The 144,179-nt window shown below is 46.7% G+C and overlaps 1 protein-coding gene across 2 annotated transcripts; it reads right to left on the reverse strand.

Annotated features, from left to right (window-relative positions):
* Nucleotides 1-36,814: 36,814 nt before the first annotated feature.
* pdgfra (platelet-derived growth factor receptor, alpha polypeptide) lies at nucleotides 36,815-105,535 on the reverse strand. Of its 2 annotated transcripts, none has more exons than XM_038791169.1 (23): nucleotides 105,255-105,535; nucleotides 78,964-79,039; nucleotides 76,948-77,259; nucleotides 74,120-74,386; nucleotides 73,790-73,920; nucleotides 68,681-68,855; nucleotides 65,365-65,554; nucleotides 63,903-64,018; nucleotides 62,459-62,585; nucleotides 62,017-62,213; nucleotides 60,784-60,878; nucleotides 59,032-59,164; nucleotides 56,768-56,872; nucleotides 55,253-55,363; nucleotides 54,857-55,010; nucleotides 51,389-51,555; nucleotides 50,156-50,274; nucleotides 49,899-50,021; nucleotides 49,430-49,541; nucleotides 48,121-48,220; nucleotides 47,894-47,999; nucleotides 46,546-46,784; nucleotides 36,815-39,935 (listed from the first exon to the last, which is right to left on the reverse strand). In XM_038791169.1, exons 2-23 carry the CDS (start codon nucleotides 79,022-79,024, stop codon nucleotides 39,788-39,790), a joined length of 3,288 nt encoding a protein of 1,095 aa, XP_038647097.1. In that variant the 5' UTR covers nucleotides 79,025-79,039; nucleotides 105,255-105,535; the 3' UTR covers nucleotides 36,815-39,787. The 2 variants fall into 2 exon arrangements, with proteins under 2 accessions (XP_038647097.1, XP_038647098.1); XM_038791170.1 differs by lacking the exon at nucleotides 105,255-105,535 and adding an exon at nucleotides 104,487-105,040.
* Nucleotides 105,536-144,179: the final 38,644 nt, after the last annotated feature.

A 144,179-nucleotide genomic window follows, 5' to 3' on the forward strand; every position in this document is an offset into this window, starting at 1 on the left:
ACCGCCGCCACTGCGACGGTCCAGCAGGACATTGAAGGCGCCCGTCAGACTGATCGAGTCAATTTGATGTTCCACTGGACCTTATCGGACTCTTTGTGTTGTTCAGTGTTCCCTTGTACAATGTTGCTTGTTCCTTTTCTTTTTTTTTGGTTTTGCTTTGTTCCTCGTTGTTCATAAGTGCATTGTGTGCGGTATTGTTGTTCTTTTGCACTTTCATCGCGGGCCAGTGGGCAGCCACCAGATATCTCGGTACACCTCGTTCTCTCTAGTCATACTACCAGTTCAACGCCCCCCCCTTTTTCCTCCTCTCTTCTCTCCCCCCCCCCCCCCCGGCTTCTTTCTCCACAAGGGGTGAATGTGGTGGTATGACTAGGAGGTTTACGGTACCTCTGAGTAGTGCTGCCATTGGTGCAGAGGACTCGCTGCCCATTGGCTCAGACAGGTCATGTGTCTCTCTGCCAATTGGCTGAGGCTAGTCATGTGACTGCTCGCCAATTGGCCGAGAGGCCGGTAGCCCCTCCTACGAGGCGGGGTATAAGAACCCGTAGCAGCCGGCAGTCGGCCTTTCTCTGTAAGTCGACTGCCGGGCACACAACTAGTTCATTAAAGCCTGATATTTGGAACTTCTTCATGACTCGAGTCCAATTGATGGTGCATCAGGGCCATTAAATGAGCGATTGCGGGGAAGAGAGCGGAGTGTGTCCGGGAGGACAAAATGGCGGCCGGTGCGGACCAAGAAGCGTGGGCCCAGTGGTTGAGAGAGCAGCAAGAGTTTCTGAGGAGCTGCTTCGCAGAGCTGAAGACGGAGATGCTGGCCCCTATGAAGGCCTCCATGGAAAAGGTGGTGGAGGTTCAGAAAGTACAGGAAAAGGCGATCAAAGAGATGGAGAGGAAGGTATCCGAGAATGAGGACGAGATCCTGGGCCTGGCGGTCAGGGTGGAGGCGCACGAGGCCTTACACAAGAGATGGCAGGAGAGACTGGATGACCTCGAATATAGGTCTCGGAGTTACAACCTGCGGATCCTGGGCCTCCCTGAAGGTGCAGTGGGGGCGGACGCGAGCACGTATGTGACTACAATGCTGGGAATGCTGATGGGCGCGGGGGCCTTCCCGCGGCCCCTGGAACTGGACGGGGCGCATCGAGTCCTCGCGAGGAAGCCGAGGGCGAATGAACCACCGAGAGCGATGGTGATAAGGTTCCACCGCTTTACAGACAGGGAACGGGTCTTGCATTGGGCAAAGAAGGAGCGGAGCAGTAAGTGGGAGAATGGCGAGATTCACATATACCAGGACTTGGGAGATGAACTGGCGAGGAGGTGTGCGGGTTTCAACCGGGCTAAGGCGGTCCTCCACAGCAAAGGGCTGAAGTTCGGGCTCCTGCATCCGGCGAGACTTTGGGTAACGTTCAAGGACAGGCACCATTATTTTGATACGCCGGACAAGGCGTGGACATTCATTAGACACGAAAAGCTGGACTTGAACTAAGGGGCAGCTGCACGTGGGTGAAATACTCTGGTAGAGATGTGTAACCGGGTGTTGGCCTGGTGTAAGTTTGTTAGTAGAATTTAAGTTTGTTTGCTTTTCTTTTCCTGTATTTTTGTTTCGGGAGCAGGGTAACGCCCGGGTTGTGTTGTCCGGTGCACGGGAAGGATCCAGATGGCACTTGCCCTCTTACCCTGTGGGGGAGGGGGGGTTGGGAGCCTGAAGTTTGGAGATAGAGGCGGGAGCGGCCGGAGTCAGCATGGGTCAGCTGACTTACGGAAGCGCAATGGGGGGGAAATCAGTGCTAAGCGGGTGTTGGCATGGGGGGTTGGGATTGGGGGGGTGGGGGAAGGTGTGCTGCTTTGCTGACTGAAGGGGAGCCAGTTGTTGCGGACGGATGGAGAGTCGGGTTGGGAGCATCCGGCTGGAAGGCTGGAGCAAGCGGGGGTGCGCGGGCACGTGGCTGGCCGCAAAAGGGAGATGGCTGGTCGGCAGGGGGTCAACCCCCCCATCCAGGCTGATCACTGATCATGTGGGATGTGAGGGGCCTGAACGGGCCGGTCAAGAAGTCCCGCGTGTTCTCGCATTTAAAGGGGTTGAAGGTGGACGTGGCCATGCTACAGGAGACGCACTTAAAACTCGCTGACCAAATGAGGTTAAGGAGGGGATGGGTGGGCCAGGTGTTCCACTCGGGGCTGGACTCAAAGACCAGAGGGGTGGCAATTCTGGTTAGTAAACGGGTGGCGTTTGAGGCATGGAGCATCGTGGCGGACAAGGGGGGCAGGTACATAATGGTGAGTGGCAAGCTACAGGGGGCCCGGGTGGTGTTGGTGAATGTGTATGCCCCGAACTGGGATGATGCGGAATTCATGAGGCGCATGTTGGGTAAAATCCCGGACTTGGAGTCAAATAACTTGATCAAGGGGGGGACTTTAATACGGTCTTGGATTCGGCGCTGGACTGGCCTAAGTCCAGATCGGGAAAGAGACCAGCGGCGGCCAGGGCCCTGTGGGAGTTCATGGATCAGATGGGGGGCGTGGACCCGTGGAGATATGTGCGGCCAAGGGCGAAGGAGTTCTCCTTTTACTCCCATGTCCATAAAGTCTACTCACGGATTGACTATTTTGTGTTGAGCAGGGCGTTGATCCCGAGGGTGGAAGGGGTTGAGTATTCGGCCATTGCGGTCTCGGACCATTCCCCGCACTGGGTTTACCTGCGACTGGGGGCAGAGCGGGGGCAGCGCCCTCTCTCGAGACTGGATGTGGGGCTGCTGGCGGATGAAGAAATGTATGGGCGGATAAGGAGGAGCATTCAGAACTATGTGACAACGAATGACACAGGGGAGGTAACAGCAACAACGGTTTGGGAGGCTATGAAGGTGGTCATCAGGGGGGAGTTAATCTCTATTGGGTCCCACAGAGAGAAGAGGGAGAGGGCAGAGAGGGAGTGGCTGGTGGGAGGGATACTTAGGATAGACAAGAAATACGCAGAGGCCCCCGATGGGGGGCTGCTAAATCCCGACAGTGGAGGGGGTTGAGTATTCGGCCATTGCGGTCTCGGACCATGCCCGCATGGGGTGGACCTGTGACTGGGGGTGGAGCGGGGGCAGCGCCCTCTCTGGAGAAGGGCTTTTATAAGAAATTCTCGGAGCTACTGAGCCTGCTCCTGCTAACAACCTTTAACGAGGTAAAGGAGAGAGGAACCCTCCCCCCGACCATGTTGTAGGCACTGATCTCGCTCATTTTGAAGAGGGAGAAGGATCCGACAGGCCGATATCGCTCCTGAATGTAAATGCCAAATTCCTGGCAGAAATTCTGGCTACCAGAATAGAGGACTGCGTCCTGGGAGTGATTGAGGAGGACCAGACGGGTTTCGTTAAGGGCAGGCAACTGAACACAAATGTGAGGAGACTCCTGAATATTATTATGATGCCCTCGGAGGGAGGGGATGCAGAAGTAGTGGCTGCAATGGATGCAGAGAAGGCCTTTGACAGGGTGGAGTGGGAGTACCTGTGGGAAGTTTTAGGTAGGTTTGGATTCGGCGAGGGATTCATAGGGGTGGTATGGTAGTCACCACTGATGTATATATTGTATATAGAGAATGTTGATGTAGGTGCTTTATGATAAGGCCATGTACTACAGGTACGGGGACCCCATCAGCGACCGCCCTTAGCCAACCCCACGCCTGTGCCGTGCGGCAGCCAACCAACCCCGGGGGACCCAAATGTTACTTCTGTGGGCAGTCCAAACACCCCCGACAGCGCTGCCCGGCCTGCACTCTGCAAGGCCTGTGACAAGAAGGGACACTTCACTGCGGTGTGCCAGGCCCGTTCCGTCGCCGCTATTGTTCCAGCACCTCCCACGTGCGGCCATGGGTGCCACCATCTTCCCCTCCCTGGACCACATGCAGCCCGTGGGCAACGCCATCTTCCCCTCCTCGGACCACATGCGGCCAGTGGGCGTCGCCATCTTGCTCGACTCGCGACGCGTGCGGCCCGTGGGCGCCGCCATCTTGTTCCCCCCAGGACCAACGGGTGCCGCCATCTTGTTCCCCCCAGGACCAACGGGTGCCGCCATCTTGTTCCCCCCAGGACCAACGGGTGCCGCCATCTTGTTTTCCCCACGACACGTGCGGCCAGTGGGCGCCGCCATCTTACCGGACCCAGGACCCATGCGCCCCGGGCACCACACCCGGCCGCTCGTCACCTGCAACTGCCGATAACCAGCCGCGTCTCGCCTCGGTTACGATTGACCAGTCACGTCCACACATCCTTGCAACTGCTTCAACCAAAGTGAAGGTCGATGGGCACGACGTCTCCTGCCTGCTGGACTGCGGGACCACCGAGAGCTTCATTCAGCCTGATATGGTAAGGCGCTGCTCCCTCACGGTACACCCCGCTAACCAGAGAATCGCCCTGGCCTCCGGGCCCAACTCTGTGGCGATCCGGGGGTACTGCATCACCACTTTCACTGTCCAAGGCATGGAGTTCAGGAGCTTCCGCCTCTACGTCCTTCGCAACCTCTGCACTGCCCTGCTCGGCCTGGACTTCCAGTGCAACCTCCAGAGCCTAACCCTGAAATTCAGCGGGCCCCTACCACCCCTTACTGTGTGCGGCCTCGCAACCCTAAAGATCGACCCACCTTCCCTATTTTCAAACTTAACCCCGAATTGCAAACCCGTCGCCCCCAGGAGCAGATGTTACAGCACCCAGGACAGGATCTTCATCAGGTCCGAAGTCCAGACACTGCTTCGGGAAGGCATCATCGAGGCCAGCAACAGCCCCTGGAGAGCCCAAGTGGTAGTTGTGAAAACTGGGGAGAAAAACAGGATGGTCGTTGACTACAGTCAGACCATCAATCGGTGCACGCAACTCGACACGTACTCCCTCCCACGCATATCTGATATGGTCAGTCAGATTGCACAGTACCGGGTCTTCTCGAAAGTGGACCTGAAATCTGCCGACCACCAGCTCCCCATCCGCAAGGTGGCCCGCCTATACACTGCCTTCGAGGCAGATGGCCGCCTTTACCAATTCCTTAGGGTTCCCTTCGGCATCACCAACGGGGTCTCGGTCTTCCAATGGGAGATGGACTGAATGGTTGACCGATACGGACTGCGGGCCACCTTCCTGTACCTGGTCAATGTCACTATCTGCGGCCACGATCAGCAGGACCATGACGCCAACCTTTCCAAATTTCTCCACACCGCCACTCTCCTCAACCTTACCTACAACAAGGAGAAGTGCGTGTTCAGCACGAACCGCTTAGCCATCCTCGGCTATGTGGTCCAGAACGGAGTTCTGGGGCCCGATCCCGGCCGCATGCGCCCCCTCATGGAACTCCCCCTCCCCCACTGCTCCAAGGCTCTCAAACAATGCCTGGTGTTCTTTTCTTATTACGCCCAGTGGGTCCCAAACTACGCGGACAAGGCCCCCCCACTCATTCAATCCATTGTTTTTCCCCTGATGGGCGAGGCTCACCAGGCATTCAACCATATCAAGGCCGACATTGCCACGGCCGCGATGCATGCGGTCCACGAGACGTTACCATTCCAAGTCGAGAGCGATGCATCAGACGTCGTTCTGGCCACCACCCTCAACCAGGCAGGCAGGCCCGTGGCATTCTTTTACCGCACCCTACACGCCTCCGAAATTCGGCATTCCTCCGTCGAAAAAGTAGCCCAAGCCATCGTTGAAGCTGTGCGGCGTTGGAGGCATTATCTGGCCAGCAGGAGATTCACTCTCCTCACTGACCAACGGTCTGCCTTCATGTTTGATAACACACAGCGGGGCAAGGTCTAAAACAATAAAATCTTGAGGTGGAGGATCGAACTCTCCACCTACAACTATGAGATTTTGTTTCGGCCGGTAAGCTCAGCAACCCCCCTGATGCCCTCTCCCGAGGTGGAGCGGGAGAATGGGGCAGTCTGGAAGGCCATCCAACTGGCCCTACGGTCCAGAAATCTCCCAGCCTCCCGCTGGCAGGAGGTCCTCTCCGACGCCCTTCACTCCATTCAGTCGCTCCTGTGCACCGCGCTAATGAAACACCCCATGAACGTCCCTTTGCCTTCCCTAGGAAGTCCACCTCCGGGGTTTCGCTCCCGACATGGCTGGCAGTTCCAGGACCCGTTCTCCTCCGTAGACACGTTTAACTCCACAAGGCGGGCTCGTTGGTTGAGAGGGTAAAGCTACTTCACGCCAACCCGCAGTACGCCTACGTAGCGTACCCCGACGGCCGCCAAGACACAGTCTCCCTCAGCGACCTGGTACCAGCTGGTTCCACACACACACACACCCCCCGATCCGGTACCACCCTCCCCTCCCCGGTGCACCCCACCGTAGCCCCCACTCCAGGACAATCCGTCCTCCCCCTGCTCACACCCGGGGATAAAGAGGATTTCGACACGCTCCCGGAGTCACCGAAAACCAAACCGACGCCGGAGTCGGCGACAGCATGGCGGCACTCTCAACGACAGATCAAGGCTCCGGACTGCCTGAATTTCTAATATTATCTGTACTTTTAAAACACATCTTTCTGTACATAGTTCACCACCACCCCCGCCGGACTCAATTTTTTTAACAGGTGGTGAATGTGGTAGTCATCACTGATATATATATTATATATAGAGGATGTCGATGTAGGTGCTTTATGGTAAGGCCCTGTACTACAGGTACGGGGGTAGATCCCTGCTGGCTTCGCCCAGTAGGCGGAGTATAAATATGTGTGCTCCCCATGCAGCAGCCATTTCGCCAGCCTCTGTAGGAGGCCACAGATCTCAGTGTAATAAAGCCTCGATTGCATCCAACTCTCGTCTTTGTGTAATTGATCGTGCATCAGTGGGTCAAGCTACTGAACCAGGTCCCTGTAGCGAGTGTATCCACGAACCGGCTGAGGTTGGAGTATTTTAGGCTGCACCAAGGGAAAAGTGAGCTGTTTGTAATCCATGCCAGGGGCCAGGAGGAGAGACTGGGGGAGTTCCCGCTCAAGATGGTGGAGAGGAGCTTTCGTTATTTAGGTATACAGGTGGCTAGGAACTGGGATGCCCTACACAGGCTCAACTTATCTTGGCTTGTAGAGCAGAAGGAGGGAGACTTTAAAAGGTGGGACATGCTCCCGCTTTCCCTGGCGGGAAGAGTGCAGACTGTGAAGATGACGGTTCTTCCCAGATTCCGTTCGTTTTTCTGTGCCTCCCCATTTTCATCCCCAAATCCTTCTTCAAGCGGGTGAACAGGATTATCACGGGATTTATCTGGGCAAACAAGACCCCGCGGGTCAAAAACTGTTTTTGGAGCATTGCCGGGGGGAGTGGGTGGAGGGGTTGGGTTTGGCACTGCCAAACTTCTGTAGCTACTATTGGGCGGCGAATGTGGCCATGATTAGGAAGTGGGTAATGGAGGAGGGGTCGGCGTGGGGGCGGCTAGAGGCGGCGTCATGAAAAGGCACCAGCCTAGGGGCACTAGTAACGGCACCTCTGCCGTTCTCACCGGCACGGTACACCGCAAGCCCGGTGGTGTCGGCGGCACTGAGGGTCTGGGGTCCGTGGAGGAGGCACAGGAAGGAGGAGGGGGCCTCAGTTTGGACCCCGATACGGAACAACCACAGATTTGCTCTGGCCAGGATAGATGGGGGGGTTCCAAGGCTGGTATAGGGCAGGTATTAGAAGGATGGGAGACCTGTTTATTGATGGGACTTTCCCTAGCTTGAAGGCGCTGGAGGAGAAGTTCGGCCGGCCCCCAGGAAATGCTTTCAGATACTTCCAGGTCCGGGACTTTCTCAAAAAACAGGTGGAGACATTTCCGTGGCTACCCCCTTGAAGGATACAGGACAGGGTCGTGTCTGGCATCTGGGTAGGAGAGGGGAAGGTGTCGGACATATACCAGGAGCTGCAGGAGGCAGAGGAGGCCTCCGTGGAGGAGCTGAAGGGCAAGTGGGAGGAGGAGCTGGGTGAGGAGCTAGATGAGGGCCTGTGGGCTGATGCCCTGGGCAGGGTGAATTCAGCCGCATCATGTGCCAGGCTCAGTTTAATTCAGTTTAAGGTGGTACACCGGGCTCACATGACGACGGCGAGAATGAGCAAGTTCTTTGGGATGGAGGACAGGTGCGCGAGATGTGCAGGGTGTCCGGCGAACCATGTCCATATGTTTTTGGCATGCCCGGCGCTTAAAGAATTCTGGCAGGGCTTTGCGAGGGATGTGTCCAGGATATTGGACACGTGGGTGAAGCCGAGTCCAACAATAGCGATCTTTGGGGTGTCGGAGGATCTGAGATGCAGGAAGCGAAAGAGACGGAGGTGTTGGCCTTTGTCTCCCTGCCCTGGTAGCCTAGAGACGGATCCTGTTAATGTGGAGGGACTCTAAACCCCCAAGCGTGGAGACCTGGGTTAGTGATATGGCTGGGTTCCTCAGCCTGGAGCAAATAAAGTTTGCTTTGAGAGGGTCCTTGCTGGGGTTCTCTAGGCGGTGGCAACCTTTCCTTGTCTTTCTAGGGAGCAGTAAAGTGTCAGCAGCAGCAGCAACTGGGGGAAGGAGGGGGTGCTGGGGGAAGGGGGGCCCCGGTGGGGGGGAATTGTCTACTTAATGTATATTTGCGTTTTGTATAATGATAACAGCCACCTAGTTTTGGTAAATATATTTCATTATTTTTCTGTTATGTAAAAATTCTGGTTGAATAAAGCTTTAATGAAAACAATTTTTTAAAAGAATTATGCACACGCCAATAGGAATGGACGTAATGCACGTGTGAATACGAATGGACATAATGCAAATGTCAGTATGAATGGGCACAATGCACTCGTCAATATGAATGGACATAATGCGCTCGTCAATATGAATAGACATAATGCACTCGTCAATATGACTGGGCATAATGCACTCGTCAATATGAATGGACAAAGTGCACTCGTCAACATGAATAGACATAATGGACTCGTCAATATGAATGGGCATAATGCACTCATTAACATGAACAGACATAATGCACTCATCAATATGAATGGACATAATACACACGCCAATATGAATGAACAAAGAGCACTCGTCAATATGAATTAACATAGTGCATACGCCAATATGAGTGTACATAATGCACTTGTCAATATGAATGTACATAATGTACCCGTCAATATGAATGGACATAATGCACTGGGCAATATGAATGGACATAATGCACTCGGCAATATGAATGGACATAATGCACTCGTCAATATGAATGTACATAATGTACCCGTCAATATGAATGTACATAATGTACCCGTCAATATGAATGTACATAATGTACCCGTCAATATGAATGGACATAATGCACTCGGCAATATGAATGGACATAATGCACCCGTCAATATGAATGTACCCGTCAATATGAATGTACATTATGCACTCGTCAATATGAATGGACATAATGCACTCGTCAATATGAATGTACATTATGCACTCGTCAATATGAATGGACATAATGCACTCGTCAATATGAATGTACATTATGCACTCGTCAATATGAATGGACATAATGCACACATCAATATGAATGGACATAATGTACCCGTCAATATGAATGGGCATAATGCACTCATCAATATGAATGGACATATTACACACACGAATATGAATGTACATAATGCACTCCCTAATATGAATGGACATAATGCACACGCCAATATGAATGTATGTAATGCACTCGTCAATATGAATGTACATAATGCACTCGTCAATATGAAAGGACCTAATGGACAAGCCAATATGAATGTACATAATGCAGTCATCAATATGAATGGACATAATGCACTCCCTAATATGAATGGACATAATGCACACGCCAATATGAATGCATGTAATGCACTCGTCAATATGAATGTACATAATGCACTCGTCAATATGAAAGGACCTAATGGACAAGCCAATATGAATGTACATAATGCAGTCATCAATATGAATGGACATAATGCACTCGTCAATATGAATGTACATAATGCACTCGTCAATAGGAATGTACATAATGCACTCGTCAATATGAATAGACATAATGCACATGCCATTATGAATGTACATAATGCGCTCGTCAATATGGATAGACATAACGCTCTCGTCAATATGAATGGACATAATGCACTCGGCAATATGAATGGACATAATGCATTCCCCACAAACCCTCCAATGTTGTACCCTCAAGACCATACCTCCTTGCCCCCAGACACCCAAGACCCTTCTCACCCCCGTCCATCTCATGTCATCCCAACCTTACCATTCAAGGTGAGAGAACAGTGAGAAGCAGGGGATGATTCTAAGCACAGTAAAGAAAAACGGGGAGCAGTGAGAGCTGAGGGCCAAAGCTCTAAACAAGAGTCACACAGATTTGAAACTTTAATTCTGCTTCTCTCGACAGATGCTTGCAGACCTGCTAAGTTATTCCAGAATTTTGTGTATTTATCTCAATGAGAGCCCAATAATCGGAATGTGCGTGCCAGGTTTTGCCCACAATATCAACCCACTGTGCCTGGAGTAATCAGCTTTCTCACCAATAGATGGCACTGTTGCACCATGGAAATGTCCCAACTCAAAAAACACAATATTTAACCATAGAACCATAGAATTGCTAGACTGCAGGGAGACCATTCGGCCATGGTGACTGCACCGATCCTCTGAAAGAGTACCCTACCGAGTCCCACTCACCCACCTTATCCCTTGACCCCAAAACCACACCTAACCTGCACATATTTGGACACTAAGGGGCAAATATGGCCAATCCACTTACCCTACACACTATGGGGGGACTGTGGGGGAAACCAGAGCACCCAGAGAAAACCCACACAGACCTACAAGCCTTTCCATACTGTTCCTGCTCTGCTTCATAACTCTGCCTGTTTGAAGCCTGAGCAGCACAACAGATCAAAAATCTAAAAACCAAAGCAGACTAATCTGTTGTACTTCATCCTTATCCCCAAACTGCTGGTGCCTTCCTTTATCTACTGCTACCTTCACCAAATCACCAGGACTCTCTCCAAGAGGCCATCATTTCCCTCCTTTGGACTGCTTCGTTGTTGCATTCTTACCTGAGAAAGTTGCCCGATTTCATCCTGAATCTGTCGTCAACATTGTTAAGATCACTTATCACTGCACAGCCATTCAAATGATTGACTGAGCAGTTTTGTTGAACAAATGGATTTGGCTCGGACTGTAACAAATTGACTTGTTCACATTTTCAATCCTACTCCAATTTTCATCGTTCAGAGTCCACAACAGAAAATCCACTCAATCCTGTCAATCTCAGATGAGCTGAGACAGGGACAAAGTCAGATGATGGTACAGCAGCAGAAACAAGTGGTCTTAGTAATGGCGTGAACATGATGCTCACCCTCGGGGTCAAAGATTGGTTGTAAGGAAGTGAACAGTCTGCCTTAATCTCAAATTGGAGGGGGTAATTCGGGAATGGGTTTGGAGAGGGTACTGAAAACAATGGCTTCAGTCTCCCTACCTAATCAGGTGGCACGGTGGCACAGTGGTTAGCACTGCTACCTCTCAGCACCAGGGACCTGAGTTTGATTCTGACCTTGGGCGACTGTGTGAAGTTTGCACTTTCTCCCCATGTCTGCGTGAGTTTCTTCCGGGTGCTCCAGTTTCCGCCCACAGTCCTAAAATGTGCCGGTTAGGTGGATTGGGCATGCTGAATTCCCTCTTATGGTCCAGGGATGTGCAGGTTAGTTAGGGTTATAGGGATATAGAGCAGGGCTGCGGGCCTATGGAGCATTCTCTTTCAGACGGCCGGTGCAGACTTGATGGGCTGAATCGTCTCCTTCTGCAATGTAGTGATACTATGAGACTGTACTGGATATCGGATAAGATGACTGATAATGTTGGAATAGTGAAGGAGTGCAGAGAGGTAGTTGTGAGGTAGAACTAGGCATCATACATGTGATAACTAAAACTGTTCTTTCTGAAGATGTATCCGAGGGGTAGCATGAATGGAGGAGTTGTTGGGTTGTATAGACTGAAGCATGGGATTAGCAAGCAGAAGGGTTTATTCAACAATCGGAACTGCCCATACTGGGGGAGAACTCCGCGCCACTGGCACCTCACTTACTGTCATCCCGATGGACTCATGACTACCTGGTCTACAATGTAAATGAGAAACAGGAAGGAACAAAAGAAAAGACCTTTGTGGGATAGGTAATAGCCCAGGAGAGGGAAGAGACGCCATTGCAAGTGAGTCTCTGGCTATGCTTAAAGCAGGGGTGGGCAAACTTTTCCGTGCAAGGGCCACATTCAGAAATTCACAATTTTAAAGGGCCGCATAGTATATTAAGTAAAATAATTAATATTTTAAATAGCCAAAATAAAAGGTCTTTAAAGAAAAAAAAGCACATTTATTTGAAAAACAAAGTAACTCAGTAAGTAACAGAACAATGGCAATGAGAATGATGCATCTGACTGCAGTCATTTACCAGTTTGTTGAAATCAGGTGTCAAGTTGCTTGTGCTGATCCTTAACACTGACAGAAGCACAGCCTAGCCGAGTCAATGATAAAAACACGCTTAGTGGGGTGGATGAGTGGGGCTGCCTTATTGGTCGGTTTAGTTGGGTGTGTGACCAATAGGAGTCCAGGTTACAAACAATAATAAGGCTTATTGTTTGTAACCTGGACTCCTATTGGTCGCACACCCAACTAAACCGACCAATGAGACAGCCCCACTCATCCACCCCACTACGCGCGTTTTTATGCGGCCCGCCAATGAGGTGCCCGGAATCATAACCGGCATTTTTGAAAAGCTGCCGGGGAAAAGCCGCTGAAGTAAATGCGCTTATTGAATAAGCGCATTTACTTCAGCCGCTTTTCCCCAGCGGCTTTTCAAACATGCCGGTTATGATTCCGGGCACCTCATTGGCGGGCCGCATAAAAACCTTTGTCGGGCCGTAGTTTGCCCACCCCTGGCTTAAAGAAATAAAGTGGAACTGGGTGAGAGCAGTCCCACCCAGTTGGATGACAGTAGAGAGGCATAGAGGAGGATGGTGTGATTAACCATGTCAAAGGCTGCAGACAAGGCGAGAAGGAGGAGGAGAAAAAAATTACTTTTGTCACAGTCACAAAGTATGTCATTTGTGACTTTGATAAGAACTGTTTTGATACTGTGGTGAGGGGGAACACTGATTGAAAGGATTCAAACATGAAGCTCCAGGCAAGATGGGAATGGATTTGGGAGGCAACAACTTCTTGAAGGACTTTGAAGAAGAAAGGGAAATTGGAGATGGGCTGGCAGTTTGCAAGGGTGCTGGGTGTCAAGGGTTGTCTTTGAGGAAAGGGGTGATGACAGCAGATTTACAAGAGAGAGGAACAACACCTGAAGAGAGAGAGAATCGTGAAATAATATCAGCTAAGGTGGGAGTCAGGAGGGGGAGTTGGGCGATCGAAAATGAAAAAATGAAAATCGCTTATTGTCACGAGTAGGCTTCAATGAAGTTACTGTGAAAAGCCCCGAGTCGCCACATTCCGGCGCCTGTCCGGGGAGGCTGGTACGGGAATCGAACCGTGCTGCTGGCCTGCCTTGGTCTGCTTTAAAAGCCAACGATTTAGCCCAGTGAGCTAAACCAGTTTAGCGCAGGGTTCTTCTGTCAGAAGGGTCACAGAGTTAAGAGTCGGAGTTTGAACTATTGTTAGCACGGGAACTGTGAGGGATTCAGGGACATGGGCACAGTCCTATCCCTCGAACAAGCCAGTGAGAGTGAGAGGTAAAACTGTGACTGAAGAGGTGGATAAAATTTTGAAGCAAAGGATAGTCGCTAAGCTCACTTACTGAACCCTATGCAATGAATGCCTTGTGCTGGCTGTGTGCTGCCTCGCTCGCTGCCCTTAACCCCACTCCTGACCTGTTGCAGCTGCCCATGCAACCCCCAGTCCCTCCTTCAGGCCCTGCCATTTGGCAATGCCAACCTGGCACTTCCCTCTGGCATCCTGGCAGTGGCAACCAGAGGGCAGCACTCAGACAGAGCACTTGGTCTTTCTCGGAAGTGCTCCAGAACAGAGGAAATCCCAGCAGAAAAAAAAGTTGAAAAACAATACCTGCTCTTTCTTGGAGCAGTTCAGAACAAACCTCAATGAAAAAACTACAGTTAGAAACAACACCTATTCAAAAGAAGAAGCCCTTCAGAGTTAATGAACTGTTAAGAGTTAGAATAACAAACAAAACTAACCCTCCTTTAAAATAGCCTGAACCTGTCAATCAAGAGGCATGTAAAAGGTAATGGACCATGGAATTGAATGTAAACAATGTAGTTTGAAGCTTTTATCTTCTCAGCAAGCCCAGAAGCTTGAAAAAGTTAAAGGCAAATGAAATTCAATGTGAAAGAATAACGTCAAAGGTTTCCAACACATCAAAGGGAAATATCTTCATCTATCAAATTAGTGAAATTAACACGCTGGGAGAGAATTTAACGGTTTTCAAAGTTACAGATGGAAGACTTGCCACACGGTCCCCATCCCGGGAAAGACCCCTGACCTGAGCCCCTCCAGCCCAGTCCAATCAGTCCCCCCTTCCCGATCACCACCTCCCCTGGAGCTAAGTGTGGAGAGGGTGCTCACCCCCTTGCTTCCCTTCAGAGTCCACGGCATCTGGTCCCCACTGTACCTGTGGGACTTCCAGCTGGTGGGTGGGAGGCTGCAGCACTCCACTTCCATCTAGCTAATGAGATTAAAATGGATGCTATGGAGTTTTCCAGGTGGTCCAGGAGACTTGCAACGGGTTTGACGCCTGGTGAGAATCCTGTTTTGGGCCTCATGCCCGATTCAGTGGGGCAGCGGGAATGCCAGCTTGGGCTAACAGCTCCAGGGAATCACGCCTCTCAACTCTTCCAAATGTTCATGAAAAATGGAATTAATTTTAAGCAGCCAGCCAGAAATCCATGGATCGTTAACAATATTTTTCTCTCCCTGGACCAAGGAATCAGTTGAAATTGCAATTTTATTTTATAAGCAAAGATAATTATCACTAATTTGGCTTTAATTAGTAATGTTAGCCATACAGGCCTCAACACAACTGGCACGGGAAATGGAAAACATGTCTCATCGGTGCATGAAAGTATTTCATTTCACATGTTGGGATTGCGATTAGGACAGACGAATGGGAGCTTTACTATAACTGACCTGGGAGCAGAGACTGAGAACCTAAACTGGAACACATTCTAATTCCCCAGCCTTGACCTCCCTCCCTTCTTTATCACCTTGATGAACACAAACAGAATTAGGACAGGGAGTTTGGAAACAGTTATACCACAGCCAGTGCAGAGCTGAAGTGATGTGAGAATATTTTATCCAAGTGGACTCATAGTCCCTGGCATCATTTCATTTCAGTTGTTTTGTATCAATGTGTGTAACCAGCCTATTAAGTCCTGTTGGTTTTGAACGTTTGCTTTCTGTGAGCGGGGTGATGGTGCATTGGGGTAATGTCACTGGACATGCAATTCAGAGGCTCCAGCCTATTGCTCAGGGGACACGGGTTCAAATCCCACCACAGCAGCTAGTGGAATTTAAATGTAATTAATTTTTTTAAATGTATTTTCTTAATTTATTTTTTAAAATCTTTTTATTGGCATTTTCAAAATTATATACATTGCTGTTTGTTTTCAGGGGCTGGTTTAGCACACTGGGCTAAATCGCTGGCTTTTAAAGCAGACCAAGGCAGGCCAGCAGCATCGTTCAATTCCTGTACCAGCCTCCACGAACAGGCGCCGAATGTGGCGACTAGGGGCTTTTCACAGTAACTTCGTTGAAGCCGACTTGTGGCAAGAAGCGATTTTCATTTTCTCATTTAGGTTTCTCTATTTACAGTCTGTTGCCATCCGGCTGGCTCAGCCTACAATCCTCCCTATTCCCCCCCCCCCCCCCCCCACCCCCCCCCCCCCCCCCCCCCCCACCCCGCCACTCCCTCGTTTTCCTCTTTCTATCTTGCCCAGGCTATTTCCCCCAGGCTACTGGTTATTTCTTTATGTGTTGGCCACTAACAGATCTCGGAACAGTCAGGTGAATGGCTCCCATGTTTTGTGGAAGCCCTCTTCCGACCCATGGACGGTTAATTTAATTTTCTCCATTTGGAGAGATTCCGAGAGGTCAGACAGCCAGTCTGCAGCTTTAGGTGGTGCTGCTGCCCGCTAGCCGAACAGGATTCTCCAGTGGGCGATTAGGGTGGCAAAGGCAAGGGCGTCCGCCCTCCTCCCATGAAGAGATCTGGCTGGTCTGATACCCTGAAGACTGCCACTCTCGGGCATGGCTCCACCCTCATCCCCACCACTTTGGACATTGCCTCGAAGAAGGATGTCCAGTACCCCGCAAGTCTGGGGCAAGACTAGAGCTAGTGGGCGTGGTTGGCCCGGCCTCCTTGGCACCGTTCGCGTCTATCCTCCACCTCCGGGAAGAACCTACTCATTCGGGTTCTGGTCAAGTGGGCTCTATGTCCCACTTTTAGCTGCGTTAGGTTGGGCCTCGCACATGTGGAGTAGAGTTCTCCCTGTGCAATGCTTCGCTCCAAAATCCCCACCCTATTTCGAACTCCAAGTCTTCCTCCCATTCCTCCTTGTCGTGTCCAGTTCGGTGTCGGCCCTCTCTAGCCGTCATTCGTACATGTCACTACAGTTCCCTCTGCCTAGGATGTCTGCGTCCAGTAGCTCGATCTAATAGTGTCTGTCGCGGTGGTCGCGGATATGTCCTTGTCTTCTTCCGTAGGAAGCTTTTAAGCTACAGGTATCTGAGTTTGTTGCCTTTAGCTCATTGGAATTTCTGCGTCAGTTCTTCCAGTGTTGTGACCTTACCGTCAGTGTATAGGTCCCTGACTGTCAATGTCCACAGTCCTGTCTCCATCTTTTGAAGGTGGCGTCGGCGAGTGCTGGTGTGAACCTGTGGTTATTGCAGATGGGGCTTTGTCGGACATTTCGGTCAGGCCAAATTACTGCCGTAGTTGGTTCCACGTAAATTTAATTAATAAATCTGGAATATACATCTAGCTTCAGTCATGGTGAACTTGAAACTACCATTGATTATTGAAAAATCCATTGTGTTCACTAATGTTCATTGGGGAAAGGGAAGGCTGCTGACATTTACCCAATCCTATATGTGACTCCAGACCCACAACAAAGTGGTTGACTCACTCGATTTAAGGGAAATTTTGCATGGCCAATACATTCTTATCTTGTTGGCAATGTCCACATCCCATGAAAGAATAAAGAGAAAAAAAACGAGCCAGCAGTAATATTTGTTACAACTCCACTGCACGTCAATGATACTGATTATTCTGGAGCAAACAATGTTGCTAACCAATTGAGCCTGATCTAATGTTTTTGTCAGATAGCCTGACAAGAGCAGGCTATCCGACAGATAGCTAAAGCTACAAATGATTTATTAAAATAAATCATGGGTAAACTATATACAAAACAACAGATGAATAACAGTAAGATCAATCACATGCAACCTCTCTCCAGCTTCCTCCAGCCAGTCTGAGGGGTCACCAGACTCTAACATTCACTTATGTACCAATGAGACTCCTAATGGTCAGCCGGTGAATTTCAACACAACCATGATATCACGACATTGCCTTTCCTTTGAAGGAATAAATTAATAAATTATCATCAGTATATTTACATGTGATATCATGAACCTGTGAGTCTAACAGTATTATTTTTTTCTAATTTTTAAAACTAGTTTGACAAATATATATAAATATATACATATATTATATATACAAGCACAGCAAGCATAGTATATACAAATAGTCCAAATCTACAAATTGAGTCATCAGGTTTTCTTCTGACTCTGGTTGATCTTGTCAAAGTTTGACCTTGCTGCTCAGAACTTGTAGACCCAATGTTCTCCATGACATTGTCATGCACAGGAACTGCTGAACTATCTGACACTGCAACTTGCAGTGATTCTGATGTAGATTCATCATTCATCACATTGTGGTAAAAGTCTTCTTTGGTTTTCAAGAATGCGCGACAATTTCTTCTTAAAATCAACCCATCTTCTGTCTGTACATTGTAGGAACGAGGTGCTACTTCTTCAAGTACAATGGTTTTTCTCGACCAATTGTCTGAATCTTCTCCTCTCACAATGTCATCACTACTCAGAGGTGGTAAAGTTCTAGACACGCGATCATAGAACTGCTATTGTTTTGCTTTAATGTTTTGCATTTCCTGCAATAACACTGCATTCTCCTCCTTTGTCAAGTATGGAAGTGTGGTATGCTACCTGTATTCATGAGTAACCCTGCTGGTGATCTACCATGTGACAATGGTGACGTGCTGTAACTCAATAGTGCGAGATATGGATCAGATTGGCTCTCCATATTGCCATAAAATCTGCGACTCATTGGTGGCTTCAAAGACTCCATGGTGGTTCATTCCCACGGTGTGCAAAATCTTCAAATCTCTGTGGACCTTGTGGTAAGCTGATAGTTTTTTTCACAGTATTTAATACCATCCATCCCTGGTACCATGTAATATTCTTGTTGGATGGCCTGCTTTATATTACAAGAACGCTTGTAGCTAAAGCTATAAACAATTTATTAACATCAATTGTGGGAAATCTACACAAAACTACAGATGAATAACAATAAGATCAAGCACAAGCAACCTTTCTCCAGCCAGTCTGAGGGGTCACCTGACTCTAACATTCACCTATCTACTAATGAGACTCTTAGTGGTCAGTCAGTGAATTTGAACACAACCATGATATCACTTTAGCTGAGTTACTCCGTGTAACATCCCAATTATATTCACTTAGAACATGTTTTGAAACAGGGAATGTTTTTTTGAAATTTATGTTCAGGTAATGGGCAACATTAGCTGGATCATATTAATTGATCATCCCTAGTTTGGCCCATGGAGGTGGAGGTGGGCTGGCTACTTCTAACAATTTTCATTACAGCTGAGTGCTTAAAGAATCACAATGACTGAAGCTAGTTTTATATTCCAGATTTATTAATTACATTTAAATTCCACTAGCTGCTGTGGTGGGATTTAAACCCGTGTCCCCAGAGCAATAGACTGGAACCTCTGAATTGAAGGTTCAGTGACATTATCCCCAGTGCCACCATGGGGCAGGGGTCATATATAGGTCAGACCAGACCTGACAGATACAGCCGGTTCTCCTCTCTAAAAAGGGCGATACGGTGGCACAGTGGTTAGCACTGCTGCCTCACAGTGACAGGGACCCAGGTGACTGTCTGTATGGAGTTTGCACTTTCTCCTCGTATCTGCGTTTGTTTCCTCCGGGTGCTCCGATTTCCTCCCACAGTCCAAAGATGTGCAGGTTAGGTGGATTGGCCATGATAAATTGCCCTTAGTGTCCAAAAAAAGATAGGTGTGTACTGGGTTATGAGGATAGGGTGGAGGAGTGGGCCTAGTTAGGGTGCACGTTGGAGGGATGGAGCAGACTCGATGGACCAAATGGCCCCCTGCACCAGGAATTCTATGATTCTATGAAAAGCATTAGTGCCCCAGTTGGACCTTCACAACAACTTTTCAGTCTTTTTTTCTAGAGGACTAATGATCGTGCTTATTGACCAGGGCCTGTGGGTTGTGAAATGGAGGGAATCAGTGTCCTCAATTCCCACAGTGACAAAACGAGACTCAAGTTTCTTTGTTCGCTGGTTTTATTCAAGCATAAGCAGGGAAGCTATACCCATACAAGATGGAGTATAAGCTCCTCGAACAACTACAGTACCTCATTCTTACAGTCCAAAGATGTGCAGGAAAGGTGGATTGGCCATGCTAAATTCCCCTTAGTGTCCAAAAGGTTAGGTTACGGGAATAGGGTAGAGGCATGGCTTAAAAAGATGCTCTTTCCAAGGGCTGGTGTGGACTCGATGGGCTGAATAGCCTCCTCCTGCACAATACATTGTATGATTCTACACACTGTAATACAGATAATAGTTCATTTGCATTTACCACTCACAAATTAACATGACTTGATACTTTAATACAATTATCCAATCAATATTCATACACATATACAAAGATTGTAGCTTCATGTTTACACTATAGCTACGACCTTAAACACTGAGTTACAATTGACAAAACAGCAGCTTAGATCTTTGTCAGAAAACCTCCACCCTGCTCAGTTCCTTCATGGTCTTGCAGCTGCATCTTGAGTCCTTGTTGTTGTGCTCTGTGATATAACCATTCTAATGAGTACACAAAGTTCTTTAACTAGAATTGAGATTTATTAATAAACACGTGGAAAGATAATTAACAGTCTATTATACAGACAATGACTGCTAAATAAATTCAGTGAATTCTCCTGGAGCTACTCTAAGTGGACTATCCTCTCGTACGTCTTACTACCAACTGGTCGGTATCTCAGATCACGTGATAGTTCTCTGATGCCACCAGTATTGCGAACTATATACAGAACTGTGCACAGGCATATCACCACGCTTGTAATACAATTTTGCTTCGATGTTGTTATTAACTTTCTCCTTTCAGGTTGCTTCTCACCATGACCACTACATCACCATACCCCACATCTTCAAAAAAAAAAGAGAAAAGTGCAGTGCTGTTTCTTCCAAATTAACTCTGTAATTTGGACAAACATCAGTACCAAGAGCCGTTGTTGTTTAATGCAATCCTGGAGCAGCCTGTCCTCTTTCGAGAATGACAGGCTCCCACTACTAATATCACTGACTGAATCTGACAAACAGCTGTGTGGCTGATCATTTGGCAATCCACTCCACACACAATGTTCAAATGAACAAACTAACGTTGAACGTATTCCAAAATGAGCATTACTCTGGGCAAATTAGTTAAAGCATGAGCCATTTAAAGGTGCAGTGCCTTCACATTTCACAGCTTCCTACTTTGTTGCCAGAACCACAATCCACTTAAATAAATTGTGTTGAGATGCATCATTACAACATATCTATTTCACAAGATCAGATGATTACAGACCAAATGCTGTATGACTTACATTTTCCAGACCGTCCCCATTTAAAGGTAGAGGTCATTATTGCTTGAAGTTTGAATAGTCACTGTGTGATCATTACTCTGCTCACAAATACACCAGATCAGTCTCAAGATTTAGTGAGCAGGATTCTGACCAGACGTCTACTGGAATGAAAACCAGACACATATGAAAAGAGGAAACTATCAAAGTGCAAGTTCAAAATAAAAGCAATAATGCTGGAAATGCACAAGGTGGTTCACATCGGAAAGATAGGCGGAGCGATTTAACGTGGGAAAACGAGTCCCATTTTTGGCACGAATATGAGGGTGTTTCTCAGCACCTGCAGCGCCGAGAACAACCCCGCTATCAAACGGGACTTTGTTTATTTTTCAGGCCTTGGCGAGTAGTGCCCCACCGAGGCTGTACTTACCTCACTCCTGCACTAATGAGCTGAACTCGTCAGTGCGAGAAGAGACCGTAAAAATGTCAACCCAATCTCAAAACCCCCTCAACCACCCCACTGCGGTCTCCAGACCCTCCAACATAAGAACATAAGAACTAGGAGCAGGAGTAGGTCATCTGGCCCTTTGAGCCTGCTCCGCCATTCAATGAGATCATGGCTGATCTTTTGTGGATTCAGCTCCACTTTCCCGCCGAACACCATAACCCTTTTTACCTTTACCCTTCAAAAAACTATCTATCTTTATCTTAAAAACATTCAATGAAGGAGCCTCAACTGTTTCACTGGGCAAGGAATTCCATAGATTCACAACCCTTTGGGTGAAGACGTTCCTCTAAACTCAGTCATATATCTACTTCCCCTTATTTTGAGGCTATGCCCCCTAGTTCTGCTTTCACCCGCCAGTGGAAACAACCTGCCCGCATCTATCCTATCTATTCCCTTCATAATTTTATATGTTTCTATAAGATCCCCCCTCATCCTTCTAAATTCCAACGAGTACAGTCCCAGTCTTCTAAACCTCTCCTTGTAATCCAACCCCTTCAGGTCTGGGATTAACCTTGTGAATCTCCTCTGCACACCCTCCAGCGCCAGTACGTCCTTTCTCAGGTAAGGAGACCAAAACTGAACACAACACTCCAGGTGTGGACTCACTAACACCTTATACAATTGCAACAGAACCTCCCTAGTCTTAAACTCCATCCCTCTAGCAATGAAGGACAAAATTCCATTTGCTTTCTTAATCACCTGTTGCACCTGTAAACCAACTTTTTGCGACTCATGCACGAGCACACCCAAGTCTCTCTGCACAGCAGCATGTTTTAATATTTTATCATTTAAATAATAACCCCTTTGCTGTTATTCCAGCCAAAATGGATAACCTCACATTTGTCAACATTGTATTTCATCTGCCAGACCCTAGCCCATTCACTTAACCTATCCAAATCCCTCTGCAGACTTCCGGTATCCTCTGCACTTTTTGCTTTACCACTCATCTTAGTGTCGTCTGCAAACTTGGACACATTGCCCTTGGTCCCCAACTCCAAATCATCTATGTAAATTGTGAACAATTGTGGGCCCAACACTGACCCCTGAGGGACACCACTAGCTACTGATTGCCAACCAGTGAAACACCCATTAATCCCCATTCTTTGCTTTCTATTAATTAACCAATCCTCTATCCATGCTACTGCTTTACCCTTAATGCCATGCATCTTTATCTTATGCAGCAACCTTTTGTGTGGCACCTTGTCAAAGGCTTTCTGGAAATCCAGATACACTGGCTCCCCGTTATCTCCCGCTCTGGTAATGTCCTCAAAAAATTCCACTAAATTAGTTAGGCACGACCTGCCCTTTATGAACCCATGCTGCATCTGCCCAATGGGACAATTTCCATCCAGATGCCTCGCTATTTCTTCTTTGATGATAGATTCCAGCATCTTCCCTACTACCAAAGTTAAGCTCACTAGCCTATAATTACCCGCTTTCTGCCTACCTCCTTTTTTAACCAGTTGTGTCACGTTTGCTAATTTCCAATCCACCAGGACCACCCCAGAGTCTAGTGAATTTCGGTAAATTATCACTAGTGCATCTGCAATTTCCCTAGCCATCTCTTTTAGCACTCTGGGATGCATTCATGGATTGGCCATGATAAATTGCCCGTAGTGTCCTAATAGTAAGGTTAAGGGGGGGAGTTGTTGGGTTACGGGTATAGGGTGGATACGTGGGTTTGAGTAGGGTGATCATGGCTCGGCACAACATCGAGGGCCGAAGGGCCTGTTCTGTGCTGTACTGTTCTTTGTCTATTCCTTCAGGGCCAGGAGACTTTTCTACCTTTAGCCCCATTAGCTTGCCCATCACAATCTCCTTAGTGATAACAATCATCTCAAGGTCCTCACCTGTCATAGCCTCATTTCTATCAGTCACTGGCATATTATTTGTGTCTTCCACTGTGAAGACCGACCCAAAAAACCTGTTCAGTTCCTCAGCCATTTCCTCATCTCCCATTATTAAATCTCCCTTCTCAACCTCTAAAGGACCAATATTTACCTTAGCCACTCTTTTTTGTTTTATATATTTGTAGAAACTTTTAGAACAGAACAGTACAGCACAGAACAGGCCCTTCGGCCCTCGATGTTGCGCCGAGCAATGATCACCCTACTCATACCCACGTATCCACCCTATACCCGTAACCCAACAACCCCCTCCCTAACCTTACTTTTTTTTAGGATACTACGGGCAATTTAGCATGGCCAATCCACCTAACCCGCACATCTTTTGGACTGTGGGAGGAAACCGGAGCACCCGGAGGAAACCCACACACACACGGGGAGGACGTGCAGACTCCGCACAGACAGTGACCCAGCCGGGAATCGAACCTGGGACCCTGGAGCTGTGAAGCATTGATGCTGACCACCATGCTACCGTGCTGCCCCCTTCAGATTTTACTATCTGTTTTCATATTCTGAGCAAGTTTACTCTCATATTTTACTATCTGTTTCTATATTCTGAGCAAGTTTACTCTCATAATCTATCTTACTCTTCTTTATACCTTTTTTAGTAGCTTTCCGTTGCCCCCTAAACATTTCCCAGTCCTCTAGTCTCCCACTAATCTTTGCAACTTTGTATGCTTTTTCCTTCAATTTGATACTCTTCCTTTTATCCTTAGATAACCATGGTCGATATACCTTTGCTGAGCACTGTGAAAAATCGCTTTGAAGGTTCTCCACTGTTCCTCAACTATTCCACCATAAAGTCTTTGCTCCCAGTCTACCTTAGCTAGCTCTTCTCTCATCCCATTGTAATCTCCTTTGTTTAAGCACAAAACACTAGTGTTTGATTTTACCTTCTCACCCTCCATCTATATTTTAAATTCCACCATATTGTGATCGCTCCATCCGAGAGAATTCCGAACTATTAATTAATCCTGTCACATTACACAGGACCAGATCTGTGATTCTGTTTGGCAGTTGTCTCAACAGCAGTTGTGTCTATTGACACCTCTGTAGTGTGAATAAATTATTTATTCCACCACACAGGAAGTGGGAGATTTATCCCTCATCAACCATCTCAAAAACTGATTATCTGGTCATTCAGCTCATCACTATTTGTGTGATCTAATTCCTCTTAAATTAATGACTACACTTCAAAAGTACTTAATTGGCTATGAATAATTGTGTGATGTTTTAAGGTTATACATGGTGCGATCTTTCTTTTATCCATGCTTTAGGATTACTAGTTCAGTATTTGAAACTTTTTTTAAAAAATAAATTTTATTCAAATTTTCACAAAATATCAATAACAAAATACAGTAAGAAAAGTGGAAACAACCCCCCCCATAAAAACAAAAAAAATAGAAATAAATTAACACCCGTCATCAACAATGAACAAATATACACGCCCCTTCAAAGCAAAACAAAGAGACTAAGCCCCCCCCCCCCGGGGTTGCTGCTGCTGTTGGCCTTTTTCTACCGTTCTGCCAGGAAATCTAGGAATGGTTGCCACCTCCTGAAGAACCCCTGCACCGATCCCCTTAGGGAAAATGTCACCCTCTCCAATTTAATAAACCCCGCCATATTGTTGATCCAGGCCTCCACGCCCGGGGGCCGCGCATCATTCCACTGAAGAAGAATCCTCCACCGGGCTACCAGGGACGCAAAGGCCAGAATGCCGGCCTCTTTCGCCTCCTGCACTCCCAGCTCCTCTGCAACCCCAAATATTGCGAGCCCCCAGCTCGGTTTGACCCTGGATCCTACCACCCTCGACACCGTCCTCGCTACGCCCTTCCAAAATTTTTCCAGCGCTGGGAATGCCCAGAACATATGGGCATGGTTTGCTGGGCTCCCTGAGCACCTAACACACGTGTCCTCACTCCCAAAAAAATGGTTCATCCTTGTCCCGGTCATGTGAGCCCTATGCAGCACCTTAAACTGTATGAGGCTGAGCCTCGCACAAGAAGAGGAGGAGTTCACCCTCCCTAGGGCGTCCGCCCACGTCCCCTCCTCTATCTCCTCACCCAGCTCCTCCTCCCACTTACCCTTCAGCTCCTCCACCGAGGCCTCGTCCTCCTCCTGCATCACTTGATACGTTGCCGAGTTCCTCCCCTCTCCAACACACACCCCCGAGAGCACCCTGTCCTGGACCCCGCGCGCGGCAACAGTGGGAACTCCGTCACCTGCCGCCTGACAAACGCCCTTACCTGCATATACCTGAAGGTATTCCCCGGGGGGGAAGCCCGAACTTCTCCTCCAGCTCACCCAGGCTCGTGAACTTCCCATCCACAAACAGGTCCCCCATCCTCCTAATACCTGCCCTGCGCCAACTTAGGAACCCGCCATCAATTCTCCCCGGGACAAACCGGTGGTTCCCCCGTATCGGGGACCCCACCGAGGCCCCCACCTCCCCCCTGTGCCGTCTCCATTGCCCCAGATTTTGAGGGTAGCCGCCACCACCGGGCTCGTGGTATAACTCGTTGGAGGGAGCAGCAGCGGCGGCGTCACCAGCGCCTCCAGGCTCGTGCCCACACAGGACGCCATCTCCATTCTCTTCCATGCTGCCCCTTCCCCCTCCATCACCCACTTGCTCACCATCACTGCGTTGGCAGCCCAGTAATACCCACAGAGGTTGGACAGCGCCATTCTCCCCCCCATCCCTACCCCGCTCCAGGAACACCCTTCTCACCCTCGGGATCCCTGCGCCCACACAAACCCCGTAATGCTCCTATTAACCCACCTGAAGAAGGCCTTAGGGATCAGGATAGGGAGGCACTGGAACAAGAACAAAACCCTCGGGAGCACCGTCATTTTTACTGACTGCACCCTGCCCGCCAGGGAGAGTGGCAGTATGTCCCACCTCTTAAACCCCTCCTCCATTTGCTCCACCAGCCTCGTGAGGTTAAGCTTATGCAAGGCCCCAGTGTTTGAAACTTATTATTCAAAGCTATAACTTCAAATCCTACCATGTGGATTGGAATTTAGTGAAGGAAATTGTCTGACACAGTTGCGTCAATAGACACTGAATGTATGATAAATGTTTTTAATTCTTTTGTTGCATTGTAAGTTAACACCATTTTTCACAATAGTTTACTAGTGTTGGGACTGTACCAGCCATTTTTGAGCAGTCCATTAGAAATGCCTTCAGAGAAGACAATGCAGTTTTCTTACAGGGATGCCATCTGACAAGTACGTAGCAATATTTAATCAGTTAGTAGAATAAAGGAACTAAGGGGAGAACAGGGCCTAATGAGACATAATTTAACAGTTAGGAGAATGAGATGAGATAGAACAAGAGCCAATGGTCTGTGCGACAATGAAAAGATTTAAAGGAAGATTATGCAACCTCGGCCCACTTGTATCTGCTGTCCTCTGCTGGTGTTCATAGTAAAAGTCTTTTCATGAGTGCCCAATTTAAGGAGGTCTACATTCGTCCAGAACACCTGCTGATGGATCAATTCACTCTTTCAGTGCTCCACAATGTTTATTCAGTTGAATACATGGCTATGGATAATTGATGCAGAAAAGTGTTGGGCTGGATTCTCCAAAATTGGGGCTATGTCCCCACACTGGCATAAAAACGCTGGTGTTTCACTCCAGACTTTCCTGAGCAATTCAATTACCTTCAGGGGCTGACAGAGACCCGGAGTGATTCTCACAGCTTTAGCTGCAGATACGAGCCCCCGCAGTTCCGGATCCGAGTCCGCACATGCGCACAGTGGCAGCCTCCAGCGGCTGTGCTCAGCAAGATGGCGGGCTCGGACCGCGGACCAGGACCAAGAAACAAGGTCCCACCGATCTGCCCCGCGCCGCATCATCTGACCCACCCGATCGATGCCTCGGCCGCCCATAAGGCCCCCCCACCAGTGCTTGATCCTTCCGCCCCCACCAGGGCGGCCGCATAGTGTGTCCGCAGCCACCGCGTGTGAATCCCAAACAGCCAGACGTGGTTAGAACCACGCGTCAGGAACTTGGCCGGTCGGGACCGGAGTATCGCTGGGAGGATCTCTGGCAATGGCCCCCCAGCCGCACGTCGTGATTCGCGGGCGAGCGATTCTCCAGGGACCGGAGAACCGCAGTAGTGGCGCCGGGCCTGATTCGGGGGTTAAGGTCGATTCTCCGCCCCAGCTCCAAATGTGATTTTGGCGCAGGGCTGCGGAGAATCCAGCCCGTTATTCCCATTCAAACGCTGCATTTGGAGATTTTTGTACAAGTTTAGTTTTTGGAGAAGCCAAGTAGTAATTTACTTGGACAATTTAGACATCCAAACCCTTTACACTGAAGCTTCAACATTTTTCAAATGTAAAATCATAAAACTTTACAGGACTGAGGAAGACCATTCCAGCCGTCTTCCTTGGTTGATTCTTTGAAAGAGCTACTCAATCAGTTTCACACCTCGGTTCTTGCTCCATACTCCTGCACATTTCACCGTTTCAAATTTCTGTTCAATTCCCTGTGGAAAGTTACTATTTAACCTGCTTCCATTCTGTTTACAGGCGTACATGCCTCATCATAACACCTTGCTATGTCAAACAAAATTCTCATCTCCCCTCTGATACTTTTTCCATCTATCATTCAAATTCTGAAGTAAGATAATAGCATTGAAATAAATTGCGATCATTCAAATCCAGGCAGCCAAATTCACCGAATTAATATTGCTGCAATTTCTCCGCAGCAATATGGTGGTAGAAGTCAACAAGCAATAAACCATGTAAAAGCATCCAGGCCAATAGGTTAGTGATTGTGATGTAATGCATGAATATCTATCGACAGATCACCCAAGGTGATTACATGGAAACGTTGAAGTCAAATTGGGCGGAATTCTCCCATTTTGAGACCAAATATCGTGGCGAGTGCAGAAACAGGACTGTGGAAAAAAATGAAAAATCTTCCGGCTCCGACCACGCTAATTATGCACTCTGGTGTTTTATGCTATATTGTGTGGCGGGGCAGACTTAGATGGTGTGCGTCCTGGTGCCACATTGAAAAGACGCCAAACATCACTGACCCATTATTGAAGGAAGAAGGTGGACCTCCTGAAAATGAAGATGGATCTCCAGGAGCTCTCTGAGACTGGAAGATGGACCTGCTGAGAAAGTGAATGAATCGGCAGGAACATTCTGAGGCTGGAAGGTGGACCCCTCCAGAACACCTGATCTGGAAGATCGACTTGTTGACGTTGCCCCACCCCCCAACTGCTGTGGTGTTCCAGGGTCCAGGTTTGAGTGTGTGTGAGAAAGTCTGTGTGTGAGAGAGTGTGTGTGAAAGAGCGTGCGTGTGTCTGAGTATGTGTGTGAGAGGGCATGTGAGAGCATGTGTGAAAGTGTATGTGTGAAAGTGAGTGTGTATGTGTGAGAGCATACATGTGTGAGTGTGTGTGTGTGAGAGAATGTGTGAACAATGAACAAAGAAGAAAATTACAGCACAGGAACAGGCCCTTCGGCCCTCCCAGCCTGCGCCGATCCAGATCCTTTATCTAAACCTGTCGCCTATTTTCCAAGGAACTACTTCCCTCTGTTCCCCGCCCGTTCATATATCTCTCTAGATGCATCTTAAATGATGCTATCGTGCCCGCCTCTACCACCTCCACTGGCAAAGCATTCCAGGCACCCACCACCCTCTGCGTAAAAAACTTTCCACGCACATCTCCCTTAAACTTTCCCCCTCTCACCTTGACCCCTTGTAATTGACACCCCCAATCTTAGAAAAAGCTTGTTGCTATCCACCCTATCCATACCTCTCATAATTATGTAAACCTCAATCAGGTGTGAGAGACTATGGGCACGATTCTCCGCTCCCCACACTGGGTGGGAGAATCGCGGGAGGGCCCCCCGACAAATTTAACACCCCCCCTGGCGTCCCCCGTGATTCCTCCCCCCCCCCCCCCCGGCTCGGAAGAATCGCCGCTCACCGTTTTTCACGGCGAACGGCTATTCTCCGACCCGGATGGGCCGGGCGGCCTGCCATTCGCGGCCGTTTCACGACGGCGGTAAACACACCTGGTCGCTGCCGTCGTGAAACGGGAGTGAGAAGCCCGTTTGGGGCTTGTAGGTGGCCTAGCAAGGAAAGAGCACCACGACTCTGCTCGGGAGGGGACAGGCGTCCAAATCGGACGCACTATTTCCCCTCCGCCGCCCCGCAAGATCAAGCCGCCACGTCTTGCGTGGCGGCTGAGGGGGAAGACGGCCACCGCGCATGTGCGGGTTCGTTCTGTCAGCGTCATGACGTCAGCCGCGCATGCGCGGGTTGGAGCCGGCCAACCTGCGCATGCGCGGCTGTCGTCATTATGCGCGCCGGCTGCGTCATTCTTGGCGCGACGCCCCTGTGGCTGAGAAGTACATAGCGCCGCTCCTAGCCCCACCGGGAGGGGAGAATAGGGGGCGAGGAGCGGCCTCCAAGGCCGTCATGAAACTCAGCCTAGTTCACGGCGGTCCTCCCGATTTTTCCCGGGAGCGGAGAATTCCGCCCAATATGTGTGTGTGCGAGTGTGTGTGTGAAAGTGTGTGTGTGAGAGAGTGTATGTGTGTGAAAGCGCATGTGTGTGTGTGTATGAAAGAGTGAATGTGTGTATGAGTGTGTGTGTGTGAGAATGAATGTGCGTGAGGGTAGGCATGAGGGTGTATGTATGTGTGTGTGTGTATGTGAGAAAGTATGTCCATGAGAGTGTGTGTGTGAGAATGTATGTGAGAGACTGTGTGTGTGCGCGAGTCAAGGAAAACCCAAAAGCTTTCTATAGGTATGTCAGGAATAAAAGAATGACTAGGGTAAGAGTAGGGCCAGTCAAGGACAGTGGTGGGAAGTTGTGTGTGGAGGCTGAGGAGATAAGCGAGATACTAAATGAATACTTTTCATCAGTATTCACTCAAGAAAAAGATAATATTGTGGAGGAGAATGCTGAGACCCAGGCTATTAGAGTAGATGGCATTGAGGTGCGTAGGGAAGAAGTGTTGAAGATTCTCTGGGAAGCCAGGGAAGAGATTGCTGAGCCTTTGGCTTTGATTTTTAGGTCATCATTGGCTACAGGAATAGTGCCAGAGGACTGGAGGATAGCAAATGTGGTCCCTTTGTTCAAGAAGGGGAGTAGAGATAACCCCGGTAACTATAGGCCGGTGAGCCTAACGTCTGTGGTGGGTAAAGTCTTGGAGAGGATTATAAAAGATACGATTTATAATCATCTAGATAGTAATAATATGATTAGGGACAGTCAGCATGGTTTTGTGAAGGGTAGGTCATGCCTCACAAACCTTATCGAGTTCTTTGAGAAGGTGACTGAACAGGTAGACGAGGGTAGAGCAGTTGATGTGGTGTATATGGATTTCAGTAAAGCATTTGATAAGGTTCCCCACGGTCTGCTATTGCAGAAAATACGGAGGCTGGGGATTGAGGGTGATTTAGAGATGTGGATCAGAAATTGGCTAGTTGAAAGAAGACAGAGAGTGGTAGTTGATGGGAAATGTTCAGAATGGAGTTCAGTTACGAGTGGCGTACCACAAGGGTCTGTTCTGGTGCCGTTGCTGTTTGTCATTTTTATAAATGACCTAGAGGAGGGCGCAGAAGGATGGGTGAGTAAATTTGCAGACGACATTAAAGTCGGTGGAGTTGTAGACAGTGCGGAAGGATGTTGCAGGTTACAGAGGGACATAGATAAGCTGCAGAGCTGGGCTGAGAGGTGGAAAATGGAGTTTAATGTGGAGAAGTGTGAGGTGATTCACTTTGGAAAGAATAACAGGAATGCGGAATATTTGGCTAATGGTAAAATTCTTGGTAGTGTGGATGAGCAGAGGGATCTCGGTGTCCATGTACATAGATCCCTGAAAGTTGCCACCCAGGTTGATAGGGTTGTGAAGAAGGCCTATGGTGTGTTGGCCTTTATTGGTAGAGGGATTGAGTTCCGGAGCCATGAGGTCATGTTGCAGTTGTACAAAACTCTAGTACGGCCGCATTTGGAGTATTGCGTACAGTTCTGGTCGCCTCATTATAGGAAGGACGTGGAAGCTTTGGAACGGGTGCAGAGGAGATTTACCAGGATGTTGCCTGGTATGGAGGGAAAATCTTATGAGGAAAGGCTGATGGACTTGAGGTTGTTTTCGTTAGAGAGAAGAAGGTTAAGAGGTGACTTAATAGAGGCATACAAAATGATCAGAAGGTTAGATAGGGTGGACAGTGAGAGCCTTCTCCCGCGGATGGAGGTGGCTAGCACAAGGGGACATAGCCTTAAATTGAGGGGTAATAGATATAGGACAGAGGTCAGAGGTGGGTTTTTTACGCAAAGAGTGGTGAGGCCGTGGAATGCCCTACCTGCAACAGTAGTGAACTCGCCAACACTGAGGGCATTTAAAAATTTATTGGATAAGCATATGGATGATAAGGGCATAGTGTAGGTTAGATGGCCTTTAGATTTTTTCCATGTCGGTGCAACATCGAGGGCCGAAGGGCCTGTACTGCGCTGTATCGTTTTATGTTCTATGTTCTATGAGTGTGAAAGTGTGTGTGAGAGCGTGTGTGTGTGTGAGCGAGGCAGTGTGTGAGTGTATATGTGGGTCATAGAGTGTGTGTGAGTGTATGTGTGTGTGTGAGTGTGTGAGTGTGTGTGAGAGACAGTGTATCTGTGTGAGAGTATGTGTGATTGTGAGAGTGTGCAGGAGAGAGAAGCCATTTTTAAATGCTGCCCTGATCGCGTGACCCCCTGGCATGACCTTCAAACCCCCCAAATCCCCAACTCACCCATAAAGGGGTCCTTAGATACCCCCGTCACCCGCACAGGGCACCCCCATGCCTAATCCCCGTCATGGGAAAAATGCCAGCTTGGCATCACCCCTTCCAGCTGATCCCACCTATTGTGGGCGGATTACCTTTTAGTAAATCTGCATATTAGAGAGAAACAGCTAGATTCACTCTAATATACACTCCCACGATCTAACCAAGGCATTGGGATCTAAACCCTTTGGCTTGGTGGCACTGACAGGGTGCCAGGATGGCAGTACCCAGGTAGCACCAGCAGTGCCAGGGTGCCACCCTGCTCAGAGGCCTAGCACCAGGGGGCCTCCAATCCCCTGGGGGACCCCCACGAGTGCCATTCTGTCTGGTCCTCATTTGTGGGATCAGCATTAAACAGAGTCCGCCCCCGATCTCCAAACTCTGCCCATTTACGAGTGTCCATCCCACCCTATCCCTGTAACCCCATAACCTAATCTGCACATCCCTGAATTAAGAGGCATTTTATCATGGCCAATCCACCTAACCCTCACATCTTGAGCTGTGGGAGGAAACGGGGTGCCAGAACATGCTGAACCAGGGGCACCGGGAGTGGGTCCAGCAATTCAGGGACGCGGCTGCAGAGGTGGTTCATGTGCCTGGTCGCGGCCTTGTGCTCGCACGGTCCGGTCTGCGACACCATGCCTGGGATCCATGCGGTGCTGTCGCCAAAATTCTGGACATGTACTAAATTGCCCGGGATGAAACTTCACAGGGGCGTATGGTGGACCTTGTCCACCTCAGACCTGTCCTGGCCATGGCAGACCTTCCCACCAATGTCAGGGTTACCAAACTCAGTCAAGGTCAGAGGCAGCATCCCATCAGTAGTTTGGACGGTGCAACGCCTGGTGTGGCGTGCGGCGTGGTCCAATCGGGAAGAGGAACCGGGCCAATCAAGTCTCTCAAGACCCCAAGGTCTGCTTCCTCATCCTTGCTTGAACCTTTGCATCCCCGTTCGGCCAATCCATGGAGGCCGGGTGGTACGGAATGGTACGCACGTGGCGAATCCTGTTGGCGGTGACAAATGAGCCGTGAAGATCTGGCACAGGCATTCAATTGTGGCCTTTGCAGTAGTTGCCTACATCCGGTGGACATCCATCCACTTGGAGTGGGCGTCTACTATGACGGGAAACATGGATGCCTGGAACAACCCCGTGAAGTCAATGCGGAGGCAGGATCAGGGACGACCTGGCCATTCCCGAGGGTGCAGCGGTGCTGTCACTGGCAACTTCTGGTGCTCTTGGTATAGTACACAACAGTGGGCCAAGGTCTTTTGATGTTGGCATCTATTCCTGGCCACCAGACATAACTCCAGGCCAGCATCTTCATCTTGGATACTCCCGGGTGTCTGTTGTAGAGGTCCTATAAGAGCGGGCGGCGCTCACGGTCCAGAACCACTACATGCGTTCCCCACAGGATAACAACGTCCTCGCACTCAACTCTTGGACATCTCAGCCCTCAGGTCATCTGGCAAAGTGAAGTGCTGGGCCCCATATAAGATGAGGTGTCAGACGCGAGACAACTGTGGGTCCATCTGGGTCCAAACCCGAATGCAAGATGCCATGACCGACAGAGAGTCCATAAAATGTAATGTTGCAACAACTTTGTGGCCGAAGCAAACATAGACGGCCTGGTGGGGAGGACAAGGCAGCTCAACACATCTGCGTGGGGAATCTTTATCTCCAAACGATGTTCTAGTACGCATTCCTACGCGGCCAGAAGAAGGGCCCAACGCTGAATCCAAGCGGACGGTATGAGAGGGATCACCCAGTCCTCTTTGAACAGACCTAACAGATGCTTGTTGTTTGTGAACACTGTGAGCGTGTGTCCGTAGATATACTGGTCAAACCGCCACCCCAGAAACATTGGCTAGACCCTCCTTCTCTATCCGCACATAGTTTCTTTCTGTGGTGGCAAAAGTCCTGGAGGCGAACGTAATGTGGCACTCCAACCTGTCATCCATATGGTAGGCGAGGACGGCCCCAACCCCATAAGGAGACATGTTGCATGTTAGCATGAGTGGTTTGGCTGGGTCAAAACGGGTCAACTATTTGAACAATGAGAGCTGTCTTTTTACCTCAGAAAAAGCCATTTGTTGTGGTTGAGTCCATTCCCATGGTTGGCCCTTTTTCAACAGTCGATGGAGGGAGGGCTAATAGGTCACCAGGGTGGGGATGAATTTCCCATAGTAGTTTACAAGCCCTAAGAAAGAACTAAATTCGGTTGGACCCTTCGACACGGTGCCTGCCGGATGGCTCACACCTTGTCCTCAATGGGTGCAAACCATAACGGTCCACAGGGTATCTAAATACATGACTTCTGCCACGTGGAATACATAATTCTCTCGGCGTAGGTGAACGCTGGCCTTCTTGAAATGCCTTAGGACTTTGTAGATGCTCCTGGTCTGGGGAGCCCATATCAGTACATAGACTGCCACTTGGGGAAATCCCCGCAGGATTTTCTCCATTACTCATTAGAAGATAGCACATGCCGAGGAGATTCCAAAAGGCAACTGGATATATTCATATGGCCCTTGGTGCGTATTTATAGTCACAAATTGTTGGGAGCCGAGGATATGCATGGCTCATGTCTAATTTCATGAAGGTACGACCGCCAGAGAGCTTTGCATATAAATCCTCAATATGCAGAACCAGGTAGCAGTCCAAATGAGAAACACAGTTGACCATCATCTTGTAGTCATTGCAAAGGCATACAAAGCCATCAGGCTTCATCACGGGTATGACTGGGGCTGCCCAGTTGAAGAACTGTACCGGATGCCCAAGCATTCCAAATGATCCCGTTGTGTATCCACTTTAGACCTCAGTGCGTACGGGACTTGTCGAGCATGAATATTGAGCAGCCAATGGATCAACACTAATCCTGGCCATTACCATTTTTATGGTGCCCAGGCCCTCCTTAAAGGCATTGAGGAATTTTGAGGGTACATGCGACATGCACGCTGCCAATCCAAGCACAGGTGCTGCAACCAGTCTGGCCCAACAAACTTGGTCAACGTCTGCATACCACTACCAATGGTACATTTGCCGATTACTGCCCCTATGTGCCAGGCCCAAAGAGGTACCAGTATAATTGCCAATGGCTCCCTCGTATGCATTGCCAGTCAGGCATTGGTGTCCTGTAGAGCCAGCATCTGGATGCCTGCCCAGAGTTTGTCGAAGGGTCGTCAGCTGACCACTGAAACCTCTACTCATTGAGTGCCCGTTTCCTTGAAGTGTGACCGGATCAGTTCCACCCAAGGTGCTGCTTCCCAGTGTAGCTGCTGATATGAGCTGCCCTTTCGTCCAAATAGCATGCCGAGTCGCAGGGGGATGGTCAAACCTGGTGGAATGGTGGAGGATTTGGCTCTCTCAGGGCCATCTGTCGCCTTAGTTTCGGTGGTTTGTTGCTGGCCCATGTCCACTGTCCGGGTCTTCTTGGTTGGGGGAGGCAGCTCATCGGTTCTCTGGGCCTCTACGGCAGTGGCCTGCATCCCTGCGGTATTGGCCCCAAAGTCGGGGACCCACTTCCTCGGGCCTTGGAAGGGGCATGGGGCGCTCGTTCGGGCAGACTAAGTTCAGGCTCGGCACATCTTGGAGCTCCTGGACTCTGTTCAGCGCTTTTGAGGGAGATGGCTATCTCAACTGCCCGTTGAAAATCTAAGTGAGTTTCCACAGGTGCTGCTGTTGCTGTGTCATAGATTCAACAGACCAAACGATTTCTCAGAGCTTTTATCAACGTCGCTCCAAATTCGCAGGACTCAGCAAACTTCCATCGGTGGGCCAAAAATTTGGCAGTGGATTCAGCCTCAGCATGGGTGGCTGCGTGAAATTGGAACCGCCGAACGATTATCGGAGGCCTGGGGTTAAAACGTTCTCTCGCTGAGGCGGCGAAACACCTGGTATCAGTTGTATCTGGGTAGGTCAGACTTTTGATTATACTATAGCTGGGCCCACCGCAAGCCATGAACAGTATTACAGTTTGACGTTCATCTCCAATTATAGTGTTGGTTTGAAAAATGTATTGCATTCATTCAATGTACTGTCGTGAATCATCAGTACCTGCATCATATGGCTTTATTTTTCCAATGTGAGGCATCTCTGCTGGTTGAAGAGAGGCCTCCTGAGGCTGATGCAAAGTGGTCCGCATACGCAGCACTTGGCGTCGATGGCAGCCCCACTTGATCCTTATCGCCAGTGTAGAATCCACACAGAGGAATGAAGGGTAGGATGTAAAAATACTGGTTTATTGACACATACACTAACTCCCTCCACTCCCCAAAAGGTCTCCCACCCCGACCTACACTCAGGTCAGGGGTTTTATACTAGACTCGCCTTGTTAAAGAGGAAGCCTGCCCCATTACTGGGGAAGTTCCTACTCTGTGGAGTCATGGGGAACCGGATGGTCCACACCCTGTGACTTCCTTGGGGCCTCCAACAAATGGTTAACGCCATCTGTGTAATGAACTGTAACAATGGGGGAAGTTTTATTCTGTGCGTTATATTTTTTTGTACATGAGGCACACACGCAGGAACAGCTTTGCCTCTCCCCACTGTGTATTTTATTGTTCAGTCACAATGAGTTGGTTATCACAAATTTTGGGCATTGTGGAGGTAACATTATTCTGGAGGAATTTTACTAATGACACAATGCTCAGAAATGGGGGCGTATAACCTTCATTTTACAATAAGAGTGAGGGAAAGATGGTACAAGCTCAATGAGTAAATTCATCTGAATTTATTGAAATAGAGATTCTGAGTTTAGACAATGTGTATTTGATGTAACATAAAGATTTTTTTTTAAAAAAGGTCTTTAAAACTTTGTGTAACTTCATCATAATAAAATGTTTGAGACTTTAACCTACATACAGTCCAGCCACGCATTCACAATTCAATCCCTTTGAAATCATTTCACTTTTTTTTGTAAATTTTAAAATATAACTTTTCTTTAGACATTCAAAAGTGCAACATGTAACGTGCCTGTGGAGTACATCACAGTCAAAAATATAAACATAGGCAGTGATACAGCTAGACATAAATGTATGGCAGTAACTCAGATGACTACACTGAAATACACATATATATATATATATACAGAAATGATGTATAACATCATTATATATATCCAATACCCCTTGTCACTTAGTAAGACCATTGGATAAAAATTTAACCACATTTTAACATTCAAGCCATTCAAAGCTAAAGTCATGGTTCCTAGGTAATACCACATCAATTCCTTTGCTGCATGAGTTTGGTCTTTTCAGGTATTGTTTGAAATCCTTCTCCAAATGGAAACATTGAACAATTTAGCCTGCAAAATTATGTATTATTTTCTTTGCATTTTTATCTTACATTTCATAACAAAAATTTCACGTGTTCCAATTGTCACTTGACAGAAGTCATTTTTATTTTAATACGGGATATGGAGGAAAGTGTGCTCTGATCTACGACATTGGCCTGAGTATTAATAGATGTGTAATGTCACTAACGGCAGAATATGTGCCTGGACAACTGGAAGCAGTTGGAAAAGTAGTTTGTTGCCCCTCTGATTATTTATAATGCCACGGCTAATACAGAAAGTATAATGTGCTGTGGAATGTATATTATATTGCAGTACCCCAGCAACTGGAATATATCAGCTCCACCCAGTGGATCTGCTGTGTATGCAGGAACACATTTTATTCTGGATGTCAGAAGGCAACAAAATATAAAGGAAAAAGCTGAGTAACAATGATGCCTTATTGACACCTTGCAGTAGAAAAGGCTCATTATGCACTTAGTTCTTACAAAAATAGATATATATGCATATGTAATGTCTCACTGAATTAGGAGCAAGCCAAATGATGAAGGAGGGGCTCCCACAATGGAGTTTACTAATCTTCAAGTTTATCTCAGCAACAATATGTGTAAGGAGCAAGTCATGTGGGAAAACTCAACGACTAGTTTGAAGTTAAATCAACAGGTCAAGAAGTGATTATGTAAATGCAGATGATGGTTGTTAATTGATTTGAGTTGACAAATACTTTCTTGGAAGGTTTTAAACTAATGACCAACTCTGAAAGTTTCAATGGTATCTATGTGCACACTTATGCTATATACAGAAAATCAGAAAACTTAATCCAGATCCTGGATGGATTACAAAGACTGGCGCTTGCAGTCCACAAACAAAACTCAATCTTTCTTGTTATATCTGGAACCTGCTGTTTGTAAATATCAGGAATATGTTACAAACACGTCCTGTTCTTAAATGAGCTATGAACATCAAATTATTCAATGTACTAGTCATTACAAGAAAGCATTCAATAATACATTTGCCACGACATGATGATGTCATATTTGATCAGACAGTCCTATGTTCACCACAAGTACATTGTAAAGACGTCAGTTCGATACAACATATTGTAACATATTTCATTTCTCCAGCTCCAGATCGGGATTATCTATAGTGCTCTTTCCTATTCCAGTGCGATATCACATCACCATCTCAATCAACATTTATGGAAATCATGGAAACCAATTGGCTTCCAGTATATCAGTCAAAATGACAGCATTTACAATATTTACAGATGGAATTCTTGGTTTTGTGGCACCCTCTTGTTTGGAATGGTTGCAGAGAAGAATGACTTTTAAGATCTTTGACACTTGCTGTGCTGGCACAATTTGTTTACGTTTAAAGCAAAGAATTCTTCTGGCGCCAGATTGTCCATTAGCTCCTGACTCAAAGAAAAGGCACTTTGCTTTTTCTTTCAGCTCACTTGAAAGGGAATCTTCTTCAGCAACAATCCTCTTCATTATTCCTCCTGTGCTTTCGTACATGATGTGCTTGGCCACATCAATTTTCCAAGCTTGGTAATTCCTTCAATCATTTGGCAGTCGCATGAACAAACAGGTCAGTTAGACTTAGGCTCAACCCACTGGCCAGTTATACCAGTGGATTCAAAATTGGAGCTTTAAAATGTACAATGCAATAAGGCCCGGTCCATCTATGTCGTGTTTTATGATTTTCCTGAATTTGCACAAGCAATTGAAACAGTCAAATACAGAATCTTCTGATGATGTGGTGTGTTCTTCACATGTAGTAACTTCCAGAAATTGTGCTTTGCAAAACAAACATCATGATTCGGAATGGGTAGGAAGTAAGCACTGAAGAGAACACGTTGGTGAATTTGAATACAATGACAAACAACTTTCTGTAACCCACCTGGGGAGTAATATACGCATTGCCTTTCTCCTATTACAGAGATAATGATAGAGTACAACATCAGGTACGCAGCATACATTCTAGTAATGGTTATCATTATGGACGTACAAAGCAATCTGCTAAAATAATAGATGTAGTCAATTATTTGAATAAAAGAACTATCTTCCATGTAGCAAAGGACCTTCGAAACACACAATTAACTTTGCATGGCCTCATGTTTAGTTCATGGGAATGGCAGTGTGCAACACACTAAAAATAAAACACTATAGAGAGTACCATAATAGAAAAATAATGCACTGAAATATGCACATGATATGTCCTACAATATAAATCATATTGTTTTCCAGGATTGCTCTCCAAGTTGGCCCCTGCTATGAGATATACCATCAAGTTCCCACCTCGAAGTTCTCTCCTTGGAGATGCCGCAAAAAGTGGTTATAGAGAAAGTCATGTCTGTAATAGTTTATTTTCCCACAATAAATGTAACTGGTTACAGGAAGCTGTCCTCCACCAGGTCTGAGGGATCGATTGCTACGTCATCCATCATTTCCATGTCTTCTATGGTTTCGTCCTCACGCTTTATAAAAGTCGAGCTGCTGGAGCCCGTCTCGATTGCACTTTCTTCGGATGTCTGGGAACTGCAAAGCAAAGGAAGTGTCAAAATACAAGGCAAGTGAATGGAATGTATGCAAATATCCTGATGGCACAATGAGTCTGTGTACCCTGTGCTGAGCCATAGACCGGTATGATGAGATGAGTATATCATGATTCACTCTTAAGTGAGCTCCCACTTGTTTAGGTTCAGTGAAACAAATGCACGTCTCCTTGGCCATTATCCATTAGCCACAGTTAACAACATGATATTTGAAGAGGCGAGGAAACATTGCTTCCTGCCCTTTAAACCAGGAACGTTGCATAGCAGGCTAAATGAAGGGAAATTTAAAAATTTAGGAAAGTATATATTCAAATTTTGTAAACGTTCCTGGAGTTAAGCTGAAACATGCTTTCAATGAACCATCAAACAAACTAGATGGTGAACTTTCCTCTGACACCTTGAGTAACTAAGATTCTTTCCTGTATATTCCAGTCCATTTCCAGTAATTGTTTTACAGAGTCATAGAATCATAGAACAGTACAGCACAGAACAGGCCCTTCGGCCCTCGATGTTGTGCCGAGCAATGATCACCCTACTCAAACCCATGTATCCACCCTATACCCGTAACCCAACAACCACCTCCCCCACCCTTAACCTTACTTTTTAGGACACTACGGGCAATTTATCATGGCCAATCCACCTAACCCGCACATCTTTGGACTGTGGGAGGAAACCGGAGCACCCGGAGGAAACCCACGCACACACGGGGAGGACGTGCAGACTCCACACAGACAGTGACCCAGCCGGGAATCGAACCTGGGACCCTGGAGCTGTGAAGCATTTATGCTAACCACCATGCTACCGTGCTGCCCCATTTTGTGTCAAATTTGAAAGTGAATACTCATCAGATACGGAAACAATGGCATTGTTATAATTATTCACAGAACAGTTAAGCAATACATTTCTTAGGGGAGAATTAACCCACAAACAGCATTTCTACAATGGGTCTGTCATGGGTTTAAAACTGCCTATTTGGAGATATAGGTGATTCATTAAAGTTTAACACCATGGGCGGGATTCTCCCCTACCCGGCGGGGCGGGGGGTCCCGGCATAGCGGAGTGGCGCCACTCCGGCGTCAGGCCTCCCTAAAGGTGCGGAATTCTCCGCACCTTTAGGGGCCAAGCCGTCACATTGAGGGGCTAGGTGGTGCTGACGTCACCACCGGCGCATGCGCGCTGGGGGATTCTCTTCCGTCTCCGCTATGGTGGAGGCAGTGGCGGTAGAAAAAGAGTGCCCCCACGGCACTGGCCCAACCGCCGATCGGTGGGCCCTGATCCCGGTCCTGGCCACCGTGGGGGCACCCCTCAGGGTCCGATCGCCCCGCGCGCCCCCAGGACCCCGGGGGCACGCTCCCGCCGCTGATCCCGCCGCCACCAGAGGTGGTTCAAACCACGGCGGCGGGAGAGGCCTCCCAACAGCGTGACTTCGGCCCATTGCGGGCTGCGGAATCGCCGCAGGGGGCTCGCCGATCGGCGGGATGTGATTCCCGCCCCCGCCAATTCCCAGGTGGCGGAGAATTTCTGCCACGGCGGGGGCGGGATTTTCGGTGGCCCCGGGCGATTCTCCGACCCTGCGGGGGGTCGGAGAATTTATCTCCCTTGAGTTTCTCCAGATGTTTTTCTCTGTTGATATTAACTACTTTAAATTCCTCACTCTTATTAGCTCTCTATTCATGATATGTAACTTGCGTCTTTTACTGTGAAGGCAGGCACAAAATATTTGATCAATGCCTCTGCCATTTCCTCATTACCCATGATAATTCCTCCTGTCTCTACTACTAAGGGACCAATGTTCATTTTAGCTACTCTCTTCGTTTTTATATATTTGTAAAAGCTCTTATAATCGTTTTTTATATTCCTGGCTAGTTTACTCTCATACTCTAATTTGGATTGATTGCTGATTTCTATAACATTCCCAATCTTCAGACTTCCTACATAAAAAAAAACATTATGAGCTTCTTCTCTTAATCTAATACTTTACTTAATCGCCTTAGGAAGCAACAGATGGATCTTTCTCACATTTTGAATCGGTTGAAATTTTCCCAACATTTATTCACCACTATTCATTTTGCTATGGGCGCGATTTAATTAACTGGGAACAACTTCTCATTGCGAGCGTGTTTAGCCACATGTTTCCCAGTGCTCGTGGCGTCGAGAAACACAAGGCTATAAAACGCGACTCGCGTTTAATGAGGGGCCTCAATGGGGAACGCATGGTCGAGGCCGCACATAGCCCTGTTTTGTACGCTGAGGTGTTCCACTCGCTGGAACTCCTATGTGTAGCGAGAGATCAGATGGTTTCCCGATCTCCAAGGCCCCCAAAAGGGACCTCCGGCCCCACCAAGCCCCAATGCACTATGGGAGGGTCCCCAACTCCCCTGCACCCCTCCAACAACCGCGCAGGTCACCCCGGCATTGTGGGTGGCAATCCCGTCATTGTGGGTGGGATTCATATCGCAACATCTCGTGAGATCTAAGATGATCTCACGAGGCATGGTGAGCCGGTAGATCCCAGGAGCGGGGTCTCCCAGCCTTTATTGGCCACGATGCTCTGCGGCGAGCTGCTTTTCAGGTGCAGCGTGGCCATTAAATCGTGTCCAATATGTACCCAATAAACCTTAGCTAGCTCTTCCCTCATACCTGTGTAATTGACTTTGATTGAGTTTAAGATTTTTGTTTCTGACTATGGGCGAAATTCTCCGACCCCCAACAGGGTCAGAGAATCGCCTGGGGCCGCCGAAAATCCCGCCCCCGCCGTGGCAGAGATTCTCCACCACCCGGGAAGTGGCGGTGGTGGGAATCTCGCCACTCCGATCGGAGAGGCCCCTGCGGTGATTCTCCGGCCCGGATGGGCCGAAGTCCCGCCGCTGGGAGGCCTCTCCCGCCGCCGAGGTTTGAACCACCTCTGGAACGGCGGTATCAGCGGGGGGGGACGATCAAACCCCGGGGGGGTGCCCCCACGGTGGCCTGGCCCGCGATCAGGGCCCCCCGCTCAGACTCCGGGCCAGTGCCCTGGGTGCACTATTTTCCTCCGCGGCCGCCACGGCCTTCGCCATGGCGGAAGCAGAAGAGAACCCCACATCGCGCAGCCGCTGACGTCACTGCCGGCGCATGCGCCGACCGGCGAAAGCCTTTCGGCCAGCCCCGCTGCCGGGGGCGCCGGTTTTTTGCACCAGTCGTCTGGTGCAAACCCCTCCGGCGTGGGGCTGGCCCCCAAAGGTGGGGAGAATTCCGCACCTTTGGGGAGGCCCGATCCCTGAGTGGTTGGCGCTACTCCCCTACGCCGGCACCCTCCGTCACGCCGGGTAGGGGGGATTGCTGCCCTATGTCATTTTCAAACTTTAAAAAAATTCCAATTAAGAGGCAAATTAGTGTGACCACTCCACCTACCAGGCACATCTTTTGGATTGTGGGAGTGAGACCCTCGCAGACACGGGAAGAATGTGCAAACATCCACACAGACAAGTGACTGGGGCCAGGATCAAACCCGGTTCCTCAACGGCGTGAGGCAGCAGTGCTAAATACTGTGGCACCATGCTGCCCATGTCATTTCCAAACTATGAGTGAGATTTTCACCCCCCTCCACGGCATGTTATGCAGCAGTGGAGGGTGGCTTGCCAGTGGCCAGCGGCAGGAGCGTCTGGTCTCACCATTCTCAATGGGGTTTCCTGTTGATCGCACCCCTCACCTCTCCAAAATCCATGGAGGGGTGCGCCATCGGCAGGACTGTAAGATCCCATCAGCGTGAACAGCCAGAAAATCATGCCTTCAAAATGGAGTTCAATTGTATTCTGATCTCTATCTCCGAGTGGATCTTTTACTTGTCATTTTGCTAATTAACCCTGGTTTATTGCACAATTTTAGATCTAGAATAACTTTAACCCTTGTTTGCCCCACAAAAAATTACTCCAAGAAACTGTCACAATACCATTCTGCAAACTCATCTTACAAACCACCGTTGCCAATTTTATTGATCCAGTCCATATGAAGATTAAAGTCCCGCACAACTATTATATTGTCCTTGTTACAAGCACTAATAATGTATTGGTTAATGCCCTTGTCTAATGCCATAACTACTGATGAGGGACCATAAATCACTCCCACCAGCGTTTTCTAACCCTTGACATTCCTAATCTCCATCCGGACTGATTCTACTGCCTGGTGTTCTGTGCCAAAATCCTCTCTCACTAATGTCCCCATGCCATCCTTTATTAGCAGAGCTACCATCCTCCTTTTCCATTCTGCCTGTTCTTTTAAAATGTTGTCTTGGAATATTTCTTTTTCAACCTTGGTTACATTGTAACCTTGCATCTGTAATGGTAAATTCAATTAGGTCTACACCATTTGTCTCTAAATGTGCCACTAGTTCATCCATCTAATTGCAGATGCTTCACATATTCAGATAAAGTGACATCAATTTTTATTTTTGACGACTATTCCCTGCACTATTACTGTTAAAGTCTCTGTCCCTGCCTATCCCACTCAGCTTGTCTTTATCCACATCACTATACTCACCTATTGCCTCAACTTTTATCTTTGGATTTATAATTCTCCATTCACCCAAACCCTTCTGCCTCGCTGTCTAAAGTAATTTTCCCTACTCTTACCATATTTTCTGACGCCCTGATATGGTTGTGTTCTATCACAATCTGGTCACCATTACTCATATCGCTACCCTGCACTATTGCCTTGTCCTTTCTCTTTAACTTTCCAAACCTCCCTTCACATGAATCTTCTGCTCCACTATTTAGTTTAAAGCTCTCTCTACAGTCCTAGCTGTATGCCTCACCAGGACACTTGTCCAAATGTGGCTTAGTGAAGACTGACAAAATGGTACAGCTCCCTCTTTCCCCAGTACTGATTCTAGTGCCTCATGAATTGGCCCTGTAAAGGACCTTGGTAAGACCAGACCTGGGGTGTTGTGTGCAGATTTGGGCTCCTTACCTAAGAAAGGGTATACTTTCCATAGAGGGAGTGCAACAAAGTTTCACCAGGATGATTTCTGGGATGGTAGGACTGTCATACAAGGAGCGATTGTGTCAAATAGGCTTGTATTCACTGGACTTTAAAGGAACGAGAGGGGATCTCATTGAAATGTACAAAGTTCTGACAGGGCTGGACAGAATGGATGTAGGGAATGTTCCTCCTGGCTGGAGGGGTCTAGAATCCCGGCTGGGTCACTGTCTGTGCGGAGTCTGCACGTCCTCCCCGTGTGTGCATGGGTGTCCTCCGGGTGCTCCGGTTTCCTCCCACAGTCCAAAGATGTGCGGGTTAGGTGGATTGGCCAGGCTAAATTGCCCTTAGTGTCCGAAAAAAAATAAGGTTAATGGGGGTTGTAGAGTTACTGGTATAGGGTGGATACGTGGGCTTGAGTAGGGTGATCATTGCTCGGCACAACATCGAGGGCCGAAGGGCCTGTTCTGTGCTGTACTGTTCTAAAAAAATCTAACAAGGGGTCTCAGTCTCAGGATATGGGTTAGGCGATTTAGGGCTGAGGTGAGGGGAAACCTCTTCACTCAGGGGGTGTTGAACCTGTGGAATTCTCTACCACAGCAGGCTGTGGAAGCCAAGTTACTGAATATATTTAAGAGGGAAATGGATAGATTTCTAGACACTAAAAACGTCAAGGGGTATGGGGCAAGAGTGGGAGTATAGCGTTGAGATAGAGGATCAGCCGTGATCATATAGAATGGCGGAGCTGGCTCAAGGGGTTATATGGCCAACTCCTGCTCCTATTTTCTATGTTTCTATGAAACCCAATCCTCCCACACCAACCTTTGAGCCAGGCATTCACCTTTCTGATCTTAGTTACCCTGTGCCAATTTGATGATGGCTCAGGTAGTAATCTAGAGCTGGTTACCTTTGTAGTTCTGCTTTTTAATTTAGCTCCTAGCTACTCATACTCCGTGCACAGAACCGCGTTCTTCATCTTACCTATGTCATTGGTACCTACAAGTACCAAAGCAACAGGATACATTCTCTCCCACTCTTTAGTTCCTTCCCAGTTCAGAAGAGATGTTCTTAACCCTGACACAGAGCAGGCAACACAGCCTTCATGACCCAGGCTGTCAGCTATAGAGAAAAGTATCTATTCCCCTAATAATAATGTCCCCTATTGCAACTACATTTCTCTTTGTTCCCCCCCCCCCCCCCCCCACCACCCCCACCACCCCCTCCACTCCCCCCCCCCCCCCCCACTTGAATGGCTCCCTGAACCATGGTCAGTTTTCTCATGCCACCCTGCAGTCCCTGTTCTCCTCTACAAAATCTGCAAGAACCTGCTGGACAATTGCAGGGACTGAGGCTCCTCCATTGCTACCTTCTGGGCCTTCACACCTTGTAGTCACATCCTCCTGTCACACACCAAGTCAACTGTACCTAACCTTGGGGGATTTCGCTGTTCATGTACCTTTTCCACTCCCTGATGTATTGCACTGTTATGGGAACTGATGTAAATATCAGTTGCAATGCATGATTAAATGGCCCAACTGACAGACTTGTCTAATTTACAGTGAAACAACTAAGAGATTCCAGCCACACTGGGGCATTCTAGGACATGCTTCACCTCATGGTACATGTTAGTATATTTGTACCTGTGCCGGTTTCTTGAAGAACCAGGTTCGCTGTCTGTGATCGGGTCAATGTCAGGCAGAGGGATGATATATCCACTGTCAGCACTCAGCCTTTGCTCATCAAATCCACTTTCCCGATCTTTCTTTTTATCTTCATTGGTGTGGGTAACTCCAACGTACGACTCACTGGATTCTGTACGCATGCGGGCAACAGCAGGGTGGTCACTCTTCAGAAAGTCATCGTTCATCTGTTTGAAGCTCTGTTCAGTGCAAAGAAAAAAGTTATTATAGGCCTTGTAAACAAAGTTCCTCTTTGGATTATATGAGCTTCTGCATCATGAGACACATCCTATGAATCATTGACATTATTCACAAAAATGGCAAACAGGCCACGCTTGATGGCACAGTGCTTAGCACTGCTGCCTCACAGCACCAGGGACCCGGATTCAATTCCTTGGGGTGACTGTCTGCGTGGAGCTTGTACTTTCTCCCTGTGACCCTCTGGGTGCCCCAGTTTCCTCCCATAGTCAAAAGATGCGCAGGTTAGGTGGATTGGCCATGTTACATTGATCGTTAGTGTCCAAAGAATTTGCAAGTTAGGTGGGGTTACAGGGATAGGGCGGGGGAGTGGGTCCTTTCAGAGGGTCAGTGCAGACTTCCTGCACTGCAGGAATTCTATGGTCCTATGCTTTTGAGTCAATAGCAATGAGTAGTATCTAGAGTTAACCTATTTGATGCCTATTAAATGCCTGGCCAGATCATCTACTACAGTCAGGTGGTATTCCACCTATTCAGGACGTGTTATCATTAACAGACCTTTATCTCACATTTAACATGGCTCAAAATGGTAGCATTTGCCTGAATCCTTGAGGCACAAAGTGTTAGAAATGTGGTATTGATGATTTAGCCCAATGAGTGACAGTTATTGGATGGAATGTTTTCAATAACTCTATGGGTCACTTGATTGGTCTCTGTGAAACAAAGAAAATGATGCTACCAAGCAAATATTGGCTGCTGGACAGAGATGGTTACAGTAGGACAAAGAGACACAAATTCAAAATACTAAAAGGAAAATTTAGGACATATATAAGGATTTCTTCTTCACAAAATGAGATCAACACATGGACAGGACATCTACTTAGGGTAAAAGCCTTGAGACCATTTAAGAAACAGTTCAATATTGTAATGGTGCACTTTATGATCTTTCAGGATGGATGAATCAAGATAGGATGAATGGCCTTCCTCATTTGTATCTATCTTATGAGTACAGTTTCATTTCAGGATTAGCAGTAACCGAGATTCTATCCTCGTTGATCACCATGGCTGCTGCTAACTGAAACACTGGTGTGCAACAAGCAACTTAACATACCTTTGTGTAGTTCTCTGGTAACAAACCGCCAACAATTTCAGCCAGACGAGTAAAGGAAGGCCGCTTCTCAGGCTCACTATTCCAACACTTCACCATCAGGTCATAGCTACATGGAGGAGGATTGAAACGGGAAACAAAAAATTAACTTTAAAATTCAAGACACTTAATCTTTTGTGTTAATTCATTTTAGAAACTAAAAGCCAACAGCTTGTCAGCTGTAAACATACACATCAGAAGAAGCATGTTCTGGCTTGGTCATCCTGTATCCACTCTTTATCTTGTTGTAAAAGTTGGAATCCACCATCATTCCTGGATATGGTGTGCCACCTAAAACAGCCAAGATAATCCAGTTAGAAATCGTAACAGATGAGATTATCTCACATAAAAAACACTAGAACAGCAATTCATACGTGACACTAAAAGCATCAAATGGCTTCTTTAATCTTTTCTGCAATTGCCACGGATCACGAAGAACACTAGTCTTAACCAATGAACTTAAAGCTGAATTCACAGTTTCATAGAACAGACAGTGCAGAAGGGGGCTATTCGGCCCATCGAGTGTGCACTAATCCACTTCAGCCCTCCCTTCCACCCTATCCCCCTAACCCAAAAACTCCCCCTGACCTTTTTGGACACTAATGGCAATTTAGTGTGGCCAATCCATCTCACCTGCACGTCTTTGGACTGTGGGAGGAAACCGGAGCACCCGGAGGAAACCCACGCAGATACGGGGAGAAGGTGCAGACTCCGCACAGACAGTGACCCAGCAGGGAATCGAACCTGGAACCCTGGCGCTGTGAAGCCACAGTGCTAACCACTATGCTACCCTGCTGCCCACTCATCGAGAACTCAGTCATTAACTAAAAAATACAGAATTACCAAAATTAGGGAAACCTAATATGTAAATAATTGAAATTATTATTTGAAATAATGAACATTAACACCCTAGTTATTTAATACGGTTGAAAACTATTTCTAGTTAAATCAAAAAATCTTTCACAAAATGTCTTGAAGCAAGTTCTTCAGTCTTTTAAATTGTTCATCAGAAATGGTAACAGCACCGTTTAATAAGATAAAAACCAACATGGTGAACTGGCTATATTGACCAGAACATTCGGAGGCAACATGGAGTGATGGCAAGGAGTTTCCCTAACAAAAAGGGAGGTGTTGGATGGATCAGCTGCTGAAGGGAGTAATAACTGATCCCGTGGAGCAGATGCTCCAGGTTCAAATCATGCGCTATGTTGAGTTACCAGCCCTCAGTCAGGCCGATGATAGGGGCAATACATTTGCATTACGTTATGGGATAGGAAGCAGAAAGACAGCAAGGATTCTTAGGCCTGACTGGCTTTTAATATAAGATACAGACATTAGGTGAGCAATCGACAAGAATTCGCTGTGATCTGTCTCCCAAAATATTTACGTGTCCTAACACCCAATGGAGTATACATTGAATATGATTCCGTCACACAGGTGAAAGAACATTTACTGTTAGAATATAAAGAGATTAATATGATTTAAATAGCTTGCACCTACCCAAGGAGAATATTTCCCACAGAAGAATGCCATAAGACCAGACATCACTTAGCGAAGTGTATAGGTTGTCAAATATGCTTTCAGGAGCCATCCATTTCACTGGTAGGAAAGTCTGAAAATATAAATTGAATAGATCCAAGATTACTTTAAAAGTGATAATATAATCATTTAATAGCTATTGTTAGCAAGGTATTATACAATAGTTAGAAGATGAGAGCAAACAATAGTTGAGAACCTAAGATTAAAATCTAACTTTGGAATTGTATGAACCTAGACTGCAAGAGTTACAAGGCTGCAGTTCAATACAGACTATGTTCTTGCTGCCACTACAAAAACCCAATAATGGGGATATTACAATTGCTGGTCCAAAACACAACCATGTTTGAATACTCTTTCTATTTTTCTTTTCAGATTGCAGAATTCATCAAGAAAGCATTTTCAGCTCTAAGATGACTTGTCTGATACTCACACTGCCTTTCGAGACATAGTTCGAGTCATGCATGATGTCCCGTGCCAGACCAAAGTCACAGATCTTAACAATCTTTCCTTGTGCTAGGAGAACATTCCGAGCTGCCAGATCACGATGTACACACTGCGTAAAAACAAAGAGCAAAAATACCAATTTTACTACACAAAGCCAAACCATCTTAGATACTTTGTCAAACAAAATGAGAGCTTGTGTGGATCTGCATTGGTAGTTATTTGAGCAAAACAACCCATACGTACATTTTTAGAAGCCAGAAACTCCATGCCTTGTGCAACTTGGAAGGTGAAGCTGATAAGATCCATGAAAGAGAGACCGTCTGAGTTGTCATCTAAGAGAGGATTCCAGGCTTCAGTCGTCTCTGCGGCATGAATGATAAATGTTAGCTGTAGGACATGATCATGAGTTTGCATTTACTTATCTAACAAAGACCAATTAGCAATTGAAAGCAGCGAGTGACTTAATGAAAAAGAGCAGGGAGGGGGAACTAGTTGGTGCCGTGTGTTAAAAGCTGGCCTTTCACTTCTTGCACCTGGGAGTAAGTGAAGTGACTCTCCCCAGTAACCAGTGAGAATGAACCTGAAACAGCACTCAGTGGAGAAAAACAGCAACTGCAAATAATGTAATGAAGTAGTTCAAGGCGATTTCATTAATCACATCCTTATTCATAAACAGAAATGGAACAAAATGTGAAGCAGTTTCCATGCAGCCTATACATCCTTAAATTCTTAGAAATTGCAGTCTGTTGCATATTTTAAAAAACATTATATAAATAGCCAGAAGCCCCGCTTTGCCCCTGTCTCAGTTTACCTGCTGCTGAAACCCTCATCCATATCTTTATTTCCTCTAGATTTCAGTGCATTCCAGGCTGGCCTCCCATCTGCCATCCTTCACAAACTTAAGCTCATTCAATATTCTGCTGCCTATATTCCTACTTGCACAAGTTCCATTCACCCATCACCCCAGAGCGCGTTGACCTACACTTCAAGTTGAGCAAGGCCTTGATTTTAAAATTTTCATCCTTGATTTCAATCCTCTGAGATACCTGCACATTTCCAATTCTGGCCTCGAGTGTGCATCCATAATTTTAATTTTAATTGTTCCACCACTGGTGGCTGTGCCTGATGTTTTAGGGGTGCTAATGTCTACAAAATGATCAATGGGATCCTCCTGTCCCCCAGCCACATGTTTCTCAGTAGCGCCGTTCGCTGGTGGCGGGATTCTATCTCCCAGTCGCTTGTCAATGGGATTTCCCATAGAAACAACCCCATGCCGCTGTGAAACCTGCTGGCGGAAGTATGCTGCCAGTGGGAAAAGTGAATCCTGAGGTCCAGAGAATTCCGGCCACTGATTCAAAAGTAATTTCCAATCCCGTCAGTTACAGGGCTTCTTCTTCAGTCATATCTTCTCACAAGTCTACTATGCTTTGAGTATCATTGAATAAAATAGAACGAGAACAGATAGCTTGCTCTTACCTGTCAAGGACTTATTTTTCTGCGATGGTGGGTGGTCATACATGTACTGCTGAATGTCTGTGTATTTGGAACTGCCTTTCCTTTCCAACATTGGCACATACTGGGTGCTTTCAGCCTGCTTCATATCCATGTAGTCCCCATTGTTCTCAAAGGACAAGATCACGTAACTACAGAAACAAGAACATGGTGTGAATCTTCAACACACAAGCAATTTTTCTAATTCCAAAGACTTGTTCTGGATGTCACACAGCAATCTTTAACAGCCCCTGCTGGGCACTTTTCCCCCATATATCTGGATAATGGTCCCTGCTGTTTTAGTTGCAATTTTACCAAGAAATTGATGTTCCCCATTTGAACAAAATGCAGTCAAAGCACACTGGCTAGAAAAAAATTGACCGTGGTATAAAAGGCTGCCACCTTACGTTGAGCACATTTTACAGCAAAGACCAATCTTACCCTCTATATGTTGTTGTGTCCTTCATTCAATTTTAAAAAGATGCATACATGGAGCACCTCATTGGGTCTTTTAGAAATTTCTCCCGTATGAAATACTTTGAAATACAGTGACAGATATCATGTAGGTCAATGCAACAGCAGAATAGCCAGAGCCCATACACATCAATGAGAAGAAAGGTCAGTTTAATTTGTTTTCTGAAGATGTTGGTTGAGGGGGAAAGATAACCAGGGCAATAGGGGAACTTCTTACTCTTCTCTGAATGGTGCTAGGGTATTGGAAACATCCATTTGCATGATCGGAACAAGGTTTGGTTAACATTTTATTTAAATAATAGAACAGGGGCTGTTTAGCACAGGGCTAAATCGCTGTCTTTGAAAGCAGACCAAGGCAGGCTAGCAGCATGGTTCGATTCCCGTATCAGCCTCCCCGAACAGGCGCCGGAATGTGGCGACTAGGGGCTTTTCACAGTAACTTCATTTGAAGCCTACTTGTGACAATAAGCAAATTTTCATTTCATTTCATCTAGCAACACGACACTCCTTCACAACTCCAGCAGAATTCCAGCCTAGGTTAAATGCTGAAATCTTCAAATGGTGTCCGAGTAACCATACATTCTTGATTCTGAACTGGATATGCCACTAATTGAAATGGAGCTTCTATTTAAATGTTTTGAAGTTGCTTTTAGGACTTGAAAGTGACTCGATTAAATTTCTATGCATCCTGGTATATTATAATTAAATGGAATTTAATAACAGTTAAGTAGAAATGTTGAAATTACCAATCATTTATTTTTCATGCTTTTTATCTACCTAACTTCAAAAAACCACAATCAGGACATAATAAAAGTCATCGTCTACAGTCCCTCGAAACAAGGATGATGTCAGGCAAGTTTCATGACTTGTGTATCTTCAAGTGACTCAGCTGGCTAATTCTGGAGCCACAGATGCATGGGCAGAGAGAACAGAAGTTGCCATGAAGAAGGGCAGTTCAAAAGGTTCTACTCTCTCTCATTCTGATTAATCTTTGCTGTAAAATGTGCTCATAGTGAGATGGCAGCCATGCTTTTCCTCATCAGAGTTTATGAGGTCAGTTTCTGACTTTGTGTGGCCTATTGGATAAAGTTCCACCACATGGCAAGATTAGCTTCTCCTGCACATCAATGCCATTTTGTTCCTTTTCAGTGAGGCCTTCAGAGTGTCCTTAAAACATGTCCTCTGCCACCTCAAGATCAAATGCTATCCTTAAATTGTGGAAAGGGGATCTGCTTCAGATGCGTATCCAGAACAGTGGAGTTCATTTCACATGATCCTGGTTGTGAGACTGGTGGAGTAGGTTTCAGTAGGAATGTTGGAGTTTTCTTGCCTATCATACACTTGACTTTGAGTACACTGCAGAGACATGGCTGATGAAAATTCTCAGGCACCCAGAGGTGCCTTTGGATAGTGACCCACTGCCATATAGAAGGCTAGTGGCAACAATAGCATTGTAGACTAAATATTTGTCCTCTTCTGGAGATCTCTGTTATCAAAGACCAAGTTGCACAATGTTTGGAAGACTGTGCTGGCACGGCTGATCTGCTGCTGAATTTCCATTCAGATGGAGACCACTTAAGAAAGACAACTTCTGAGATTGGCATGTGTTCAACAACTTCTAAAGTCACCCTATCAATAACAATAGCTGAAGATGCTTGTCTGGGGGGAGGCTGGTGGAAGATTTTGGACTTGCTGATGTTGAGTGAGAGATCAAACATTTTGTAGCAGAGTTGAAAAGTTTGATGGTGCTCTGAATGTTACTTGCAGTATGGGCCACAACAGCACAATCATTGGCATATTCATGTCATGGATGGACTAGAGAGTCACCTTAGTCTTGTCTCTCAGTCTATGGAAGTTGAAAAGTTTCCCAGCGAGTTGAAACACAATCATTGTGGAAGTTGATCAGGAGTGAGTTCCATAACTAGGCTGAGGTAAATAGTGAAGACAGATGGTGCAATCACACAGCCTTACTTGATGCCAATCCAGATATGAAAGGGCTCCGTTTCCAATCTTCCAAAGGATGGTTGCTGTCATACTGCTATGCAGAAGTCACAGGACAGTAACAATTTTGCTGGGCATCCAAATCCCTGGAGGACTTTCTAAAGGGCTTCATGGTTGATGGAGTCAAAGGTTTTTGGCACATCAATAAAGGCCATGTAGAGTTTTTTACGTTGTTCCAGTCTCTTTTCTTTGACAGCCAACAAAGATGGCTGGAAACCACATTGGGACTCCAGAATTATGGCTTTTCTGTGGGGTAGGCTGCAGTTCAGGAGAATTTGTGTGAGGATCTTTCTCACAGAGGACAGACAGAATGTGCCTCTATAGCTCTTACAAATTGATTTGTCACCTTTCTTAAAAAATGAAACAATGGTGGCATTGCAAAGTTCGGGCAGTGTTATCTCTTCTTCCCAGATATTTCCAAAAAGCCTGAGAATTTGAGCAAGAGTTCATGACCATCAGCTTTATTGATCTCTGCAGGAACGTTGTCCCAACCACTTGTCTTATCATTCTTCATCTGCTGGATAGCGTTTACTTTATTTAACATCTTCAAAAAAGCATTCAGAATTTTTTAAAAGTGTAACACTGTTCTGAAGAACTTTCACTCGGGACGGGATCTTCCTGCCCTTCCCGTCTTCCAGTCCCACCGAAGGTGACCTCTCACCCCTCTCCTTCCAACCCTGGCGGCCAACGCACATGGCCATTGACTTTGGCGGGACCGGAAGATTCTGCAAGTTCCCAATGGCGACCCACCTATGCCACTGGAAAACCCGCTGCAGTGGGGGAGGGGGAGGCTGGAAAATCTCGGCCCAGGTCCCCCACAATACTCTTAATACACACAAAATAATCAAGTCATATTATGGTTTGTTTAAAGAGAGTATGTTGTTCAGATGATGAATTGATTTTATTGATCTTATTATAATCTTATTAAAAAGTAGATTATAAGAGCTATATTCCCTTCTAGCCATTGACGTGACTCACCTTCTTGTGCTTTCATCAGCAGGGTTTATACCAAAAATGTCCACTTCCTTTTTGCATTTGTCAGAGTACCGATTTATAAAGCTATCCCTGTTCTTATGCAGGTAGTTTACCAGATCGCCGTAGAAACAGTATTCAGTGATAATGTAGATAGGGCCTATCGGATAGAAAAATAGAATTAATGGCATGCATTTCAGAATGGAACAAATTTTCCTCAATATTGTGTTGAGTGATACAAGGATGGATTGGTTGAAAGGGAATTTTGAATCTCAACTTGATAGCCTGTTAATATTTCCGGATCCTTTTTTAAAGATGGATTCAGACCACAATACACAGAGAAGAACGAGGGTGGGGGGGGGGGGGGGAGGCAGGGGAAACACCATGAAAGGCAAAGTTCACCTGCTTTGGTACATGCTCCTAGCAAGTTGACAATGTTTAAATGTGGGCCCAGGTGAGTCATTATCTTCAGCTCTGACATCAGGGCCTGCTTCTCACTGGATCGGGCTGTAGCTGTGAAAGCATTTCAAATACTAGTTAGCTATTAAATATTAATTGAAAATGGCACTGCAACACAAGTTGCACAAATAACACAATTTGAAATTTGTAAGATTATGTACGTTTTATTAAAATAAAACTACAAATTTATCAAAGTAGATTACTTTTAAAAGCAAATAACATTAAATGCAAAGTACACATAATCAGAGAATCAGAGAAACCCTGCAGTGCAGGAGGCCATTCGTCCTATCAAGTCTGCACTGACCTTCCGAAAGAGCACACTACCTAGGTCCACTTCGCCACCCACCCCACCCTATCCCGTAACCTAACCTGCTCATCCCTAGACACTGAGGGGCAATTTAGCATGGCCAATCCACCTAACCTGCACATCTTTGGATTGTGGGAAGAAACTGGAGCACCCGGAGGAAATTCATGCAGGCATGAGGAGGACGTGCAAACTTTTTGAAAGAACATTTAATATTATTTATTCCCTTCCCTTTTGTCAGTCTTTCTTTACCATCACTATGGGCGGAATTCTCCAGGCCGCCAGCCACGTGTTCCTCAGCAACACGCCCCGGCTGGCAGCAGGATTCTCCTTTCCCGCCACCTGCAATGGGGTCCTGTTGTGCCCACCTAATGCTGCCAGCAAACCTGCGGCGTGGGTGTGCTGCCAGCGCAACAGAGAACCCTGCCCACGTTATAGCAGCTCCCTAGTCTCGGCCAATTCCATGAGAAAGTGTACTGGAACAGTTCAAAATAGCTCTGCCTGTAGCACAGTTGCTTCACAGCTGCAGGGTCCCAGGTTCGATTCCTGGCTTGGGCCACTCTCCGTGTGGAGTCTGCACGTTCTCCCCTTGTCTGCGTGGGTTTCCTCCGGGTGCTCCGGTTTCCTCACACAGTCCAAAGATGTGCAGATAGGTGGATTGGCCATGATAAATTGCCCTTCGTGTCCAAAAACATTAGGTGGGTTTACTGGATTACGGGGAAAGGGTGGAGGCGTGGTCTCTTTCCAAGGGTGCCCTTTCCAAGAGCCGGTGGCGAATGGCCTCTTTCTGCACTGTAAAGTCTATGACTCTATTTCACACACGTGAGAAAGCGCATCAGCGGGATCTTCCAGTCCCCTCCCATTAGCAGGATTTACCGGTGCCGAAGTTAATGAACTTTTGACTGGGACCCACCAGAGTGGAGCTGGAAAATCCCAGCCTGTGTTTTCCATTTGTCTCTTCCACCATGCTGGCCTTGTACTTTACAAAACAGTTACCCCTGTAAACTGGCAACTCTCATGAAACAAAATCACATATACTAAAACATCCACATAAAAATGTATTGCAACCATATTGCCACAGTTTTTAAGAATTCCTCAAATTACGCTGACGTCAGGCCAAGCCCAGCTGCGCAATATAACATGATTTCACTTACACTTCAACATCTTTACAGCGACTTTCATAACAGGCTGTGAGCGACTTAAGCCATATGCAGTTCCTTCAACTACCTTTCCAAAGGCTCCAGACCCAAGAATTCGACCTTAAGAAAGCACAAAGAATATGATGAATAAAGTGATAAAAATAATTTAATAAATAATTTATGATTTGGGACATTATCATAAACTGACAGAACAAAAAAGTCAAGACGATCAAATCCATTCCAGTTATTTTTATACATTTACGGGATGTGGGTGTCGCTGGTTAGACCAGCATTTATTGCCCATCCCTAGTTGTCCTTCAAAAAGTGGTGGTGAGCTGCCTCCTTGAACCACTGCAGTCCTTCAGCTGTAGGCACACCCACTGTGCTGTTAGGGAGGGAGTTCCAGGATTTTATCCAGGTGACAGTGAAGGAACAGTGATATATTTCCAAGTCAGGGTGGTGAGGGTCTTGGAGGGGAACCTCCAGGTGGTGGAATCCTCAGGTATCTGCTGCTCTTGTCCTTCTAGATGGTAGTGGTTGTGGGTTTGGAAGGTGCTGTCTAAGGAACCTTGGTGAGTTACTGCAGTGTATCTTGTCGATGGTACACCCGGCTGCCACTGTTCGTCGATGATGGAGGGTTTAAATGTTTGTGGAAGGAGGAGCAGTCAAGCAGGCTGCTTTGTCCTAGATGGTGTTGAGTTTCTTGAGAGTTGGAGCTGCACTCATCCATTGCACTCCTGACTTGTGCCTTGTAGATGGTGGACAGGCTTTGGGGAGTCAGGAGGTGAGTTACTCGCCGTAGGATTCCTAGCTTTTGACCTGCCCTGGTAGCCACAGTATTAATATGGCTAGTCCAGTTCAGTTTCTGATCAATGGTAACCCCCAGGATGTTGATTTTGGGGGATTCAGTGATGGTAATGCCATTGAATGTCAAGGGGCAACGGTTAGATCCTCTCTCGTAGGAGTTGGTCATTGCCTGACACTTGTGTGGCGCGAATGTAATTTACCACTCGTTAACCCAAGCCTGGATATTGTCCAGGTCTTGCTGCATTTGGACATGGACTGCTTCATTATCTGAGGAACCACGAATGGTGCTGAACATTGTGCAGTCATCCGCAAACATCCCCACTATTGACTTTATGAAGAAAGAGAGGTCATTCATAAAGTAGCTGAAGATGGTTGGGGCTAGGACACTACCCTGACGAAGCCCTGCAGTGATGTCCTGAAGCTGAGATGATTGACCTCCAACCACCACAACCATCTTCCTTTGTGCCAGATATGACTCCAACCAGTGGAGAGTTTTCCCCGATTCTCATTGACTCCAGTTCAGCGAGGTCTCCTTGACGCTATAGTCAGTCAAATGTTGCCTTGATGTCAAGGACAGTCATTCTCACCTCACCCATTTTCTTTTCCAATTAAGGGGCAATTTAGAGTGGCCTATTCACCTACCCTGCACATCTTTGGGTTGTGAGTGAGATCCAGGCAGACACGGGAAGAATGTGCAAACTCCACACGGACAGTGACCCGGGGCCGGGATCAAACCGGGGCAGTTCCAGGTTGGCATCCTGGTGGTGCTGCCAGGATGTCAAGCTAGCAGTGCCAAGGTACCCAGGTGGCACCAGCAGTGCCAGGGTGCCACCCTGCCTGGAAGCCGACCACCCAGGGACCTTTGGTTGCCTGGGAGACCCCTCCAGGTACTGTACCGTCTGGTCCCCGTTTGTGGGGACCAGTACTGAACGACACCCGTCTGGGCTCTCCTCAGTGAGGCCGGTAGATGCCGGGTGACCCCATTGTGGGCGGGACCGAATCATGATACCCTGCGAGATGTAACAGCCGTCGGGAATCCAGTTGGAGGCCTCTCCCGGGATCTACTCGCCCAGTTGCTCCCCGGTTCTGGCAGGACGTGGCCAGTAGATCCCACCCTAAGTTTCTTTGAATAGCTCGGTGTGGTTTCCTTGTGGCCTTATAAAAGTTCAACAACCCAGTTACCTAACATTTGAACAATTGCTATTACTGGCTAGTAGGATTCATAGTTAAAACAGAATCCTCTGGGACGGCATGTGGCACAATGGTTCGAATCCCGGCCCTGGGTCACTGTCCTTGTGGAGTTTGCACATTCTCCTCTTGTCTGCGTGGGTTTCACTCTCACAACCCAAAGATGTGCAGGTTAGGTGGATTTGCCACGCTAAATTGCCCCTTAATTGGAAAAAATAGAATTGGGTACTCAAAATTTTGAAAAAAAACAGAATCCTCTGAGACCCAAAGCAATGAAGACTTACCAAGGACAAGTCCATCCCTCGGAAATTCCCATCGTGTATCATAGGGAAGTTGCATGGGATCAACATAAATATATTCGTGCCCATCTGGACTTATTGATTCAATGACTCTCCATCTTATCTCATATCTTGGTTTCTGTACAAAACAATAAATCAACGGTTTACAAGACTGGAATGAGAGAATCTTCTTTTTTCTCCAGTCTTAAGCAGACTATATTGTAAGCATATTAAAGTGTATCTACTTTGCACCATTGAGATTATCTACATTAACATCGGTGTCTTGTTGTGCCATCAAATTATCTGTGATTGAAATGTTCCCAATGAAATACAATTACCGTATATACTCGCGTATCCTGCGATCTCGTGTATCATGCGACCCCTAAATTTTCGTCTCCAAAACATGATTTTATCATATATCTTATGTACCATGCGAGTCACTTTTTTGAGATACCAGATGACATTAGGCTAGGCTTTCCGCCGTAAACAACCGAATGAGAAACAGCTGTTTTGCTGTTTCTAATCACGATAATAAACAGTTACCTAACACGTAACAAGTACCGTAACACATAACAACGCTCGAATACATTCTACCCTTAGCCACTATGGAGAAAAGATCTGCGAAGAAATATACTGCCAAATTGAAGCTGCAAGTTGTTGCCGAAGCGGAACAAAGCAACAACGTTAAAGCTGCAAAGCTGTTTGGTGTCGGAGAATTCCAAGCTTTATTTGATGATGACACTGATAACAATGAAAGCGAATTTGAAGGATTTTAGTTTACCTGTAATAGTTTGTTTTAATAGTGTTTTTATTTTATTAAATGTTAATTAACCTACATATGTATTCCTGTTTTATATTTCATAAATATAATAGTTTCATTAACTACTGGGTACTATTTGACTTACCGTAAATGGATACGGTCTGCTTAACAGCCTAACAGCCTAATCTTGGCCAGCACTTCACACCCGCAAATTTTGTATCTCGCGTATCATGCGACCCCCCCCAAATTTAGGTTACAATTTAGGTTTTCAAAAGTCGCATGATACGCGAGTATATACGGTACATTTTTTGAAAATATAATTTTTTGAGATTATATTAGGCTGCTGTAGGAATTCCATTAAAAAATCTTAAACTGTATATCGTGAGGCAGCAAATTTTGGCATAAGTATTGGCATTGGAGACTACTCCCAATCTTCCACATGGATGCCGCCTATTTTGCGGGGTAAAGGGTGGGTTCAATGCCTTTAGCACTTTTGATGCATTCCTCCTGTTGGGAATTCTAGTTGGGCGGGTCCAAAATAGGGGATAGGCATGTCGGTCCCCTCCAGAAACGTTTTCTAGCTGCCTCCCTGGACTTCTTTGGAATGGGACCACTATGAAATTCTCATTTTAAAAAATGTATTTTCAGTTTTACAGGTCCTGATTCTAGGCTAGAAGCCTCAGCTGGATCTCACATCTACTCCTTGGTTAGCTAATACACATGATCTCAATAACCGTAATAATAATAATAGTCTTGATGAGTGTCACAGGTAGGCTTACATTAACAGTGCAATGAAGGTCTCAAGGTCTTTGTTTTTCCAATTGGGAGCCATTTGCTTAACCTATTGAGCTAATTTACTTTACACACTTAAAAAATCATCAGGTCATTTTGTAAAAGGCACACATTTATGCCAAAGATTACACTTATTTGAATGTTTGATTTGTTTCAATTGCATTTTAAGAATGTTAACATTAATGGACTTTAAAAAATATATTTACCTGTTTCCAAACTACAATGAGCACTATCAGAGAAATGATCACAATAACCAACAACACCAAGACTGCTGCAGCCACCTTCAGTTCAGAATGGAGGTCTGTAAATAAGTTTGAAATGGCTGTTATTCCAAGTGTTATACATTTTATTAATGTTTTAAGTTGAAAAGTTTCATTTGGAAACTAAAAGAGAAAGGGAAGAATTTAACAAGTGGCAGTGGTCGGAATTCTCCGGCCATTGGGATTCTCCTTTCTCGCCCTGCCCGTGGGTTTTCCAGTGGCACGGGGTGGCTTCATTGGGAAATCCCATTGGCAAACAGTGGGAGTATATCATTGTAAAGTGCCCTATTTATATTTGGCCAAGCTTTCCAAATCCATCAATTCTGTCTGTTACTATGAAGAGAATTTAATGAACTTTGCGTCAATATGCCATGATGTTATCCTATCAGTGGAATTTCACTTACCCAATTCATGTTTAAGAACAGCATGGAAATGTGTCATCTTGCATTTTTCAAACAGTTTTTGACTTGACCACACAGATTATTTTGAGCAATGGTACAACATGCATGATGAAGCAAGGTTTTCCAGGTAGATAATAATCCCGTTTCAGGCAGTGAAACTCCAATAATATTGAAGCGTAGCGAGAGTCATTGTAGGTCAGAGCCTGGGGGCAGATGGAGTGTGTGACTGGGACTTGGTGCAAATTCAGATATGGATAGTAGAATTTGGATGAGCTCAAATTGAATATCCTGTCTAGTGGACAGAATCTTATATCTTCATTATTTTGAAGAGTTCAATCAAATCCCCTCAAAGTCAATGCTTTTCCAGAGTTTAAGAAGTCCCAATTCATGAAACTCATAACAAAAATCCTTAAAATAGATATGAATTGATTGCCAAATCTCACAACCAGACTTTTTTCTATACGGGAGTGGCCAAAAGTAGGCACAGTATTCTAGATGTAGACAAAACAAAACCTTGTACAAGGTCTGGCTTATATTTCTAGTTTTATATTGAATGGTCCTAGCTCTGCAACCCAACGTTTTTGCAACAACCTCACAAACCTTTGTTATTTCCTGAACTACAAACCCAGGTAAGCATGTACAACTTTGCATGGTATTTATGAACCTGAATTTATTCCAGTCCAAATGAAGCATACTGCAATGCGATTTACTGGGAGACATTATGCCACTCATGGGACAATTCCTCATTGTACAGAATGGAACAGAAGTCCTTACTTACTGTGAGCCACCAGTTTGACTTCACGTGCAACGACTGCAAGCTCATTCTTTGCAATGCATCTCACAGCCACTGTGTTATCAACTTTTTGAAAGGTCAGCTTGCTTTCCACAGTATTTTTCTTTGTCTGATGGGTTTCAATACTGATATCACTCGAATTGTTGTGGAGAACATTCCAGAGCATCGAGTCATTTGCACATCTGGGGGAAGATATAAAGTATGTTAAGGCTTGTTTTCATTTCATTACCCATTGAAAATTTATTACATCTTAAAACATTTAAAATGCAATCTATTGGCCATTTGAAAGCGATAAGGAAATATTTTACTCAAACGCAACTTTTCATTTGGTTTTCCAACAGAAGTGAAAATTAATAGAACTAATTTTTTTATTCAAAATATTTTCCTCACTCAAATATGCTGCATGATTGAATAGTTAAGTTCTCACTTTTTTAGATCTGTACAGATGAGCCATTCGACCTCTGGGCTGGGCGTCCCATCCGCCAAACATGAAACTATCTGGCCACTCGCAGAGCCATGATGGACATCAACAAGATTGATGATTTTTGCTGGCACTTTTAAACAAAAATTTTAAAAGTTATGAAAAATCTTAATCTGTATTTGTCTACCAAAATACAACTAGAAGACATAGCAACTTTCAAAATATTCTGCACCAACATCAATAAAGGTACAGATGACACAAGATGCCAATAATTGCATTAAGTTAACAAGTGTCACTCATAAACTTAGAGGGCGGAATTTACCAGCTGTTCACGCCAGCGGGATATTCTGGTCCCACTGATGGCACACGGGTTTCCCGGCAACTTGGGGCGCAGTCAACGGGAAATCCCATTGACAACGGCGGGACCAGAAACTTCCGTTGGTGGTTCGCCTCAGCCGTCGAAAAACACACGGCGGGTTCCCTGGTAAATCCTGCCCAGAATATCAGGCATTTCGCACACAGATCAATTAGACAATAGTCTGCGGTCCTGTTCCATTAATGAAATAAAATTCCTGTCACATTTTGTTCTTTACTTAATAGAGTTTACCTAACCTCTGTTTAAATGGCTAAGGAAAATGAAATGATAGATTAACATGAGACCAATTGTCAGAAACAAGCGGTGGACCTGCCAAAATCAATTTTGATTTTACCTGCTTGGCAAAAAACAGACAGATAGGCAACTAAAACTGAGCAATTCAATTACCTGCTTGACAGTCACCCCTTTCCTGACAACTGCGATTTTAACTTAATTTACAGGATTAAGTAGGCGCTGGCCTCAAGAATTTGTGTTAATCAGTGATAGGGCCCTGATTGTATTCAGAAACCTTCATGCACGTGACCTGCAGAAACAGGAGTATTCCTTCAAGCCTCATAAGGAATGTTGCTGCTCTGGTGCCCAACATATACACCTTCCCTTCTTCCTATGGGACCATCCTGAAACCCCTATCTCATGGCTTATCTGCTTTTTGACAAATTTTCCTTTGCTGCGAGCTGTTTCAGGCAGGGCAGCTAAACAATGGCTTGTAGTTGAGGCAACAAGTTTTAAACTTAGGCCAGCAAAGGCATTTTGCACTCCCCAACTCCCAGCACCCTCCCCACCCCAGCCTGGCTGCAACCTGTTCAGAGTTCAAATCGATCCCACCTTGTCTGACAATTGGTCCAAAGCTGAAATATTAGCTTGTTCCTTCTCTTTTGAGGGGCTGTTGGGTCTGTTGTATATATCCAGTGTCTCCATTTATATGATTTTCAGCGTTATATACCTATGTTTTTAATCTTTTAAATTTACAAGTGACACTACCTCAAATATTCATGTTAAAATAGCCTAGCAGTTCAAAGAATTGCACTACAAATATTGGCTAGTTAAAGGGCACAATGGAGCTTCTGCACTTACCTTTCACCTGTAGGTAGAATGTATAAGTGGTACTATTGTCTTCATTTTCAACAATGATGGTGTAAGCCCCGCTGTCTTGTTTCTTTGCACGAATCAGGGTTAAATTACTTTGATACCTGGAAAACGTAAGCAGCACATAATAAGTAAGGAGTCAGTAATTTGAAGTAGCACCAAATATTTCACTTTCTTAACCTTAGTGAATTAAGAGACTGCAGTTTAGAGCTAGCTCAGGATAGCATCACTGTTTCCATGTCGGAAAACAGGACAGACAATTTCTCTCAAAAAGCAATCAGTCTATATGACTCGGGTCTGTATGAAGCAGAGTCAAACGGGCTCAAAACATCAACTTTGTTTCTCTTTCCACAGATGCTGCCAGATCTGGTCTGTTTTTCCAGCATTTTCTATTTTCATTTCAGATAAATGATCTGATAATCTGTTATTTAGTTGAGGGATAATTGTTGACCCACGAGAATTTTCTGCTTCAAACTAGTGTTATGGGATCTTTTATGTTCCATCTGAGAGAAGGCAGATGGAGCCTCACTTTAACATCTCATCTGAAAGGCAATACCACCGAAAATGCAGCAGGTGCCTCATTACCGCACTGAGCTGTCCACTTTGAATTGGCCTTGAATTATCTGGAGAGAACCCATGACTTTCTGACTCCGAGGGGAGAGCGCTACCACTGAGCAAACATCGGTGCCTGAGCTATTCAATAGGATGATCTTGTTGAAATAAGTAAGATTCTGAGAGGGGTCTACTAGGTAGATTCTGAGAGGCTGTTTCCATTGGTTGGGGAATCTGGAAATAGCAAGCACAGTCTCAGGATAACCAGTCGGCCACTTTGCACTGAGACAAGGAGAAATTTCTTCTTGTAAATCTTTGAAATTCTATAGAACTGTGGATGCTCAGTCATTGCAAGTATACAAAACAGAGATTGGTTGGTTTTTAGACACTAATGGAATCAGGCACTATGGGGATGATGTGGGAATATACTGTTGAGTTAGAAGATTAGCCATGTTGTTAATGAATGGTGGAGCAGGCCCAAAGGACTGGAGAAATGGCTCCTGCTCAAATTTCTTGTGTTCCTATGACACATGCCGAAACGGGCAGAGATATAGAGAAGCCACAGCAGAAGATACATCCACTATTTCTCCATTAGAATTTGCCATGGCGCCTTCCTGGGGGTAGGTCTCAAGTTCCTCTTCACCCACTGCCTAAAGCTTGACACCTGCCCCAAGAAGGAATGGAATTTCTAGACTGCATGATTGTTTCTAACCTGTTATTACAGAGAAACAGAAAGCTGAGAACCTATGCAATAATAAATGAAGATGGATCGTTATTTAACCGATGATCTTTACAGTGATGCAGAAGATAAATAGTTTTGTCTGGATTTTCTCCAAGAAAATGGGTTATGTGTGGTTCACCATATTGGGGTGGTGTTGTTCTGTGTCTCCTGCTTTACCTAGTTTCCTGGGTTTTTACTGTGTTGATCATCACCTCGTTGTTATCCTCAAGCAGGGTGATATTGTTTTTCAGCCACCATACATTGGGTTTTGGGTAAGCCTCAATGTTGACCACAAACTGCTTGACTTCATGTAAATCTGCAAACTCTTTTGTTCCATAGTTGGGATGCAAATGGATAAATCCTTTCTCTAGAAATGAGAAAAAGAAGAGAATGGCAAATAAATCGCATCAGTCCAGAAATACTTGTAATTTTCCACAATATGATTATCATTTAAAACTGAGGATCTAGCATGTTCTACTAGCTGCCACTAGTGACAGAAATAGGGGCTGGATTCTCCGTTTCCGAGGCTAAGTGCCGGCGTGAACGGAGAATCCACGAGAGGTTCACGAGAGGAAAATCAGTACAAACCCCTCACCGATTCCGGTACCGGTGAGGGGCTAGCACCGGTGCCACGTGAAACTCCCGCGGATCGTGGCCAAAACGGCCGGAGAATGGCCGAGTCCCGGGTCGCACATGTACAGGGCTGATGACCAGCACCGGTCACGCTGTAAAACATGGCAGGCCGTGCTCGAACCCTAACGCGCCAACCGTGACCCCACAGCCCACAACCTGGCCGACCCCTATCAGTCCCCCCAGCCCTAGCAGAAGCCCCTCCGGCCAGCGGTACGGATCCTGAACGAGTGTGGTGGCATTGGACACTGTCCACAGCTGGCACACCAGGGTTCCCAACCGCTGGGGCCACATGTGGCCCACGCCGTCGGGAACTCGGCCCATCGGGGGTGGAGCATTGCGGGCTAGCCAGCCGATGATGCACCAACGGCAATGAAACGGCGTGCGTCACGCATCACGATTACACCGGTTTGGAGGGGGTGGAGCATGATGGACTGGCGTGAAACCGGCCCAGCCCGATTCCGGTGTCGGAATCCATTCTCCGCCTAATCGCCGATCACGATTTCAGCATCGGGCGATGGAGAATCTAGTCCATGGCTTTTTTCAGAGATTGTGTGATTAGAGAATTTTTCAATATGTTTAGTCCCTCCCCTCATATGTTCATTCCCATGTTTTACCCGCTGTAATATTGCATTGACAATTAGATTTATTAGGAAAATGTGTGCTTTCCGATGGTTGTGAGAGCTGTGCTTATAGTAGAAGTCAGAAAGCAAGCCAACAGTGAGCGAAACATTGGTCAGTTCTGATTTTGGCTCCATCCCACTTACCCAAAGTTATCCTACTTTCACACAGTGGGTGGAATTCTGTCAGCCTGTCCAGCTGAGCACAACGACATAGATCCCGCGCCAGATTCTGTGCTTGGAACCTAATGAGTTATGCACACACGAGTTTCTCTTCGACTGTCCTGGCGGGCAGACAGCTGACCACCGATCCTCAGCTGGCTGTTCAAAGGAGCTGCCGCCATATTTAAATACCAGTCCAGCACACTCTTTTCACTCTCTCCAGCCCACCTGCCTTCACTAGGCTGTGCAGGAGGTCAACAACCCAGAGGAAGAAGACTAGCAACCTCAAGAAGAAGTCTGTTCCTCGATTCAACCACCCTCCTCCGAGTCCATCACCTGCAAGTTGATCATGCCCCACTTGGACCTCTACCCACCGCATCTGGAATCTTTGTCCATCTCCTTCCAATAAATGATGTGACATCTCTTTAACTATCCCCTTGTTTGTGAGTTTTCTATGCAGCCTTGTTGGCGCCAGCTCCCCCCTCCTCAGTCTTCCCTCCGCCTTCCATTGTTTGTCTTCTTTAACCGTTTCCTTGCCTCTCTGTTTGCCATTGCAATCCCTCGCCCTAGCCCTCCATTTCTTTGCACAGTCTTCCTTCACATTGCCCACCTTGTCATCATCAGGCTGCCACCATCCCCACTCCCACCCCCTCATTGCACATTCCACCCCCGGTCAAACTTTGGACCTTTGTTGCCCTGGCTCCACAATGCTGTCCAGATGGACACTGATATGTGGCACCAGGGGGTAGGAGGCCCAAACCCTAGGCACAACACTGATCCGAGACAGTGACGCAGAAGAGTCCATAGGCCCAGCAGCATGGTGCTGTAAATGAAGACCAGCTTGGCATAGAGATGAAGGACAGGAACTGGTCTGTCCAAATGGTGAACAGTGCATCAAGAGCAGCGCAGTATTATGGCAGTGTTGCACTCACTTTGGAGTTTGTGGCGAACTGAGGACCGCCTTGTGCGCCCCACTATTTAGCAATCGTGTTTGACACTGATATGATTTCCCGCTGGCATGAGGAAAGTTTGGGAGGCCTGATTCACGGCAGCTGCCAGCAGGGTGACCAGCCCACCAGTAACCCGCCATTGGGAGAACTGCAACGTGATTACACATAGGCGGCTTTCCGACATTTTGACTCTTGCTAGATTCTCCACTCTCGCCCCTCCCGCCACCAAACCTGCTCCAGGCAGGATTAGAGAATTCCACACTGTTTCTTTTCAGCTACCTATGTGGGTGCAGCAGGAAATCTGAATTTTTAAAAGTTTAATAAGATGGAAAATGTTGCAACATTTTCATTCAGCACCTGAGCATCTGCTTCCACTACATGGGAGTGCCAATGGATGTGAAGAGAAGAAATGGCAAGAGTCTTTTCCTTGCCCACCTGCCCACTCAGCGGTGAGCGTCACAAAATATAATTGGGCTCAACCCCAAGTGCAAAGGTGAAGTTGGGGCGGTGGTCTCGGGATTTTAGAGCCAGGTATTGGAAGCAACATTTAGTGGGATTTCAAATCTGAATCCAACATCATTTGTAACAGTGATTGAAGCATTTGGTAATCAAACCAAAACTTTTCCTATGTGACAGGTGAGAACCAAAACTTTTCCTATGTGACAGGTGAGGGCAGCACGGTAGCATTGTGGATAGCACAATCGCTTAACAGCTCCAGGGTCCCAGGTTCGATTCCGGCTTGGGTCACTGTCTGTGCGGAGTCTGCACGTCCTCCCCGTGTGTGCGTGGGTTTCCTTCGGGTGCTTCGGTTTCCTCCCACAGTCCAAAGATGTGCAGGTTAGGTGGATTGGCCATGATAAATTGCCCTTAGTGTCCAAAATTGCCCTTAGTGTTGGGTGGGGTTACTGGGTTGTGGGGATAGGGTGGAGGTGTTAACCTTGGGTAGGGTGCTCTTTCCAGGAACCGGTGCAGACTCGATGGGCCGAATAGCCTCCTTCTGCACTGTAGATTCTATGAAATATATTCAAAAACCTTTCAAAGAGATCCATTCTAAATGTGTATGTCTTTGTTTGTGCGCATCCAGAATAAATAAAATAGAAAAACAGTCAAACACTAATGATTTGTACCCACCAGTAACATGGATGTGAACCTGTTTCAGATTCATAGTATCCTGAGTTGCATGTGTCACAGAACATCCATAGACTCCAGCATCGTCCATTGTGGCTTTCTCAATTTTCAGAGTCTTGTTTATTTTGAAGCTTGGTTGTCTTAATTCTGTAATAATTTCCTCTGCCTCAGTTCCCTTCTGCAATGAAACAAAGAATCCATGTGAATGATTATGATTTCTCCTTCAGAATTAATAAATAGTTTTGCAGCAAAACAAAATATTCCTTTTTAGCCTCGGGGATAATTTGAAATCTTTTTGGGCGTACCACACACCAGCATTAATGTTAGAGTGAAAGGTTTCCAGTTCAGGGCAGTGCTAAAGTTGAAGTGTCAGCCAGGATTTTCTTATGTGATCCTACTGTGGGTCGCACTAGAGTAGTAAAATTCACAGGTGTGATCAAGCCCATAGAGAGTTGCAGCGAGACATTTTTATTTTTATGTTCTAACTGATAACATTTAGCTTTCCTAATCGCTTCCTTTGCTATTATGCTAAATGTCCGTGATTTGCGTTGGAGAATATCCATATTTACCAACGTCTCACAATTTAAAAATATTCTGATTTTCTATTTTTCCTCCCAAAATGGATAACTTCACATCTCTCCACTTGATATTCCATTGGCCACGTTCCTGCCACTCATTTGATCAGTCCATCTTTTGGTAGTCTCATTGTGTCCTCTGTAAAACTTACTTTCTCACCTAATTTGTATGATCAGCAAACATGGGTATATTACACTCAGTTCCCTCTCATCTAAGTCACTGATATTGATTGAAAATAAGGACCAAGCATTGAAACTGACATTATCCCACTAGTTGCAGCCACACTGAAAATGGCTCAATTATTCCCACTCTGATTTTTGTCCATTTACTGGCCCTTAGTTTATTCTAAAAGTATCCATTCCATGGCGCTGGGGAAATGAAGGCATATTGGTTGTGTCACCGGACTAGTAACCCAAAAGCCTGGTTAATATACCGGGGAAATGGGTTTGAATCTCATTATGACAGCTGGTGGAATTTGAATGCAATTAACAAATTTGATTGATTAATACAAAATCTGGAATTGAAAGCTAGTCTCAGTATTGATACCATGAAACTATCATCAATTGTCGTGCAAATCCATTGGGCTCACAAATGTCCTTTCGGGAAAGAAATCTCCTGTCCACACCTGGTCTGGTCAACATGTGACTCCAGACCCACAGCAATGTGGTTGCCTCTAAACTGCCCTCTAAAATGGCCGCTCAGTTCAAGGGTAGTTATACATCTCTTGAAAGAATAGATAAAAAATGAAGTCCTAATGTTGTGTAACAATATTTTATGTGGCTTTTTATTGAATGCACTTTCAAAATCTTTCTACACTGCATTCAGTCATTCCCCCTTATTCCTCCAACTAGTTATATCCACAAAAAAACTGGATTAGTGAACTTGATTTGCCTTCCATAAATCTATGTTGAATCTGCACAGTAAGTGCCCTGTTATCAATTCCCTAAAATAGATTAAAATATTTTCCCTACTTCTGACATCAGGCTAAATGACATATAATTCCAATTTCTCTCTCCAAAGTTTCATGAAAAGTAGGGTTACATTTCCTACTTTCTGATACATGGGAAGCATTATAGAATCTGCAAGTCTCGAAGATCAAAACTAATGCACCCACTACCGCTGTAGCCAATTGCTTTCAGATCTCGGGCATTTGTTGACTTGAAGTCCCATTAGTTTCTTCCGTAGTGTTTCTTTACTAATCTTGCTGGACGAGATCCGGATAGCGACATCTCATGAGTTTTCATAGATCTTGCGATGGGTTCCGAGTGTCGCAAATTTCACGAGATTTAACAGCTTCGTCAAATATCCAAGTTGGATGCAACGAGGCCATTTGATTGCGCCCTAAATTTAGATCAAGTACTGTGCAGTGAGAAAGGACTAATTAATAATCTTGGTGCAAAGGAACCTTTAGGGAAGAGTGGCCATAATACGTAGAATTTTACATTCATTTTGAAAGTGATGTAGTTCAATTCAAAACTGGGATCTTGAATGTAAACAAAGGAAACTACAAATGTACAAGGGGGAAAATGGCTGTTTTAGATTCGGCAACTACATTAAAGGGAATTACATTAAATGATATGACAATAGACAGGCAATAGTTAGCATTTAAAGAAATAATACATGAGACTGAATTTTACATGCCCTTGATGGGTGTGTTTCCCGCAGTGGGCAAAATAGAGAGGGTGCCCATCCCACCACTTTCCTGCCCATCTCCTAGCTCCAAGCTCGCATCTAAAATAAAGTGTCCTTGTTCATAAGTCACTGAAAGCTAACATGCAAGTGCAGCAAGCAATTAGGAAGGCAAATGGTATGTTGGCCTTTATTGCAAAAGGATTTCAGCATAGGATTAAAGATGAAAGTCTTGTGGCAATTGTCTAGAGCCTCCGCAAGTCCACGCCTCGAATATTGTATGCAGCTTTTTGTCTCCTTACCTAAGAAAGAATACTTGCCATAGAGGGAGCGAAATGGACATTCTGGAGACAGGGGCAGATTTCTCTAATCCCGCGGCAGAGTGTCCACGCCGTCGTAAACGCCATCGCGTTTTACGGCAGCATGAATGGGCCAAACCTACAACTAGTTCTGGCCCCTATAGGACGCCGCTGGATCTGCACAAGCACAGTGGCGCTGGTGCCAACGCACGCATGCACATTGGCTTCCTTCAATGCGCCGGCCCCGACGCAATATGACACAGGACTAGATAGTACGGCGTGTAGGAAAGGAGGCCCCCAGCCAGAGAGGCCGGCGCCGGCCGTTTGGTGGACGCCGATTGCGGGCCAGGCCACATCGGAGGCCCCCTCCAGGGTCGGAACACCCTCCCTCCTCCCCCCACAACAAGCCGCAACCCCCCCGACCTTTCCATGCAGAGGTCCCGCCGGCTGAGAGCAGGTGTGGATGGCACCGGCGTGACTCGGTGTTTCCTGTGCTGAGAATCGACGGGCCAGCCACATAGACCAGCCCGCGACCGGCGCCGCGCCAATCACACCGGCGCCAATGGCGCCAATTCTCCGCTCTGCGGGAAAACACCTACCAGCGTTGGGGCAGCGTGGCGCAATTCATGCCATTAGCGGGGATTCTTCGGCCCTGCCCCGGGCTGAGAGAATCCCGCCCCGATTCCTGTGATGGCAGGATTGTTTTCTGAGGAAGTATTGAGGAGATTGGGCCTAGATTTTCTAGAATTTCAAAGAATGAGAAGTGGTCTCATTGAAGCTTACAAAATTCCTACAGGGCTCAACAGGATAGATGAAGGATGGATGTTTCCCCTGGATTGGAGGTCTAGAACCATGGGACACAGTCTCAGAATATGGGTTCGGCCATTTAGAACTGATATTAGGAAGAATTTCATCACTCAAGGGAATCATTAGAATTTTCCACGCCAGACATCTGTAAAGCTTAGTCATTGCTCACATGTAGACAGGGATCAATAGATTTCTAAATATGAAATATATCAGGAGATATAAGGATAGTGCGGGCAAATGGCTTTGAGGTAGAAGATCAGCCACGATCTAGTTGAATGATGGAGCAAATTCAAGTGATCAAACAGCCTACTCTTGCTTCTATGTTCCTTCAATATTATTTATTAAATCATCTTATTAGCCTCAGTTGGATCACTTTTCCTGTGGGGTTTTTACACCTTAAGGAAATGTATATTTATTGTGCACTACAAATTAATTTAAATGTTTGTGATTGTTTGTCAAATCTATTAATGTGGTTTCCCAATCAACTTTTGTCAACTCATCCCTCATGCTTAAGCAATTTGCATTGTTTAGTTTTAAGATTTTTGTTTACAAGTTAGTTAAATCACTCTCAAATTCATTATAAATTCTAAAACCCTGCCCAAGAGGTTCCTTTCTTATGTGGTTATTATTTAATCACTAATGCTCATAGAATTCTACAGTGCAGAAAGAGGCTATTCGGCCCATCGGGCTTACTCCAACCCTCTAAAAGAGTATCTCAGCTCCGCCCTAACCCCGCAGCCTCAGCTAATCTTCACATCCCTTGACACTAAGGGGCAATTTAACATGCCCAATCCACCAAACCTGCACAACTTTCGACTGTGTGAGGAAACCAGAGCACCCAGAGGAAACCCACACATGCACAGGGAGAAAGTATAAACTCCACACAGACAGTCACCCGAGGTCAGAATTGAATCCAGGTCGCTGACGCTGTGAGGCAGTAGTATTAACCATTGTGCCACTGTGCCTCTGACCATTGTGCTATCTATCCACAAATGCTGCCAGACCTGCTCAGTTTTTCCAGCTCTTTCTGTTCTGATTTCAAATCTCCAGCAACTATAGTATTTTGTTTTTATATCCATTCTGTCTCATTGCACAATTCTAGATCTTCCTGTACTAGCCTCCCCGAACAGGCGCCGGAATGTGGCGACTAGGGGCTTTTCACAGTAACTTCATTTGAAGCCTACTTGTGACAATAAGCAATTTTCATTTCATTTTTTCATTTTCATCTAAAATCACCCATGCCTTAATTGGTTTCTTGACATGTAGTAACTTTTCTTCAGGTCTATATCATCATGTATCATAGAATCATTGAATCCCTACAGTGTAGAAGGAGGCCATTAGGCCTATCGAGTCTGCACCAACCCTCTGACAGATCACTCTACTTAGGCCACTCCCCTATCCTATCCCCATAACTCCACCTTCCCTTGTTCACAAGCGGCAATTCGGTGTGATCGATCCACCTAATCTTTGGACTGTGGGAGAAAACCGGAGAACCCAGAACTAAACTCTTTAAAAAGTACCTAGATTTGCACCTTGAGTGCTGTAAGCTGCAGGGATATGGGTCATGTGCACGAAGCCCACGTAGATATGGACAGATGTGCAAACTCCACACAGACAGTCAGCCAATGGTTGAATCGAACCCGGGTTCCAGGCGCCGTGTGGCAACAGGGCTAACCACTAAAACACTGTAAAAATATTCTACCTCCAATATATTTGATGGATAAGCACTGTTCTCCCAAATGTTGATTCCACATAAGGCAACAAAATGCTTAAGAAAAAAAGGAAAATCAGTTTTACTTACATCTTTTCCAGGATAATTCCAGTCTATATCCACTACTTCATTATCCATTACTAGACAAGTCACCACGATGGGTTCACCCACTTTCACTACTGTTTTCTCAGCTTCTATTTCAACTGTAAGGATCTTTGCCACTAAACACAAGGTACAAAAAGTTAATGTTAAAATCCATCTCTGTGAGAACAAATATATCAATACTTTTAATAGTTATTTTCAAGTACTTTGGAGTAGGCATACTGACTTTCATTTTTAATGAAGTTTACTTTTAATTTAGAAATACCAATTGTCTGTTCAGAGATGAAAAATATATAACAAGTTCAAGTGTTGATTCACCTTTAAATCTATTAACAATGTATTCTATTGATCTGTGCTCCACACCATTGATCGTTGCAATGCAGATATACGTCCCCTCTTTGAACAGACCACTGAATCCTTCTTTATTATGATAGGTGGCAGAGATCATGTTCTGAGTATCAATACTCTTCAGAGTGACTTGGACATCTGGATCAGATACACGACATGGGATTTCTGCATCCGCACCCTCTGCCGCCACTACTACATTTTCAAAATGCGCTGGCGGGATGAATGGATAGTTGGGATCTGAAAAGAAAACAATGTATTTAACAATTGTAACAAAGTCCAAAGTGCAGGTTAGGTGGATTGGCCATGAAAAATTGCCCTTAGTGTCCAAAATTGCCCTTAGTGTTGGGTGGGGTTACTGGGTTCTGGGGATAGGGTGGAGGTGTTGACCTTGGGTAGGGTGCTCTTTCCAAGAGCCGGTGCAGACTCGATGGGCTGAATGGCCTCCTTCTGCACTGTAAATTCTATGATTCTAATAAACTGCTTAGCAGTGTTTGAAGGAATGACAGCATAAGATGAATGCATAAAGTCTAAATGTATGTGTGATAAACTCCGCAGAATATCACAGATCTCCCATAACCTACATCAAAAATACTTTGACTACAATCCGTTTATATTGTACTGGAGAGTATTTTCATTTCACATGAGCGCTTTTGCTCTCTGACTGTCACTTACATACTATTAAACTGCTTCTGTTAGAACAAGAACATAGACCCAATGCCCAGCAGATTTTCAATAAGAGCTATTTTATTGTTTCTACTGCTGAGACATGAAGGAATCCAGTATTATACAATAGCAGAATGAACTCTGGATTAGAAAACTTTGCACCAATGTCACACCAAGAAAACACCCCAGGGATTTCAGTCAGAGCTATGGTTACAGAAAGTCATATAATACAAACTGCTAAGTGTTTGGCAGCTGAAATGTTGTGACATCAATAATTTCTCTTGGTTTGAATGGCTCTCAGTTGCTCACAGCCAATTTTCAGAAGGGAGGTGCAGCTTGAAGAGAAGGAAAAAGTTATGTCATCCAACTTGTCACTCATATTTGACTTTGAGCAGCCAAGCACAGAGCTGGAAAGCACCCAACTCAAACTGTCCTCGCCTTCCACATGGAGAGGTCATAGCTCTTACATAAACTAGCTTTGGAGAATTAAATAATCTAATTAGAAGAAGTGCTGCTTTTATAAATAAATCTTTGGAATAAACAAGGATGCCTCGGACCCCTCTGTCCTTCTGCAGCTACTGTTGGATTGTTGAATTGAAGCCTGCATTTGTTAAGCAACAGACATGTGACCTTACAATATATCGCAAGTAACACTTTAAAGCAGCCTAGACATTTTAACCTAACCCGCCTGGCGGGAAATTGGTGTGACCAGATCGCCTACTCTTGTGTTTAGAAACTGCTGTGCTTTAGCAGGAATGTCCATGGAGATTCACAATTAGTTTCAGTAGATATACAATAGGAAGGGGAGTGAACATTGTAACCAGGGGAAACATGGCAAAGCCGGTCAGATGCAGAAACATTAATAGCAGAAGCTGGGGGACATTAAAGGCAGGATGGGAGTCCATGAAAGCCAGGAAGAATGGAGGATAGACAATCAGGCATGGGAGGCAATGATAGCATGGTGGACACTAGCCTCTGTCTAGGCTTATGACTTAGGGAGGGAGGATAGGGATGTTGAGATATGGATGACGAGGATGAAGGATGACTGTTGGTAAATCATTTAAACACAATGTTGCATCTTATTTGTGAAGATATATATTTGTGTGACATTTCAGGTTCATCGAGCCATGCCTATAAAGAAAATCTCTGCTGATCTTTATTTTCCTCTGTTGTTAGAAGCAGTGTAAGCAACAAAACCATGCAATGGTAATGCCACCAATTTTGAAGCCCCATCTTGTGTTTAATCAATTCAAATTAAATTATCTTTTCAGTCGATACAATAAAATCCTGAAAGAGTCAAACTGGGAAATTTGTGTTCGATGCTGATTTTCCTGGGTGATTTTGGTGACATTCTCCCCAGACTATGTTGGCCATTAACTTTTTCTGGAGTTGGTCCTCTAAAATTGTCTAGTCTGTTTACCTGGTCTGGCCTACATGTGATTCCAGATCCACAGCATTATGGCTGATTCTTGATATTCACTCAGCAATTAGGCATGGGCAATAAATGCTGGTCCAGCCAGCGAGGGCCACCATGAATGAATAGAGAAACATTCCAAAGTTAGAAGTAGGTAGCAGGAGCTCCCCTGACCGTTAATGTAGACAAGGCCAAGCATGGAATTGAGCCACTTGCAAGTGTCAGATTCAATCTCCAATCTGAGTTATCTGATCTCAGCCAAGTTGTAATAAGTGGTGGAGGAAGAAAAGGGAATTAACCAACATTCCCTTTTGTTGATTAAGATCCAATAAATCTTACCGGAAAGGGTGTTGCTTGTGAGGCCATGAGAGACCTTAATTGCAATCCTTGCAACACTCACTGGATTAGCTCACACTTACAGAGTGATAACGTGGCCAATGTACCAAAAAGGTCCCCATGGAAGTTTACCACAGCAACATAGGGTTCTCAGAAGAATTGAGGTGAAAAAGAGTCCGAGATTCTCTGCCGCCGGGATTCTCTGTTAAACCGAAGCCCGGGGGTTTCCCGATGGTGTGGGACTGCCCCACAATGAGAAACCACATTTACATTCTGCCCAGAGTGTGGAAAGGATGTGAAAACAGCAGCTAATGAAGCTACAGTCAGTTAAACATAGTGGTATCTTGTGTACAAACCTAAACTGTTCCGTTACACGTGTACACACCTGGAACAAAAACATAGATATCTCGTCCCTCAATCTCATAATCAAGCTGGAGTGCAGGGTAATAGCAGGTATACAGGCCAGTGTAGATTCCTGTTGCATTAAAGATCTCAAGTGTTTTCACAAAGTTTCCGCTGTTGTTGTTTTCGTCTTTACTACTGATATTCTCCTCATGAACTTCATCAAACGGCAATTCCCAATCCACTTCATTCTCCCCAGAGCACTTTAGGCTGAATGATGTATGGAGAGCAACTCTTAATTCAACTTTGTTGGGGTAAACATCTGGTAACGTTTGGCAGTTGGCCAGTTGGGGCCCTGAAAGCAAGCAAGAGAAGTATGGTCATCATTAATAGAACTAAACAGATACTCTGCTGTGCTCAATTATCTTCTGTCAGGGTTAATTGCTTCAATATCACCACAAACAGAATGAAATGCAGTTCAAACATTGGAATGCTTAAACAAGGAATAATCATTTACAGGGCTCCAAAATTAATTTGTTGTCCCTGTGCTTTGGTTTGTGAAAAGGCCAGTGCCATTTATAAGCTGAAAGGATGAGTGAGTGCCCTGGCAGCAGACTTAAACCAATCAGCTTCTGTCACACTCTGCTGGATGGTACAGGGGAGTGTCTTCAATATATATCCCCTTATCTTAGTAATGTGTATCTGTTTGACTCTTCCCCTGGTGGCCTGGCTGAAATTGGAAGATCACTATGACCATTATTGAATAAGTTACTATAGAACAATCTAGAAGTTCACCAATACATTATGCCACCACATGAAGCTCAAGGCTCAAAGCATGCATTTGGAAAATAGAAACAATTGTTCTTGTTATTGCATGTATTATTCTGATAAGAGCTGGGTGCCAAGTAAGGATCATCAAAACAATATGACAACTCAATGGACTAAGGTATTTGTATTACTTTTAGTGCTCCTTGCAAGTCCCGCTTTAGTTTCTCAAAGTTGCCATTGCATTGGCTGTAGGCAACTTGACTCAGGTGACCAACAAAATTCAATATGGGCAACTGCTGATTCAGCCCTTAATGAAAACCCGGTGAACAAACTCATGTAGTCAATCTGGCAGAAAACCTAAGCTTACTTGATGATGGTCACCTCCCGAGACAACCATGAGTTATTCTTGTTTTTGGACAAGGGTGACAGGGTTAATTGACATTTTGGGCTGGATTCTTCCGCCACGCACGACGCAAGATCGCCACGGGTGGGACACGGAACATGTAAAGGTCCATTGACCTCGGGCGGGAATTTCCGGTTGACAGGCTGGCGCGGCAGGAGAATCCCACCCAAATTTCTCCTCCACTTATAACATGATGAAAAATCCTCCTGAAGGACATCAATAGGGCAGCACGGTGACACAGTGGCTGGCACAGTTGCTTCACAGCCCCAGGGTCCCAGGTTCGATTCTCGACTTGGGTCACTGTCTGTGCGGAGTCTGCACATCCTCCCCGTGTCTGCGAGTGTTTCATCCGGGTGTCCCGGTTTCCTCCCACAGTCCAAAGATGTGCAGGTTAGGTGGATTGGCCATGCTAAATTACCCTTAGTGACCAAAAAAGTGGGGTGCGGGTTATGAGGATAGGGTGGAGGTGTGGGCCTGGGTAGTGTGCTCTTTCCAAGGGCCGGTGCGGACTCGATGGGCCCAATGGCCTCCTTCTGCACTGTAAATTCTATGATTCTAATAACTGACTCATGGAGCTGGTTTCATGATTCCCAAATCTGATCCTACAATCCTCAGTGCTTACCCACACATCAAACAAGTACTGACACAGAGAGGAAATGTTATGAAAAACTGCACCAAATGATCTCCTTTCATTCAAAGAGGGACAAGTTCACCCTCCTTGGAGATTTTAATTCCTGACTAGACCAGGACCACAACAAACAGGAGGGGGAGCATTCTTTTTTCTGTTTCACATTAAAATTTTATGTTAGTTTAATATCTTCAATTGTACTGCACAACCAAAGATGCATTTTTTGAATTTTCACTTAGAACACATACTGAGATGGTTACCTTTGAAGACTTCCAAGAAGAGACAGTCCATTATCAGGAATATTTTCCAGAATATGCCCATTTCTGTGGAAAATTACTGGAGAAAGAGAAGACAGTCTGTGCGTTATTTCAGAAACATGGGTAGATTATCCACGGTTCATTACTATGCTCAAAGAATGTTACACTCAAACATTTAGAGCCTGAATAACTCACTTGATACCATGTCATGACCATTTGAATTTACAGCCAAATGCCTGATCTTACTGCCGATTTTCAGAAATTATAGTTATAATAATGGGTAGTGAGATCAATTCTTGTTTAAATTTTGATTTGTAAATCAGTATCGACAGGCAGTTGTGAAAGAGAAAGCTTCTACGTCCAATTATTTTCCCTGATCAATGTTTGTAATATACATCATTATAAATCGAAAGTGAATCTGTTCAACTACTTTATGATAGGAACCGACATGGATGACACAGCCATCTGTCTCCAAATCAGCCTGTTCACAGGTGAGGGCCCTACCCTCACTCAGTTTGACCTGTGCTCACCCTTTAGAACCTGAAATACTGAACTTAGATACACTACAGTCAGTAGCCCAAGTAGGAACCATGGTTCTTATCTTTTCAATCAACTCAGGCTTGAACGTCTTGCGGAATCTGCTATTTTCCAGAATACTCAAAACAGAATCAAACTAAACTGACCTCGGTCCGACCTGAACGACCAAGCATTCAGCTTCAACTGAGGGCAGGTGACCAAGAGATCGTACTGCTTGTGCAACCAATAAACAATTCACTGTGGGGTCACTGTATTCAATTTTTCTGTGAAATTCCCAAAAATATAATACCACTTCCGTAAATCAATGGCCTATGAAATGCTGGAAAAATCATAGTGAGTTTATGGTGTCTGCCATTACCAATAGGTAAGAAGAAACATCAATTTGTGATGAAGAAGAGAAATGCTGTGAGTTCCAGTTCGCTACAGGTGAATATTTGTGTCACCCTGCTTGGAACATGTCCAAAACCAAAAACATAACTTTGTCATGAAATTGTTGGATGAACCTGGTTAATAGGAATTCATCTTTCAACAGACATTATGGGCTGATAATTAAAGCTGTATGGATATGATTCATGATCCCAACATGGCTCTCAATCTCGGAGGCCCAGAAATGGCATCTAGCTCCCACAGGCAGTACATTGTTCTGGTTTCTGATTTTTTTTTTTATATACTTTTCCTTTCCCTTTCATATCTCTCTCTTAATCCACAAGCTTTTTCCCTCTCTATATTTCATTTTTTGTATTTAATATGACTCAGATTTGCCCTCGTTCCTCCTCTGTTGTTTGTTCGGTGTCTTCCGTTATTCATAAATTTCATTCGGTAAGGAGATAAACCAATCTTCACGAGAACCCAGTTATCCCTTTGGCATTGGTGCACCATTATCAACTCACGCTTGTAGTAATTCGCAGTGAAAAGCAATATAACCTCAAGGGCGAGGTAAAGAAAAATAATTCACGGCACTGATCAAGAGATGCACACTCGTAGCAACTTTTGAGTCAATCATGCCAAGTACTGTGAATTTACCAGCATAAAGACTTGACTTGAAAGATCTGAAAATCTTCAGTTATCTAAACTGGAAAATTCGCCCAGTGCTCAGGAGAGAATTTGTTTTTCATGAGGTGTGGGCATTGGTCTCAAGGCTAGTATTTATTGCCCATTCCTAACTGCCCTTGAACTGAGCGGCCTGCTCGGCCATTTCAGAGTGCCATGGGTCTGGGGTCACTTATAGGCCAGGCTGAGTAAGGATAATAGATTTCCTTCCCAAAAGGACATTAGTGAACCAGGTGGGTTTTAAAGACAATGTTCGTTTCATGGTCACCATGACTGAGACAAGCTTTATATTCCACACCGTGTAATTGGAATTTAAATTCCAACTGGTGCCGTGATCGAGTTTGAACGCATGTCCAACCATTACCCCTATGTCACTATCTTCCCCAGCTGTCATTTAGCCACTTAAGAACAACCATTTGTCCTTTGATTTTTTTTGGTGGGGTGGTCACTGCTTTGCCATCATCAGACACTCTATGGTCTTATCTGAACTGAACATTCCCTTCATTGATTAATCTGATTGGACTAGTACGCATCAGCATGGTTTTGATGCCATTGGCATCACAGCCAAAGTTCAGAGGGAAATCTGCCCATTCCAAGCAATTCTTTCTGTGGGAGATGTACTGTGAGGAGTTTGAACATGACAGCTGGCATAGGATGTATACCTTATGTGACCACAGTTTGAAAATTAAATAAACCCAGATTTGTCCATTGATCATTTCACAGGGTGTCTCGTTCTTTTTCTCACACCCACAACCCCTGCCTACATTGCCAAGAACACCCACATTCCTACTGGACGCCAGTGCAGAATTTCAGACCTGGGCTGTTATTCTTTAGCATTCCACAAGACATTACCCGGCGAAATCTAATTACATTTTACTCTACTAGGTATTTAACACATTTTCTCACTGTACCTTCTCTCAATCTCCCTTTCTCTTTCTGTATGTATGTTTGTAGGATAAGATCAGCTCAGCTCAGAAATGCTGAACACATATATCACGGAGTGCAGCGCATTCAAACAGTTGACTGCACAAAGTTGTTTCTTTGCAGAATGCCCTTATTCTCTTTAGGATTTTTGCTTCTTTCTGCAACCACAAGTCTCCCACCATTTGCAGACTGTGATGTCAATGCTGGCTGGAATCAGTTGGTTGAAAGCCCACTAAAGGGATGTGGAAGGGCATGGTCAGTTTTTCCATTGGTGTAATTCTATCCGTTGTAATTTGATATGTGCGGCAATGCACATTCTGCAAGCTGAATATGAGCACTGGCTAGAGAAAGGTCCAACACTCCAGAGGAAAACGAAGCCACATGGGCAAAGTATTGCAAGACCATTATAGATGTAAAAAGAAAATGCACAGAGAATGTAAAGTTGAGTGAATGGATTTGTCAGAATCCCATTGAGAGAAGGGGATGATGGGTGGTACATCTTGGGTCCATTCATTCTGATGCTGCTTGCTGTAGTCATGCCCTTTGGGGCTTTAGTTCTTGCCAGCATGAATCTCAGGACGCTCTTATTTCCAAACTGTTTGGTGTTGATAGAAGACCTAAAAGCCCTCATTCCATATTAATGTTGGCTGAAGGTTTTCCTCATTTCCCTTAATGATTATCAGCTGCAAAGCGGTCAGTTTCTGGTGTCATGAAAGGATAGAAAGCCACATATGGGATTCCAATTGTAATAAGATTAAGTTAAACGTAAGAAAGCGTATTGGATGCTTCTTTCGTAAATAGGGGCATTGAATACAAAAGTAAGGGAACCATGTGCCGGGGGGGGGGGGGGGGGGGGGTCGGTGCAGATTCGATGGGCCGAATGGCTTCCTTCTGCACTATAGATTCTATGATTCTATACTAAACATCAACAAATCTCTGATTAACTGGCGTATTGTGTTCAATTCTGGGCATCGCACTTCAGGAAGATAGCAAGGCCATTGATTCACCAAATGTCCTTTAGGGAAGGAATTCTACCATTCTCACCCAGTCTGGTCTACATGTGACTCCATTACCACGTGCTTGACTCTTAACCTAGAGCAGAGATGGTATCAGGAGATTTAACAGAGGTATTCAAATTTATGAGGGTTTTGATCGAGCAAATAGGGAGAGGCTGTTTACTCAGCCAAGTAAGTAACAGTCAAAGAATTTGAATAATTGTTAACTTTATACAGGATTTTTTTTGCATCAATGGTTATTCAGATCTGGACTAAACTACCTGAAAGAGTGGTGCAAGTAGATCCCCTAAATAATTCTGAGGGATAATATAAATTGTTGATTCGAAAGGCACAGATTGATTACGGATAATCAACTTAGATTTGTTAAGGGAAGGTCATAGCTGATTAATTTTCGTGAATGTTTGGAGGAGGGTCAATGAGGATAATATTTTAATACAATCAATTAGATTTTAGCAAAGTTTTTGACAAGGTCCCATGTGGAATCCAGACAGGCAAGTGGCAAGATAATCCAAACTGGCTCAGTGGGAGGAAGCAAAGGGTGGAATTTAGTGGGCCCATTCGCCATGGGTGTAAATCCTCTTTTGGCCACAAAATCAAATGTGTGGGCCATAACAGGATTTGCACCGTCAAGTTAGCAATTTGAAATCTTCCCTCGCACCCCTGCCAGTGGCATGATCAGGGTCACATCTTGACCCCACTTTCCATTCATTTTAATGAATTTAAATATTCTGAAATGGCTTCACGCTGTAACAGCTTCCTACACTGGAGCCTCCCCGTCAGTAGGCCTGACGTCACATCAATGTGATTCACTATTGGTTTTCAAAAGCGACAACCAGTCTGTTGACCACGCCCAGGGCGTGGGGATAAGTATAGCCTTGTGGTGGTGAGGGACATGGCCAGGTACTGGCATTGTTCCTTGGCACCCTGGCACTGCCAACCTGCCACCCTCACACTGCCAATCCAACACTGCAAGAGGCAGGCCATTTGGGAAGCCCCATTCAGATGGAGGGGTTCCGTTACGTGTGTGCGGGGGGTGGTGGACGTTGTGCATGCATTTGGGTTGGGAGCCGGAGACTGTGGAGGAGGTTGGGGACAGTGCCAATGATGGGGAGTGGGTTGGGCGATGCCAGTGACGGAGGTGTGGTGCCAGTGAGGGGGGGTTGCTCCGACATCGGTAATGTGGGGCAGGTTCACCCCTATGGATGTATGATGTCTGGCTCTGGAGGTTTCCCCGTTCTTTGCATGGTGGGGCTGGTTGCCCTTCTGCATGTTAGGTGGGTCTCAATCTCCATGGGGGAGGGGGAGAGGTCCAATTTCCATTCAGGGAACTTTGATATCGGGCCATCGAACAGCCCTACTGACTGTGTGATTTATGCCTGCACTTTGAAGTTGCACAGAGTGCCATTTAATCAGGCGGGAAACGGCATCTGTAAAGCCGGCGAGTTTCACGCAGTTTTTCTCGCCTGATCAGCACCCTGTGCAATTTTGGGGAAATTCCATCCAAAGGGTATGGTGGATGTGTGTTTTTGTGACTGGAAGATTGATTCCACTGGTGTTCAGCAGAATCGTGTCCTTTGCTTTCATGGTATAGCTTTGTAAAGAAATTTAAAGTATCCAATTATTTTTTTTCCAATTAAGGAGCAATTTAGCGTGGCCAATCCACCTACCCTAGACATCTTTGGGCTGTGAGGGTGATACCCATGTAGGCACAGAGAGAATGTGCAAACTCCACACGGACAGTGACCCGGGGCCGGGTTCGAACCTGGGTCATCGGCACCGTGATCATGCAGTGCTAACCACTGCACCCTTTTCATGGCATAGCTCAATGATTTACACTAAACGTAGGGGCCATGATTAAGAAGTTTGCAGGTGAAAATAAAATGGTTGTGTGATTTTCTGTGAAGAAGAAAGCTGTGGACTGCAAGAAGATATCAAAGAACTAACTAGGTGGACAGGAAAGGGAGAAATAGAGTTCAATCCATGGAAGTGTAAGTTAATGTATCTGGGAAGGCCAACAAAGCAATGGAATACACAATGAAGGGTAGGATACCAATCAGTATAGAGGGTGCAAAGGGACCTTGCAGTGCATGTCCACAGATCCCTGTACATGTAAAAGGTGGTTAAGATGGCATGCAGGATACTTCCCTTTATTAACCAAAATGGAAAAACAGGGAGGTTATGCTAGAACTGCATAAAACACTAGTTAGGCCACAGTTGGAGTACTGTATACAGTCTGGTCACCATACTACATAAATTATGCAATTGTCCTGCAGAGAGAGGAAAGGACAGAGTTACAATGATGTTTACAATGGCGTATTTTAGCTCTGAAGAAAGTATGAATATGCAGGGGTTGAGGAGAGGTTTAATTGAGGTGTAGAAAGTTATGAGGGAACGAGATAAAATGTAAAGGACCCTTGCCAAAAAAGATCAGTAACCAGAGGGCATAAATTTAAAGTAATTAGTAAAAGGATTTGTGGGGATGGTTGAGGAGACTTTTTGTCACCTCAAAGGTGGTTGGGTCTGGAATTCAATGCCTGGAAGGGTGGGAAGGGCAAAACACTTCATTGCGTTTATAAAGAACTTGGATGGGGTGGCACATGGCGCAGTGGTTAGCCCTGGGACTGCAACGCTGAGGACCCAGGTTCAAATCCCGGCCCTGGGTCACTGTCCATGTGGAGTTTGCACATTCTCCCCATGTCTGCATGGGTTTCATCCCCAAAACCCCAAAGATGTGCAGGTTAGGTGGATTGGCCACGCTAAATTGCCCCTTAATTTGAAAAAAAATTATAATTGGGTAATGTAAATTTATAAAAAAAATAAAGAACTTGTATAGGCTAGAGAGCAAGAGCCTGAAAGCGGGATTAAGCTTGACTGCTCTTTCTCAGCTGGCCGATTTTCCTCCATTTATGGCATATATTTACTATGTTTCTATATTATGTTTACTGGACACAATTCCTGCAATACCAAACTGCCACATTGTGAAACTACCATTTTCAGAGTCTCCATCAGTACTTCAGGCCAGGTCAAGTTCTGATTCCAAATTGAAACTGGAAGGTCAGTACATTAAGTCACCATCTTAGTTGCCCCATTTTAAATCGTTCCACTTTAACACCTGTTAGTTAATAGTATTTGTGTTTGGCATCAGAGGTTTCTCTTTTAATATTCTGATATAAGGTCAAGTGTCATCGAATCTCTACGGTGCAGAAGGAGGCCATTTGGTCCATCGTGTTTGCACCAACCCTCTGAAAGAAAGAGGTCCACTCTCCCACCCTATCCCCGTAACCCCACCTAACCTGTACATCCCTGGAGACTAAGGGGCAATTTAGCATTGCCAATCCACCTAATCTGCACATCTTTGGACTGTGGGAGGAACCCAGAGGAACCCCCGCAGACATGGGGAGAACGTGCAAACTCCAAACAGACAGTAACCTAAGGCCGGAATTGAACCTGGATCCCTGGCACTATGAGGCAGCAGTGCTAAGTGACCCAAACAATGCCATTTTGGGGCAGCCTTTTGGCTACCTCATCTGCTCTTGGTTATTGCCTCCCTCTCACAGACCCTCCAGCTCGCCAACCCTTCCTTTCGCTGACCCTACCTCACGCCAACCCTCCGTCTCGACGACCCTCCCTCTCACTGATCTTCCCCCTCATTGATCCTCAATCACATTGCCTCTCCAGCTTGCCTCTTCAACCCTGAAGCTCAAACCTGCTGTTCCTGCCTCTTTCTACTAATCCTGTGAACCCTTACTGACAGTGAGGGTTCAGGAGGGAGAAATGGTGAGAGGAAGGAAGGGTCAGTTGGAGGGAAGATTGACAATTGATGGGAGGTTCGGTGAGAGGGAGGGTCCACTACAGCTTTTACGTTGGTTGGAATAGGAAGCAATTTGTTTAAAATGGTTTTGTTTAAAGTTGCACTTTTCAGGAACACACCTGCACACATTAAACAATGTGAAGTGGAAATTGCTAAACAGCGTCAGTGAGAGTAACTGAACTTAACTACAAACTTTAAAACCCTGGGTTGATCAACAGCAAATCAAATGGAAGCTGAGCAGATTCTGGGCAGTCTGAAGATGATAAAAGATGTCATTACATTGCGTTTGATCTGCCAGTAGAGCTTTCTGACTTGCAAATATCATAGCTAGTAGAAGTGTGCAGGGTTCATCAGCACCCACCACTGTTTGACCTGCTCGTTCTGGCATCTAACTTTAGCAAACACAATAATTTACTCTGGGATTGCTACTTAATCTTTCTCCATAAGACATTCTTGTATAAGGAACCATCAGCCTGTGCAGCCCACTAAGTGCAGTACATAAACACATATAGTCTGTGCTTGCGTAGCGGCAGTGATATGTAAGTATGCATGTGGTGATGAAGACATGTGTGAATGATTGTGCAGGGACGAAAGAACATACCTGCGTGCAAAAGACCTGTTGTGCAAAGGACCTATTGTGCAAATGCAGATTTGTATAAGAAAATCGCTTACATTTCAACATCATCCCATTAATTTTCTAGTTACAGAAATTCAAATGTAAATGCTGACAAAGTAATCATCTTATACTGGAATGTTTGGAAAATTTGTTGTTTCGACTTACACCGTTCATATTATCTCTGTACAGTGCTATCCAGGATATAGCACAATAGGTTTCCTTATTTGAAGAGTCGTGACCCCACTATAATCTTTTAGCGGAAAGCAAAATAAGGTCTGAAAATTAAGCAGTATTTGATAAGAGGGGAGAGGATGGGGGACTGCCAATCATTCCAGTCCTTAAACAAACAAATGGGCTTTTCGGAAGTATTTCATTGTATTGTATTGATAATTGCTGAAAAATGTAGTTAAACCGCCAAGAGTCAAATACCAAACCACTCTCCTGCTACAAGATGCAACACATCACTCGGTAACATTAAGAAATAGATCCCTGGCAGCACGGTGGCCTAGTAGTTAGCACAGCTGCCTCACGGCGCTAAGGTCCCAGGTTCGATCCCGTCTCTGGGTCACTGTCCGTGTGGAGTTTGCACATTTTCCCCGTGTCTGCGTGGGTTTCACGCCCACAATCCAAAAATGTGCAGAGTAGGTGGATTGGCCACGCTAAATTGCCCCTTAATTGGAAAAAATAATTGGGTAATCTAAATTTAAAAAAAAGAAAGAAATAGATCCCTAAAGCCATTTCACTGATCATCATTTTCGCTTTGATTTTGCTGCAGTAATATCATAAAGTAAATTAAAGATATCATAGGTACCATATTAGAGATTTTAAAATTGTTTTGATTGTCTGATAGTCTGGAACTAAATGTTCTGGTGAAGTAATTTCTCTTGATTATTCAATGACCAGGAAAAATAATCCCCTTTCTTAGTTGAAAATGAAATGAAAATCGCTTATTGTCACAAGTAAGCTTCAAATGAAGTTACTGTGAAAAGCCCCTAGTCGCAACATTCCAACACCTGTTCGGGGAGGCTGGTACGGGAATTGAACCGTGCTGCTGGCCTGCCTTGGTCTGCTTTAAAATCCAGTGATTTAGCCCTGTGCTAAACCAGCCCAGTTGTGACACAATACAGTAAAAATATTCTAGAATATTGCTACAGGAGCAAAGGAAAGAATAAGACTTGTATTTTTTAAGTTCAGATTCCAGGCTTGACCTCCATTCACAGCAGTCTCCTGCAAAGGGCGATTTCCCCCAAGGTTCAGCCCTGGTCACCTTTAGGAGAAGAAGGCCTTGTTGTGGTTGGTGAGAAGGATGCTCTTCATGCAACGATGGCACAGTGATTAACACTGCTGCCTCACAGCTCCAGGGACCAGGGTCAATTCTGACCTTGGGTGGAGTATGCACGTTCTCCCCTCATCTGCATGGGTTTCCTCCGGGTGCTCCGATTTCCTCCCACAGTCCAAAGATGTGCAGGTTAGGTGGACTGGCCAAGCTGAATTGCCCCTTAGTGTCCAATGATTAGATGGGACTATGAGTTACAGGGATAGTGGGAAGTAGGCCAATGTTGAGGTGCTCTTTCAGAGTGTCGGTGCAGACTCAATAGACTGAATGGCCTCCTTCTTCACTGTAGGGATTCTAAGATAACCTCCAACGCTGTCCATTCCCTCCCTATCCCTGTCCTCCCTCTCCCAAAACCCAGCAAAACTCCATCCCCTAAAGGATTGAGAGAGTCATGGTGCTGATTACATCTGTGGTAATGAGTGCAGACTGAAACATCTCAGGAAATAAACTCCTGAGCACTGAGTAATCCAGTACAGACACTCAGACCTTGCGGCTTTCACCCTTTGGCTGCAAGTTTGTGAACACCAATGTCTCTGATGAACTAAACACTTTATAGACAAGTAACTTATCTCCTCTTGACAAAGCTGATAACAATTAAAATAAGGAATAAATAGTGTGCCTATGACAGGTGTCAGGTAGAAAATACAATTGAAAACCAAACTGAATGTAGAAGGTTCAGAGGAGAGGTGAAGAAGCAAATATGAGAAGCAAAGAGGGAATTTAAAGAGGCCGACAGCTAACATGAAATCTTCTACAGGCATATAAATAATACAGGGATGGGAAAAGGAGGAGTAAATCCAGGGCGGGATTCTCTCAGCTCAGGGCCGGCCAGAGAATCCCCACGACCGGTGCGAATCGCGCCACACTGCCCCGAAGCCGGCACACGATTCTCCATAGAGCGGAGAATTGGTGCCATTGCTGCTGGCGTGGTTAGTGCGGCGCCGGTTGGGGGCTGCTCTACGCAGCCGGCCCGCCAATTCTCGGCCTGAAATGGGCCGAGCGGCCGTCGTAAAAACGCCGGGTCCCGCCGGCTGCGTCCACACCTGCTCACAGCCGGCAGGAACTCGCTGAGGAATGGTCGGGAGGCGGCCTGTGGGGGGGAGGTGTGTCCGACCCTGGGGGGGCTTCCGATGTGGCCTGGGCCACAATTAGTGCCCACCGATCGGCGGGCCGGCCTCTCTGGCTGGCAGCTCCATTCCTCCGCACCGGCCCCTGTAATCCTGCGCCATGTTGCGTCGGGGCCGGGGCGTTGAAGGAAGCCACTGCGCATGCGCGCATTGGCGCTGGTGCCACTATGCATCCGCGGATCCCGCGGCGCCCAGTTCACGCCGGGATCAGAAGTTGGAGTGGCGTGAACCATTCCAGTGCCATGCTAGCCCTCTGTCGGGGCCAGAATTGCTGATCCTGAGGCCGTGTTGGCGCCGTCGAGGCATCAACACTTAGCCTCAGGATCACAGAATCCCGCCCCCAATTAGGGACCAAAAAGCACGTTTACACATGAGGGCAGAGAGCATGGGCGGAATTCAAACTAAATCCGCTCTTGGATGCATTTAGCGGGTTGTTCCTCGGTGGCTGCAGCGCCAAGAAACACCCGCTATTGAACAGCACTTTGCCATTTTGTTTTGGCCTCGGGGAGATTCTCTTTGCCAAGGCCACACTTAGAGGGATTTCGTGCTGGCCAGGAAGAAAGGCTCCCCACTGATCCGCCTGCCATTTTGACCAGCTGTCCCAATCTTCCCTGCCCTTTCAGAACCGCCCCCCCCCCCCCTTTATTGACCCACCTTCAACTTTGGGGAGGCCCATGGGAAACCCCCTCGCCATTAGCCTCATTTGAATACATAGAGAAACAGAGTTAACATTTCGAGACCATGTGACCCTCTCTCCACAGATGCTACCTGACCTGCTAAGACTTTTCAGCATTTTCTGTTTTTATTTCAGTTTAACTTAGTTGGTGGGGAAACTTCTAGAAATCCTAATTCGGGACAAAATTAAAAGTTATTTGGAGAAATTCAGGTTAATGAGGAAATCCAGCATGGATTTCTTAATGGAAAATCATGTTCAACTAACTTGCTGGGCTGTTTTGAAGAGGTAATGAAATGAAAAATGAAAATTGCTTATTGTCACAAGTAGGCTTCAATGAAGTTACTGTGAAAAGCCCCTAGTCGCCACATTCCGGCGCCTGCCCGGGGAGGCTGGTACGGGAAGAGATAGGTAAGAGATAGGGTTGGTGAGTGTCATCATGTTAATGTGATGCACATGGACTTCCAAAAGGCAATTGGTACAGTAATGCACAACAGACTGGTGAGCAAAGTTATAACTCTTGGAATAAAAGGGACAGTGGTGACATGGATACGAATGGCCAAATGACAGAATACAGAGAGTAGTTGGATGTTTGTGCTGGAAGAAGATTTGTGGTTCAGTTTCCCAGGGGTCAGCATTGGGACCCTTTCTTTCCCTGATATATATTAATGACCTAGGCTTTAGTGCACAGGGCAGAATTTCAAAGTGTGCAGTGACACAAAACCTGGAAGTATTGTAAACTGTATAGAACTTCAAACGGACATAGACAAGTTGGTGGAATGGCCACTCAGATGACGTTCAATGCAGAGAAACGCAAAGTAATACATTTTGGTAGAAGGAACATCGAGAGACAATATAATTTTTTTTTTATAAATTTAAAGTACCCTATTCATATTTTCCAATTATGGGGCAATTTAGCATGGCCAATTCACCTACCCTGCACATCTTTGGGTTGTGGGGTGAAACCCATGAAAACATGGGGAGAATGTACAAACTCAACAGGCAGTGACCCAGAGCTGGGATTGAACCTGGGACCTTGGCGCCATGAGGCAACAGGGCTAACCCACTACACCACCATGCTGCCTGAGAAACTATGTAAAATAAACGGTACTACTTTAAAGAGGGAGTGGAATAGAAGGATCTGGGTGTAAATGCACATAAACCATTGAAGGTGGCAGGACAAGTAGAGAGAGTGGTTATTACAGCATTAAATATCCTAGATTTTATTAAAAGGCCATAATGCACACAAGCAAGGAGGATATGTTGAACTTGAATAAATCACTGGGGTTGGCCTCAGCTAAGGCAGTTCTGGCTGCTGCCCAGGAAGGACGCAATGCCATTAGAAAAGGTGTGGAAGAGATTCACGAGAATGTGATTGAAAGCTGGGTTGTTTTCAGTTATGAAGATAGATTGACGAAGGTAGGGCTGTTTCCCTTGGAAAAAATGAGGCTGAGAGGAGATTTGATGGAGGTGTTCAAAATCATGAGGCATTTGGGCAGTGTGGATCGGGATAAACTGTTCCCACTCACAAAGGGATTGAGAACAGGAAGGGACAGAGTTAAAGCAATTGGCAGCAGAAGCAAAAGTGATGTCAGATAAATCTTTCCACGCAGTGAGTGGTTGGGGTCTGGAATGCGCTACTTGACAGTGTGGTGGAGTCGGCTTCCATTGAAGCATCGAAAAGAAAATGAGACTGTTACCTGAAAAGGAAGGATGTGCAGGATTACAGGGGGAAGGCAGGGAAATGAACTTGGTGAGTTGCTCATTCGGAGAATCAGTACGGACACAATAGTTCAGTGATCCTGATTCTCCAAGGCACAAGTCAGGAAGTAATGGAATACTCTCCATTTGTCTGTTCGAGTGCAGCTCCCACAACACTCAAAAAGCCCAACGCCATCCAGGACAAAGCAATCTGTTTGACTAGCCACCCCCATCACATTCACTCGCTCCACCACCGACACACAGCAACAGCAGTCTGTGCCATCCGCAATAGGCACTGCAGCAACTCTCCAAGACTCCTCAGAGGGCACCTTCCAAACCAGCGACCTCGACCACAAAGAAGTACAAGGGCAGCAGATGCATGGAAACATTACCACCCGCAAGCTCCCCTCCAAGCCACACACCATCCTGATTTCAAACTGTTTCACAGTTCTTTCATAGCTGCTGGGTCAAAAACTTGGAACTCTCTCCCTAAAAGCTCGGTAAGTGCACATACACCGCATGGGCTACAGCGGTTCAAGGTGCTTCAGCACCACCTCCTTAATGTCACTTACCAATGGTCAATAAATATTGGCCTAGCCAGTGACATCCCATTAAGTATGAAAAAAATTCAAGTAGATCTGAAAATTGTCAAAGTTTTACCATAACTTTTATTAGCTTTCAATCACATTCACAGGCGTTATCACAGGCTGGGAACTGCAATCCCAGCATGTCTGAGGGGTTTTGGCACATGCATGGTCCGGGAGTGGGCTATGTATGTGAAATGGTGTTTTGGCATTCACAAGGTGCCTGTGTGAAGAGAGAGAAAAAAAGAAACGGAGCAAAAACACATGTGATCAGGAGCAGAGAACCATATTCAAAAAAAGTTCCAGGTAAGGGACAGGGAGAGGGGGCAGGAAGTGGTCCCATTTAAGAAGAGGAGCAGTAAAAGAAGCTCCAAACAGAAAAAGAGCAAACTTTAGATGGAGTGGGCTCAGAAGAGGCCCTGGAGATTGAAGAAGGCAACAGAAGGTTGGTGACCGCATGCTTGGGGTGAACCTTCCCCATTGGAGCAGTCATATTCTATTCAGTGCAGTCAAAGATCTGGGGCGGGACTCTCCTATGGCTGCTGCTGAAATTGGGAAAGGCCATTGGGTGGGGAATGGGTTCCGATGTCAAAATTGCGGCTGCTGCTGATTTGACGCCAAATCGCAATTCTCCCTCACCTCGACACAGCATCAATGAAGTCCAGAATACACGTACAGTAAACACCGTTTGCATGTCATTAGCGGACCTGACCCAGTATTCCTCAGGGCCTCCACTTTTCTCCGCCTCCAATGAGCTGAGTTCCCGATGGCACGGTTCATTTGTGCTTTTAAAAATCGGGAAACCGACGTCGGTGCCGGTGAGGGAGATAGCGGGGATCCGGAAAGTTTCTGAGATCGCCATAATATGCTGACATTTGTACAGCTGACTGGGGGGGGTTCTGCCAGGGCCGGGGAGGATTAGCAGGGAGTGGCCTGGGGTGGGCAGTGGAGTTGGGATGGGTGGGCATGGAAACGCATTGCCGCAACCTACAACACAGCCATTCAGCTGCGCACACTGCTGACCGCCCACTATGAACTTAGGTCATCTGGGTGCCCCCCCAGGCCACCATCCCTAGGTGCCCTCTGGCCTCTGCCGACCCATCAGCTGTATGGGCGTACTCCAACACAACCAGTGCCACCTTGATGGCTGGGATGGTATGTGTGGGGAGTGGTGTGTATATGCGGCTGCAGCTTGTCAGCCTCCCCAGTGTCAATCACGGACCCGGCGGATCCCGTACCATTTTTCATTGGGGTCGATTGTGTTTTACGTGGCGCTGGTGCTAGCCCCTCCACAGTTGCTGAATCGATCCAGGTTTGGTGTCAGTTCTGCAGGCATGAAAGTCCATGAATGTTGCATTGGTGCCAACACTTAGTCTCAGAAACGGAGAATCCCACCCCTGACATCTTGCTTCTCAGTTGGTGCTTAAGCGTATACTCAGGAATCCAGGGGAATGGAATCTTGGATGGTAAGACTGAAGCCTTGTGAGGCAGGGCGACATAGAGGCGACCTGAGTTGGGGTGACTTTAGGAGAGAATCCAAGGCAAGATATTCAACGTTGAAAACTGGAGTTCTTCAGGAGAGAGACAGAGTTTTAGCAAGATTGACTTACAGTGTTGATTGATGTCTAGGTGGGTGTTGAGAGATCCATGGTTTCTGTCTTGGTCGCATCTGCCTTTTATTTAGCACACAGTGAGTTTGAACAGCTAGTCTGTTAATCCGCATGTATTTCATATTCACCTTGAATGTTAGCGTGTAAGTTAGATATTGTAAATTGTTTTATCTTTCTGACCTTGTATCATAAAGTTAATCTTTGTTCAAAACCTATAGATCTTGTGGCTTTATTTTCTCGGTAGGTGTTTTAACTCTCAAACTTTACTTACAAAAGGTCCCTAACTGGATTGTACCTAAAACGTTGGGGTCTGGTCCAGGCTCATAACACTTTTTTAATGAAGAATCTGTTTAGGTTTTCATTGCATCCAGCACACAAGAAATATTCTCCAGTGGTAAGATTCTGATGGTCACCACATTTGCTGCACAGAGGTATCTGTATAGCTCTATTGCTCCAATTCCTATAATAACACTGTACCAACATAAGAGTACGTAGGCTACGAAAGAGATTAGGAGCTTAAGGGTAGAAATTCAAGTATACTAGAAATTATTAGATTGTGCTAACTTTAGATTATTGAAACAATATACTATAAAGCAACAACAACTTGAATTTTCCTAGTACCTTCAACACTGTAAAATATCCTAAGGACATTACAGGAACATTATCAGACAAAACTTGACACCAAGACGCATAAGGATATCTTAGGAATTTTCCGCTCAATCATAACCTTTTACGGTGGGTTTGTATTTCATCATAAATACTGACAAAATTAGGCAGGTCCTTGCGAGAATGGAGTTGTGGTTTGTACTATGTGTTATTTGCTTTTCTTTTTGTGCAGTACTATACAATGTCATTGTTTTATATGCCAAAAATACCTCAATACAATTGTTTATTAAAACAACTACTGACAAAAGTGTCCTTCTCCCTGGTGTCAAATGGGTGTGACAGGACTTGGGGCAAAGACAAGCCCCCCACACCCTGAGTGCTCAACATTACATCCACTCTCACTGTGATCTTCGTGCACACTCACAGAACAAAACTGTGATCAAAATCACAGCGAGATTTAAAGAGCCTAGCGGGTAAATACTCAATTCAGGCGATATTCTGTTGTTTTGTTACTTCCTGCTACTTCTTTTTAAAATCTGAATGCAGAATTATGGATTAGTATGGCGGGGGGGGGGGGGGGGGGGGGGGGGGGGGGGAGTGGTTGCCATGGGAGATTGGTTCAATTGTGGATTGCTTCTGGGCAATTGTGATTTAGTAGATGTGTTTTAGTTTGGCCAGGCAGGACTGACAATTAGGGTTATGGACAGTGGCTAGTTAATCAACTTCTTAACACTTTTGGCAACTGCATTTTCAGTAAAACATTTGCATATTTAGTACAAGCACACTAACTTGTGGTTTGATTTATTTAGAGCCATTGAGTTCAACAGCACAGAAAGAGGCCCTTTGGCCCATCGTGTCTGCATTGACCATAAAACAGCTATCTACTCTCCCATTTTCCAGCACTTGGTTCGTAGCCTTGCATGCTGTGACAATTAAAGTGCTCATCTAAATGCTTCTTAAATGTTACGAGAGTTCCTGTCTCTACCAACCATTCAGGCAGTGAGTTCCAGATTCCCACCACCCTCTGGGTGAAAACGCTTTCCTCAAATTCCCCCTGAACCTCCCACCCTTCACTTTGAACATTGTGTCCCCTCAGAACTGACCCCTCAAATAAGGGGATCATCAGCTCCCTAGCCACCTTGTCCATGCTCCTCGTAATCTTATACACCTCAATCAGGTCACTCCTCTTGTCTTCTCTGCTCCAATGAAAACATCCCAAGCCTATCCAACCGCTCTTTATAACTTAAATGTTCCATCCCGGGCAACATTCCGGTGAACCTTCTCTGCACCCTCTCCAGTGCAATTAAATCCTTCCTGTAATGTGGCGACCAGAATTGCACACTGTACTCCAGCTCTGGCCTCACCAAAGTTCTATACAGATCCATCTTGACCTCCCTGCTTTTGTAATCTATGCACCAATTGATAAAAGCGAGTGCTCATATGGCTTTTTCGCCACCCTATTAACCTGCCCTTCTGCCTTCAGAGATCTATGGACAAACACGCCAAGGTCCGTTTGTTCTTCGGAACTTCCCAGTCTCAAATCTTTCACCGTATAGTTCCTTGTTAAATTACTCCTTCCAAAGTGTATCACCTCACACTTTTCAGGGTTAAATTCCATTTGCCACTTATCTGCCCATTTGACCATCCCATCTAAATCTTCCTGTAACCCAAGAAACTCAACCTCATTGTTTTATTTTAAATAAACATTTTATTCAGGTTTTTTTTGGTATTATAACAACACAATAAACAATGTACATGAAACTATATAGTGCAAAAGCCGTCTCCCTCCCTTACAGGTCCCACCTTTATTAACCCCCTACTCTGCTAAACTAAACTAACTACCCACCCTTCCCCCCGCCCCCAACCCCCGTTCTGCTGACGATTAATTTTCCGTGAAGAAGTTGACGAACGGTTGCCACCTCCGGGCGAAACCTAACAGTGACCCTCTCAAGGCGAACTTGATTTTCTCCAAACAGAGAAAGCTAGCCATGTCCAATAGCCAGGTCTCCAACTTCGGGGGCTTTGAGTCTCTCCAAGCTAATAGTATCCCTCTCCGGGCTACCAGGGAAGCAAAGGCCAGAACGTCTGCCTCTCTCCTCCTGGATTCCCGGGTCTTCCGACACCCTGAAAATCGCCACCTCTGGACTCAGTGCCACCCTTGTTTTTAACACCATGGACATGACATCTGCAAACCCCTGCCAAAATCCCTGAAGCTTCGGACATGTCCAGAACATGTGGATATGATTCGCTGGTCCTCCCGCACATTTTGCATATCTGTCTTCCACCCCAAAGAATAACTGTGTTGAAGTCCCCTCCCATGACCAACCTGTGCGAGTCCAGGTCTGGTATCTTCCCCAGCATCCTCTTTATAAACTCCACATCATCCCAATTTGGCGCATACACATTTACTAATACCACCTGCACCTCCTCTAGTTTCCCACTGACCATAATGTACCGACCTCCCACATCCAAAACTATTATATCCTCCTCAAACACCACCCGCTTATTGATCAGGATCGCGACCCCTCTAGTCTTTGAATCCAGTCCTGAGTGAAAGACCTGACTGACCCAGCCTTTCCTCAATCTGATCTGGTCAGTTACTCTAAGGTGCGTCTCCTGCAACATTACCACGTCCGCCTAAGATGCAAGAACACACGTGCCCTCTTGACCGGTCCATTTAACCCTCGAACATTCCAGGTGATCAGCCTAGTTGGGGGGCTCATTGCCCCCCCCCCCCCCCCCCCCCTCCCCCCACCCTTCGCCGATCAGCCATCCCCTTTTTTGGGCCAGCCTCCAGCCCATGCTCCGTGCCTCCACCGGCCCGCCCCCAGGCAGCCTCCGCCCCCAACCTCCTCTCTGTCCCTTGGCCCAAGTCCCTCCCTCATCATCGGAACATTTCCCGCCCCCACAGTAACAACACTCTATAACCCAACCCCTTTGATAAACCAAACACATGCACATCCCCCAATGCGCTTCCATGAGCTAGCCCGCCCAGCTAACCTCAACCTCATTGTTAACCATCCAGTCAATCTTTGTGTCCTCCACAAACTTACTGATCCTAGCCCCCACATAGGCACCTATGTCATTTATATAAATGACAAACATTAGGGGGCTCAGCATGGATCCCTGCGGTACGCCACTGGTCACTGGCTTCAAGTCACTAAAGTAGCAGTCTGTCATCACCCTCTGTCTCCTACCGCTAAGCCAATTATGAATCCACCTTATCAAATCACCCTGTCTCCCATGTAAGACCTTGTCAAAGGCTTTGCTGAAAGTCCATGTAAACTACATCAACTGCACTATCCTCATCTAGATACACTTCGTTACATGCTCAAAAAATTCAATCAAATTTGTCAGACATGACCTCCCCCTGACAAAGCCGTGCTGACTATCCCCGATCAAACCTTGCCTCTCCAAGTTGAGATAGATTCTCTCCTTCAGAACCTTCTCCAGTAGTTTCCCAACCACTGGCATGAGACTCACTGGTCTGTAGTTCCCTGGCTTGTCTCTACAACCTTTCTTAAATAGTGGGACCACATTAGCTGTTCTCCAGTCCTCTGGCACCTCCATTGTGGCCAGAGAGGAATTAAAAATTTGGGTCAGAGCCCCAGCAAACACCTCCCTCGCCTTCCACAGAATCCTGGGACACAATTCATCCCGACCTGGAGATTTGTCCACTTTTAAGTCCGCCAATCCCTTCAATACCTTGTCACTCCCGATGACAATTTGCTCAAGAACCTCACAATCTCTCTCCCCGAGTTCCATAATTATCTCCTCATTCTCTTTGGTGAAGACAAATGTGAAATATTCATTTAACACCTTGCCAATGTCCTCTGGCTTCACCCACAGATTTCCTTGTTGGTCCCTAATGGGCCCTACTCTTTATCCTCTTCCCATTGATATATTTATAGAATATCTTGGGATTTTCCCTACTTTTACCAGCCAGAGCTTTGTCATATCCCCTCTTTGCTCTCCTAATTGATTTCTTAAGCTCCATCCTGCACTTTCTGTACTCCGCTATTGCCTGTGCTGACTTGATCCCTTTATACTTATTAAAAGCCTCTCTTTTCCTTTTCATCGTATCCTGAATGTCTCTGGTCGTCCATGGTTAATGATAGTGATCTAATGTCAAATGATATGATATCCAGTGTTAATGATATTGATACAATATCAAATACAGCATTTAAATAGATGTACTTAGTATGGCCATGTACATTTAGAAAATGGTTCCCGGGCAGCAGCAGGCTATTCAGCCCATCATGTCCAAGCAGACTCTGCTCGAGCGACTCAGCTCCTCTCACCCGCCTGCCCTTTCCTTGCCATTGTTTTCTCTTTTCAGGTGGCACGGTGGCGCAGTGGTTAGCACGGCTGCTTCACAGTGCCAGGGACCCAGATTCAATTCTGGCCTTGGGTGACTGTGTGGAGTTTGCACTTTTTTTATTAATACTGATAATATTCTTTATTATTGTAGGAGGGATATCCGAGGTAGGTTATTTACTCAGAGAGTGGTTAGGGTGTGGAATGGACTGCCTGCTGTGATAGTGGATAGTCCACTTTAGGAACTTTCAAGCGGTTATTGGATAGGCACATGAAGCACAGCAGAATGACAGGGAGTGGGATTGCTTGATCTTGGTTTTGGACAATGCTCGGCACAACATCAAGGGCCGAAGGGCCTGTTCTGTGCTGTACTGTTCTATGTTCTATTGTCACAAGTAGGTGACTGCAATGAAGTTACTGTGAAAATCCCCGAGTCACCACATTCCGCCGCCTGTTCGGCTACACAGAGGGAGAATTCAGAATGTCCAATTCACCTAATAAGCAGGTCTTTCAGGACTTGTGGGAGGAAACCGGAGCACCCGGAGGAAACCCACGCAGACAGTGACCCAAGCAGGAATTGATCCCAGGTCGCAGGCACTCTGAAGCAACAGTACTAGCCACTGTGCTACCCGTGCCACAGTGTCTCCCGTGTCTGCGTGGGTTTCCTCCGGGTGCTCCGGTTTCTTCCCACAGTCCAAAGATGTGCAGGTGAGGTGGATTGGCCATGCTAAGTTGTCCTAGTGTCCAAAAAGGAGGGATTACTCAGTTATGGGGATAGATGGAGACGTGCACTTGAGTGGGGGTCTCTTTCCAAGGGTCGGTGCAGACTCGATGGGCCGAATGGCCTCCTTCTGCACTGTAAATTCTAGGATTCTATAATGTTCCAATTCTCTTCTGACAGTCACAGTTGAATCAGCCTCCACCTCACTCTCGGTAGTGCATTCCAGATCCCAACCACTCGCCCTTGCAAAAAAAAACAGCTTCTCCTCGCATTAGAAAGCCATAAGCGGCCGATTGAGAATTTAGTCGGAAAATCATGAGAAGGGAGAGTAGAGGGTGAACAGCGTAATGTTGATAGTGCGGGTGCTTGTCCACGAGGGGGAGCTGTGACTCCATTGAACTCCTGCACACAGCAGGGTGTTGCCTGAATAGTTACCCTATCATTTAGAAAGACTGTAGTAGTAGACTCACAAAATTGTTTTTGCCCAGACACAACATCCTACTCTAACTGTATATTTTGCCGCATATATTTATTTTCAACACACTATAATTTTGCACTTTTTTAAAAACGTGGCTTAGCTACTGTATTTGCAGTTTAGCCTCTGAAGGGGGAATCCACTCGCCAACGTGTTACATTGTTATCCCAGTAAATCCGTGTAACTCCGACCCAGTAAAAATAACAGTCCACAAGCAAAATCTCCACATTGACGTTATGTGAAGCGCAACATATTAAAAAGCGTCCCGTTTCAATAAGCGAGATGCATTTCCATCGAACAAAATTACAATAAATTTGTTTCATCATTTCTTGGATTATTTACCTAATCAAATTACCGTGGCTTTGATTTATCCAGGCACAATAAACAGAAAATCCTCATCTTTCGTAAAAGATGATTTCTAACGGAAACCTATTGCACCAATAATTTTTTTTAAAACAAACCTTGCTTGGAATTTCGGGTACACACAAAGAGGGCTTTCCAAATACAGAAGTGGGTGTCCCAATCACCAGACCCAACAAGCAGAAACTAATATTTTTTAATCATTTCTAAGGAACCGAGCAATCTTACCTCAGAAAAAACAAACTGTCAGATTTCTAAATTAAATTCAAATCAAGAGCTAGTGTGTGAAACTTTCCCAGAATTATTATCTTGCCATTTAGGGGCGGCAAAATGGTTAGCACTGCTGCCTCCCAGCTCCAGGGACCCGGGTTCAATTCTGCCCCCGGGTGACTGTGCGGAGTCTGCATGTTCTCCCCGTGTCTGCGTGGGTTTCCTCCCACAGTCCAAAGATGTGTAGGTTGGGTGGGGAGTAGGCCTGGATGGAGTGCTCTTTCAGAGGGCTGTTGCAGACTCGATGGGCTGAATGGCCTTCTGCACTGTCGAGATTCTGTAGTTTGGCTGAGTGCGAGTATTGCCCCCACTTTAAAACGCATGCTCAAGCGAGGATGCATAAATAATAATAATGGCTATTTTAGTTTATAGATATACTCTGACCCTGAAATGAAGGTGAACTAAAAGTGATGAGCATGTAATAAGCAGGAGTGTTTACAAACACTGACCACTTTCGGAGACCCTGGTGCTGTGGGGTGACCATAGAACTGAGTCCATCAAAAGCTTGCCTCTCCAGTACATCGGGGAACATATTATTCCCCAAACACCACGTAAGCAAAGCCCAGAAATTCTAAAATTTCCATTAAATGTAATTAAAGTTTATATTATTCGTGTTTCCCAATAACCTGCCTGGAGTAAACGGGTATACACGTTCAGTCTTCTAGCAAACTAGCCATCACTGCACCAGCGAGGTAATATCAGTAACCTGTCTGTCAATGTAATGTCATTTATTGCAGTCTGTGTTCGTTCTGTCTCGCTGGCGGATCTGTTGTAACTCGTCAGAGCATTGAGGACACTATAGCTAGATAGTCTATGATTAGTGTCCGTTTTTGTAAACGGAAGACAGAGGACATCGCTCCCCGATACAGACACCAGTAACAATCTCATTGCGATAGCACACAGACAACAATGGATGGAAACAATCCTTGTCAATTCGATTACCCCCTGGAAATGTCACTTCCTGAAACCTAGTTATTGCCATGTATTGGCAGTCAGCAGGGAGCGAGAGTGGCGTAAATTAGTTACTTTTTGTTCAGTGCCTTCTGTAATTCTACTCTTGTCCAGAGGGGGGAGTGCTGGATACTTGTATGAGACTTTATTTACATGTATGTACATTTATATTCGATTTACGAAAGTGAATTAAATGCTGAGCGAGGGATCATGTTGGTGGACGTTAATTGATTAGGAATGTATGCACACACACGCACACACATTGTGTTCTCGAAATGCTTTGAGCAGTATTCGGGGAAATAAATAGAACCAGTTTTCCTATCATGTGTGTTAACCTGTGGGAGGCCGTCATTTGTCTTAATGCTGTGACACTTTTAACCCTCATTTAATGGTTGCAAGATGTGAAATGAACATAAAGTGATATATTCAACATTTAAGTTATTTAGTCAATATTCTTAATTGCAAACAACGTGCCCTTTGAAGAAGACAAAGAAAAAACTGGATAAACACTTAATTTCACCCATGTTACAAAGTGACCACACAACTATAAACTTTACTCCTGCAGGGCGAGAGGGGGTCGATGTCACTCAGTTGCACCGTTAGGCTATCCATATAGGTTCGGGTTCCTGATTTGGAACCCAGCAGCTCGTGATTTGTAGAAAAGATTGATCCCAACCCGCCATTCGCATCCTGTCTGCCAGCGATTGTTCAGAGATTAGGTGTCCTGTGCAAAAAGGGTCTTCACAATATTTGTGCAAAAGGGGCTTCGGAGTATCTGTGCAAAAGGGGCTTAATAATATTTGTGCAAAAGGGGCTTCCGAGTATCTGTGCAAAAGGGGCTTCACAATATTTGTGCAAAAGGGGCTTCCGAGTATCTGTGCAAAGGGGGCTTCACAATATTTGTGCAAAAGGGGCTTCACAATATTTGTGCAAAAGGGGTTTCACAAGGTCTGTGTAAAAGGTGCTTCACAATATCTGTGCAAAGGGGGCTTCACAATATCTGTGCAAAAGGGGCTTCACAATATCTGTGCAAAAAGGACTTCAGAGTATCTGTGCAAATGAGGTTTCACAATATTTGTGCAAAAGGGACTTCCCAATATCTGTGCAAAAGGGGCTTCACAATATTTGTGCAAAAGGGGTGCCACAATATCTGTGCAAAAGGGGTTTCACAATATCTGTGCAAAAGGGGTTTCACAATATCTGTGCAAATGAGGTTTCACAATATCTGTGCAAATGAGGTTTCACAATAGCTGTGCAAAAGAGGTTTCACAATATTTGTGCAAAAGGGACTTCACAATATCTGTGCAAAAGGGGCTTCACAATATCTGCAAAAGTGGTTTCACAATATCTGTGCAAAAGGGGTTTCACAATATTTGTGCAAAAGGGACTTCACAATATCTGTGCAAAAGGGGTTTCACAATATCTGTGCAAAAGTGGTTTCACAATATTTGTGCAAAAAGGGTTTCACAATACTTGTGTAAAAGAGGTTTCACAGTTTCTGTGCAAACGGGGCTTCAGGGAATCTGTGCAGATTGTAACCCCAAGTGCATTTGGAGACTGAATCTGTCTAAACGACCGCTCTGCTTGCTGTAGTAAAAGTCGAAAACAATCCCTGTGTTTGATTATCAGATTGTGCGAACCGCCTTGAATGTTCAACTTCTGGAGTCCATCAAAAGGGGCGGGGGGCAGACTCCAGGGTGACAGGGCAGAGCCAAATCCTGCACTCAATCCCTTACAGACCTGGAGGGCTGATTGGGCAAAGCGCGCCTCTCTCATGTTACACATGAAGGAAGGGTGTTTGAAATGAAAGCCCTCCTGGGCTGCTCGGAGCTGCCAACTTGAATCCGTTGAGGAGAAACCCCATCTCCTCTCCCAGTCCCAACATTTGAGAACGACACTTGGATCATTGGCTGGTGAGTCCGACTTAGGAATCTTACTCAACACAGCCAGCAAGGAGTTAATAAAGGATTGAACTATTGTCACAGAACGAAACTATATGATCACGACAATTAAAACACACACACCAGGTTGTACTGGTTTATAACAGACGCCTAAAGGGATTAAACCGAGACAAACAAAGGATTTCCCTGGGACAGAAATGGGTTTATCAAGATAGGCTTACACAAGTTCCATTGTTTCAGACTTTACATATCTAAATAATGCTGCTCCCTAAAATGCCAGATACCAGCAGATGACGGATAGCCCGCTCGCTCTCTGGGAGCTTTCTTTAATCGCCCTGGCTCCCTGTTAACCCTCAGTTAGCGGCGTGTACAGCCCCGGGCTGCAGTGCCACTCTCCCGCTGCGCCCTCACACTTGGAGACTGAGCTGGGCAGCTTCAGGCCGGCTACTGCTTTCCAATCTCCGTGCGAAAACCCGGCAGAAACTGGGGAGGGGGGTGGGCACCGGGAATCTGGTACCCGGGAGAGTGGGAGCAGTGTGACCGGAGAACAGGAGCTGGCGAATTGCGAAGTCAGATCATTCTTTCAACACAATAAACGAACAATGCAGAAGTGGAAGAGGAATTGTTAATAGATTACAGATGTATTACAGCGGGGAGCGCTATGGAGGGGAGAGAGGGGGGACGTGTGAAGGGAAGCAAGAGAGGCAAAGATGGGGTGTGGGGAGGAGGGGGGATGGGAGATTGGACGGAAGAAGGGAATTGAGGGAAAGTTGCCTTTTACTGGTGATTCTCATCGATGTGGATAAAGGGCTGAGTGAAGAAATAGAGATAGTGAGAGTGGGCTGTGAGTGTAAACAGAGCCATGGGATGAAGCAAGAGGCGGATAGGAGATGGACAGAGAAAGGCACAGCAGTGAAATCGATCAGAGTCCCATTCCTACCTCTTCCCGCCGCAGCGATAGTTTCAGAAAGCTTTCGCCCCGCGCTCCCACTTCACACACTATCCACTTCTGGCACACTTCTTCTTCCCTTCCTGTTTATGGGATTCATCCGCATGGCAGAGCTCCTCAACAATTCCCAAATCTCTCTCTCTCCCCTCGATCCCAGGACAGCGAAGTATTCCCAAAGAGTGAGAGAGGGGGGGGCAAAAAGCCTCTATTTCGTTCGAAATTCCTTAAATCCCTGACGCAGGCACCCGATGGCTTCCAGAGCGAGCGCCAATGTGTTTGTCATTACAGACTTTACGCAATGGAGCCATCAGCTTAAAGGGCTGTCCAAGGGAAAATGCAGCGGGCGGGCGAACGTGACAACACTTCTCTCGCCTGTGTTAGCGGTACAACACCAACATGCCACAGTCCAAATAGGCTGCCCACTCCCAAACTCCACACACACACACATCCAACTCCAAAGAAACGCACAATTTTCACACAGCGTCTCTGGCCAAAGGCAGCGGTATTTTCTGGAGGGGAGAGGCTGACAGAGAATGAAGTGGGAGGAATTGTACAAGGATCTGGATGTTTGTGTGTAGCCAGACTGGGCGAAGGCAGGTCCCTGCTGCCAATCCCCCCCCCCCCCCCCCCCCCCGCCCTTTCCTGCCCTGCAAACTCGATGCTAAATCTGTTACAGAAGGAGATGATAAAACAAACTACCTCCCCCTTAATAAATCCACCCCCCCCCCCCCCGCCCCCACCCAACCCCCTTTCCCTTACCTTGCTCAAAGTGGAAAGTCCACAAACTATCCTTCCATTCGGGGCCAGCATGTACATTTAGCACTGGAGCCGGCCTCAGATTGTTAATGGGCGCAAAGAACGGCAGCTTGTAATTGATTCAATGTTGCAGTCCATCCTTCCAAAAAAACTAATCATCTGCTTTAAGTAAATAACTGTCAGGAAATGAAGTCCCTGTGGTCGCTTCACAATAAGAGTCGGCAGTTTTGTGCCGGCGCTCGGAGTCCCGTTGCTCTCACACTGTGAAGATTGGGCCTCCTAAACTCTTAACCACACAGCGCGCAGTCACATCCAGGGCTGCCTTGCTCAGAAAGTTGCCATATGTGCTTTTTGAAGGAAGTTTTATATGGAGGGAAATGTTTCTTCTCTTTTGCACACACACCCTCCCTCAACCCTTGTCAGAACGCGCTCCCTGATTGCTGCACGTTATGAATGGGCGAACTGAGCCACTGCTAAATTGTTGGTCAGTAATGTTCAGTCCAACTGTAGCTTTTACAGAAAGAATAGCGTTAGTTAGTTTCACTCAAATGCAAACAGCTTGAAGTTGGGGAGGGGGCTGGGGGAGGGTTTTGGGGTGGGGGAAAAGTCACACACAGTTTATTTTTCTGAGCCTTGTCAACCACAAAGACTCCGAGGAGTGAAGAATAGTTTGCTTTAGGATTAGAGAAAAACTGAAGGCATTCTTTAACACTGGGTGTAATTATTCACTGTGTGGGGAACCGGTCGCTTTTGAGTAATGACATCCAACAATTTCCATCAGTGAAATAAGGAGGCGCCCTGGTTCTGCCCTTGAGGGGTGAGGGGTGGTATTGACCAGCTCTGAGTTGATGCCGACAACTGCCTCTTTAGATTGAAATCCCAACTGGGAACTGCATGATATGGTCGTTCTGAAATGTTTGTTTGTCTAGCAGGCTCTGTCTGTTCCTCTTCAGCAGGAACAGATCATCACTGGGGCAAAACAAACAGCCCAGAGGAGTGGGGAGGGGCGAGAGGGGATGGCTGGGGGTAGGGGGATATTGACATCAGTCTGGGTGGGGGTGAGGGTGCGGGTTGGAAAGGCGTGTGGGTCTCCACTGGAAGGAGCAGGGTTGGGGAGCTCTGTTTTTTTTTGTTGTTGCTCTGTGCTGTTTCTCATCTTGCTTCTAGCCGCTAGCTGCAGTAATATATCTTCAGCGCTGTGAGTACAGGTCAACTATTACTTCCACATGTGTCTCAGGAAATCATTGGAGGCAACAGCGAGGCCAACCTGGGAAGCCTCTGTGAGATACCGTATTACCCCGAAAGGAGCAGTCAGCACTTTGCTCCTTCTCCGGGACAGCTTGGGAATGTTGTTGATGTAAACAGGAGCGTGTTAGAAAGCAATCGCGACTGTAATGTGCTGACCAGTAGGCCAGGTTTGCAAACGGGAAACGTTCTGCTTCTTTGCATCTGGATTTTTGCCTCAGTCCCCTCTCTACTTTTTCTAATTCCGTTGGCCTTCTCTATTCTACTTCACTTTTTGTCACTCCTCTCGAGTCTGTCTAGTGTTCATTCTTTATGTTCGTATATGCGCGTAGTTTGTCCAACTATTTTCAAATGAGGAAATTAAGTACGTCTGTTCAACTTCCAACTCTGTTACCTTGCAGGAAATGGATGGATGATAAACTATTGCGATTAGAGCGCAGTCATATTACAAGTAGAGTCTGGTGTAGTACCCTTTGTACTCTATTGGATAGACCGAGCGAAACTGTGTTTCCAACTGAGTGAATTTATTGCACTCTGAAAGCCATTGCTGGCCTTTGCATTGAATGGACTGCCGGACTGGTGCACACGGCACATGGATCAAGCGGAGCGCCAACTGGGTGCTAAGCGAAGGGGTGACATCTGTTGCTAACCTACTAAACTGCCCTTTTCTAGCTCTGCCTCGCTCCCTGCTCCATATCCCTCCGTGCACTGGCCTGCGGAGTTATCGAGAGCAAGTTGAAGGAATGTCACCTCCCCCCACCCACAATGCGCCTGGCAGGATGGCCAATAGTCAGCAGAGCTCTGTATACTGCTGACCCGCAGCCAACTGCTCACCACGAAGCAGGTCACCTTGGTTCGAGACCTCCCCATCCCATCCCCTCCCCTCGGGACGGTGCTCAGGGTGGTGTGGGTGGAAGAAGGCTACGTTTGGGCCGTGATGGGTTTAGCTGGGGGTCCTCGTTGCCCTGGCTTCGAGGGTCCCTCGCATCTGCTGCTATGCCTCCGAAATCAAGGGGCAGGGAGGGACACAGCAGAATGGTGTAAAGTCCTCCCCGCCCTTGTCAGTTGAATATTGGCATCGAACTCCAGAGTAAGACTGGGGGTAATGATTAGGACTGAGATGTTTTTGTCCTGATTCACAATCATGTTAGCAAAACCAGTGGCGCAGAATGTCCCTTCCAAGATAAAGGGGATAATTCCAGGGTTATTGTACACTGGGCCACTGCAGATGTGTTTAGGTAGAGGGTCCGGCTCAGCACTGATATTTATCTTTACACATGCAGACCACATGATAACCCCATAAATATTTGGAAGATGACAATCCAATCAATCACAAATAAACCTCAGGCTAACTTTCTTCTCGTCAAGGTTTATTCTGAACATTATGGGTACAGCATTGGGATTTTTCTCTCTCTATATATACAGTTCTGAGTAGTGGGTACACCGTGGATTTGACTCCATTTCCCATAACAGTAAACGGCAACATTCCCCACCACCCCGGAGTCCCTCGGAGTTTATTTCCCATTTGTATTGTGACCTTGTTCAAAATGGATGTTTGGATGTGAATTCCGCCCGGCGGCGTTACAGAGCAGGAAGCAGAGGGTGGAGCTGGTTGTGATGATTGTTGTGGGGTGGGGTGTACCCCAGCCAGTCTCTCTGGAGAATGGTCAATGCCCATCCTGCTGGGATCACCATTCCAGCCAGCTCTGCAGCGCCGCTCGCTAACACATTTAGCAGGGAAACAGCTTCCCTGGGCGAGGAGTTCCTTGCAGATCTTGGGAGAGTGGCGGAGAGTTTGTGCCTGAAACATAATTAGCCGCCTCTTTGGAGCTAATCTGCTGAATTGAATCGAATGAGAGAAGACCAAATCCTCACCTGATAGCCTCGATTTTATTGGGGCAGCCTGGATGTAAATATCACTGAGAACGATGGGGGGGGGGGGGGGGGGGGATATTTCACCAGTGGGAGACTATTTGCCGTTATTTCAAGCAGTCCTACACGTTCCCGTCCTTATTCCTGACGCGGGATTGGTCGGAGCAGCTGGAGGAGGTGGAGTGAATAAATCTTGCGGGAAAAGCAATTAAAGAAAGTGGCTAAGGACCAGGGTGGCCCTGTGTGGTCCTAATGGGTAAAAGGAGGGGTGGGGGAGGGGGGGGGGGGGACATGTCTCCCAAATTGACAGGGCTGTTTGTTTATTTGTTTCTTATCAGGTATGGGTCTGATAAAAAGCGTTAAAATGCACACCATATGGGTCCCTGGATGGTTGCTGCGGATTCCCAGTCACCTCAATGTCAGTTCCCTGACCATATGTCACCCAGCGCTGAGAGACAGAATGAGCAGTCACAATGATAACAGGCTGGTATCGGGCCCAATATTTTTTTATCGAATATTGGGTAAAGCGTTAGCTTCCCGCACAAAGCTGGCGTTTGTTCAGAGCGAGCACTATTGGAGGGCAGCCTCTGGGAGAGATTCAAGATGCCCACAGCCCCTGGCAGCGAGTGTTCCTCATCTATTCCGGGCACATCATTTGCTCCATATGGTTCATGTTTGAAACTAGGGTGGGGGGAATGAGAGGGTGTTTTATTATGTCCTTGTTTGTATACTATGTGGACGGAGTGTGCGAGTGTGAGCGAACACAATTATTTCACCAATGTGAAATAATTACCTTGACTCCAAGGTAAGATACTGTCCCCCATGGCCCCCATCCCGTCTTTAACAAAACGACTGATGTTTTCAATAATTTCCAGTGCGTGAGCGTGATTTTATGACCATAATCGATCAGGTTTGTTTGGGAGATGGGCTGGTTTGGTTAGCTCCGGGGTATGTGTAATTTGATGCTAAGTGGGAATTGTGTCGAGGACTCGCTCCTGAAAATAAAACTTGGATTAATCCCCAGTGGCATTGTCCCAATGACTCTGCTAGTGATTAATCCCCCAATTTGATCAGTCTAGTAGTTCAAGATAATTTAGGAATAAATTAACAATTTAATCAGACACAGGGACATTTGGGAACATTTTTCTTCTTCTCGTTGTATCGTTCAGCCCATTCTTTCTGCAGGGAGACACCGACTTGCCTGGGATCTATGCCTACTGTCTATTTTCACCAAGGACAGTCGGTGACCGCATTGCCGAACCACTAACTCAATTTTAAAAAGCAGGGTCTGTTAATGTCTTTTCGCGGTAGATCACAAGTTAACAGGGGCTCCCATTCGGCCCATCCAGTCTGCACTGTCTTTCTGAAAGAGCATTCTACCTCATCCCACTCTCCTGCCGTCTCCCAGTAACCTTGACATTCTCTCTTTTCAAATAGCAAACCAACCCCTTCTGAATACTTCGATCCAACCTGGCTCCAGCACCCTCTCAGGAAGTTCATTGCACATCCCAGTCACCTTCTGGGTGGAAAAAAATCCTCACATCGCGTTTACACATTTTGTCAATTATTTTGATTCTGTCTTGGTGGGAGGGGGCAGATTCTCAGTATTTATCCTCCCTACCCTTCAGGATAGTGAATACCTCTATCAAGTCTCCTCTCCGCCTTCTTTTGCCCAAGGTAACCAGTCCCAACAACTCCAATCTATCCTCATAGCTACAGTTCTTTATCCCTGGAATCCTTCTTGGGAATCTCCTCTGTATTCTCTCCACTGCCTTCATATCCTTCCTCAATGTAGCCCCAGAAGTGGACGTTACAGTATTTCCTATAGAGGAATGAGAAAAGGCTACACCCCATTCTATCCATCGAATTCATTCTATTAAGATCCAGGTCACTGGTTAACTCTTCAATATAAACTGGGGAATCATACGTCAACGCCATTCTGTCTTCATCTATTTGCGTTTTCATTCAATATTCCGACTAATATTTCTAGAGCATGTGCATATAGCTTTTTATTTATTACATTTAGAGTACCCAATTCATTTTTTCCAATTAAGGGGCAATTTAGCAATCTGCCTACCCTGCACATCTTTGGGTTGTGGGGCAAAACCCAGGCAAACATGCGGAGAATGGGCAAACTCCACACGGACAGTGACCAAGGTGCATATAGCTTTTATCTTGTTTTTTGGGTTGCAGATTGATTTGGGCTGTGCATTGGGACTGATGGATGGAATCGGATCCTAAAGTATTTCCCTAGTGTACTAAATCCAGGTAGCATGAGACCTCCAACAATCCCCACCCCCAGTTCCTCGCTGGGAGGCTACTCGCCATCGGTAGGATTTGGCTGAGGAACATATAAATCCTGTCTGGTATAAATCCTGGGTTTAGAAGGTGCTGAAATAATCTGTTGGAACTCTTAAACGCGTTATAAATTTAGCATTGAGCTTGCAATTAACTCTTAGAAAGCTGGATCTCAACTATTAGCTAAGCGGAGTGGCACTTGGAATGTGGAGAGCTCTCTCTCTCCCTCTGTCTCTCCCTCTCTGGACTGGACGCTAGTGGCAGCCAGCAGTATAACTCTGTACTTCCGACTCTTAACTCACACCAGCGGCGCGGCAGCTTTCCTTGTACCCCGAAGATGTACTGCTACCCCCGGATGAGTCTTGTACATCCTCGGCTTACCCGGGGACCTAACGCTGATTCGACGACTTCAAACGTTTCTAATGGTGTCAAATAGTTGTGCAGGAGGCACTAGATAATGTGTGAAAAGAAATTTAGATTGTCAGCAATGCTGACAATATGAGAGCCAGTGGACAAATCTGGCTTCGTTTCAACAGGAATTACAGCGAACTTCTGAGTTTAAAATACATTTTGTAATGATTGCATAGCTCACTGTATTATTAACTCAGTCATAGGGCGCAGAACGATCAGTGAGGAGAGATCTCAAACTGTGCTCCTGTCCATAAGGACAACAACTGTACAGTCGACAGCCTGAATGAAGAACAACTAAGAAGACAATGGCATTGCTGAGCTTGCCATCTTTCTGGCTGACTAAAGAGGATGTCTGCTTCTCAAAACCATGACACTCTGACCTTGCAGCACCACATTTGTTATTTCCCGATGAAAGATTTCCGGGGAGGGGCTGACTATTTTGCTAAGTACCTGGCGCAATAATCATCACAACATTCTGGGAACTTTAGGCTAATTGCATAGATGTGCCAACGGCCCCTGTCCTTTCACAATGATTTTTACGCGAATTGATGTAATTAATGGAGTTATACAATGGGTGAATCCATTTAGAAATTATGTTTACTCTAGTGCTTTGCAAAGTCAATCCAACAAAAGAATTAGATGAGGCATCAAACAGCTGATAAGGAGCCCAAGTGGACACATGTATTGTGGGTTCTATTGTGTGAATGTGAAGTGTAAAAGAAACAACACTCATCCAAATAGGGAGGAGGCGAATTTTATCAGCCACAGAGACATGTTGCTGTGGAATGTGCAATGTGTTTGCGCTGTTTCATATTGTAAATTTCAGAAGGCAAATGTAAATTGCGACTTTGTATCCATGGAATTGGGGGGAAATTGTGATTGTGAAACAGACAGAACATGGACGTGTGTGTCATTAAAATGTATTCTGTGCATCTTCATACGTTTGTGCTCGAGTTTCTTCATTTGGACTGTTGTTAAATGGGAGAAAACGAACTGACCCGGTTGTGTTTAGTTGTAGATTAGAAATGAAGGAGTTCTCTGGCCCCGATGCGTCGGATTGTGTCTCTCACCAGTCTCAGCTCACCGCTGTTCAATGTGGCGAGGTGATGGCCAGAAGAGGGCGCGTGAGTCCGGCAGAGGCATCCCTGATGTGGCTGAGTTTGTGCAGCATGTGCGGCAGGAGGAGCAAGCCACTGGCCCTGTGTCTGAACAGACCGATGCAAATCTGTTATTCGCTAACACCGGAGCTGAAATGAAAGGTCTGCCCCATAATAAAGGAATATCGACCCACTGCGAATTGGCCTAATCCTGCAGCGGGAGCATCGCAAAGCGCAGAGCAACGGCGTGGAGCCCTGACACTCCAATATTGAAGAAGTGCTCATTCGTGCACTTTGCACAAGGGTAAATAACCCCCCTCCCCGCCCCGGCTGAGAGTTGTGTGATAGCACAGTTGTAGATGTGGTCACCCTGCAGCTTAAGAGTGTTGAGGGAGAGAGGGAATGGGTGACCTCCCAACCAGATAGACAAGAAGAAACGTAGGAGTCCCCTAAGTCAGTGTTCTTCAAACTTTTTTTCCGGGGGCCCATTTTTACCAACCGGCCAACCTTGGACCCATCATTTTCTCTTACCTTGTTTGCTGCTGATAAAAGTGGAAATAGAATAGAAAAATAAAAATAGAAATGTTTCTGGAACATACCTCGCCATTCACCTGAGGAAGGAGCTGCGCTCCGAAAGTTAGTGTTTGAAACAAACCTGTTGGACTTTAACCTGGTGTTGTAAGGCTTCTTACAATAAAAATGGAGGAAATGGTTTCGGGTCCCTTTGGCCCTGGTACACGCTCCTCCAATGGAACCTGTTGGATGAAGTTGAAGCTTTCCGGTGTCGGTAACCATCTGTCCAAAGTTCGGCATTTTTTCCTGTAAACTTGTAAAAAATATAAAAAATAAAATAAATGAAAAAAATGAAAATGAATGAAATAAATGAATAAAACCCCCCTGAACTTGTAAAAAAAAAATAAAAGGAATAAAATAAATGAAAAAAATAAATATTAAATGAATAAAATAAATGAATAAAATGAATCAAAACCCGCCGAACTTGTAAAACAAAAAACTGTGACCATTTAAAAAAAATAGCGGCTGCACTCCACATGCCCGCCCAATCATCGGCACGCATGCGCAATGCGGCCAAATTGTTTTTACATGTCCGTGGCCATTTTAATGGCTGCTGCGCGGGGATTTGAGCGATCGGGAGCGCCGTGAAGGACGGCTCCGCGACCCTCCCGACACCCACCCGCGATCCACCTGCGGGTCACGCCCCCAAGTTTGAAGAACACTGCTCGAAGTGCATCTCAATGTCCACCAACTTAGGCAGTGAATTCCAGTCACCTATCACCCTCTGCGTGAAAAAGATTTTCCTCATGTCCCCTCTAATCCCTGTACTAATCACCTTAAATCTATGCCCTCTGGTTATTGACCTCCAGCACCCCCCCCCCCTAACTTTCCTGTCTACCTTTTCTAGTCCCCTCGTTATTTTGTACACCTCAATCAGATCCCCTCAGCAGCCTCTTTTCTAAGGAAAACAACCCCAGTCTATCCAATTTCGTCTCATTCCTGCAATTTTCAAGTCTTGGCAACAGTCTTTTAAATCTCCTCTGCATTCTCTCCAAAGCAATTATTTCTTTCCTGAAATGTGGTGACCACAACTGCACACAATACTCTAGCTGTGGCCTAACCAGTGTTTTATACAGTTCCAGTATTACATCCCTGCTTTTGTATTCATTACACTGCATATTAAAGGAGAGCATTCCATACGCTTCCTTGAACTTGTCCACCTGTCCTGCCACCTTCCAGGACCTGTGGACATGCACTCTCAAGGTCTCTCACTTCCTCAACCCCTCTCAATATCTTCCCATTTATTGAGTATTCCCTGGCTTTGTTTCCCTCCCCAAATGCATGACCTCATGAATTCCATTTACCACTTCTCGGACCACTCATTGTGCAAACCATTGATTTAATTCAGAGTCGGCAATTATCCTCTTCACTATCAACTACACCGACAATTTTTTTTTAAACGCATTTTATTCAAATTTGTATCAAAGTAGGTTCCAGCAAATAAACACCCTGGGAAACATTCTTCCCAACAATCAACTATACTGCTTGTTCAGATTTTCCTCCTCCCCCCCCCCCCCCATATCACACCCCCCCCCCCCCCCCCCCCCCCCCCCCCCGTGACGAACAGCTCCTCAAACACGGTCACAAACATCCCCCACCTTTTCTCAAACTCCCCTGCTGAGCCCCTTATCTCATACTTTATCTTCTCTAACCGCAGGAGGTTGTGCAGGTCACCCAACCATGCTGCTACCCCCGGTGGCGATGCCGACCGCCACTCCAGCAAAATTCGCCGCCATGCAATCGGAGAAGCGAAGACCATTACATCGGCCTTCCTCCTCTCCATGAGCTCCGTCTTCTCTGAAACCCCAAATATCGCCACCAAAGTGTCCGGGTCCACTCCCTCCTCCACTGTCCTGGCTAAGACCGCAAACACTCCCGCCCAGAATTTTCCCAATTTTTCACAACCCGATAACATTTGCGCATGATTCGCTAGCCCCCGCCCACACCTCTCACACTCATCTACTACCCCCTGAAAGAACCCACTCATTCTCTCCCGAGTCATATGCACCCTGTGCACCACCTTAAACTGTATCAGGCTCATCCTTGTAGAAGAGGAGGTCCCATTTACCCTTCACAGTGCCTCATTTCATACTCCCCAATTGATCTCCATTCCCAACTCTGCTTCCCATTTCTCCTTGATCTTCACCATTCGCTCGCCTCCCTGCTCCCCAGCAACTTATATATATCCCCAATTCTTCCCTCCCCTGCCTCATCCGGAAGCCGCAGTTGCTCCGGCATGGTGTGTACACCGACAATAGCGCCATCTGTAAATTTCCCAATCATGTCTCTCTCATTTAAGTGTAAATTATTAATATATACAACAAACAAGTGCCCCAATACTGAACCTTGTGGAACACCACTGGAATCCATTTTCCATTCACAAAACATCCATCGACCATTACCCTTTGCTTCCTGTCACTGAGTCAATTTTGGATCCAATCTGCCACCTTCTCCTGTATCTCATGAGATCTCACTTTTCTGACCAGTCTGCCTCGTGGGATCTTGTTAAATGCCTTAATGTGATTCATGCAGACAACATCGGCTGCTCAACATCCCTCATCAATCATCCTTGTTACTTCCTCACAAAATTCTATATAGTTAACAAGACACAATCTCTTCAAAACAAAACCATGCTGACTATCCCTGATCAATCTGCATCTTTCTAATTGACAGGTTATCCTATCTCTCGGAATTGTTTCCAATAATTGGCTCACTAGTGAAGTCAGACTGACTGACCTTAAATGGGCTGGCTTATCCCTCACAATCTTTTCAAATAATGGTACAACATTCTTAGAGCTCCAATCCTCTGTTACCTCTCTTGTATAGTGTGAGGATTGGGAAATGATCCTCAGAGAATCCGTTATTTCCTCACTGGCTTCCTTCAACAGCCTGCGATACAATCCATCTTGTCCTGGTGATTTATCTGCCTTCAAGGATGTCAGTCCAGTACTTCCTCTCTCACTATGCTTATTGTATCTAATATTTCACACACCTCCACTTTAAAGAGAATGGCTACATCATTCCTCTTCTTAGTTAAGACAGAAACAAAGTGCTCATGAGAACCCTGCCCACATCTGCTGAACAAACCCATAAGTTGCCATGTGAAAGTGAAAAGTGAAAATCGCTTATTGTCACGAGTAGTCTTCAATGAAGTTACTGTGAAAAGCCCCTAGTCGCTACATTCCGGCACCTGTTCAGGGAGGCTGGTACAGGAATTAAACCATGCTGCTGGCCTGCATTGGTCTGCTTTAAAAGCCAGCGATTTAGCCCAGTGTGCTAAACCAACCCCTGTAGATCTCTGGTAGGCCCTGTACTTTCCCTCTTAATGTATTGGTAAAACATCTTTGGATTTTCTTTGTTTTACCTGCCAATATTTCTTTGTATCTTATCTTTGCTTTTCAAATTTCAATTTTTACCACTGTACTTTCTATATTCCTCTCGGCTTTCTACAGTATTAAGTCTTTTATGACTGCCACAAGCTTTCTATTTTTGCTTTGTCTTGTCCTGCGTGCTTCTGGATAACAGGCGGCTTCTAGATTTGGCAGTATCATCTGTTTTGTGTATGGGGACATGTATACACTGTGCCCTTAGAATTTTGCCTGTGAATGCCTCCCACTAATTTAACACATTTTTTGCCCTGCTGTATCCAGCTCACTCACACCACCTCACCGCTGAGCTTTGTAAAATTTGCCTTCCCCCAATTTAGACCTTTTACTCCTGTTCCATCTTTGTCCTTTCCCATAATGGCGCTCAATGTAACTATATTGTGGTCACTATCTCCAAAATGGTCTCCTACTGCTACATCGGCCGCTTGCCCAGCATCATTTCCTAAGACTAAATCTAGAATTGCAACCCTTATTGTTGGTCTTGTGTGCTGGCTAAAATAGTTTTCTTAAATGCAGTTCAATAATTTTGTCCTCTGAGCCCGTCTCACAGTTCTTATCCCAATTGATATTACGGTCGTCAAAGTATCAAAAATTATTGCCCTATTGTTTTACTCTTAGAAATCTGTTCACACAGGGGGGGGCTGGCGTTACCCAATCTCTCGGGGTATTATTGGGTGGCCAATGTGTCGATGGTGCGCAAGTGGGTAATGGAGGGGGAGGGGGCAGCATGGAAACGGATGGAGAGGGCGTCCTGTGGAGATACAAGCCTGGGGGCCCTGGTAACTGCGCCGTGGCAGCTCCCTCCTACGAGGTATACCACGAGTCCGGTGGTGGCGGCTACCCTCAAGATTTGGGGGCAGTGGAGGCGACATAGGGGAGAAGTGGGGGGCTCGATGGAGGCTCCGTTGAGGGGGAACCATAGGTTCGTCCCCGGGAACATTGATGGGGGATTTCAGGGTTGGTACAGAGCGGGCATCAGACAGCTGAGGGACCTGTTTATTGATGGGAGGTTTGCGAGCCTGGGGGAGTTGGAGGAGAAATTTGGGCTCCCCCCGGGGAACATGTTCAGGTATCTGCAGGTAAAGGCATTTGCTAGGCGGCAGGTGGAGGGATTCCCTTCGCTTCCCGCGAGGGGGGTGAGCGACAGGGTGCTTTCGGGGGTCTGGGTCGGAGAGGGGAAGATATCTGATATCTACAAGGTTATGCAGGAGGCGGAGGAGGCGTCAGTAGAGGAGCTGAAAGCTAAGTGGGAGGGGGAACTGGGGGAACAGATCGAAGACGGGACATGGGCTGATGCCCTGGAGAGGGTTAATTCTTCCTCCTCGTGTGCGCGGCTTAGCCTCATCCAATTCAAGGTGCTGCACCGGGCCCACATGACTGGGACAAGGATGAGTAGGTTCTTTGGGGGTGAAGACAGGTGTGTCAGGTGCTCGGGGAGTCCAGCGAACCATGCCCATATGTTCTGGGCATGCCCGGCGCTGGAGGAGTTCTGGAAGGGGGTGGCGAGGACAGTGTCGAGGGTGGTGGGATCCAGGGTCAAGCCAGGATGGGGACTCGCGATTTTTGGGGTTGGGGTGGAGCCGGGAGTGCAGGAGGCGAAAGAGGCCGGTGTGCTGGCCTTTGCGTCCCTAGTAGCCCGGCGAAGGATCTTGCTACAATGGAAGGATGCGAGGCCCCCAAGCGTGGAGACCTGGATCAATGACATGGCGGGTTTCATTACGCTAGAGAAGGTCAAATTCACCCTGAGAGGGTCGGTACAAGGGTTCTTTAGGCGGTGGCAACCTTTTCTCGACTTTCTGGCTCAACGATAGGGTACGGGGACAGTAGCAGCAGCAACCCGGGGGGGGGGGGGGGCAGGGGGAAGGAAAAGGTGGGGGGGGGCGGATGATGACTATATTTGTTTATTTAATTTAAATTTATTTTGAAGTTCTTTTGTTGTTCATTGGGGTTGGGGGGGTGGGGGATGGGATACATGCGTCGATACGGTCTGGGGGTGGTACGGTTATTATGGGTTATTTTGTTGCATTTCATTGTTTGTCATTATGTTTTATATTTTCTGTAAAAAATTCCAATAAAAATTATATTTAAAAAAAAGAAATCTGTTCACATATTTACACTTCTAACTTCCTTCCTATTTGGGGATCAATAGTACAATTCTAGAAAGATGTGGCTGCCCAATTTTATATATCTGAGCTCAACCCAAATGGCCTCATCTGATGTTTCATTTAGTATATTATCCCTCCTCACAACTGTGATTGCTTCTTTAACCAATACTACTACCCTCCCCCCACCTTTTGTATCCCCTCCCTATCCTTCCTGAACGTTCTATATCCATGGGTGTTGAGCTGCCATTTTTGCCCATCCTTAAACCACGTTTCTGTTATAGTGATGATATGTTGCCATGTGTCTTACCTGTGCGCTCAGCTCATCAACTTTATTTACTATACTTGCGTTTATATATATATACCATTTAGCACTGACAAATTCCTGTGCTGTACACTTTTTAACCTATGCTGCGCCTGTCTTTCAGTCACTAACTAATTCTCCATTTCCTGTTCCCTGCTCTGAATTTGCCCTCAGGTTCTCATCCCCCTGCCAATCTAGTTTGGTGCCAGGGTCAAGGATGTCACTGAACAGCTGTAGTGCACCCTGAGGGGGAAGGATGAACAGCCAATAGGCGTGGCCCATATCTGTACCAATGGCATAGGCAGCAAGAGAAATGTATCAGCAGCCAGAATTTAGGGAGCTACGTTGGAAATTCAGAAGCAAACCTCAAAAACGGTCATCTCCAGATTACTCTCGGCACTGTGCACATGTGAATATAGAAATAGAAGGATAGAAATATGATTATGTGGCTGGAGAGATAGTGCAGAAGGGAGGCCTTCAAATTCTTGGAATAATGGGACCTGGTCTGGGGGAGATGTGACCTGTACAGGCCGGACTGTTCACCCTAAACAGAGCCAGGACCACTTTCCTTATGAGGCATTTTGCTACTGTTTCTGGCAAGAGGTTAAGCTAACTTGGAAAGTGGCAGATTTTTATCTTCTCTAGTTTGAGAAATTCTGCTGGATCAGCCAGCCAGTCTGAGGCCTTGGGTGGTGCTGCCGATCGCCAGCCAAGCAGGAGTGTTTGGCAGGCGATCAGGGAGGCAATGGCAAGGACGTCTGCCCCTTTTGAATAGAGAAAGTTAAGAAAGAGCAAATAAAAGAAGCTAAGAAAGAGTATGAGAAGACACTTGCAGCTAACATAAAAGGGAATCCAAAAGTAGGAATATTCAGTGAAATCACAACGGGTCAAACTCAGATGACATATAATGCTGGTTATATTGATGTTGTCAACTAATCCCACTGGCACAATAGAAAATCATAGAATTCCTACAGTGCAGAAGGAGGCATTTGGCCCATTGAGTCTGCACTGACCTTCTGAAAGAGCATCCTACCTAGGCCCCCTCCCCCACCCTATCCCCATAACCCCACCTAACCTGCACATCTCTGATTACTAAGGGGCAATTTAGTATCACCAATCCACCTAACCTGCACATCTTTGAACAGTGGGAGAAACCGGAGAACCTGGAAGAAACCCACGCAGACACGGGGAGAAAGTGAAAACTCCACACAGGCCAGAATTGAACACGAGTCCTTGGTGCTGTGAGGCAGCAGTGCTAACCACTGTGCCACCGTGCCATGGAATCCCATCGAACCATGTTCATAATAAACCTAAATTCCACACTTGTAAATCCAGATTAGCCAAGCTTGTCTAAACCTGTCAAAATACCCCACCAATCAATCAGAACAGAGTTAGAGCGCACAAGAGTGCAAAATCATGGAGTGCTGGGAAAGCCATAATTTGACATTGAGATCTCCCTATGAAAAGAAGATGCAGAGCCTGCAAGCAAGGCTACACCAATGAGAAAGTTAAATGTCTTGCCAATTAGAGAGAAGCTGAACGTGATCCAGCAGAGTGTGAAATATAATTCAGACATTCTGAAGGAAGGGAGATTTCACAGTCAAATCTGTCCACCATTAATAAATATAAGGTGAACAGGGCAGCATGGTGGAGCAGTGGGTTAGCCCTGCTGCCTCACGGCATTGAGGTCTCAGGTTTGATCCCAGCTCTGGGTCACTGTCCGTGTGGAGTTTGCACATTCTCCCCGTGTTGGTGTGGGTTTCGCCCCCACAACCCGAAGATGTGTAGGTTAGATGGATTGCCCACACTAAATTGCCCCTTAATTGGAAAAAATTAATTGGATACACTTAATTTATTTTTTAAAAGGTGAACATCTTGGAACATTTCGACAAACAAGTATTCTCTCCAGTAAGGAAGAGGATAAGAAGGCTGCCTATTTCGACATTCAAGAAGCTCTGCTGACATACTTCAAGACAACCTGAGCTGACAATATTCCGATCTTGGGTTTCAGCTTGGGTCACTGTCTGTTCGGAGTCTGTATGTTCTCCCTGTGTCTGCGTGGGTTTCCTCTGGTTGCTCCGGTTTCCTCCCACAAGTCCCGAAAGATGTGCTGTTAGGTAATTTGGACATTCTGAATTCTCCCTCAGTGTACCCGAACAGGCACCGTAGTGTGGCGACTAGGGGATCTTCACAGTAATTTCATTTCAGTGTTAATGTAAGCCTACTTGTGACACGAATAAAGATTATTATTACAGTTGGTTGGATAAAATACTAATCTTGGATTACTTTGAGGGTTAGTCTTGCTCTCTTATCAGAAGCTCTGTGGGAGATGGACAGACTAAAGGGAGAACTACAATGGTTGGGATCACAAGGGAAAGTGGAGCGATTTAGCGAGGAAAAGATAGAGCAGAGGTTGAGATAGTGCATAAATGGATGAGCGCAAGATGAGCAAATTGCAGAGTCAGAAGAGAGCAATAGAAGACCCAAAGAAACTGGTCTAAATCTGGAAACAACCATAGGAGCTGTTGGAAGTCAGCAAGTCAAAAATAAGGGACAGATGATGACTGATGCCCATTTCCCCTTGCATGAGTGAGTGGACGTTGAACAAATTATAGCCCCAAGGTAATTGTTTCCTCAGAAATGAGGGATCAGAGGAGCCAGGAGGTCAAGAAGGACAAAGGTCAGGAAAACTGGATTTGGTTTGCTGAGGACAGTACAGATACAAACAATGATGGACAAAGTTATTGCAAAAACGAAATCAACTTTAAAATAAAACAATTGTAAATCAGTACCTTGATCTTTGGAGTGCCCCACATTTGTACTGGAACTGGGAGCTCTCTAGTGCCACTGATGGTAAGAGTATAGATGGCTGTAGAGTGAAAATAACACAAAATAACATAGCGACATTTAATGGAAAATTGACGTGAATGTGGAAAACAAATTGTTGACATCAGGAAGTAAGGTTTACAAGCAGAAAGTGTGTGCCGGTACGCAGCCCGGAGGCTTTGTCCTCCTTGATATACTTTCGCTCTTTTTGGTTCTATTGGAAAATGTTTTTTTTTGCTGTCTTGCCTTTTCTTTTCTGCTTTTCGGGACTGTTATCTGTTTACTTGGGTGTTTTATCATATCATGTTGGGATTTTTATTATTTCACTGGTTGCGGGTTTGGGTGGGGTTCGTGGCTCTGTTGGGTCATGTGCCTGTCTTCCCGTGTTTTGGGTCGGGGGGGTGGGGCTTGGGATGGGGGGCGCGGGCTTCTCTCCCGCGCTGGAGAAGCAGGGGGCGGGGTCGGCATTGGGGGAATGGTTGTGTGACACTGGGGAGGATAATTGGGGTGGCGGGAGGAGCCGGGGTCAGCAGGAGTCGGCTGACTTACGGAAGTACAATGACCGGAGTTACGCAGCTAGGGGGGGCTCTAGCTTGGGGTGGGGGGGGGTGGGGAGGGTTTGGGGGGGGATACCGGGTTGCTGCTGGAATGGCTAAGAAGGAGCTGGAGCGTACAGAGGGGGTCGGGATGGGGGTCTGTCGCTGTGGGGAATGGGCTGAGCGGGGGGCGCGGGCACGTGGCGGATTACGGAAGGGCGATGGCTAGTCGACGGGGAAGGGGGGCAGGTGGCCCTCCGATCCAGCTGATCACCTGGAATGTGAGGGGACTGAATGGGCCGGTCAAACGGTCCCGCGTGTTCGCGCACCTGAGGGGGCTGAAGGCGGACGTGGCTATGCTTCAGGAGATGCACCTGAAGGTGGCGGATCAGGTTAGGTTGAGGAAGGGGTGGGTGGGCCAAGTGTTTCATTTGGGGCTGGATGGGGAAGAGGGTGTCATTTGAGGGGTCGAATGTGGTGGCAGACAGCGGCGGGAGGTACGTGATGGTGAGTGGCAAGCTGCAAGGGGAGCGGGTGGTGCTGGTCAATGTATATGCCCCGAATTGGGATGATGCGGGTTTCATGCAGTGCATGTTGGGCCGGATTCCAGATTTGGAGGTGGGGGGCCCTGATAATGGGGGGGGGGGGGGGGGGGGGGGGGGTATTCAACACGGTGCTGGATCCGCCACTCGATTGATCCAGTTCCAGGAAGGGTAGGAGGTCTGCGGCGGCCAAGGTGCTGAGGGGGTTTATGGACCAGATGGGAGGGGTGGATCCTTGGAGGTTCGCGAGGCCGAGGGCCAGGGAATTTTCATACATCTCCCATGTGCATAAGGCCTACTCCCGGATCGATTTCTTTGTTTTGAGTAGGGCGCTGATTGCGGGGGTAGTAGACGCTGAGTACTCGGCGATAGCCATTTCTGTCCATGCCCCGCATTGGGTGGACCTCGAGCTGGGGGAGGAGAGAGACCAGCGCCCGTTGTGGCGATTGGAGGTGGGTCTGCTGGTGGACGAGGATGTGAGGGGCGGGTTCGAGGATGCATCGAGAGGTACCTAGAGGCCAACGATAATGGGGAGGTTCGAGTGGGGACGGTCTGGGAGGCGCTGAAGTGGTGGTTCGGGGGGAGTTAATCTCCATTCGGGCCCACAGGGAGAGAGGGGAGCAGAGAGAGAGGGAGAGATTGGTGGGGGAGATGGTGAGAGTGGACAGGAGGTACACGGAGGCCCCGGAGGAGGGATTGCTGAGGGAGCGGCGCAGCCTTTGGGCTGAGTTCGACGTGTTGACCGCCAGAAAGGCGGAGGCTCAATGGAGAAAGGCTCAGGGTGCGGTGTACGAGGATGGGGAGAAGGCGAATAAGATGCTGGCACACCAGTTCCGTAAGCGGGATGCGGCTAGGGAGATTGGTGGAGTTAAGGACCAGGGAGGAAATGTGGTGCGGAGGGGGGTAGACATTAATGGGGTCTTCAGGGACTTTTATGAGAGACTATATCAGTCCGAACCTCCGGCGGAGAAGGGGGGATGGGGCGCCTTTTGGACCGGTTGAGATTCCCGAGGGTGGAGGAGGGACGGGTGAAGGATTTGGGGGTGCCAGTTGAGCTTGAGGAGCTGGTTAAAGGGATAGGGAACATGCAGTCGGGGAAGGTGCCGGGGCCGGATGGGTCCCGGTTGAATTTTACAAGGCGTATGTAGACCTGCTGGGCCCCCTGTTGGTTAGGACCTTCAACGAGGCGAGGGGGGGGGGGGGGCTTTGCCCCTGACAATGTCTCGGGCGCTGATCTCCTTGATTCTTAAGCGAGGCAAGGATCCCCTGCAGTGTGGGTCATACAGGCCGATCTCACTCCTGAATGTGGATGGCAAGTTGTTGGCAAAGATCTTAGCCAGAGGATAAAGGATTGTGTGCCGCAGGTTATCCACGAGGATCAAACGGGGTTTGTGAAGGGGAGGCAGCTGAACACTAATATACGGAGTCTCTTGAACGTTATTATGATGCCGGCGGTGGAAGGGGAGGCGGAGATAGTGGCGGCACTAGATGCGGAGAAGGCCTTTGATAGGGTCGAGTGGGGGTACTTGTGGGAGGTGCTGGAAAGGTTCGGGTTTGGGGAGGGGTTTGTCAGTTGTGTGAGGCTGTTGTATGAGGCCCCGATGGCGAGTGTGGCCACGAATAAAAGGAGGTCGGAGTATTTTCGACTATACCGAGGGACGAGGTAGGGGTGTCCCCTGTCCTCCCTACTTTTTGCGCTGGCAATTAAACCCCTGGCTATGGCGCTGAGGGAGTCGGGGGATTGGAGGGGGCTGGTCCGGGGTAGGGAGAAGCACCAAGTGTCGCTCTATGCGGACGACCTATTGTTGTATGTGGCGGACCCGGTGGGGGGAATGCCGGTGGTGATGGGGATTCTCTGGAAATTTGGTGATTTCTCAGGGTATAAGCTTAACTTTGAGAAAAGCGAGCTGTTTGTGGTACACCCAGGGGACCAGGAGGGGGGGATTGGGAGGCTCCCACTGAAAAGGGCGGAGAGGAGCTTCAGGTACTTGGGGGTTCAGGTGGCCAGGAGCTGGGGGGCCTTGCATAAGCTAAACCTCACAAGGCTGGTGGAGCAAATGGAGGAGGGGTTTAAGAGGTGGTACATGCTGCCGCTGTCTTTGGCGGGTAAGGTGCAGTCAGTCAAGATGACGGTGCTCCCAAGGTTTCTGTTCCTGTTCCAGTGCCTCCCCATCCTTATCCCGAAGGCCTTTTTCAGGCGGGTTAACAGGAGCATTACGGGGTTCGTGTGGGCACACGGGACTCCAAGGGTGAGACGGGTGATCTTGGAGCGGGGCAGGGATGGGGGGGGCTGGCGTTGCCCAACATCTGTGGGTAATATTGGGCTGCCAACGCAGCAATGGTGCATAAGTGGGTAATGGATGGGGAGGGGGCAGCATGGAAGAGGATGGAGATGGCATCCTGTGTGGGCACGAGCCTGGAAGCGCTGGTAATGGCGCCGCTGCTGCTCCCTCCAACGAGGTATATCACGAGCCCGGTAGTGGCAGCTACCCTCAAGATTTGGGGGCAATGGAGGTGGCACAGGGTGGAGGTGGGGGCCTCGATGGGGTCCCCAATATGGGGGAACCACCGGTTTGTTCCGGGGAGAATTGATGGCGGGTTCCTGAGTTGGCACAGGGCAGGTATCAGGAGGCTGGGGGACCTGTTCACAGACGGGAAGTTTGCGAGCCTGGGTGAGCTGGAGGGGAAGTTTGGGCTCCCCCCGGGGAACACCTTTAGGTACATGCAAGTAAGGGCGTTTGTCAGGCGGCAGGTGGCGGGGTTCCCTCTGCTGCTGCCATGTGGGGTTCAGGACAGGGTGCTCTCAGGTTGGAGAGGGGAGGATCTCGGAAGCGTACTAGGTGATGCAGGAGGTAGACGAGGCCTCGGTGGAGGAGCTGAAAGATAAATGGGAGGAGGAGCTGGGTGAGGAGATTGAGGAGGGGACGTGGGCGGATGCCCTAGAAAGGGTGAACTCCTCCTCTTCTTGTGTGAGGCTTAGCCTCATACGGTTCAAGGTGCTGCATAGGGCTCATATGACCGGGACGAGGATGAGCCGGTTTTTTGGGAGTGAGGACAAGTGTACTAGGTGCTCAGGGAGCCCAGCAAACCATGTCCACATGTTCTGGGCATGCCCGGCGCTGGGGGAATTTTGGAAGGGGGTGGCAAGGACGGTATCGAGGGTGGTAGGATCCAGGGTCAATCCAGGCTGGGGACTCGCAATATTTGGGGTTGCAGTGGAGCCGGGAATGCAGGAGGCGAAAGAGGCCGGTGTTCTGGCCTTTGTGTCCCTAGTAGCCCGGCGGAGGATTCTTCTTCAGTGGAAGGATGCGAGGCCCCAAGTGTGGAGGCCTAGGTCAACGATATGGCAGGGTTTAAATTGGAGAGGGTGAAATTTGCCCTAAGGGGGTCAGTGCAGGGGTTTTTCAGGAGATGGCAACCGTTCCTAGATCTCCTGGCAGAACGGTAACCCGGAAGGGGGGGGGTCTTTGTTTTTGTTTTGGGTTGAATATCTGTTTTTTGGCAACGACGGGCGTTAATTTATTGTTTCTCTTTTGTATATACGGCGGGGGGGGGGGGGGGGGGGTTCTGTTCTTTTTGTTCTTAGAATTTTCTGTTATTGTTTTCTTTTTTGTGAAAATGTGAAAATTTGAATAAAACTTATTTTTTTAAAAAAGAAAGTGTGTGCCAATGCAAGATTTAAAATAAATGATAGATGACCATTAAAATCATAAAATCATAGAATGGTAATAGCACAGGAGGAGGACATTTGGCCTATGCTGTTAGTGTTGGCCGTCTAAGGGGGAAGCTATTCACCGCCTTCTGTCCAAAGTTCTGCTCATTCTTCTTTCTCAGATGATAATCCAATTCACTTTTGAAAGCTTTGATTGGCCGTTTCTCTACCACACTTTCAGGCAGTGCATTCCAGATCCTACCCATTTGCTGCAGCCTCTCAGCCTTCCTGAATCGAAGGAAAACAGTCCCAACTCCCCCCCCCCCCCCCCTCCCCCGCCGTGACGAACAGCCCCTCTTACACGGTCACAAACATCCCCCACCTTTCCTCAAACCCCCCTGAAGAGCCCCTTAACTCATACTTTATCTTCTCTAACCGCAGGATGTCATACAGGTCACCCAACCATGCTGCTGCCCCCGGTGGCGATGCCGACCGCCGCTCCAGTAAAATTTGTCGCCGTCCAATCAGAGTGGCAAAGGTCAAGACATCGGCCTTCCTCCTCTCCATGAGCTCCAGCTTCTCTGAAACACCAAATATCATTACCAAAGGGTCCGGGTCCAGTCCCCCCTCCACTCTCCTGTCTAAGACCGCGAACACTCCCGTCCGGAATCTTCCCAATTTTTCGCAACCCCAAGACATGTGCGCGTGATTTGCTGGCCCCGGCCTACACCTCTCACACTCATATGTTACCCCCTGAAGGAATCCACTCATTCTCCCCCCCGAAGCATATGCACCATTTGCACCACCTTAAACTGTATCAGGCTCATCCTTGCACAAGAGGGGGTCCCGTTTCCCCAACAAAGTGCCTCACTCCATACTCTCCAATAGATCTCCCCTCCCAACTTCACTTCCCATTTCCCTCTAAATTATTGCACAAGCGGAAGCAACTCCAAAAGGAAGGCAAGTGTATTTGAACACCCTCTATGGGTATTTATGTGCACGTACTTCCGCAATGCATCAATTCCAATTGAAGATATGAGTGGTTCATAGCCAGTTTCGTGAACAAGTAGCCCCCAACTACTTTCATGCAAAAATCCTCCACACTTGGCATGGGGTAATGGCCCACGTGGGGTCCCCTGTTTACAGTCAGTTTCTAAGCCCTGCATAGGCCCACTCTGCAAATTGCAATGGGCGCATGATGCCCGAATTCTCCAGGTGCCGTAACTCAGTGTCCACCTTTGTGAGCAAGACATAGGGGGCCGCTCGTGTTGTGAAGTATCTGGGCTGGGCCTCCGGGACAACCTAGATTTGTGCCTTATTTTGCCCAGATCCTCTTGGAACACCTCCGGTTACTTCTCGAGAACCTTGTGTAGGCTTCAGGTACCCATCTGAAAAATCTGCTGCCAATCAAAGAGACGTGTTCGCAGCCAATCAGGGCCCAACAGATTGGGTCCTTGCCTCTATACCACTATTAACAGCATCCGGACTGTCTACTATCTGTGGATCGCTGGATCATGGTGGTTCCAATAGTGCGCAATGTTTCCCCAGTATATGTCGCCAATCTGGCCTTAGTACCACGTGGTAGGATTCTCATGCAAAGCCGGCGAAAGGTAGGCTGACCGATGATGGAGACAACAGCCCCTGTGACTATCTCCATCACAAGAGGGTGTCCATTTACTTGCAGTTTGATCCAACTCGGTACCATTTTAGGGGCCATAATAGAGTTCAACTGCAAGGCCCTGGCTTGAGGTGACTTCATCATCTGGCCAGAGCTGCGTGTTCTTTGCCGATTCTGGCGGCCTTGGTTGCTGCGGTTCATATGCTGCAGGCTTGGCAATTCTGCCGATCTCCTGTCGTCCTGTTGCTCGTTCTGGGTGAGTGTGCTTAACACTCAATTTGGTTCTGTTTCTTTACTTAGCTCTGGAGTCGCCAGGTATCGTTAAGATAGCGCCACAAGTTCAAGGTGAAGTTCAAAGCAATAAAACCATACACCAATTAGTAAGTCCAAACAACTGAGTTTATTATAATACAATTATAATAACTACCCATGCACACGCTAAAAGGATTAAACTATTCCTACCGCTAAATAAACTAATACTTATCTCGAAGGAACTGCCGGGTCAGGGAACAAGGCCTATTGCTCTGCTCTGGTCTGCAGAGTTCAGGTTGGTATAAGTTAAAAGGGGTCAGGAGTGTCTATCTCTGGTAGTGATCATTGTGAGACACTTACTTGCTGGCGGCTGCTGTCCAAACCTCTCTCTCTCTCCTTCAGGGTCTTCTTGGCAAAAGCTGGTCGAGGTGCTGGTCCACAGGGGAGGACTGGTCAAGGAGAGAGGAGGGCTGGACAAGAAGAATGAACCATTTGTGGGACCTGCCTTTTATAGGTCCCAGGGATCCGCGCCCCTTTGGGCGGACTCCCTTACCTGCTTGGAATCGATTGGGTCTCTTCCCAATCGATATGTTTGAATCCCCCCAATACTGAGGCTGTTCCTTAGCTATTGGGCGGGCTTTCAGGCTCTTTGTTTTAGAACCCTGCTAGTGGCTGGGTGTCTGGTATCCTTTACAATGTTGCAGTTACTTCCCCATTTGTGTCCATTGTCTCTGGAATCGTTCCATTAACATGCTAACTATCTCGGAGATTGCCTCATTAGTATGCGGAATGTTCGTTTCGGCGCTGTCTGCTTTCTTAGCAGACAGAATCCACACCTGTTTGGTGCAGCCTGCTGGTGCTGCAAATATTGTCCATTTTATCCTATATGCTTTGCGTTCCTCCATTTTGTATTCAGGGAATGGCCAACTTCGGTGGCTACACTCCCTCCTTGTGATCCTCATGAGAAACCATGAAGGATCACCTAACTACGGTGTCTTTGGGTCCCCTGACCTCAGTGAGTTCCATGGCTTCTATTCTTTCCTCAACTATGGCAAAAACATTTTTACTAACAATTTCTGAGTGGCGCTATGTCAAAGGGGACATGCATTACCAATTCGAATCGGGAACCTCTAACTATCGCAATAAACTATTCTCATCTCAAATTTAAAACATTCTATAACATTCTAAACCCTTACTCATTCATACAACAGCATCTTTACATTTTGTTTTCTGACTTGGCAGTCGAGCACAGAACATTATAATACATCCGCAATAATCTTTATTTACAGATCGTATCAAAATTATATCCTTTATTATACATCAAGGGGTTGGGGGGATTGGTGGAATCCGAAAATGGTGGATTGTACTCTGTACACTGTTGAGGCCCGCAAGCGGTGGGCTCTCCTTCTCCATTTCCTCATCCTGAGGGTCTGGACTATGATACATAAGACTGCAATCACCAAGAGTGATTCTATTACCTATGACAAGGAGTACCATGTCAGAAATTTGGTACACCAGGTCGGGGTACTGTTACCATTGACTGGGCTGGGGGTGGTCTGGGTTTGGGAGAAGTTAGCAAACGTTGTACTGTGGGAAAGGGGGTCCGCATCCACGCGCAACCACACAGATGCCACAATAGCTAAAAACATAGCAATTCGAGTGCTCTTCATCTTCTCTGTCTCTTCTCTTCTCTTCTGGGATCTTGCTGTGCTGTTGTTTCGGTTCCTTTCCTGAACGTCCGAAAGCTAAGGGGATCAAGCATATTATCTGTTGGTGTTCAGCTTAATATCTTGACTTTAAGTATATCTGTCCTCTTGTTCCAATTTTCCCTTTATGATGGTCACCTCCATGTGGCTCCCTCATTTTTTTTGTTTTCAAATACGGATTTAGGACCAGACATATACTTATCTGTTAAGCCAGTGTGAGCCGTCTCGCAGAGTGTTGAAATTTACCATCCCAAAATGTTCTTGGATGTAAATAGCATATGGAGTGGCGGCCGAAGGGCTACCTTAAATAAAATGAAACCAAGCTTTAGAAAGGAAAGGTCGAATGAGTTGCGTATGGGCCGCGACGGGTAAGAGTTGTATGGAATCCCCGGGTAGGGCGTGCTGTGCTGTACCCGAGCTTAGCTGACCAAAGGGGGGTGGTCCTCAGACAGGGCGGGTCCTCAATGCTGTTTCTCCACTGCCTGAGCAACCTGAAATGAACGGGCAAGAATGTAGTCATAGTGGAATTGCAGCCTCCAATCCCAGAATAGAGGGTCACCAAAAAAAAGAAAGGGGAGGAGCCAAGATGCTCTTTGTGAAACATTGAGCTGGGCTCCAGACATTTCAGCTGAGTCAAGTTCTCAGAAATATCTGCGGACAAACTAACGTGCATGTGAGGTGGTCACAAGCTTTTCAGCTGAAAAGTAAGTGGCCAATCTCCAAATCAAACATTTAACATACAAACATAACCAACATGCGTGCAGGTTCCATCAGAAAGGACAGCGCTTCTCTCAAGCGGTTCCTCTGTTACATCATCTGGACACCTCACTTCTCTTCATTCTCTGTGAACAGAGTCGCAAAGGGGTTGCCGTGTCAGGAGTCAGACATCAAGTCATCCTCTTCTCCCAGATCCCATACCCTTGTATGGATCAGGCATGCAATCTTTGCATTGTGTGACCGGGGGTCACTCTCATCATTGCGGACAAGTCGCCAAGAATTGTCCCTGTGCCAAATCGTGGGGTCTAGAATTGAAGGGGCGTTGTCGGGGTCATCAGTGTAGGGTGGTGGGTTTGGGTGTGGGTCTGGATATTTAATGTAGGTGATCTCCATGGGGTCACTGGAGTCGCGGTCGAAGTCGCTGAAGTGGGGGCTGTAGGGTGGAGTGCTGTGGCTGTCCTCAGTCTCACAGTCACTGTCACTGTCTCTGCTGTGGCAGCTTGTGGGCGTTCCGGGGCATGTCCTAAAGTCGGTGGGTGGAGTCGAGGTCGAGTCCGATGAGGAACTGGTCTGTGAGGGGGAGGGTGGAAATGTGTCTCCTGTGGGTGGAGTGAGGTGTTCTGCTGCATCTAGCAGGATATGGTGCGAGTGGTTTGACTGTGTTCCATAAGCCTTTAGCTGGTTAATATGAAAGCACGCAGTCTTACCGTTTGGGTACTTTATTCTATATACTGAGGGGCTGACTTTGTCCGAAATTGAGTACGGGCCGGAAAATTTTGGAGCCAAAAACATGCTGGGGTTATACACAGATAGCATAACCTGTTGCCCAACCTGAAACTCTGTGGGGTGGACATTTTTGTTGAAACAGGCCCTGCTCTGTTTCCGCCTTTTACCCAATTTTACTGCGGCTGCCAACTATGCAGACCTTACAGTCTCAACTAATTATTTTACTGCTTTCTCGTGTGTGAGGGCCGTCACTTCTGGGCTGGTCATGTCGAGTCCTAAAAGGAATTCTGATCCTTTCATAGGGCGTCCGGTCATGAGTGTGTGTGGGGTGAAACCTGTAGATGATGAAACAGTGTTTCTTATGAACATTAGTGCGAATGGGAGCACTGAATCCCAAGTCCAATTGTTCTCCTGTACCATCTTCCTAAGGGTCGATTTTAGGGTCCGATTCATGTGTTCTACTATCCCGCTTGACTGGGGGTGATACGCAATGTGAAAATTCTGTTTTATTCCGAATATGGTCAGGACGTTCTTCATGACCCGTCCTGTAAAATGAGATCCCTGATCTGATTCTATACTTCTGGGGAGACCCCATCTCGTAAAGATGTGGTGGGTCAGGATCTTTGCAGCTGTTTTGCTGTGTTGGTGCGTGAAGGGAATGCCTCTACCCATTTGGTAAAGGTGTCTATGACCACCAGAACATATTTATAGCCATTCCTGCAAGGGGGCAATGGACCTATAAAATCGACCTGGAGGTTTGTCCAGGGGCCATTAACAGGGCGAGTGTGGCTGAGTTGTGCCTTCTTTGAATACCTCTCCGGGTTATTCTGCGCACAAATTAAACAATTCTCAATATAGTGGGTTACAACTTGTCTTAAGTTGGGCCACCAACAGAGTTGTCTAAGGTGTGTTGTGGTAGGGTTAATCCCTTGGTGTCCATGACTATCATGGAATAATGCAATCATTTGATTCCTGTCCTGTTCAGGAACCACATATAATTTATCTTTTATGATCACACCCTCATGTGTGGTCAAAACGTGTTTGAATCTATCGTACTGGGCCACAAAGTTTCCTTTAAAAATCTCCCGGAAATTTTCGTCCTGCTTTTGTGCCTGTACTAAATCTTCGATTTCTGTCTGTGAGACCTGAACTGCACTCACAGGGGCGCTAGCTGGTGCGCTAGCTGGGGGTGTCCAAAAGTGTCCTCGCCTGGAACCTGCTTTTGCCAATGCGTCGGCTTTTACATTTCCAGGGGGGGATGATCTATGGTGACTTCTAACTTTAATAATGCCATACGTCCTATCCTTTACCTTCTCTAGGATATGGCGGAGTAATGGGGCTGATGGAAGGGGCTTCCCGTCTGCGGAGACAAAACCTCTTGTCCTCCACAGGGGTAGAAAATCTGTTAAACTGTTACAGACATATAAACTGTCCGAGTATATGTCTGCTGGGCTGGGGAACGAATCTGGGTGGTCCACTATATATGCAATGGCCGCGAGCTCTGCTGCCTGCGCGCCTAAGTGACCTGGTAACTTTAATGCAATCTCTTCTAGTACGCGACCCTGCACATCTTCAACATAAATCCCGCATCCAGTGATGCGTTCTCCATCTAAAACTGTGGATGAACCGTCCACAAATATCTTCAGTGGGGCACACGTGTCTGTGTGCTGGGGGCTCTGGCTTGAATTCCCTATCTTCCTGGGGGGTGTCTTGGCAATGAATGGTCCTGTGTTGTGTAGGGGTGCTACTATCTCGCATTCATGGGGTTGTCCTGGATATTGTAGGTTGTCCGCTAAAAATGTGTGTGTTTTGGTCCGTGTAACTGTTATGTCCCGTCCTTGTAACAGTAATGTCCACCTAGCTGCTCTTATCTGGCTCACTGAACCGTCCTTCAGTCGACCGTCTAAAAGTAACTGTGTGGGGGTGTGTTCGGTCAAAATGGTGGTGGGATTGAGTCCGGTAATGTACGAGAAGTACTGAACTTCCCAAAATACTGCTAGTAGGTGCCTCTCGCAGGCTGAAAATCCCTGTTCTACGGGGTCTAAAAGTCGTGAGGCATAAGCCACTGGTCGTAGCTGCTCGTGCTGTTCCTGAAGGAGCACGGCCGAGAGGGTCAGATCGGTGCTAGCTACCTCAATTGCGTAGGGGGTGAGCGGGTCTGGAACTTGTAGCGCGGGTGCTGTGCTAAGGGCTTTCTTTAACTCTTCCACAGCCTCTGTATGCTGCGGAAGCCATTCCCAAGGGGCTCCTTTCTTAAGAAGGTCTGAGAGTGGGGCTGCCTTTGTCGCAAAACCATCGATATTGTTCCGACAGTACCCAACCAGTCCTAAAAACGACCGGAGGGCTGAAACATTCTGGGGAAGGGGAAATTTGACAATCGATTCAATTCTTTTGAACTCGATCTCGCGTTTGCCGTGCGTGATGACTGTACCCAAATACATCACTTGATTCTCCAATATCTGGGCCTTTTTGGGGTTAACTTTACATCCAATGTCTTGTAAAATTTCCAGGAGCTCGGACAGAAGCGTGATGTGCTCTGCCTTGGTGTCTGTCTGCAGTAATAGGTCGTCCACATACTGTACCAGACATTCGGGTCGGGAAAATTTGGCTAATCCATTTGCCAGCTGTCGGTGGAAAATGGAGGGTGAATTGTGGAATCCTTGTGGGAGGCATGTCCACGTATACTGCTGTCCTTTAAATGTGAAGGCAAATTTGTACTGGCATGGTTTTGCCAATGGGATTGACCAGAAGCCATTGCTAATGTCCAATACCATGAAATATTTGGAGTGGAGTCCCTGCTTGAGCATGGTCTCGGGACTTGTTGCTACCGTGGGGGTTACTGCTGGGGTAACTTTGTTGAGTTCCCGATAATCAATGGTCAGACGCCATGATCCGTCGGGCTTCCTCACTGGCCAAATAGGTGCATTATTAGTTGAGGCTACTGTCCTAAGTACACCCTGCTCTAATAAGCTCTCTATAACTTTTCCAATTTCTCCCTCTGCTTCTAGGGAAAATCGATACTGTCTCTGTGGTCTCGGGTCAGGTCCAGTAACTTGAACTTGTCCAGTCATTCTGCCGCAGTCGTGTCGGTGACTGGCAAATGCTGTCCTGTGTCTGTTCAAAACTGCCCTAACCTGTTTGTCCGTGCTAAGCGTGGTCGGGTCGAAACAATAGTCGCCTACTGCGCTAATCCTGTTTGCATACTCTCCTACTGTGAGAGTTGCGGGTGCTCTGTCCGATTTTGCCATTCTCCAGACACACTGGATGTGTTTTGCTGTGCGGGGCAGATTAACTAAAACAATGGGGTGTCTGGTGGAGATGTTCCCTAGCTGAATTGCTACAGGGGCTGTAATGTGTCCCTGCTGTGAGTGACCTGTAAATCCGCTGAGTGTAATTGTGGATGTGGTGGGCCACGTGTCTGCCTGTGCTGTAGTGGAGAAATTAATGGTAGTGCGGGACCCTCCTGTGTCCCAAAGTAATTCTATGGGCTTCCCTCTAATCTTTGCTGTGACCACCGGCCTTCCAGATCGGTCCCAGAGGGTGTCACAGACCCAAGTGGGGGAGCCCGAACACCGTCAGTCCGTTCCGTCCACATTGGTCTGTCCTGACTGTGTCTCTATACTGTGGATAGACTTTGCTTTGTTCCTGGTCAGAGTGCCTGTCTGCTGGCCTCTCTGAGATCTCTGTGGGGCGTTGCATTCTTTTGCAAAATGTCCTAAATGTCCGCAGTTGTAACATTCCTGCGATTTCTGTGGGGGGCTGTTCTTTCCTTCGTTTACCCATGCGGGGTTTTGGTGCGCTCTTACTGCCTGTATATCTGCTGCAGCCTGAGCTTCTTCTGGGGTCTTTACTTTTACTTTGCCTTAGATGGATTGTTCCCAAGCGCGGGACAACCTTTTCAATACCCATTTTTCATTATGGGCCTCTTCTGAGGGGTCATAACTGCTGCAGACATTCTGTTCTGCATCTGTGGCGTGGGAGATTATGGGTGCGGGTCCATTTAACCATATTATCGCGGGTTAAATGTGCTCGGTCTAAATCGCCAAAAACGGCAGTAAAATTAATCCACAGCCTTCCTGTGAATGCTGTGGGATGCTCTGTCCTTTTCTGCCTACACTTATTTAGGCCTTCGACTGGGTCTCCTCTGTTGTACCCTATCGCGTCTAAAATGGATGTATGCATCTCCTCTAGTGTGCCTCCTCCAACGTTCTGTGGGTCGGGGAGGGCTGCTACAACCGATGAGTCTAAACTCAACACTGAGCTTTACATGCTCTCGCTCATCCAGGCCGTACATGGTTGCCTGTTGTTTCACTTTTGCGAAAAATTGGTGGGGGTCTGCAGTGGGGAGGAACGGGGTGATTTTCTCACACGCGTCCCTGAGTTGTGTTACGGTTAAGGGGGTGGTGTAGGTGACGTCGGGTGCGCCTTCTGTGGTTGCCTTTCTTTGGGTGGTGACTGGGTTCATAGGTGCGGGTGCTATCTGATCTGTGGGGGGTTGGGGCGCTTTCCTTTTCTGTTGCGCTGCTGGCGCACATGTTCCCTGAACATAACGCTGCACGGTTTCGCTTAATTCCTGCCAAAATGGGGCATTTTCCTCATCTAACTGTGTTCCAAATGTCTCCTGGAACCCATTCTGTACAGAAAGCAGAGATTGCAGCTGCGCAATCTGCTTCCTACATTTGGCATGATCCACTGTGCTTTGCCTTTGCTCAGTGGTGGCAGCATGGAGTGCTCTTAAAGCTGCCTTTAGGTCAGAGCATTGCCTTTGCAGTGCCTCTACCTGCTTCTCTGAATCTTCCCTTATCAGAACTGCGCGCTGCACATCCAGATAGGCTTTCTCATACTGGGCTTGGAAACTGCTCAGATGGGCTAGACAAGACTGATGTGCCCTCTTGACATCATCCACCTCTCTATCCTTCTCTGCCAATCGTTGTCTCAAACCTAGATTTTCCTTTTCGATGTCCCTGACCTCCACTTTACTCATCCTATTCTTTTCCTCTAACTCTGCTCGGAGCGTCTGAACGACCTCCTCTGTGCCTCGCAATTGTGCCAAGCAGGACACAATTGCCATCGGCTTGCGTGCTTTACTTAAACTTTTCTTATGAATTTGAGAAAGGTTCTCCCACCAAGTATGTCCTATACTCCCGGGACCTGTCTCCTCATTCAAACAAAACTCACTCCAAAGGGACCATCCTTTCCCTTTGAGGTACTTCCTGAGTTCCAGCTCCCATACGGGACACTGGCCTACTCTGCTGCTGCTGGTCGCTGCGACCACGAACTGCTCTGGGTTCATGAGGCGTTCCATTGCCTGCATGGCCAATTTCGCTTTCTCTAAGCTCTCTTTAATTTAGAACGGGGATGATAAGGTAATGCTTAAAATACGGGTACGGCTTTCGCTATGTTCCGATTATAAAACTCCCGACAGTTTGACGCAACAAAATTCTCTCGGTTTAACCTTACAACCCTGTCAGTTACGCATGCAAAAACACACTTCCGAATTATGATTATTGATTTGAACTCCTTGAACACTTGTGGTTTTTCCTTTTCCCAATTGGATTTCCAATTCAAATTTCTGGGTTCTCTCGGGGTGGGGGGGCCACTTCTAATTGTGTCCCGTCTGAATGTCGCCACTAAATGTTGCTCGTTCTGGGTGAGTGTGCTTAACACTCAATTTGGCTCTGTTTCTTTACTTAGCTCTGGAGTCGCCAGGTATCATTAAGATAGCGCCACAAGTTTCAAGGTGAAGTTCAAAGCAATAAGACCATACACCAATAAGTAAGTTCAAACAACTGAGTTTATTATAATACAATTATAATAACTACCCATGCAAACGCTAAAAGGATTAAACTATTCCTACCGTTAAATAAACTAATACTTATCTCGAAGGAACTGCCGGGTCAGGGAACAAGGCCTCTTGCTCTGGTCTGGTCTGCAGACTTCAGGTTGGAATAAGTTAAAAGGGGTCAGGAGTGTCTATCTCTGGTAGCGATCGCTGTGAGACACTTACTTGCTGGCGGCTGCTGTCCCAAAACCTCTCTCTCTCTCCTTCAGGGTCTTCTTGGCAAAAGCTGGTCGAGGTGCTGGTCCACAGGGGAGGGCTGGTCAAGGAGAGAGGAGGGCTGGACAAGAAGAATGAACCATGTGTGGGACCTGCCTTTTATAGGTCCCAGGGATCCGCGCCCCTTTGGGCGGACTCCCTTACCTGCTTGGAATCGATTGGGTCTCTTCCCAATCGATATGTTTGAATCCCCCTTCCCCCCAATACTGAGGCTAATCCTTAGCTACTGGGCAGGCTTTCAGGCTCTTTGTTTTCGAACCCTGCTGGTGCCTGGGTGTCTGGTATCCTTTACAATGTTACAGTTACTTCCCCATTTGTGTCCATTGTCTCTAGAATCGTTCCATTAACATGCTAACTATCTCGGAGATTGCCTCATTAGTATGCGGAATGTTCGTTTCGGTGCTGTCTGCTTTCTTAGCAGACAGAATCCACACCTGTTTGGTGCAGCCTGCTGGTGCTGCAAACATTGTCCATTTTATCCTATATGCTTTGCGTTCCTCCATTTTGTATTCAGGGAATGGCCAACTTCGGTGGCTACAGTCCTCTGGGGAGGTGTCACACTGGTCTGTGGGGGCCTTTGACCATTGAGTCTGGAGGCAGCATTTCACCGTCAGTTGTTGATTTGGTGGTGATCTGGTCATTTGAGCATTGCCCATAGAGGATGCTGGATTCCAGTATGGGATCAATCAATACTATGGACACTGTAGTCCATGGAAGCTCGGAGTTCTTGAACTCCCTTCTGCGCGTTCTTGCGGGACAGCGCTAGTTCAATGGCTCCCTTCAAATCAAGTGTAGGTTCCGCCAATAGCTTCCTCTGAGGGACCATGTTATTAATTCTGCACACCATCCAATCCCTTAACATCTCTGAAAGTGATGGACCAAGCTCGCAATGCACAGCCAGCCTACGGAGTTGAGTTAAAAAATCCGTAACTGACTCCCACGGAGTCCACACAGCAGTATTGAATCGTTAATCACAGACGGTTTCAGGACATAATGGTTAGATATAAACTCCACCAATTCGTAAAAAGATGAGGAATCCGGAACAACTGGGTACTTGAGGCTTTAATTATGCCAAAGGTTGAGGCCCAGCAAGCAGTCAGGGGGATTACCTTCTGACGGTCCTCTCCACTGATGCCATTAGCCTGGACAAAGTGCCTTATTTGCTCAGCCTACTGGGCCCAATCTTCCAGGCCTGCATTGAAGGCCTCTAACGTCCCAAATGCCAGGATTTTTCAAAAGTTGGTCCAACAGTGAATTGGGTCACTGTCTGTGTGGAGTCTGCACATCCTCCCCTTGTGTGCGTGGGTTTCCTCTGGGTGCTCCGGTTTCCTCCCACAGTCCAAAGATGTGCAGGTTAGGTGGATTGGCCATGATAAATTGCCCCTAGTGTCCAAGGTTGCCCTTAGTGTTGGGTGGGGTTACTGGGTTATGGGGATAGGGTGCAGGTGTTGACCTTGGGTAGGGTGCTCTTTGCAAGAGCCGGTGCAGACTCGATGGGCCGAATGGCCTCCATCTGCACTGTAAATTCTATGACAACAGGTTACTGCATGTCAATTTCCCGGAGCGACTAAGATATCCAGAATTGAAATTACAGTTTATTTTGCCTCATTGGCAGTATAAAGATCCAGAAAGCCAAGCAGTAGGGTGAATGCTGGTTTATTCACAGTCATACAAATATGCCCACGGCAGTAAATACACACACAGAATAAGTCCGGGTGGGACAGCCGACATGCCTGTTGCTGTCTGGCCCGGCTTTGATACTAGATTGTCATGAGCCCCAGCTGGGTGGGCATTTTCCCACTAGCGGGGAAGCTCATATTCCATGGGCGAAATTCTCCGCAACGGGCGATGCCGGAGTGAAACCCGAAGTGTTTCACTCCGGCGTCGGAGGCCGGTCCTCGCCCCCTATTCCCCCCCCCCCTTGCGTCAAGGCGGAGCGCCGAGAATGACGCGGCCGGCAGCGCCTAAGTGACATCAGCCGCGCATGCGCAGGTTGGCAGGCTCCAACCCGCGCATGCACGGTTGCCGTCTTCCCCTCCGCTGCCCCACAAGACGTGCGTCTGGATCTTGCGGGGCAGCGGAGGGGAAAGAGTGCGTCGTTTACAGACGCCGGCCCCGACGATCAGTGGGCACCGATCACGGGCCAGTCACCTCCTGAGCACGTCCGGTCGCCACGAAAAACGGCGAGCGCAATTCTCCGAGCGGCGTGTCGAGAATCACGGCGGGTGCCAGAGCGGCCCTCCCGCGATTCTCCCACCCGGCGTGGGGAGCGGACAATCGCACCCATGAATCCCATGGGGAGATCAATCTGGGTATCCCTGTGGGTCTTGTGGGGGTTAATACACACACAAGCCTCCTTACAAGTTTTATATCATCTGCAACTTTGCTACCATCCCTTTTATACCATGTGCTATAACTGCTCACAAGTCTGTTGTATGGCATTGAATCAAATGTCTTTTGAAAATCAATGTATATCACATCAACACCATTACCCTCATCAACCCTCACTGATATCTCTTCAGAAAACTCCAATATGTTAGTCAAACATGATTTTCCCTTAAGAGATCCATGCTAGCATTTCTTGATTAACCCCCATTTGTCCATGTGACTACTAATTTTGTCCTGAATTATTGTTTCTGGAGGTTTCCCCACCATCAAAGTTAAACTGACCGGTCTGTAGTTACTGGGCTTCTCCTTACATCCTTTTTTGAACAATGTTTGCAATCTCTGCAATTTCCACTCTCACGTCCCTCACTATCCTTGGGCCCACCTTATCCAGTGCCAGTGCCCTAGCATCTTGAAGTACAAATAACCTATCCAATACCTCTTTTTTAAATTTTAAATCCTTCTGGGGTCTGATCTACCTAATCTTTTACCATGGCCTGGGTGACATCATCTTCCTTCATAAAAGCAAGAGCAAAGTATTCAGTTAATACTTCAGCTATGCCCTCGGCCTCATTTCTTGTCCCTCATCAGTCGCTGTCTTCCTTTTACCAGACCTTTATTAGTTATGTGCCAATAGAAATTTTGGGATTCTCTTTCATGTTAGCTACTAGTCTCTTTTCATGCTCCCTCTTTGATTATTTTATTTGCTTTTTCACGTCTCCTTTGAACCTTCTATCTACAGCTTGATTTTCAATTGACGTTTCTACTTGACACCTGTCATAAGTTAGGCAGCACAGTAGCATTGTGGATAGCACAATTGCTTCACAGCTCCAGGGTCCCAAGTTCGATTCCGACTTGGGTCACTGTCTGTGCGGAGTCTGCACATTCTCCCCGTGTGTGCGTGGGTTTCCTCCGGGTGCCCCGGTTTCCTCCCACAGTCCAAAGATGTGCAGGTTAGGTGGATTGGCCATGATAAATTGCCCTTAGTGTCCAAAAATTGCCCTTAGTGTTGGGTGGGGTTACTGGGTTATGGGGATAGGGTGGAGGTGTTGACCTTGGGTTGGGTGCTCTTTCCAAGAGCCGGTGCAGACTCGATGGGCCAAATGGCCTCCTTCTGCACTGTACATTCTATGATAAGGACACATTTTCTTCTTTATCTTAATTTCTATCTCCATTGTCATTCAGGGAGCTCTGGATTTGTTTGCCCTACTTTTCCCTTTTGAAGGAATATTCCTTGACTGTTCCCGAATCATCTCTTATTTGAAGGTAGCCCATTGATCAGCTACTGTTTATCCTGTCAACATTAGACTCAAATTCATCTAGCTCAGATCCGTTCTTATCCCATTGAAATTGACTTTCCCCAATTAATTTTTCTTACTCAGGACTGTTCTTTGTCCTTTTCTATTGTCAGCCTAAACCTGATGATACAATCATCACTGTCCCCTAAATGTACTCCTACCGACACTTGATCTACTTGACCAATGGATCAAGAACCAGGGACGGGATTCTCTGATCCCCGCTGGGTGGGAGAATCGCCGGGGGTCGGCGTGAATCCCACCCCCGCCGTCCAGCTAATTCTCCCGCCCCCCCACAAATTGCCCCGGCATGAGTCACACCTCCCGCCTCAGAGAATGGGAGGGTCCGGCACGACTCAATGGGCACCGGGGCTGCCCAAATTCTCCGGCCCGCGATGGGGTGAAGTTCCTCCCGTTCTTTGCCGTTCCCGCCGGTGTAAATTAGAGTAGGTCCCTTACCGGCGGGACCTGACGGCCCTTGCGGGCTCCGGGGTTCTTGGGGGTCACGGGGGGATCTGGTCGTGAACGGTACCCTCGCGGTAGCCTGGTCCGGGGTCAGGCCCACCAATCCGCGGGCGGGCCTGTGCTGTGGGGGCACTCCATTGTTCCGCACCAGTGGCCGTGGTCTTCCGCCATTCCCGGTGCGGAAGTGATTCCCTCTGCGCATGCGCGGGAATGATGCCAGCACGCGCTGGCGTCCCACGCATGCGCTGACTCACGCCGGCCAGTGGAGGCCCTTTGGTGCCGGTTGGTGTGGCGCCAAGCCCCTTTCCCGCTGGCCCGTGGGGCGCCAACCACTCCTGGACGGGCCTAGCCCCTGAAGGTGCGGAGGATTCTGACACCAGAGTGGTTCACGCCACTCCATCCCGCCAGGACACCCCCCCCCCCCACCCCGCCGGGGAGGGGAGAATCCTGCCCCAGGTCGAGCAGCCCTTTTTTTCTCATTGGACGGAGAACTTACTGCTGTAGAAAATTTCACTGACGACATTTTATGAACTCTTGACCCCTGCTGCCCCCTATATTTGGATAATTAACCATTTGAAGTGCTCTATACATTTTGGACATCAGTGTAATTTCCTGGCAAATTTGTTCCTCTCCATACTTCCCACTAGTTGTTGTCCCATAGACTACACCCAAGCAATGTAATTACATCTTTATTGTTCCTTAACTCTAACTCTTTTGGATTTCCTTTTCATGACATTCTTGAAAGTTTGAACGGCGCTCTCAGCCAGACCATTCGACGCAGGGTCGTAAGGGGCTGCCCTCATGTGTCATATGCCATTTGCTTTCACAAAACGCTGGAAATCATCAGGGGTGAAGGGGCATGCAATTGACTCTGGAAGCCTATAATGGCAAACACTCAGTGCAAGGTATCTACTGTGGCCACTGAGGCAATGGTCCCTATTTCCTGAACTGATAGCCACTTCGAGTTGGTATCTACCAGCCAAGGAACAGGTCCACATAATCAACGTGGACCCAAGGGTTGAAGGATGGTGGAAGGCGGCAAAGGTTTCTGCATTTGGCAAGGGTGGACCTGTTGTACTAGTTCTGCAATTATTTCTCACCACCAGATCTAACTGCTCACCAACATCTTCATCTTTGGCTGTCCTGGGTGAGTGCTGTATAGCTCTTGAAGAAAGCATGAGGCAGGATGACCATCTGTGAACCCATGGAATGACGCCATCTTCACATGCCAACTCACCTTGATAATGGAAAGAGGGCCTCGGCTTTTGGACTTCTCCTAATGCCAGCCAGACCGTATCATTAGTTTGGCCTTTGAAGAAGAGGGTCTCTTTGGGTCCAGTTGCCAATGTGCCCTGCAGACACTGGCAGGCTGTCTGAGAAGTTTAGAGCTAGAATGATCTCCTGGGTACCGATGATGGGGAAATGCTCTTGAGTAGGGAAACGCAACTTAACGCTTCTGAGTTAGCAATTTGCGTCCCAGGCCAGTGCTGAAAAGCAACGCTTTGGCTGCCAACAGTGGAGCCAAAGCTGCACCCTCACTGAGACTATGGGCAGTATGGGCTGATTTTCCCTTAACAGGCCTAGAAATGGCTTGTCAGTCACTGTGTCAAACCGTCGACCATACAGATATTAGTGGAATTTATTCACACCGAATATGCTCAGCCCTTTATCTCAATCTGGACATAGTTTTGTTCTGCTTCAGAAAGGGTCCTTGAGGCAAAGGCGTGTTCCAAACCATGTACCATTGTGTGGGATAAAAAGGCCCCTATATCATAAGGGGACACATCACATATCAGCACAATTAGTTTTCCTGGATCTAAGTGCACCAAGAGGTTTGAAGACTAGAATGCTTGCTTAACAACTCAGAAGACTTCCTCTTGAGGCTCCCTCCATTGCCATTGCTGATTCTGCCTTAAGGGTGGTGTAATGGTGCCAATACAAAGAACAAAGAACAATACAGCACAGGAACAGGCCCTTTAGCCCTCCAAGCCTGCGCCAATCACGTGTCCTATCTAGACCAACCACCTGTATCCTTCTATACCCCGTCTGTTCATGTGCCTATCCACATAAGTCTTAAAGGTTACCAAAGTATCTGCCTCAACCACCTCATTTGGCAGTGCATTCCAGGCCACCACCACCCTTTGTGTAAAAAACTTCCCCCACACATCTCCACTGAACTTTTCCCCCCTCACCTTGAACTTGTGCCCCCTTGTAATTGTCATTTCCACCCTGGGAAAAAGCCTCCAACTGTTCACCCTATCTATACTCCTAATAATTTTATAAACTTCTACCAGGTTGCCCCTCAGCCTCCGTCTCTGGGGAGAACAATCCCAGTTTATTCAATCTCTCCTCATAGCTTACCCTCCATACCAGGCAACATCCTGGTAAACCTTTTCTGCGCTCTCTCCAAAATCTCCATGTCCTTCTGGTAGTGCGGTGACAAGAATTGGACACAATATTCCAAATGTGGCCTAACCAACGTTCTATATAATTGTAACATAATTTTCGAGCTTTTATACTCAATACCCTGTCCGATGAAGGCAAGCATGCATATGCTTTCTTTAACACCATTTCCACCTGTGCTGCCACTTTTAAGGATCTGTGGGCCTGCACACCCAGATCTCTCTGTGTGTCCATGCTCCTGATGGATCTGCCATTTATTTTCTAGCTCCCCGCTGAATTGGATCTACCAAAATGCATCACCTTGCATTTGTCCGGGTTAAATTCCATCTGCCATTACTCCGCCCAATTTTGCATCCTATCTATATCCTGTTGTATTCTCTGACAATCTTCATCACTATCTGCAACTCCTGCAAACTTAGTATTATTCGTAAACCTGTTAATCAGGCCCACTACGCTTTC

This window comes from Scyliorhinus canicula, chromosome 3 (genome assembly GCF_902713615.1).
Source record: "Scyliorhinus canicula chromosome 3, sScyCan1.1, whole genome shotgun sequence".
Classification (NCBI taxonomy): Eukaryota; Metazoa; Chordata; class Chondrichthyes; order Carcharhiniformes; family Scyliorhinidae; genus Scyliorhinus; species Scyliorhinus canicula.

What these genes read in the sequence shown, in the direction of transcription:
- pdgfra (XM_038791169.1), bottom strand. Translation starts at nt 79,024, where the DNA reads ATGGGCATATTCTGGAAAATATTCCTGATAATGGACTGTCTCTTCTTG. An exon ending in GTAAAAACCCAGGAAACTAG is followed by an intron (nt 64,019 to 65,364) that starts GTAAAGCAGGAG and finishes TACGTTTTCCAG; the next exon opens with GTATCAAAGTAATTTAACCC. An exon ending in TCATTGTAGTTTGGAAACAG is followed by an intron (nt 59,165 to 60,783) that starts GTAAATATATTT and finishes TGTTTTGTACAG; the next exon opens with AAACCAAGATATGAGATAAG.